Source organism: Onychomys torridus, chromosome 12, assembly GCF_903995425.1.
Source record: "Onychomys torridus chromosome 12, mOncTor1.1, whole genome shotgun sequence".
NCBI lineage: Eukaryota > Metazoa > Chordata > Mammalia > Rodentia > Cricetidae > Onychomys > Onychomys torridus.
The window spans coordinates 29,176,132-29,320,310 of NC_050454.1; the positions used below are offsets into that span (position 1 = coordinate 29,176,132).

General features: G+C 43.0%; 1 protein-coding gene across 5 annotated transcripts; it reads left to right on the top strand.

The window, feature by feature from the left end:
- The first annotated feature begins 22,845 nt into the window (after positions 1-22,845).
- On the top strand, positions 22,846-77,324 carry Cd47 (CD47 molecule). Of its 5 annotated transcripts, XM_036203392.1 has the most exons (12): positions 22,846-23,038; positions 33,940-34,287; positions 35,294-35,377; positions 52,827-52,916; positions 62,581-62,688; positions 63,792-63,884; positions 64,882-64,974; positions 66,474-66,566; positions 72,560-72,591; positions 73,888-73,912; positions 74,574-74,606; positions 76,452-77,324. In XM_036203392.1, exons 1-12 carry the CDS (start codon positions 22,993-22,995, stop codon positions 76,454-76,456), a joined length of 1,050 nt encoding a protein of 349 aa, XP_036059285.1. In that variant the 5' UTR covers positions 22,846-22,992; the 3' UTR covers positions 76,457-77,324. The 5 variants fall into 5 exon arrangements, with proteins under 5 accessions (XP_036059285.1, XP_036059289.1, XP_036059286.1 ...); XM_036203396.1 differs by lacking the exons at positions 73,888-73,912; positions 74,574-74,606 and adding an exon at positions 68,544-68,587; XM_036203393.1 differs by lacking the exon at positions 74,574-74,606.
- Positions 77,325-144,179: the final 66,855 nt, after the last annotated feature.

A 144,179-nucleotide genomic window follows, 5' to 3' on the forward strand; every position in this document is an offset into this window, starting at 1 on the left:
CGAGTTAGGATTCCCCTAACATAGTTCAGTGTTATGCAGAGGAAACATGACCATGGTTGATCCAAAAGTTGAATGACCTTAATCCTTAAATCGTGTTACCCCAACTACACAGTGGCCCTTTCCAAAAGCAGACAGGGAGCTCAGCGGCAGCGTGTAGGCTGGCGAGTGTGCTCTGTGTCCGTGTAGCACCAAACCTATATGAAAATGGGGATAATTGTGGTTAAGTGAAGGAATTGTTTTCTCACTTCTGTGCAGATAGAAATTTGACATACAAATTTATTTAGACATCGGGGATATGAAATTAGGAGCCAAAGACCCAGAGAGGAAGTTGCCCCCAAAGTGATGGGAAGGCACAAATAGAAAGATGACCATGTAGGAAGAAGAGGGGGACCAGCTGGAGAGGGAAAGAGGACAAGGGGTGTGGATGGGATGGTGAATATGTTTAAAGCGCATCATGCACACGTGTGAAAACGTCATACTGAAGCCTGTTTTTACAATGGATATGGGCTAACAAGAAGACCTTATGTATGCTAAAATTAGAAAACAAACCTGTGAGAAAGCAGAAACTGGGAGCACGGAAGGATTGTCGGCTGGTGGGTATAAGAACTGCTGAAGCTGACATAGAGACCCTTATCAAGTTCCAGAGGTCAAAGGCATGGGGCTCTCTGCTGTCGACAGTGTCCTGATACCTCTGTTGTTGGAACCCCTCGGTGCTGGAGTTGACTTAGCTAGGAGAGCAGCATTTTAGTCTCCATGTTGGCTTCTGTGGGGCGGCAGCTGCTGTGTGTGTTTCTATGTGAAGCCTGTACAAGAATGCCTGACTTCCCCACTTAAACAAAGAAACAAGCAGAACCTGTGAGACTGGCACTCTGACAGAGCCCAAGCAGTTTACCTCAAGCTCAACATTTCTTTGCAGTCTATGTTGCTACAGTCTTTAAATTTTCATGGGAAATTTGCATTCTCCTCCCTCGAGTCGCTGTACCAGTTTTTATACAAAAAAAAAAATGATGTTTAATTCATTGACTAAAATAAACAATTTAGGGCATCAGCTACACGGTTTACTCCAGTTGCTTCCCATAATTCTCAGCTTGAGATAAGGGCTACTTCAGTTTGAGGAACACGGTCTCATAATAAATGTGTTCTCCTTGAGTTCTTCCTTGTGAGCCAGACAAACGCAATAGCTTTCCGGAAACGTGTGTGTGTGTGTGTGTGTGTGTGTGTGTGTGTGTGTGTGTGTGTGTGGAGAGAGCATGTGTGAGTGCTGCGTGCACATGAATGTGTTTACTGTGTTACAATACATCATCTGATTACGAAGTCAGAAGGCAGGTGTGTTCTACATATTTTAACCATTAATATGTATGTTTGGGGGGGGATAAAAATTAAATATTTGCTACAGAAAGATGGGATGCAATATCCAAACCCAGATATGCTTATTTATAGACATTTCAAATTTTCTTTTACATTAAAAGTGACAATGTTTTCCTTGAGCTAGTAACAGTTACCTTCTTTAATTGCAGGTCTGAAGGAAGTCCACTTTCTTCCACATGAACCTCACTAAGGAGAGCCAGCAAACAGAAGATACAGGTAGGGCAAAGACAGACAAAGACAAGAATTAAAATGAAGACTTAGCTAAGGGTTTTGAGGAAAGGACTTATTTCCATTAGATTTTATTTAAAATTTAATTATGTGAAGAATTAAATGTTTTTAATATTCTGATGTGTTCTTGGTAATTATTTAACGTTATTATTTATTAAAATTCTAAATAGAAATTAGTTTTTTTAAATTAAGTATTGACTCCCAATAAATCAAATCTAAATAATTAAGTATAATATTAATGGTGAGAGCACATTCAGTGGGAGGAGGGAAGCCAGTGTAGAAGCCCCTTCTGGTAAAAAGTTGTCCGTGTAAGTGTTCTGACTTTCTGAGCTAGCAGTGATTCAAGACTAAGACACGCCCCCACCCTTCAGGAGCTCACAACCCACAGAGTAGTGGGGAATGACAAACACAACCTTGCAAACACCGTGTTGTGTGATGCAGCAAGAGAGAGCTGTGAGCAGGACATGCAGTCAGGGGGTTAGAAAGGGTCTTCGCAGACAGGAGATCCCTGGCAGCGTTTTGAAGGAATGCTAGATAAGAGAGCAAGGTGGACTTTTGAACAGGAGGATTCCAAACTGAAGTAACTCATGCCCTCAGAGGTATAACATAGCAGCAGTGTATGTGTGTGTGTGTGTGTGTGTGTGTGTGTGTGTGTGTGTGTGTGTGTGTGTGTTTTGTCTGAATGTGAAACGAGGAAAAAAATTGAGCCTAGGAGGCAGGAAATTCATTCCATCTGTTTGCTAATCTTTGACACTCAGGCAATCAAGAGTGTGCAACACATCTTCTCTAATAGCTGCGACTTTTTTTTTTTTTGTCCTCATCCTTAGTGCTGGGCTGGCCAGCCGTGGGTTTGGGATTGTACATGTTCCTCTTCTACACAGCTTGGTAAGTCAGAACAAAGTCTGAATAAAAGTTCTCCCATTGGTTCCATGGGTTAGTGTCCTGTTTTGTTTTTTGTTATTTTTATGGAGCAGGTACCTTCATTCTGCATGTCTACAAATCAATGTCCCTGAACTTTGTCCTTGAGCTTGATGGCCTCCATCAGTCCACAACCAGGGCTCAAGCCAGAAACTCACAAGTATTATTTGATCCGTCCTCACCACTCACACTTAGGTAACCCCAGTCTCAGGAAAACCTAACTTCAAAGGAACATGCTCCTCCTCTACTTCTACTGTGAGTTCCTTAGTTGGGGGTTGTAGTGGGTAGCTGTTCCAGCTTTGACTGGAAGTACTATCCCTAGTGAGGCTTCCAGTGTCTGCCATGCCTAACCTATGACCTGCCCCTGAGGCGGGACTGAGACAGGAGCCTTTAAGACCCAAGATCTGGATGTGCTGGCTCTCTTGGTTTCTTGTGATCCTGGATGCTGGATGGTAGACTGAGCAGAGTTCTCCAAAGAACCACACTGGACTGCACTCCACCTCTTGTGAACCTTGTAATCAACCCCTTTACTGGCTGTAAGTTACCCCAAAATAAACCTTTTTAACTATGTGGAGTTGCCTTAATAAATCCCCTACTAGGTGGTCTCATGATTTGACAACACAGCTGTAAAAGCATCTTCCCTGAGCATCATGTATCCAGCAGAACCATGTCCCAAGGTGCAGAGGTCTAACATGGCACAGCTCTGCTTAAAGCCTTGCACATGCATCACTGGTTATGAAATGAAATGAAACACGTTGGGCAAATTCCTGTGTGTTCTGACTCCATCTCCTCAAACCTCACCTCCTACCACATGGCCCTGGATGCTTAGTTCTCCAGTTGTGCTAAGTTACAGACAAGAGCTCTTCAGAGCCCCTACACTTTTGCACCTGATCTTTTTCCCCTGAAGATTTTGGTCTGTCTACACCCCAACACTGTAGCATGACCAGGGGTGGGTCTTAATGAAAAAGCAGATACTTGGACTTCAAGCAAGAACCACCAAACCATTAACCACATTTTCTCTAGACCACCATGTAAATGTGAAATGTTTAGAAGGACTGCCTAGAGTGTTCTTTACTCTTACTGTGCCTGTCTTCCTGACTCCTTATAAACCACTTCACTCTCTTCATGTTAAAATTCATATAACCTGTCTTTACTATCTCAAATATAGAGAACATGGGTATCTATAGTCATACTCTAAACTTTCACTACATTGAGGAAATGGGGAAAAGAATGGAACAAGAAGATAGCTCTGTAGATAGTCTGCTTCCTGCACACACATGAAGACCTAAATTTGATCCCTAGCATCCATGGCAAAGCCAGATGTGGAGGTGTGTTTATCTAACCCCAGTGCTGAAGAGGCAGCCACAGGAGGATGCCCTGGGTCTGCTGGCCAGTCAATGTGGCCAAATTGGTGCGCTGCAGGGTCAGTGAAAGACCCTATTTCAAGAAATAAGGTGAGGAGCTGGAGAGATGGCTCAGTGGTTAAGAGCACTGACTGCTCTTCCAGAGGACCTGGGTTCAAGTCCCAGCACCCACATGGCAGCTCACAACTGTCTATAACTCAAGATCTGACATCCTCACATAGTCATATATGCAGCAAAACACCAATGCAAATAAAATACAAATAAATAAATTATATTTTAAAAAAAAGAAAAAAAGAAGGTAAAATGAGTGAAGAACAACAACCTATGTCTACTTTTGGCCTCTGCACACATGAGCATGCACACATACACACACACACACACACACACACACACACACACACACACACTCATACATACACCACACACACATACAGTACACACACACACACACACACACACACACTCATACATACACCACACACACACATATACCACACACACACACACTCATATATACACCACACACATAATACACACGTACACCACACACACACGCACACATTCACAGACACCACACACATGTACACACACACATACACATACATGCACCACACATATACACACATACACCACACACATGCACACATACACCACACACACATGCACACACACACACACACCAAACACACATACACACATACACCACACACACATTCACACACACCACACACATGTACACACACACACACACATACACAATACATCACACACATACACACATATACCACACACATACACACATATACCACACACACACATACATACACATTCACATACACACATTCACACACACACACACACACATACACAATACATCACACACATACACACATATACCACACACATGCACACATATACCACACACACACATACATACACATTCACATACACACACACACACACACACACACACACACACACACACACACCACACACACACCACACACACACACAAAGGGAGGGAGGGTAGAAAAGGCAAAGGGCAAGCAACATAGTAAACAAAATTTCCTTGGGCACCACTGTACTAAGACCTAGCACAAACTGGTGTGATGGCACAGGCCTGTATCCAAGCACTCTGGAAGTGGAAACAGGAGGATAGCTTGTTCTAGGCTGATCAAGGCTACAGAGTGAGTTCTGAACCAGCTAGGGCTGCCTAGGGAGACCCTGTTTCAGAAAAAATGAAACAGGAGGGGGAAATGCCATTACGCTATAACAAAACAAAGTAAAAATATGTTTCCCTAGAAGTACCAAGGATTGTTGGCTACAAATGGAGATGGATTCAGATGTACTATGTTGGGGACATAGATTCTAAGAACAATGTGACAGTTAAGGGAATGTTCAAGATGATGAACAATTCCTGGAAAGGTTCCAAAAACAGCAGGACAGAATGTTCTTTTTAGTCACAAAGAAATCATTTTCCTAGAAAATGCGGTGTTTTCTAAAAGTGTGTGTTGTATGCTTTGTGTTCATACATGACATGGGTAAGGGTTAGGCTGTGAAAATTATAACCAGATATTCACCTCCATGAATGTCTGGGCTATATTTACATATCATGCTAGATTCAGGACCTATAGATTAAATCAAAGAACATATATTATCTCCGGCATTCGCCCACTGGATGACAGACTTGTCCTCCTGTAAGTGACCACAGTAAGGCCCCCTAGAATGTCCAAACTGTCCAAAGGGTGCAGTTCTGCCTTGACTGATACTCTGCAGCTAACTCAAAGCCTCAAATTACATCGCCATCTGTGTCCTGGCTCCTCTCTGGCTCTTCCCCTCACCCCACTGTTCTCATGCCCCTCTTCACTGCTCTCTGTCCAGCCCATTGGAAAGTACAGGTGCCTGCAGAGGATCAGGAAAGTCCCCTAATCGTCTTATCAACCCAAGCAATCACCCAACCTGATTGCTGAATAAGATTGTTAAACAAATGCTAAAAAGAAACAAGCAAACAAAACACCAGAAATCCGAACAACCCCCGAGAGTACCTTGAACATATTGTCAAAGCCCGCCCCCCTCAAATGGGAGCCTCTCTAAATAGATCTATTCTATATGAAGACGCTATGATAAAACGGACACTTGATGATCTTTCCCCCTATTCATAAACCTTACGTATTTCTCTACAGTCTTTAGTCTTTTATTCAATGAATTCAGTACCAATTGTGTGCCAGGCACTAAGCTATACTTTCTCTGACAGATTCACAATGCATCATGAGCACCAACTAAGTACAAAATGTGGTATATTTAAATGTGACATTATGCCTTCCTGGTGGTACCATTGGGAAGGAGTGATTAATTCTGACTAGGGCATTGGGTGGCAGCAGGGGATGGGAGCTGCCGAGGATGGGATCCATACCTTCCTTTTATATAATGATGTGAAGGTTCCTCGAGAAGCTCTTGAAAGGGGATGGGGAGGAAAATACACAATTTATTCATTTCACTTCTCCATGCCTCTCAACACATAATGGAGGGCGAGCATCACACAAAGGTTTACTGTTCTGGCCTCATCTACTGGCCCCTTTGAGCACTTCTGCAAACCTGAGATCAACTGTTAAAATCGACTTTGCCTAACAGAGCGGCACAATCGGAGTTCTTTTCTCCAACAGGCGTTTTAAAAATGTTATCTTCCCCCCCCCTCTCTTTTTACCATTAATGTATTGAGTTTGGTACTTGAGCCCGGAGGAAGTTCACCACGGAAACATACTTCTTAGTTCAAGTAGTCAATAGAGTAGGCTTTGAATATATGTATGCTTTTAGGGTGAACTGTGAGGAGGACAGTAAAAAAAGAAATCAAAGCTGAGATCCACTGAACATATGTAATGTTTAAGCACCTCCATGAAGAGACCTGCCTAATTCCGTGTCTCAGAGTGCTCTTGGGTAAGACACACAACAAACGGCTGTCAGAGAACGAACGGACACTGCACGCACGCAGTAAAGTGATTTCTATTTCTATTTACGCCGAGCTTCTGAATTTTCCTTAAATTGATGAGATTTTTTTTAAGAAAGTACAGTATATTAAGGACATCAGTCAGGAAGTTTTGCTCTTCCCTTCCCACAGTGAATACTGTCTTTCACCATGGAGGACTCAAGGTCAGGGAATGCTGTGACCTTCCGAACCTAGCACAAAGGTGGCTTTTTTCCACCCTTCTTTCTCCTCACTGGTTTTATGAGCCAGTGCCAGCTGAGTCTAGATGGTGCGAGCTTTACACTCGAATGAAACACTCCCTGCCCTCAGATCCGGGAGCTCCACTCTGCTGCCTCCATCTGCTGCCTCCAATAAATGCTCATATTTTAAATATGTTACAATCAGCATACGCCCAGTGTGGTTTTGCCGGCTCTGTGCTGCAAACGGTCCCACAGAGAAGGGTGGGGACTCTGTACCACAGACAACCCCACGGGCTCAGCTGCTGCTTGGGTACAAAGAATCAAGGCAGAGGGAAGATGGTTCTCAGGGAGGAGAGATGACAGTGGAGGTTTCAGGGAGAACATTTAAATTGTCTGGAAGAGCTTCTGGCGAAAGTCCTGCTGTGTCTTACTGGTGCAAAGAGGCGATCAGAATCTCCACATGGCTCAGAAGAGCTCCCCAAAAGGTGAACACATCTGAAGTGTGCTCATCTTGACCACATGATGGAAGGAAGTGAAATTTACATCGCTTCTCCTTTCTCTAGTCAGCACAACTGCCAACTGCTTTTGGGGAAGACAGAGTAGGACTGTGTGCAAGGGCTTTCTAAAGAGCAGGGCTGTTACTGTCTCACAGTCACGTGATCGGAGGACCTTAGAGCTAGAAGGGGAGTGGGGGAACATCCAGCCCAATTCCTTTAGCTTAGAGGCATCTAACATTCTCACGACTCAAGTTGATTCCTAGTAGCCCTTCTCCCAATTGTCTCCCTTGTGTGTTTTCCACAGCTCAGCAGAGCTGGCTCTACACCTGCTCATGGCCAAACACCACAGAACTGCATCTACCTCCTGAGTTTCTTCTGCCCCACATCCGCTCTGACAGCAAAGGCTATCAGTTCTCCTTTTAACATGCAAGACTCGGTCCCTGGTTATTATCTCTTCTGCTGCAGCTCGAGTCATATATTTTATCTTATTTTTTAAAAGAGTTTCATATCCAAGTGCATATAAACACACACACACACACACACACACACACACACACACGCACACGCACACGCACACGCACACGCACACGCACACACGCGCAGAGGAGATATATCCTACTGAGCTCAGTTAGTGTTTCTTATATATACACAGGTTTAGGGCTGACTTAAGCCTGGGCTCATCCCTGAAGAAAACTGATTCTCCTTCCCTCAGCAGCCATTGACTGCTTGTACTTCTTCCTGTAGCGTATGGACACAGAGGTCTTTGTGCTCCCAGGCACCAACTGGGAACCTGGAATGTCAAGCAATCAGGGTCCCTTCTAGGGAAAGAATGCAAAACTGGTTTTCTGCCCAGAGGTCTGGAGGTGACCTGACTTCTAGCCTCGCGACCTTTGTGCAAACATGTGGCTGGAAACCCTCCTCCTCCTCCTTCTTTTTTAAACCTGTTTTTTTTCTCATTGAAACTATAGAACTTGTCTTTATGGAAGGTGTCACAGGTAGTTTACAAAGAGTCTTGATGTAGCATATCTTATCTTGCATTTAGATTACTTTGTTCCTCAAGCAGATTTGTGTGTGATTTGTTGTGCACACGGGATTAAGCTCATTATCACAAGATTAGTTTTCACCAGATTGTGATGTGTTTAAAAGTGCCTGAAATAAACCACTCGGGGCCAGATTCCTGAAGTTTGAACCAACACTGGCCACTGAGTCATGTTGTGCCAAATGCCTCCTTGCTTCCTGCAGCTCATCCCTCTGCTGCCCATGAAGGTTTCAGAGATAACACCCTCCCACGGGAGTGGAGACGTGTGAGCTTTTGCGGATAGTGTTAGTAGATCAACTGATAGAGTCATATGCAGGTGTTGTATGGTGTTGAGAGTTCAAGGGTGCAACATTCCTCTCACGTCCAGAAGACACTCTCTCACAGCATGTGTGCTGGTCCTCTGGCTTTTGCAATCATCCCACCATTTCTTCCATGATTTTCCCTAAGTCTTAAGTGTTTGGATTACATTATAGATGCATCAGTTAGGGTTAGGCACCCCATGGTAATTTTGACCAGTTGTAGATCTCTGTAATGGTTCCCCTCTGCTGCCGAAAGAAGTTTTTTGATAAGGAGTAGGAGCTGCACTAATGTAAAAATAAAAGGCTAAGTATTTTGAAGGCAATTAGAAATTATATTAGTTTAGCAAAATGGTAGTTGTGGGTTCTTCTCTAGGGTCTACGACCTCTCCAACCATAGGTTCTTGGCTAGGCTCACAGTGCCGGGCCTGAGTTCCATCTTACTGAGTGAGCCTTAAGTCAGCAGTTGGTTTCACAAGATGTAAGTGCCACTGTTGCGCGGTTGGTGATGTGTTCCTGGGCTTGTCATTATTGTGGTTTGTAGATTTACAGCTGCATAGGACTGCTGATAACTTTTCTCCCTTGACAGTTGCCATAGCAGTTTACACCGTCATGAGAGCTAGCCCTAAGGGAGGAGACTTCCAGGTCAGTACTCGTGTAAGTTCTCCAAGTCTGTGACTGTGATGTCTTCAGCAATAGGAAGGATCTCACTCATGTTTGGGGAGGCAGCCAAGGGCAATGGCAATAAACTACATGCTTTGTGGTCCTCTTGGCCCCCGATCAACAATTGGAGGAACAATATCTCTTGCCTGGCACTGGAATTTTTGTTAAATAATCTATTGCTCTTGGGGGCATATTATCTCTTTGTGTAGGTAACTCCACTTAATCTATATACATATATAGATATATATGCTATATATGTATTTTAAGTAGTTGTATAAAATAAGTTTTTCCTTTGGACCACTGAAATGGCACAAAGGTCAGTAACTGCCAAATATAATAGCTTCCTGTTTTGGTGACTGATGTCATTGGCCCATGACCACACATATTAGCTAACTTTGTCCTGGTAACAATAGAAGACTCAGTACACTGAAGAGACCTCCTCACTGAAAATATTTACCATCTCTGTCTTTTTACTGAGTTTTCCAACATGTGTAATAGGCTTTTATTGTTTTTTTTTTTTTTGAACAGTGGCTCATGTAGCCCAGGATAGCCTCAAACTTACGATGTAGCTGAGGCTGCCCCCTGATCCTCCTGTATCTACCTCTTCAGTACTGGGATTACAGGTATGAGCCATCATTCCAGGCCTCTAGCTGTATTGTAAGTTGGGAGATGACCACTGTTGACCTCAAAAACCCTCATCAGGGTAAAAGGTAGTTTCAAGTCTAGGAAGGTCCTGCGTGATCTGGAGTTTCCATCACCCTCGACCTGCTTGTCTCACTTCCCTTCACGCTAATCTAGCTGGTCTGTCCTGCTGACCACCATTCTCCCAACCCAATCTTCCTCAAATAAACCAGGCATGTCCCTGAGGCCGAGCCTTGTAGTTTCTGCCCTTTCTGCCTTATGGACCTCTGGAAGCACTACAAAGGCATATTTTTTATGTAGTTTGTTTTTCTACTACACCCACAGGACCTGGGCATGACAGATGAGCAAGTTCTGGGAGGCAATGATGCCACATTCCAGGTGGTATTCATTTATCCACATCCCAGCAAAGGTTCTGTAAATGGTCTTGCTCCGAATGCTAAGAAGGTCAGGCACAAACCACCTACATTTGTGAAGGCATTTTGACGTCCACTTTCATACTTGCTTCCTTCATCTTATGTCTTCCCTTGTAACCAGTGTCTCATGACATGCCTGAGTCTCCAGCTATATTGCTATAGAACTTACTCTCATATGCTTTCCACCCATCATTATTAAAACATATCTCCTTAGTTTCTATTACCTAAAGACCCTAGCACATTCTCTTCTAAGCTGATAAACTCATTAGAGGCCAAATATTAATGAATAATAATGGCTCTACTGCCTGGAAAATAATTTGCATTTAAACAACTTTTAGTGCCTGAATGCAAAGGGGTAAGTGATGGGGGAATTCTCAGCAGGCCCTAGGCCTGGGCCAGCTAGAGCAGCCACAGAAAGGTTCCTGAAGAAAAATCAAATCACAACCCATACCTAGCTATCCACTCTGTCTCGGCAGGATGAGCCTAGCCATGTATATTCCTCAGAGCATGCATGCCACATCTAGGCAGGGAGCCAATTAGAGGTGCTGGGAACATCTTAACTTGCATAGAAATAAGCCTGTCGTTTGTGATATATGTACTCACTTACGTATAGTACTATCGATTCCTCCCATTAGAGCTTTGATAGCTTTTCATCTAGCTTTCAAGTCTGCTGGTGCAAAAACACTTCTTAGGAGAGAAAAAGGAAACTGCATAGGCATAGGTTCAGTCACGAAAAGAAAGTCTAGCTGGGTACAGGGTCAGATATTGGGACACAAATGGCAAGCATACTCCTCCATCACTGTCAGACAAGAGAGTCATCTGAACAAATAAAAAGAAGAGGGGTTTTATCCACTCCGAAGCACAGATGGTAATCTAGATTATTCCATCTCTAGGGGACCAATACTCACACTTGACCTGTCTAGAATGCTCCCAAACTTTCCAAGACAGAGCAGGTTGGGCCAAGCATCTTGCCTAGTTTCTCAGAACCAGCTCCAGGTGGTCTGGCCCCCAGGATTGTTGAAAATGAACAAGTTTTCTTTCCAATTACAGTAAAGTATAGTTTTCTTCTGTTCTCATCCACACAATGCCACACCGGCTTCTGAGTTTGCCACCGGGTGGAATGGGTATTGATCTGTCATTCCCCCAGGGAACCCTGGGTTTAAATTTTTTCATTCTCTGGACAAGGGTGTTGCCTATAGAAGCTTTCCAAGTTTTATCAAAATGTCAGGAGACAGTTTCAATGGAAACTCAGGAGACATTAGCGCAGATTTCAGACACTCAGTTTCTTGACGGATACATAAAAGGGCACCTTGTAATTACCAAAAACCCTGTCTCCAAAACTGAGTCTAAACTGACTAGAGAGAGTGCAGAGACTCCTCATGCCTCTTGGAAGTACATGTTGGTTTCTGTCAGAACAGACAAGGGATCCCCTCCTTCAGCGTGAGGTGCTGGAGACCCGGCTGTCCATAGAGAGGCCTCACTGTGGCCGACGCACTTTATCCACTGAGTTCTGCAAAAGCCCAGCTGACATCTGCAACCTGCCGAAAGCACCAAATACTCAGCAGACCAGGAGAGCTGAGGGTCTCCCTACTATAGAACTTTCCTGCAGAAACAAAAGGCAGAGAGAAGCCAAGGAGGACATGTGAATACTTCATATCCCTCTGAAGGCATGCCACCTGCCTTCTTAGGCTCTACTCTAGGCCAGAGGCAGTCACATGTTTCTATAGAGATCCCTTGGAAGACTCACCCAAACCAAAACTGCTGGGCCCTCCCAGATGTCCCACTTAGGCATTTGGGTGCAGCATAAGAATGGCATTTCAGGCAAACTCTCAGGGCTGCTGTTGACACAGGTGCCACCCTGGGGAACTATACTCTCAGGTCACACTGTGACTAACTGGCTTCCTGTCCCACTGTGGTCAAGAAAGATGTGGTGGTGGAGAGAGGGGGACGTTTCAGTTTCTGCAGCAGAGGTTGGTGTGTGGGGCCGCCATGCCCATGTTCCCTTCAATACAAATAAGAAAGGTTAAAGAGACCCACCAACCTTTCTCCCAATTCCAGATCTGGAGGAGTCTCATCAGGGAGAGTGGTCCTACTTCATCCACATTGCATTCACAGTGACTGTCTGACAAATCTGTGTGACCTGGCCCACAGCCACTGGCCCAGAGTTAGAGATCAGGAGATATACCCAGAGAACTGATAGATGAATCATCTTGGTGAGGTACTGTTTTTGACAGTTTTTGCACACGTGAACAGAGCAGGGCAGGAAGGATACTCCCAGAAAGCCTTGATATAGACAGGAAAAGGAGTCCTCTACTGACCTTCCTGGCTGCTGGTGATGAGATTTCGGCAGAAACTGGTGACAGGATTATCAATCTAAAATGTAGACAACTATTCTATAGTCAATTACAATGAACATCTGGGTGGTCTGGGTAACTGTGACTCCCATATGCTCATATGTCTGAATACTTGGTCCCAAGTTAGTGGAACTATTTGGGAAAGAATAGGAGATGTGGACTTGTTGGAGAAGGTGGGTCACTGGGGGTGGGCTTTGAGCTTTCAATAGCCCATGCCATCCCCAGTTAGTCCCCTCCCTCCTGCCTCCAACTCTCAGATTGGATTTAAGCAACCAGGTACTGTTCCAGAGCAATGCCTACCTGCCTGCTGTCATGGTCCCCACCATGATGGTCATGGACTAACACCCTGAAACTGTAAGCTCCCAACAAATTCCTTTTATGATAAGTTGCCTTGATCATTGTCTTAGTTAAGGATTCTGTTGCTATGAAGAGATACCATTTCATTGTGGTGGCTCACTTCCAGTTCAGAGGTTTAGTCTATTATCTTCATGATGGGAAGCGAGGCAGCATGCAGGCGGACATGGTGCTGGAGAAACAGCTGAGAGTTCTCACATCCTGACTTACAGGCACAAGGATGTGGTCTGTCTCACTGGACATTGCTTGAGCATATATGAGAGCTCAAAGCCCACCTCCACAGTAACACACTTCCTTCAACAAAACCACACCTACTCCAGCAAGGCCACACCTCCTAATAGTGCCACTCGCTTTGGGGGCCATTTTCTTTCAAGCCGCCACAGTCATGGTGTCTCTTCACAGGAATAGTAAAGTAACCAAGACAACACCCATGCTGCTTGTCCTAGAAAACTTGACCCTCAGCGGTCTTTAAAGTCAGATTTTTTTCTATATCTTAGGCTTAAAAGAGGAGCATTAGTATACTAAATAGTTGCCACAGTTTGGGACCATTTGAGGATGTTTGCATGTAAAAAGAAGGAAGCAGGGAGTTTTATTCAACTGGGGATATCTCTGAAGAGCAGGACTGTGGTTGAACACTGCACGGGACATCTGTCAGGAAAGATGACATGTTTATTTATATTCTTGTGCTGCCTCAGCGGGTCAGCTGGAGCTCCATCTTCTGTTTCATCCTCACTCCAGGACCCAGCCTGAGGGAACAGCAATCCTCAGGGTCCTGCTGATTGCCACGGCAGAGGCACATTGCATGCTTGGGACTGAAGCTTCTGTTCAGAAATAACACACTTCACTGGCTATGACTAGCTGTCGGGCAAATTTGTATCCACCTGGAACCTTAGACTATGGCTGTAATTTGGGAATGGGCCCTTTGCAGTTGGGTATGGTTAAGGGTTTTGAGGTGATATTGGACTTAGAGTGATCCTAAAACCAGTGATTCGAGTCCTGATGTGAGGAAGAGAGGACATAGAGACAAAGGGCATGCTCAGAGAGGGGCAGAGACCAGAGCTCAAGTCAGGCTGCCAAGGACCCCCTGCCAGTGACTAAGAAGAAGCAAGGGAGGGGTCTTCTCTAGTCCTCAGGAGGATCAGGGCCCAGTTAACACCTTGACTCTGGACCTCTGGCCTCCAGAACTGGACATAGTGGTCTCTGGCTTTAAACTTCTCATTTATGGTCTTTTTTTTTTTTTTCCCCATAGGAACCAACATTGCCAAAGTGAGTCTGTGTCATTGCCAGTACCCAAAGAGTTGCTGCAGGGGTTGTCCTGCAGGGCTGATTGCTTCCTTCAAGTCCTTCCTCTACCCCTCTCTCCTGTGCCCTGGGTCAATGGAGAATTTCACCTGCACCAACAGCCCCTTTCCCTCTGGTTTCTGTTTGAGATTTGCCAGTAATAGGAGTTGAGGATGGAGAAAGAAGTCAGAGTCTTTCTTACACCCTTCCTCTGAAAAGCCAGGCTGGCTCTGTTTGTGGTGAAGGTCATGGTTTCTGCCATGCAACCCTGCCTGCAGTGTCTACATTTCCTCAGGTGTCTGCTGACTATTTCTTCCCTGTGTCCCTCCACAGCAAGGGTACGACAGCTGGTGTCTACAGGGTAACTTGCCTGTCTTCTTGGTGTTCCGTAACTCCACCCACAGACTTGTCAACGGGCTTGTTATTAACCTCCCAGTAACTTCATTGAAGCATGCCATCTGTTTTCTGCTGGGACACAGAAAACACATGAACAATGTACGTCAGAGGTGACTGCGCATCTCCAGTGGACAGTGACAACCTTGCTGAGCAGCATCATTGAAACAGAAGAGGTAAAATCGGAGTGGCAGGCATGCAGATCTCCTGGATTTCAGTCCTCCCTCATTCTGACCGAGGCAGGATCTAAGCTTTGGGACAAGGTTCAAAGGCCAGCTGTACCACTTACTAGCTGTGATACAGAATTCCCAGAACCTTGCTTTCTGCTCATGAACAGTGGGTATAACTATGCTCTTTGGGGGGGGGGTGAGGATGTTGTGAGAACTCATATAGGACATATAAAAAAGAACATATCTATAATGAGTAGAATGATGTCCTCCAAAGACTTTTAAGCTCAAATCCCGGGACTATATGGATGTGTTAGTGTTAGCTGGTAAAGAAACAGAGACTGTATGGATGAGCTAGTGCTTACAGACCTTACAAAAGTGAGATTATCCTAGGTTACCAAGTGGACAAGAAAACGGGAAGAAAGTCAGCTTAGAAATTAAAAACATGGGAAGAAGAGGGGAGGCAGAGGCAACAGGAGACCCTAAGGAATCAGTGTGCAGTGTGAGGTCTGAGATGTGTGGAGACGGAAGAACTCCAGGCTGCAGATGACAAGGCGGCAGAGACCCTGATCCCATACATGCTGAAGCCTGTCTGCCACCTAGATGAAGCTAGAAATAGATTCTTTCCTGGAGTCTCCAGAAGGGACAGCAGCCCAGCCGAGGCCTTGATTTCAGCCTTGTGAGACTCAAGCAGGGAGACCAGCTGAGTCCCTTGGATTTCTATTCCTTGGAACTTCCAGATAATGTGTGATTTTAAACCCCCAAGTTCATTGTTCTTTGCTACAGCAATAATGAAAAAATAAATACACATAGCTTGCATACATCAACTACGTGTATGCTGTCTACCCTCAAAACACAGCATTAGATACCAAAGGGCTTCTAGACCCCAAACACTACCAGCTCTCAGAGCTGGTGTGCCCTTTGATTTCCAAGTCTACCTGGAAAGTGACTCTCTCTGGTGCTTTCATACTTCTACGACTATAGGGTCCCCACATAAGTACACCAGCAGCAGGAGGAGCAGAGGCAGGAGCAACAATCGCTACACTGCCATGGCCAAGGCACAATCAAGCATGGGCTAGTGTCTGTCGTACAGAGAGAAGTGCATCTCAATGGCAGGAGAGCCCTCTCTCAGTCCTATGGCCCTGTGTTGAAGCAACTTCCGCTCCGACTGGTTCTTCTTTTGAGACGAGACTGACATGGATGTTGGTAGATAGAGTAGGCATCAGCTGGGGACCAAAATCTAGCAAAAAGGAAGAGAAGAGGTTTCTGTGTCTTTGAAACCAGGATGCGTCACTGCTCCTGCACTTGGATATCAGAACTCCATATCCACTGGCCTTCAGACTTTAGCAGGGGCAGCAGAAGTCCACCATGTTCTCAGCTCTTCAGTTTTGTACTGAGAGTTACACCATTGGCTTCCCTGGTTCTGAGGAGTTCAGACTTGGGATGAGCAATGCTACCAGTTTCGCGATTCCTAGCTGGCAGAAGGCCAATCATGGGACTTCCCAGCGTCAATCACATAATCCAATCCCTCTAGTAAATACCCCCATCTATCTGACCATCTATACATCCATCATTCCAGACAGCTATTTTTCTATCTACTTATCTATTCCCCTACCTACACACATGCATACACAGAGTAGGCTCTGTGTATCCATGGTTCTGCATTCACACTTTCAATCAGCATGTGGCAGGAAACGTTCAGAAAAAGATATTGTGATTTTGCAACTGGGTACAGATATTTTCTTCTCATTACTTTTCTAAAGAATACAGGATAGCATCGTTTTACATGTTATATCCATTGTATCTACCACTGTAATCAATCTAGAGATGATCAAATAAGTTGCATGCAAACAGATTATTTGTGTTGAGAAACCTGTGGCTCAGCAATCTACGAGGCTGGATATCTCAGCAACCCCAACCTGGCGCTGAAAGCCTTGAGGATTCCTGGAGAGCTTCTTTAGTCCATGTTGGAAGGTCAAAGAAGTGGGGTTCTGATGCAGGGTTCAGGATGGCATACACAGCACCAGTAACAGTAGATGCATTCACCAGAAAGGAGCAAAGCAGGTGGGCAAAGGACCACTGTTTTTCCTGTGACCTGTCTATAACTGGGCTGTAGTTATAGGTGCTACCCACTCTACAGGAGGGTCCTCCCTCCATAGCTAATCCTTCTTAGAAATGCCCTCACAGATCTCCCTGGAGATGTTTTTACCTGATTCTAGATCTAGCTCAGATGAATCATCATAAATGGTATATTTTCATATAATTCATACACACACTCTTCATGTTTGGCTCCATGTCCCTATCATGTGAGCCATTCTAATAAATCTTCTTTGGAATTTATTTATCCTGTTGGTTCTGTTCCTTTAGAGAACCTTGACTAATACATCATTCTATATAAAGGACCTGAGAACCTATAGGTTTTGAAATCCTGTAACCAATCTCCCACAAATACCAAGGGATAAGTGTATGACAGAGCCTGTCAGGTCTGTTTCTCTGCATAACCCTGGCTAGTACAGAGATACAAACCTAGGACAAACTCCTCTGAGCTAACGTGGTGGGAGAAGAGACACACATATAGAAATAAATACTTATTGACAAGGTGAACAGAGAGTCAGGGGACAAGTAATTGAATCTGTAAAGAAATGGTGAGTTATGGAAAAGGCAGTAAATAGGGTTAAGAAAGATGTCTTCAAGGTAATGTTTAATCTCAGCCCTTGAAGGATAGTTTGGAATTCACTGGATGAGGAGAGAAGAGAACATAGGAAGAACATACGTACAGAGAACAACCTGAGTGGGGCATAGAAGCTAGAAAGCAGAAGAGTGAGCCAGTGTAAAGTGCCTGATCACAGAGGAGAAGTGAGCTGACACTGGCCAGGGTATTAAAAATGTAAACCTCCTTTGAAAAGGTCAGATGGGTTGTGGAGAAAGCTCAGTTACTAAATCATCTCCAGAATCATCATGTGTTGTCTAATCTTGGGTGTCAATTTGACTACATCTGGAATCACCTAAAACCCAAGCGGCTGGGAAATGCCCTCAGGGATTTTCTTGATTGCACTATTTGAACTCTAAAGACCCACCCCAAATCTAGGCAGCACCTTCTGGTAGCAGCCCACATAAAAGGACATGGAAGAAGGATGGTTTTGCTTCTCTCCTGCTGGACTTCACTCTTGATGGCAAGTTCATGTATCCTGATGCTAAGGAATTCCTTTACAGTGGTGTTAGAACCTACTATTTCAGAATTCCAGCACAGACCGAAGATCAGCAGCTCTTTAGAACATCCCTGGGACTCCAGTACCATATTGTGACTGCTGCCATAGCCAATCTCCTGGACTAAACAACTACTAGAAGTTTGGCCTTTGTATTGGGAGACCACCATTGTTGGAATGGCTTATAATCAGTCACGACCTTTGTAAGTCATAACACATACACACATAACATAGACAACACACACATATGGGAGGAGGGTCTTTACAAACATCACAACTGGCAGAGAAACCACCTGTGTGAAGCTAGAAGAAAGTCCAGTTCAACAGGACTCAGTCATCAGTGTTGGTTCAAATTCTGAGAGTCTGACACCAGGCAGTTGATTTCAGGCATATTTAAGTACAGTACAATCTGGAAAAAAAAGTTTCCTTGTGTAACACAATCCCATATGCACAATGAGGCATAATTACATTGAAACTCTTTTCAAAGAACATGTCACTTCTTCCATGAAAATGGGTTCTATAGATAGGCTACATGTGTTATCTTAAGGACCTGGGGGAGGATCGAGTGTGGTTTCAGTCACACAGATAATGCAGAGGACACCTAGGGTGTTAGCCACCTCCAGTCCTGCTTGTGGGAACTTATGTGAACAAAATATGGCATGGTCCTACAGAAAGCACAGAGGTCACCTAGGCTACTGGCCAACTCCATTCTCGGTCTTCTGGGTGGAAAACAGATTATAGATTCCTTTGGAGAGACAATCCTGCTTGTTTAACATTCCAGGTTTTCCTAGTGATGATCTGTGAATACAAGGACCTTTAAATGATGTCTTGTAATCCTAGAACTGAGGAGGAGGAGGCAGGAGGATCACTGGAGTTCACTGACACCAGCAAGCCTGGCTTATGTAGCAAGTTCCAGGCCAGACATGTTAAAACAAAAACAAAACAAAACAAAAAGAAAAAAAAACATAGCAATCTTCATTTGAAAAATAATCAGAATGTTTGGGAAGATGTTTCATCTATGAACTTTTTAAGAATAGTTTCTGAGAAATGATATCCCAGGTAGTTGTTTGGTCTCTACAGGTAGGCGCAAACATATGCACTTGCACCCATACATGCACAAACAAGCATCACACACACACACACACACATATACGTAAGTAATTAGAAGCATCAAGACTAAGAAGAAAGAGAATACAGTCAAGAGCTGCAAACAGCTGATAAGCAGATCACTAATGAGTCGAATGCAGGAACTCAATAATGCTACTAAAGTCTGGTGCCAGGTAGGCTTCAAGCATAGTGCAAGAATTGGTTCACAGATGTTTATGAACACTTCTTTATTCTTTCAATGGCCATTCCTTGAGCAGTAACTGTGTGTCAGGCAATGAGAATGACCCAAATGAGCTCTTTTTGTCTAGGAATGAGTTTGCACTAGCCAAAAAGCCACATAAACAGATCATTTCAGTGGTTAACACCACAGAAACTAAGAGATGGCCATTTGACTTATGCTGACCTTCTTTTGGGCTTTGGGCTTCTGTGAGATCCTAGTAGGTCCATTAGTGAAGAAAACTGCATCCTGTCCTGTTCAAAGGCCATGTCTTGCTAGGCACTCGAGACTCTGCAGCTGGCTTTCAGGGGGACCTGAGATAGCTCTGTGTCTCTCATGCCACTATGTGCCTCGCCTAAATGGAGGAAGTAATTAGTAACATGAAAGGCAACAATAAGTATATTACTGTATCAACATGAGATTTTAGACCTGGTTAGAGGCAGATGTAGTGCTGGCTGGGAGGTAGAGGAAAGGAGATGTGTGGTTGAGACAGAATGTGAGGGAGAGGGAACTAGTCATGAACTGGGAGAGAAGGCTGTGACTAGTCCATTGGCCTTGGAGTAGCTAGATTTCTGATCATAGCCCCTCCTCTGACCTTGTAACCAAGCTTCACATTCCTCATCTATAAGGACGGAAGTGATTTGTGCACACCAAGGGGGAACCCCATGTCTGAGATTTATAAGAAAATGCAGGGGGAAGGGCACAGGGTAGATCTCCAGAGAGCATCAGCAAGTATCATGTGCTCTTTCCCTGTTTCCTCATCTAAACTGGACATGACAGCACCCTTTCCACAGCCTGTGTGGAGACTCATTTAGTTAATATAGTTTATGTGTGCTGTGTTCAGAATTTCTAATGTGTACCATCCCTCCTCTCCCATGCCGAGCTCAAAGTCTGGGTAAATGCTTGGATCCATTAAAAGTGAACTTTCAAGGAATTGAGGTTCTGAAGTTGTAGTTTAAAGTTATTTCAGAGAGACACTATCAAATCTAAGCAAGTTGCTATGGATTTTTTTTTTCTGGGATAGCTCCCACCCCAACCCTAACATGTCTCATCTTGAATGCCTGAGAGGACAGTTATCACCCAGGAGGCTCTGATTCACCTGAAGCCCCTTCCAATATCTGCAGAAAAAAACTTAAGCACATGGCCCCAGTAGCTCCTAGCATAACAGAGCATCACTATATCTCCACCTGGGCAGGTTGGGCACAGTCCTTTCCAGTCACTCTTCAGCTCTACCCAGTTAGTTGCTTCCAGGGACAGCTGACAGCCTTTTTTAGCCAAGCAGCTGCTCTCTGATACACAGTGTCCCTAATGCTCCAAGTCTGGTGGGTGATGACTGTTTTGTATCCCTTCAGCAGTGGGTAGACTAGAATCAACCAGTTCCTTTGATAGCCTCAGGATGTCTAGGCTCCCGTTCAAATCATTACCATCATAACTCTAACCCTCAAGTCACAACACATTTACTATACATTTATTATATAATAATTTCCATTGCCTAGATCAATGGAAAGCGAAGAACACCTTCTAGTTTTAAGGGATTGATAATGTGGAGAAAATGTTTCTCTCTCTCTCTCTCTCTCTCTCTCTCTCTCTCACACACACACACACACACACACACACACACACACACACACACACACACCCCACAGAAAAGTTATATACTAAAGGATGGTGGTCGAGTGCTATTCTCTGAGCATAACAGCCATGGTCTTCTTCAGAGCAGCTGTGACTACTTGTGACTCTCGAGGTAGGGTCCTCATGGAAGGAGACTGTGAGGAAGGTCATTGAAACCTCCCTTGAGATTCCAGACACCCCTCCCGGGCCTCTCAGCCAACTCTAAGTAGGTGCTAAAGTACACAGACTCTGGGAAGGTAACAGAAGGATGAGGAAAACATGCATGTTGCCGTGAAAATTTCAGGTGTGGTTGCTTTGAGATCTTCCATTCTGCTGGACCAAAAGTAACTCCTTACAGAAAGCTCAATAAACATTTGGTTCGGGACCGAGTTCGGTGGAATCCTCCTTTACTTTGTTGTTGGTACTCTCTCTAAAAGGAGCGGGTGTCTCTCTAGGAAAGTATTGTGAAATAAGGACACACTGTCACAGCATCATAGACAGTGGCATATATATATATATATATATATATTAATATATATATAATCCTGAATTGTATTACTGTCACACTGGATATTTTGAAGATGGCTCGGGTAGATTTGAAGTGGAATAGTGTGATAGCCAATATCACCCAGAGGGTGGGCAGGATGTGCAGCCCCTTACTACTTAGATAAAGGCAAAAGCCTTTTGCTTCAGGATGAAGGGTGTGGCTTCACCCACATTTTAAATTATTTTTACATTTTTGTTCAAGAATTGAACTCAAACAGGGCAGAGGTCTACACAGATGCAGACATAACGCCAGGTTCTCAACACTGTTGGTAGTCTCATGGATCTGTCTACTCACACTAGGACCTGTCTGCCACAATCCTTGTGACCCTGCCCCCCACCCCCAGCCCCCCACCACCGTGGTTTTTGCCTTTCTCGTTTCAAACTACTCATCATGCAAGGAGCTTGTCTGTCTAGCCCTGAATGGAGGGGATGAAAACATTAGCCAACAAAGTAAGAAGAACGGACGAGGACCGCTTCTGGACCAAGTCAGGCGGTGGGGAGGGCACAGGGCCAGGGGAAGCAAGCCAGAGGGAAGGAGCTTCTCGGAGGCTTGGACTTGATCACAGCTCCCGCCCTGGGGCTCCAGGGCCGCAGGAGAGAAGGCGGTGCCTTGGGAGGGGACGCGGTGAAAGCAGAAGCAGCGCCCACTCCCGGAGAGGAGGAGGACTGGGGCTGGGCGGCTCTCGAGGTCAGGGTGAGCTGGCCGCGGGAGACGGGGAGAGCCCGGCTGCGCAGGGGCGCGTGTGCTCCACGCTCCACGCGTTCTGCAGGCCGACCCAGGACACGAAGCCCGAAGGGAACTGGCGGAGAGGGTTGTGTGCCGGGAGTCCAGCTCTCTCAGCTCGCCCAGCTCGGGAGCAAGCTGGGTCTTGGCGCACTCTTGCCGGAGCCTGCCCGGAGCTGGGTGTGAGCTTGGCGTCACGTCAACGAGCAGAGGCGGCTAGGCGGGGCGGAGTGCGCGTGCGCGTGCGCGGGGCGTGGGAGCGGGTTCGGGGCGGCGGCGGGCACGCGCGCGCGCGTCCCCGGGCAGCCTGGGCGGCCGCTGCTGCCGGTAACTGTCTAGCTGCGGCGCTGCTTGCTGTTCGTTTCCCTGGAAGGCAGCGGAGGCGGCGGTTGCTCCAGACACCTGCGGCGGCGACCCCCCTCCTCCCCCGGGCGGCGCGGAGATGTGGCCCTTGGTGGCGGCGCTGTTGCTGGGCTCCTGCTGCTGCGGTGAGTGGCTCGGGGATCCCGGCTCTCGGGCTGGTGGTGCGCAGCACCCGGGCGCCCCCGCAGGAGTGTGGGTTGCACCCCCGCCGGTCAGGCGGCTCCGGGAGAGGAGCAGGGAGGAGAGGAGGAGAGGGTGGCGGGATGCGCGGGCCCTGCGCACCCCAAGCGCCACTGTGGGAGGGCCCCGCGGGGCATCGGCGCCCCTGCCTCCTCCCTCCCCTCCGCTCTCCTTCCGTGGTCCCTTTCCCCCCCCACCCCCTGGGAGAGCGGGCTGAAGCTCCTCACTCTCCAGTGCGCACACGTAGGAAGACTGGGAACAACTGCAAGTGTGCAAACCTGAACTGCGAAGAAAGCGAGGGGGCAGCTGCCAGGGACCCCCCCCCCCCCCTCTCGTACCCTTCTCCCTTCTTCCACGCAGCATTTGGGACTGAAGGACTGGAGTGGGAGGACCGGGCCTCTTGTGATGAAGTGCGCATTTTGGTGAAGTCGACCAGAAAGGCTTTTGCCCTACCGTATAAGCACTGGAGCAGAGGGGACGCGAGGAACCTAAGTTTCATTTCCCAACCAGCATTTTTCAAAGATCTCCCCCCCCCCCCCCCCGCCACGTATTTTGGTGGTGGTTGTTTTGAATTCTAAAAACAAGCTTCCTGGAAATACTTTCTCCTGACACCCCCGCTGCCGCCACCCCCTCCTCCAGCACTTTAATATATTCCTTATTGTAGATTAAAGTTTTTATTTTTATTTTTTTCTCCTTTGAGGAAACGTTTTTTAGAATTTACTCGGATGTTGCCAGTGGTATGAAGACATTAAAAAGGAATCAAAACACATATGCAGCAGACTGGTCCTTAGATGCCGGAGATGCACCCCCCCACCCCCCCCCCCGTCTTTTGTAAAGTATTTTGCTGTTTATAAATGTGTACCTCCTCTGTAAAAAGCTGAGGAAAAGAATAGGAATTTATATGACCATATACTGCCCGTCAAGCTTCATATCTGTAGATTCCTCTGCGAACTTTTTTTTTTTGTAAGATTCAGAACAGGCTTGAAACAAGGACAACAGTAAATGTTAAATTTATCTTAGGATGGTAAATTAATTCAACGTTAAACTGATAGTTAACCTCAGTGTGCCACTCATAAAGGCCCGAATCTGGGAGCTGTTTCCAAGATGCCCTTAATCTCCTGCTCACCACTTTCCCCTCCGCAAGCATCCTGCATGTTGTAGCTGATAATAATAAAGATCGATGGTATCTAAATAGTCGGTTTTAGGTGTTCTCCGATTTCAGTCATCTTTACTGTGCTTCTTGCCTTCGCTCTGATTGTAACATTGTTTTCAAATACCTGTTGTATAATCAGAGAGCTTTCATGTTGAGCCAGGGATACATTTGTAACAAAATGCCACTAATTCAGACCATGGAGGATGAAGCTTGTTTGTCTGAAAAGTAAAAATATAAGCCATATACTATGTTGTTTCTTTCTTTTTTTTTTTTTTTAAGCCTGACTTTCAAGTAGATTAAAAAACAAAACTGTCAGAAAGGTAGTTATGGTGATGGGAATTGTGTTAGGCCTTTGTTACCAATAGTTATGATTAATTAGTGCTCATTTTGTCCAGTGTTAATACATTTGAATCTACAAGGAGTTGCAAAATTCAGAACTTGCACTAGGAAAAAAAAAAATCTCAGAAAACCCAAACCCAAAATACAGGCATTATGCTTTTGACTTGTTAGATATATGTAAATTAGGAAGTGAATGTTTGTCAAAGATAAAATAGACTTTTGTGTGTATCATATATAGGTTCAAAAGAACATGCATGAAAACATGCTAACAGTCTGAGAACACAAGCAGTCATCAAGGGACCAGGGAGACTAGATTTAGAATCTAGAATGAGTCTGAAAGTCGTGGATTTTGAGCGTTCATTCGTGCTGGAGTTGATTCTGTTTTCAGTTTCATTTATGATGAAATGGACAGCCAGGGGCCATGCCATTGTAATCTTCACAGTTTCAGTGACCTCTGTGGTAAAAGGGGGGGGGGGGGGGCTTCTAACACCCCCTTCAGCCAATTAAAACCGAGTGCAGCCCTCTGTACAGGTTTACAGGATATGAAATGAATGTCTATATCCCTCCCCTGTCTGCCCAGTCACACTTCCTTTAAGAGAATAGCAGTTTCCTGGTAGTCACTAAACAGTAAATACAACCTTCAGTAAATAATGTCAGTCGTAACTATGAACCAATAATTTCTTTGATGGTTGAATGATTTTTCTTTGTTCAAAGTGGCTTTTAGAAGTCAGGCATGCACAGGATTGGGTTAAAATGGTTTTATTATCTAAATAATAACAGTAATGTAGCTGCTCAGGTAAAAGTGTTCTTTCCTCTTGAAAAACATGATTTTAAGGCAGAAGTTGCCATTTTAAAGGAATAAATGCCTCTGTGCGTGCCCTTGTCTGTGGAGCTGCAGCAGCCTGGAGCAACCTGCTCATGCACTGCATTAAATATCTACATTGGGACACTCCTTCTGTCGTCTGGGTTTTGACAGATAGCTTAACTTCATCAGGCAAGTGCTCATAAAAGTTTGGAAGGCCATGTTCTGAAGGCAAAAGAGGGGTACCTCCCTCCCTCCATTGATACATGTTCTAAATACAGAGTCACTGAAATTCATGTTTTTATTTCAGCAGTGTGCTACCATTTGTAGAGAACTATTTTACCTGTCTTTGAGGTTTCCGCTGTTGTAGATTTTTAGTTAAAATACAAAATGCTGCATTTTTATAGCCCGTGTCTCAGTCTAATATAATGCATCCTCGATTATAAAGTTACTTTCACTTTGCATATGAATGCAGTTACTCATTGGAAAAAGAACAAGAATAATTGTAGATTCAGTTTTGCTAAACTCACTGTAGTGCAAAAGTAGGGAACAGATCACCCAGCAAAAGGGGTTCTTACTTCCCTATAGAGCAGTGGTTCTCCACCTTCCTCATGCTGCAACCCTTTAATACAGTTCCTCATATTGGGGTGACCCCTCCCCCAACATAAAATTATTTTAGCTGCTACTTCCTAACTGTAATTTTGCTACTGTTAGGAATCGTAATGCAAATATCTGATATGCAGGTTATCTTTTAAGTGACCCCCAAAGGCATCACCACCCACAGGTTGAAAACCGCTGTCCGAGACAAAGACTCCAGATGTGGAGTTTTTCCCTCCTTGTGGTTGGCTACATGGAATTGAAATTGAAATGAGAGGCTCCACCCTTCTCTGAATATTTCATTCCATACTCATGGAGCACCGCATAGGATTTAGAGTCTTCAGCCTCCAGATTTTGAGGGGGAGAGGTCAAGAGAATTCATGTGCAAAAAAAAAAAAAAATTTTTTTTTCTTTTTTTCCATTTTCAGCAAGTGTGAGGCTATGCTGCACTCCACTAAATACTCTACCAGACTCTTAAAGGCACAGAGTCATATTTCAAACTTCAATTTGTGTGCATCTTAGTAACTTACTGTGTGGTTTATAGAAAGGAAAAAAAATGTTTATCTTTCAGTGGCACTTGGTGCACTTTAGGTCATGATAAGGTCAGACTGCAGGATGTTACCAACTCCAACTTGCCCTAACCCTTGTAATTCTAGATTGACTAGTTCTGTTCTTATAAGGACACTTGAAGGCCAGTGAATGGGGCAGGGTTGCTTTGAGTCAGGCTGAATTAAGCTGTGGACTCCCCCACTGGACCCCTGACCTTTATTTTTAGCATCTACCAAGGAGAGCTTGGACTCTCCTTCTCCCTTCCTGAATTCATTTTAGTCTCAGACCCAAGTTTTTCCTGCCAGAGGCCGGTTCTAAGGGCAGAGTTGTAGGGTTCCTTGCTGACAGCCAGCGTCTCTCATCATGGATGCATCAGTGGCCTCAGCAGCCATTGGGGCTTCTCAACCCATTCATGAGCATTCACTCCCAAGCTGACAGTTCACTTCTTACTCCTCCATGAAAAATAGTAGGGTGGCGTTCACCTCACAGCTGCCCTCCGGACACTACTAAACCTAGCTTCATGGCGCCCTCTTTCAGCTCGCCCCAAAGAAGCCCCGTTCACAGTCCAAGGGAATGACAGCCTCTCTACCCCTCCTTCATATCCACCACCTCGGAGACCTGTTCTCAGAGCTTATTCCTCAGTCTTACCGTCTAGATCTTGCCCTGGCCATTGACTCCTTGACTTAGCTGGCAGCCATTACCAAGTTTTACCTCATAATACGGAAGAAAACCGAAGCCTGAGAAGATTCCCAAAAATCCTTGCCCTCGTCCTCACCTCAACACTTGTTGGGACGTTTCTCTCTGCGTTCTGACTGTGAGGTTTATTTAAAGGCTCACAACTTCTGCCTTCTCTCACCTCCCGAGGGCAACTTCCACGCGGTCCCACCCATCCATTAGCGTCATTACATAGAAAGCAGCTGCTTTCCAGTCCTCCGCTGGTCTTTGGAGCGGTTAACATCCGGTGTAGCATCTCCTTTGTCTGTATGACCCCTAACCCTGCCTTGTCGTCTGCCATGTTAGCACGGTGGCTTGTTTTGCTTGCTTCTCCTGCACCTCTCACTTCTCCCTCTCCCTTGTCTTCGTCTCTCGGATTATGATCCCCATGAATATTGCCATTCCCACGCTTATGCACTCTGCTGTTGGCTTTACAAGGACCCTGTGTGGTCAGTCTTCTGTATGCTGACGATTTCAATGACCCAGTGATGCTCCTGATGATTCCCAAGTCTTTATAGCTCTGACCTTTCCTCTGAAACCCAAAGTCATAAATTCTGGGATCTGCTGGACATGGCCACTTCCTTGACCACTGGCGCTTTTAATGCTTAGACTGAACCCTGAAAGGATAACTCCCCTAAATCTTCAGCCTCTTTTCCATATAATTAATCTACAACCAGCTAGTTCCACAGACTATTTTAGTTTCCAATTTTCATTTTTCCTTTTTTATCTCCTCACCTCCCACATCTGACTTCTGTTGATTTTGCTACTTTGATTTTTAATGCCATTTTTTTTAAGGCCTCCTTTCTCCTTGTCACTTACCTGGACAGTTTCAGTTGGTTCTTAATGGGTCTCTCTTCTCCCTTTCCTGCCCCCCTACCCCCCTTTCTTGGCGCTGTCAAATGTTATCTTTCTTAAAGTTAAAATAAACCCGAGTTGAACCTTCTCTTGTCAAGTCTAAACTGTTCAACCTGACACTCAAGGAAGCCTTCACGGATTTTCTCAGCCATCTTCCCAGTCACCTTTCCTAGAGCTCACCTGAATTGTTTTCTGTTTCAGTTATTTTGTCCTTCTCTACATACCGTCTAGGTGGTTTAAGTCACATGTCCTTCCTTTCCCAACACATTCCTGCTCATGCTTAGGTCCCAGCTTTGGGATCTCCTTTCTAAGGCCGTTCTTAAGTACAGGCATGGGGCTTGTTTTGAGGGATTTTTTTCTATCCATATATGCAGTTGACTTGAGATTTTTTTCGATGATAACATGCAGCTTTGCAAGTCCACAAACAGGTTGATAGAAACATTGGGGATTCTCCTGACAGATGAAGAGTAATTCCTTTCCCTTATAACTTGTAAACTCCCCTTCCTTCCTTCCTTCCTTCCTTCCTTCCTTCCTTCCTTCATTTATTTATTTTTTAATATTTGCTTTAAAGTTTACGTTCATAAGGAAGGTATTGAATCATTTCAGGATGCTTGCAAAGACCCTTAGGATACCTGTCAAGTTGCCTTCCTGCCTTCTGAGAGTAATGGGAAGATACATAAAACAGTACAGTGAGAGCATTTGAACAGGGAGCCAACAGCAGCAAAAATAGCACTTGAGTGATGGTTGATAGCAGGCAGGGGACAGGAATTGTCATCTCAATGATGATATGATAAGAAGAGCACAGCTAAGTATGTGAAAGGTAATACAGTCTTCTCATGAAATCTTCACACAATCTACAGCAAATACTACTGTTCATGCTTTGTAAATGAGAACACCGAAGTCCAAGAGTTAAGCAACTTGCTTCAGGTTCTACAGCTATGATGTAGGATCTGGCTGCAAGGTGGATGTGTGCTCTTAACCGTACCACACACTCTATGCCCAGAGAAGGATGTGGCCCTCCCTATGCTGGGGATCAATCAGTATGTCCTAAGGCATGTTTCTAAGAAAACATTTGCCTGTTCATGGTTTTGCAGGAAGGTCATTGTTGATGGGAGACTACTTTGGAAATGACAGTACAAGATGTCAGGCTGGAAAGCATCTCAGAGGACCTTGTTTGTTTTCCATGCTAATGTCCTTAGAATTTGGCTTGAGAACAAGGGTGGTAGGGTGTCACTGGGCAAAGAAGTACACATTTGCATTTAGAACAGTTATTTTGAGGACTGTGGAAAATGCATTGGCATTGGCATGGAACAGTATGGAAGATAGAGGCAGGGTGCCAGCTTGGAGGCCTGGCAGTGGTTCAAGGGATAAGGGTGAGGGTGTAATTCATTCATTTAAAACTTTTGAATAGGTTAGCTTAACAAGATTCCTCTGTGGCTAAAGAAAGAGATAGGAATCTAACTTGATTTATGGGCCCAAGTCTGATTGACTAGTAAAATATTTTAGGGAGGTGAAGATTGGGAAATATAGTGTTATATAATTTGGGGACATTATTACTTTTTAACTGATTGTAGTAACTCACTGGAGTGCACAACAGACCATTGAGTAAAGTCTACAGTTTAGAAGAAAGGTGGGGACTGTTTGAGTACGAAAATGTACTGATTGTTAAAACTAATGGAGTAAGGGGGAATTCTTGGCAAGAGGTTCCTGGTTGTTAGCATGATAGCAATATGCAGGCATGGCACTGGAGCAGTAACTGAGAACTTACATGTTGACATCAGGAGGTAGAGAAAGAATCAACTAGAATGGTTTGGGTTTTTGAAACCTCAAAGCCCATCCCCAGTGACACCTCCAATAAGGCCACACCTTCTAGTCCTTCCCAAACAGTTCTATCAACTAGGGACCAAGCTTTCAAACATAGGAACATATGGAGCCATTCTTTAAACCACCACACATTAGGAACACCAATATTTAGTAAGAGCCAAAGACTAGATTTTGAAAGGTAGAGCAGGGTGGAGGAAATTTTCTAATCAAAAGGATTATTAATGGTGGAGGGACAAAGTAAGAAGAAATAAATGAGGAACTGCTCCCTGGATCGAGTATTACAGAGAAGTCAAGACAAAATGAACCTTGTGAACTGGATTATTCACATGAGGTCATCAGTCATTTGAGCAAGTATTGTAGCGATGGTAGAGTAATAGGGAGCAGAGTGGCGTCCTGTTGACACAGAGTTTGGGAGCACATTGAGATCAAGAAATGCACACAGATCATTATCTCAAGGTGCTGGGAAAGAGAGATGAGTATGTGGGGCTTTTAAAATTTGGTATTTATATATTAAAAGATAACTTAAACACTCCATAAATGGAATTAGGGGGTGTGGAGGCTGGCAGCTTGTGAGTCCTCTAGAGATGGACTAGAGGCAGCCATTGAAACAAGCTCCGAGTGAAGGAATTCATTTCCAGAAGGGAGGAAAAAAAAATAACAACAACTCATGGATAATTGAGGCTGCAGGTAAGTGTACATGGGAAGTGTTCCTAGCTTCTGGCTTCCCGGAAGGACTCAATTGAGGAGGAAGAGATGGCACCTGGAGAGTTCAGGCTGAGAAGCAGAAGGTGAATTGTTTCAGAGTCTTTCAAAGGGGAGAGATTTTACAAGAGATGTCTTAAGGACGTTAGGGGCCCAGATGAGCAGTCAGTATAGGAAACTCTCCTATTCTCTGGTAGCAATGTACATTTTCTTAGAAACCTGCTAGGCAGGTTGATTTCCTGCCCTCCATAGCACTCTGGTCATGCAAAAAGAGCCACACTTGTGACCTTGTGTTGTATAACCTGCTTATAGTCCCCATATGGAAATACTAAGCACCTCAAGATAAGTCCACTTTTTTTTTTCATTATCATATCCCCCCCTTCCTGTCAGCATTTCATCTGGGTCATTCTTAACAACTGATTGCATTTCTAAGTTTCTGAGCCGAGCACATGTACACATGGATCTGACCTCTGCCACTGCACAGTTGTGCTCAAGACCAACTTGGGAGGTTTCCGTTGGTGCTGTGTTCTTGCAAGTTGTGACATCCAGTATTTTTGGCATTTGATGTCAGTTAATCCTTCCAGCTTATTTGGTAGTTTGCCCTGTTACTCTGGCATCATCCTTGGCCAAGTCTCCATGTTCTGTAGAATAGACTGCTACAGCATATCTCATCTATGTGAATTTTCTTATGTTCATTTTTTATGGTCATTTATGCCCCAGGTTAGCTGGTTTTTCCTCACTTTGCCCATCAGGAGGCAATGGGCAATAGATAAAAGCCCCTATCAGATGATGTTTCTTAATGTTTTCAACAACATGTTTTCACATAAAGAAGTTGAAGTTAACATCTGGAGGGATATTTGGGGCTACTCTTATTTACTAGTTCTTAGTGTGAAGGTTGCCTTGGTTAACCAGGTCAAATTTACTTTTCACTTTATTGACAGGCTTTATTTGCTTCGGCTAGAAAATGTTTTTACTGTAAGAAGGAATACAGTTCAATGAATACCCTGCGTATTCCTTGAACTATTTCTATTCCAACAAGTCACAAAATTGTAGAGTGTTTACTGGCCGCATCATTCTTACCTGGGGTCTTCTGGACAAATGTATACATACAAATCTATATATCTCACAGGATGACTGAGCCATTCACTTGTGTCTTCTGGTGAAGAATCATTTTGAAGTGACTCATAGGAATATAATTTTTAAACTTGGAAATGATTCATGCTGCTATAAAATGGACATACATCAGAATTTTAATTTTAATCCATAAAGAACAAATCAGAAAGTAGACAGAATCACTTTTGAAGGCAAATTGGTAGAGCAGACACATTTATAGGCAAGCAAGAAAGCTGAAAGCATTTATTAATGGAAGCAAAAATTGGTCAGTATTTTTGAAGTGATGTTGTTTGGAACCTTCTTCCTTGAAGCATAACTTGGCTACAAAACAAAATATCTATCACTATAGAAAAGTCTTGTCCATAACCCTCAATCCCAACAACTTAGACAGTTGTAGATAGCCACGTTGAAGTCAGTGGACGCATAGCCCATCTTGAGTCTGATGTTTTCAGAAGATCTGCTACAGAGTGACCAGAACCCACTGACAGGGTACACTAGGAACTTCGTCCATTTTAAAATCCCCACAGGTATTTTCTGATACTTGCCTTCCTTTGTAGTTGTGACATTACCCGCCCCCCCCCCCATCTCTCTTTGTTCAATATGGCTTCTTGCCCTGATGGCTCTTTCTCCAGGGAAATAACTCAAAACTCCACGTGTGTAGAAAACATAATTGGACATTCAGGTTTGCCTGGAGCTTCCTGATATTTGGGTGGCTAAAAATCTAGAGAACTGGGAAAGGTGAGCCTTGAATGCCCCAAGGCTACTTCAAGTGGCACACTGCCAGGAACATTGAGAAGGCCGAAGTCATTACAATAAATGGCACAGTGTCCAGTTTTATGCTGCTGCCCTGTGTTTGTGCAGCATGGTGTTGCTTAGGGAGCATTTCTTAGATGTTTTCTCCCATGGGGCTCCCCGGTGTTCTAGGAGGCCACCCACCGTGTGCTCTGATCCTCCTTATTAAACCATGCTCTAGTAAAATGAATGACTACACCCCAGAGTGTGCCAGGCAGGGGACTGGTGCTTGAATTTTCTTAAACACAGTTCAGATTGTATTCCAGTGTATGCCTTATCTTCAACTGGATGGGTATTTATTAATAGTCACACTCTTACAGTAACATCTTATGCCTTTGATTTTATTTCTGGTTTACATAGAAGGAGGAAGTATTAAAGATTAACAGAGTTAATGTTTTATCTTCATTGGTACTTTGGGTTTTGAAGGAAAAGTCAACAAGCCACCTCGATAAGAGCTTTGATAAATGGCCAAGTTCTGCAGTACAGTTGGATTAGCTCTGCATCTTGTTTCAGTTGAATGGTGAGCCTTGCATTTACTCTGGTCATTCAGGCACCCAGGGCCAGGCTGCTCTTGGTGCCTTATGCCATGGAGAAGAACCAATGAGTGTGCTCTACGCATTAGCAGCTTCTGCTCCTGATTTCTTCTTTCTTGACTTTTTGAGTAGTTTATGGTTTATTGGAGGAAGAAATACCTGTAATCTACATTTCAAAATTGTTCTGTAGATTCATTGAAATGTCGGGGTAGGAAAATGCCATTCAGTTGTGTGTAATCCTTTCTGAGACTTGCATACAGAATGTCTATCACTCTCCCTTTTGCAGTGGGAAATAGCCACTGAGAATGTTTTTTTTTTTCCCCCTTGTTAGTATTCTGAGACTTTCCATCCTCTTGGAAAGATAAGATTTGATTCATTCGAGTTGCTTTGTATATTAAAGTATAATAGAACTGGCCACTTTTTTTTTTTTTTTTTGGTTATGCAGCCTGAGTGTAGAGATAAATTTCATATCACTTTAGCAAGTTCCATCTAGAAGTATATAGAAGTTGAGCTTGAATATAATACTTAGTTTTTTTTTTTTGTTCCCACAGTGAGGCCAGTATTTTCCTACGCAGATATGATTACTTGAGAACTTTCAATACTCCTTGCATTTCCCAACACAGTTGGTGGATTTATCCCTCAAAAGCACAGTGATGTATACCTTGTATTATTAAGACTCAATAAAGAAAAGTTCCAGTCTGCCAGCTGGTATGCAAATAACTTGTTGCTGTTTTTCACCTTGTTCCTGTACTGTTTGTTTAAATGAACAATTGAAGTATTTTTCTTTACCTTAAAGTGTTTGTAATACATCTAAGATAATACAATATATATACACACAGATTATAATGAAATGTCTTTGTGTCTGTTTTCCAGGTTCAGCTCAACTACTGCTTAGTAAAATCAAATCTGTAGAATATACTTCGTGCAATGAGACTGTCGTCATCCCCTGCATCATCCTCAATGTGGAGGCACAAAGCATTGAAGAAATGTATGTCAAGTGGAAGTTAAACAAAACATACATTTTCATCTATGTTGGGAGTACAAACAACTCTACTGTAGACACTAACTTTGCCAGTGCAAAAATCTCAGTCTCAGACTTACTGAAAGGCGATGCCTCTTTGAAAATGAATAAGCAACATGCCGTCGTGGGCAACTACACGTGTGAAGTTACAGAGTTATCCAGAGAAGGCAAAACAGTGATAGAGCTGAAGTACCGTATGGGTAAGTGATGCAGTTTGTCTGTTCTGAAACCTGTGTTGAAGTTTGATAGCCACTGCGGGGGTACTATGAGGTGGGACCTTTTGGAAGTCACTATGAGGGATTAAGGCATTTCTCAGGCTAGTGGGTGTGTCATCCAGTGAGAAAGCAAGCCTGACAGTCGCTTGGGTACACACGCTCACTCTTCTTTCTGCCCTTTGTGTGAGGTAGCACAAAGACCCTTGCCAGAGGCTGGGCAGGTGCTAATACCGTGCACTGGAGCTTCTCCATCCCAGAACTAGGAACCAAGTTAAACTGCTTGTAGATCACCTACTCCCAGTACTCCATTACAGCAGGAGAAACAGACTGAATGAACAGTAGGACTTCTCTAAAGGCCTCCTGTGTCCTGATGAAACTCTGAGAAAGAGAACACAATAGTAACCAGAAGGCTTGGTTCACATCTATTAGCCCCATCACCCAGGAGCAAGGCCAGCATCAGCTATATAAGAAGTTGGAGGCCAGCCTGGGTAACAGGAGACCTCTTTTCAAAAACAGCAGACAGTGGAGAGCAGAAGGAAGAAGAGTGAAATAGAAGTTCTTTTGAACTGAAGAGCTGACCATTCATAAATGCTGACTTACTGGTTGGTGGCTTCTAGGCGTTCTGTCTTGCTTACTTCTCTGCTCTTCCCAGAAACCCTGCTTGCTTCTCCTTCTCTTGTGTGTTGTGCGGCTCCCCATCTTGGTTGTAGGACTCTTCTGTTGGGGCAATAGGTTGTCCTGTTTGTTGTCATCAAAGGTACATTACCTGAGTCTGGTGGCCCATCACTGATCTCAGCACTGCAGAGGCTGAGGCAGGAGGATTGCTACAAATTTGAGGCCACCCTGGACTATAGAGTGAGAAAACCCAGAGCTCCAGGTCATGACCCCACATCACCAAACCAAAATAATTTTTTGCAAAAATGTACATTTTTAGTATTCGACTAATTTGTGTAGTTCCTCCTGGTTATTTCATCTTTTTGTGGTCTTATAGACGTCAACTGTTGCCAAGGAGCAGACTGTTCTAACCACACTACCCCGGCAGGGGACGTGAAGGAGAAAGGAGGTTGCAAATTAGGTAATCATGCTGATTCCTGGGGGCTTCTGTGGCCTGCCTTACTACACTTGCAAGCACACTGGGAAAGTGGGGATCCACCCTAAGTGAGTTGAATTCAGTCTTGGTGATAGAGCCATGAAAAGAGTCACCTGAGGGCTTCTGTGGCCTGCCTTACTACACTTGCAAGCACACTGGGAAAGTGGGGATCCACCCTAAGTGAGTTGAATTCAGTCTTGGTGATAGAGCCATATAAAGAGTCTCTTTTCCAAACAGCCAGCTCATGCACTAAGGACAGGTCCAGGTCCCACACAGTTCAAGCTATTCAATTGTCTCACTTATCCAGAGGGCCTGATCCCGCTGGGGGCTCCACAGCTTTTGGTTCATAATTTGTGTGTTTCCATTCATTTGGCTATTTGTCCCTGTGCTTTTCCCCATCTTGGTCTCAACAATTCACACTCTTTCTCCACAACTGGACTCCTGGAGCTCCACCTGGGGCCTGGCCGAGGATCTCCGCATCCACATCCATCAGTTATTGGATGAGAGTTCCAGCACAACAGTTAAGGTGTTTGGTCATCCAGTCACCAGAGTAGGTCAGTTCGGGCTTTCTCTCGACCATTGCCAGTAGTGGGCTTACACAGGGACACTTTGCTCAGCCTGGAAGGAGGGGACTGGACCTGCCTGTACTGAATCCACCAGGTTTAAATGAATCCCCAGGGGAGTCTTGGCCCTGGAGGAGTGGGAATGGAGGGGAGGGGATGGGGGGAATGTGGGGGTGGGGGCAAGAGGGGGAGGACAGGGGAACCCATGGCTGATATGTAAAATTAAAACACAAATATAATAAAAAAAATTTTTTCAACAACAACAACAACAACAAAAAGAGTCTCTTTTCATGGATGGTTTGGTAACGAGTCATGGACAGCATTGCTATTTTCTGAAGTTAACATTCTCCTTTCTTTTCTTTTCTTTTTTTTGATATGCTGGCTGATTAAAAAAATAATAAATACAGAGAGTCCCAACAGTTTTAAAGAGTGCACCTTGAACTCTATTTAAACCACCAGATGTATTACTGATCTCAGGCTTGATGACACTTTGCGAACCAGCTCTGGGTGGGATCAGGGCGGCTAAATTAGGTCAGCTACTTTCCATCTGTTCTTGCTTTTCAAATGACAAACTGTCTGGTAGCAGATTGGGAGGGGAGGTTGGCTTGATTAACTATTCTGACGTAGGATTAGAGATCAGGCAGTCTGAGTTACATACCCTATTCAGGACCCAGTGTTCACCTGTGCCATATGGAAGATATGTCACAGAGACCAAGCTGTGTGTCTCTAAAATGAGGATGGAATCTTGTTTTCTTGGGGTGTTTGTTCTGTGTATTTTCATTGTGCTGTGTTTATTCTGTGTATTTTCATTGTGCTGCTTGGAAGTCTGCTCAGAAGGGAGGGGATGTCTTAGGAGGCAAGAAGAACTTGGAAGATCTTTCTGTCAGAATCTCACACATACTATTACTTTGTGATTGATGTTAATTTGGGTTAAAGAGCTTTCTTTTTAAATGTCTGTCTTTCAGGACAAGTCTAGTCAGTCAGTCAGTCAGTCAGCAGTGTGCATAGGAAGAGGTTATCCAATACCTAGTTGGAGGTTTTGTGAGGGAGTGGATAGGTTCATGGGAGTTAAAGAGACAGACAGACACAGGGACAGTGACTTTCGAGGTAATGTGGGTCACTGAGAAGAAAATTGATAAAACCCATGAGCTTGAGATTGAAACAGCCAGAAATGGAATGAAGGGAAGTGGGAAGGGGATCCCAGCATCTGAGATGGAGACAGTTTATTTTGTGTGTATTTGTCTTATCCTTGATTTCAAAATACCCCCCACAGAACTAAGAGATGGGCTTTGTCTTGTGCCATTAAGACAAGAAAATTTTGTTGTAGGGAATGTAAAAATACTACCAGAAGCGTGATGTTTCTGACTTCTTTTTTTTTTTTTTACCCATTTTGAAAACACATATGTACATTTTTAAAGAATTACATTGGGGAAAATCAGAGACAGAGAAGTGCTTGTTACCCTCAGTTCATCCTCCCACAGTGATTACATCTTAGGTAGCTGTGCCCTGGTATCAGAATCAGGAAGTCCACAGTTGTCCTATGTACATGAGGTTTTCTGTCCTTTCCATTACTCTTGACCAGCAGGCACTAATGTGTCGTCCACATCTATGACTTTGTCAATTTAGTAAAAATTCATCACTGGAATCATTAACAGATGATCTTTGAAGGTGCGCCCAACTTGGCAGGATGCCCGTGAGACAGTGGGTTTCTTGTGTTTGACTGTGTTTTATTTGTTTGCTTGTTTGACAATGTTACACATGTCCATAACACATATGAACCTAGTGGGCTTTTCACTAAGGTGTAGTCTGTGGAATTCTCATAGCCTGGATTATCAATCACCTCTCCGAGACATTGGGATCATCTCAGTGTGGGATTACCCATTGAGTGTGTGCCTAGTTTTTAAGGAAAGCACAAACAGGTTTCCAGAGCTGGTGTCCCTCTTTACACTGGTCAGCAGCATGAGTGGCCTCATGTCTCTGCATCTTTGCTGGGATCTGGTGCCACGTTTTGCAACATTTTCCCTTTTTAAAAGTTGTGGAGTTTCTTAGTTTTCAAATTAGCATACAGGATAATTAAATATCATCATGGCACTTTCAGAGTGTGTTTTAGTAGATTCTCTTCCCCCTCTACCCTTACTACTACTGATCTCTTCTTTGTAACTGCCCCCCCTCCGCCCCATCTCTCCCTTTTCCATGTCCCCTGTGTCCTTTTGCCTCCTCTCCATCCTGTCTAATCAATATTTGCATCATTTCTGGTCTCTTTTTGTAGCATTATAGGCTTTACCTATATTTATAACCATACACCCCACCACATACACACAAACTAGGCTAGGATCTGCATGGGAAAAAAGAATGTGTGGGTTTTTTTTTTTTTTCCTCTCCAGAACCATTGATTTTTCTGCAAGCTTCCCTGTTTTATATTTTACTGCTGAATAAAATCCTATTGTGTATACGTACTGTGTTTCCATTATCTATTCATTATTCATTTAGGCTGGTTACATTTCCTTGCTTTTGGGAGTAGTACAGTAATAACATGAATGTACAAGTGTCTCTGAGGTAGGATATGCAATCATTTGGATATATGTCTAAGAGTTACAGTATAGTTGGGTCATACAATAGTTCTTTATTCAAATACTTTGAGAAACTTCCGCGTTTATTTCCATAACGGCCATACTTGTTTGAACCCCCACCAGCAGTGATGAAGGTTTCTTCCTTCCCTGCATCCTTATGGGTATCTATTGTGAGATAGCTTGATGATAGCCATTCTGACTAGGATGAGATGGAATCTCAGAGTAGCTTTAATTTGCAATTCCCCAATGACTAAGGCTATTAAATACTTTTTAGAATGCTGGCTGGCCATTTGTGTTTCTTTTGAGAACTGTTCATTTAATAGCCTACTTATTGATCAGCAGGGTCTTAACTCTTTAGTTTTCACTCTGTAAATTCTGATATTAGCCCCCTATGTGAAGGATAGCTGCAAATGATCTTCTCCCCTCCTGTAGGCTGTCTGTTTCCTCGGCTGGTAGTTTTCTTTTGCTGTACAGAAACTTTATTTGTCTGTGGTTCCATCTGTTGATTCTCAGAGCTGCTTCTTGCACTATTAGGGATCTGTTCAGAAAGTTCTCACCTAGACTTTTATCTTGAAACATATCCCCTATATTTCCCTCTAACAGTTTCAGTGTTTTAGCTTAGAAATTACGGTCTTTGATCCACTTTCTAGCTGATTTTTGTTCTGGGTAGTGAAATGGATGTGAAGATTCTGCAGGAAGGTAACCCAGTTTGCCGATCACCTCTTTCTTTCTTTCTTTCTTTCTGTCTTTCTGTCTTTCTGTCTTTCTGTCTTTCTTTCCTTCTTTCTTTTCTTCTTCTTCTTCTTCTTCTTCTTCTTCTTCTTCTTCTTCTTCTTCTTCTTCTTCTTCCTCCTCCTCCTCCTCCTCCTCCTCCTCCTCCTCCTCCTCCTCCTTCTTCTTATTTTTCCAGCAGCATGTGTTGGCACCTTTGCTGGTCTCTTTGTTCTGCTCCAATGGTCTCCCTGTCTATTCTGTCCGTTGTGTTGTCTCTGTGTCTCTGTAGTATGGTTTGAAGTCATAACCACAACACCCCAGCTATGCTTTCCTTCCAGGATTGTGTGACCATTTGTAATCTTCTTGTAGTTCCGTGTGGACTCTCAGATTGTTCTTTTCTAGTTCTTTGAAGAACAGCACCAGGTTTTGATGGGAGTCGCACTGAATCTGTAAATTACTTTCGATAATATAGACATGTTCATAATACTAATTTTATCACACCAGGAGCATGGAATGGTCTTTCCATTGTCTAGTATTTTCTTTGATGTCCTTTGTCAATGTTTTAAAGTTTTCATTGTTGATGTTTTTCACTCTCTTGATTAGTTCTATTCCTAACCATATTGAATGACAGTGACATATTTTTCCTAATTTCTTTCTCTCTGAGTTCATTGTGGGAATTTGTTAAGGCTACTAATTTTTGTGTATTTATTTTGTACCTTACAACTTTACTAAAAAGTGTTTATTAAATCTAAGAATGTTATGATAGATTCTATAAGGCCTTTCAAATATAGCTTCATGCCATCTGCAAATGGGGATAGATTGACCACTTCCTTTCCTGTGTTTAGTCCTTTCATGTCTTTCTCCTGTCTCATTGCTAAAGCTTCTAGCACCACATTGAATTAGAACAGTGAAGTGGGTATCACTGTCTCATTCCTGACTTTAGAGAAAAATGCTCTCATTTGTTCCCTGTTTACTATAATGTTGTTTCTAGTTTTGTTTATGTGCCATATATATGTATGTATACACACACACACACACACACACACACACACACACACACACACACACATATGTTCTTACTGTCTCCAGGACTTTTTACTGTGAATGCATGCTGAAGTTAGATATCTTTCTGTGTCTTTTGACATGATGATATAATCACTGTCCTTAAGTTTACTTATATACACTGTCCTTAAGTTTACTTATATACTATACACTTACTGATTTATGTGTGTTGAACCACCCTTGCATCCCTTGGATGAAACCCACTTGGTCATGATGTAGGATCTTCTTAATGTGTTCTTGAATTTCAGAAATTTGAAGCTTTGTATTTAAGTTCCTCAGGGAAATTTCTCTGTAATTTATTTCTTTTTTTAATGTCTTTGATACAAGAATAATAATGACTTCATAGGATGAATTTAGCAGTGTTTCTTCCCTTTCTATTCTGTGGAACAAATTGAGGACTGTTGGAATTAGATCTTCCTTGAAAATTGATAGAATTCAGCAGTGACCCCAAGTTATCCTGGGCTTTTCTTTGTATGGAGACTTTTGATTACAGTTTCAATCTCATTACTTGTAATGAGTCTATTTAAGTTACTTATATCTTCTGTCTTTAATCTTGACAGATAATATGCATTTAGAAATTCACCTATTTCTTTTAGATTTTTCTAGCTTTTTGGAGTATATGTTCTCAAAATATTCTTTAATGATGTTCTGGATTTCAGTAGGATCTGTTTTAATATCTTTCTCCTATCTAATTTGATTGATATGGGTCTGCTCCCTCTTCATTTTTGTCAGTTTAGCTAGAGGTTTATCAATTTCACTAACTTTTTCAAAGAACCACGACTTTGATTGACATTGGATATTGTTCTTTTAATCTCCATATTATTACTTTCTTCCACAATCTTCCTTGTTTTCTGCCATCTTTGTGTTTGAGGTTTTCCTCTTGCTTGTTAGAGCCTTGAGGTGCATTGTTGTGTTTTTTGAGATGTTTCTAGCTTGCTAATGTAAGTGCTTAACACTGTGTACAAGGTAGTCATGGGACTGACTCTCTTGTCTGTGTCTGAAGGTTCTGAGAGGTTGTATTCTCATTTTTATTTGATGGTAGGACTTTCTAAATTTCCTCCCTGGTTTGAAAATTCGTTGTCTCTGACTATTTTTGTAGTTTCTCTTCCTGTTGATTATTGCTTTTATTTCTTGGTTGTCTGATAAGAAACAAGAATTATCACAGGTTTTTTTGTTGTTGTTATTGTTAAGGTTTGATTTGTGACCTGTTATGTAATCAGTTTGGGAGATAATTTCACATGTTGCTGAGAATGTGTATTCCATTTATGTTGGATAGAATAGTCTGTGTATGTCTGTTAAATCTGAGATTTCTATGCTTATTTTTAGTTTGGAAGACCTGTCAAACTATGACAATGTTTGACATTGTCTTACTGTTAGTATATCAGGACTTATGTGGCCTTTTATGCCTTTTAGTGTTTGTCTTATGGAATTGGGGGTTCTGGTTTTTGATACATAAGTGTGTATAATTGTTATAACTCCTTGATTGGTTGCCCCCTTCATTAATGTGTATTTTCTCTGTATCACTTCTGATTAGTTTTTATTTGGAGTCTCCTTTATCATGTGTAAGGATAGCTGTGCTTGCTTGTTTCTGGATCCTACTTGCCTGCTAATTTGTTCTCCATATTCTGATAATCTGTTTCTGACCTTTTTTTGGCTAACTGTGTGCAGGCTTTTTTTCCTACCTTGGGATACAACAGATAGTAGGTTCTTATTTTTTAATCCACTTGGGTAGTCTGCATCTTTTTGTTAGTGAGTTGAGGCCATTAATAGTTAAAGTTATTACTGAAAGGCATTCTCTATTTCCTAAGAATCTGTTAGGTGATGTTCTGTGGTGCTCTATTATTGGCATTACTTTCCCTTCCTCTTGTTAGTTTTGGGAGGTTGGTGTTATTCCATGTAGTTAATTCTCTCCTCACTCTTCCTTGCTCATCTTTTCCTTTCACAGAGCATGTATTTTCATGTGTTCTTCTAAAGGGAGTCTGCCTTTCTTATTTTTCCCTATGTAGTCTTCCTTTAAGAATATTCGGCAATACTGACATTGTTGGCATTAATTGCCTTAATTTGTGTTTTTCTTGAAATCTCTTTACCCATCGATTTTAAAATATAACTTTGCTAGGTATACAATTCTTGGTTCACAGTTACTTTTAGAACTTAACGTTTAGCGTTTTTTCCCTTTTTGGCTCTTAGGGTTTCTGAGGAAAGGTCTGAGATTATTCCAGTATTCCCATCATCGGGTTCTAGTTGGTGTTTTTCTCTTACCACTTTTTGTACTTTTGACATCATGACTGAGATGCATCATGGACAGGCTCTTCACTGGTCATGTCTTCTTGGAATTCTACATGCCGCTTGTGTTTGGATGTCTTCATTCCCTAGGTTTCACAAGTTTTCTTCTATAAAACCTTCTCCATTGACTAGTCTGCCTGTTACTTTTGGCTTTCTCTCTGTCCCTGCAAAGTTCACTGTGAACTTTGGGGGTGTGCTTTCTTGAATGTATCCCAGACTGCTTGGAAATATTAGTCATATTCCTTAATCTTTTCCCTTATGTGTCTTACCATGTTATTGCCTGCACTTTGTTTTAATCTGTGAGAATCATTCTTGTGAGTAATCTTGTCTGTCTGATGCTTTCTGGTGTGGTTTCTGTTAGACCATGTCTTTCTTTTCTGGTGTTTCAGTTTGGTTCTTCATCAGTCTTTTGTTTCCTTGCTGAGTTTGTCCTCTATGTGTTGGACTTTCTCCTCCAATTTACTGTTTTGTTCACAGTAGAGATTATCTTGCAAAGGTCTTGGGTAGATTCCTTAGACTGTGCTGTAGTTTGTTTATATTTCTATATCATAATTCATTCTTTTGAAAAGTAACTAAATTCTTTTCAGACATTTCAACTGTCAGTATGATTTTGTATTCCATTATAGATGATTGGTAGGTTGGAATGCATTGTGGTGGGTAGTTGTATAATGTTATTTTCGTTTCTTTGTCATATTTTGTTCATTGCTAAGATGGATTGGTCTTTAATTCTCTTTCTTCCAGTTCTGTTTGGATGTTTTGTTTTCTGTCAGTCTTCCTAGAAGGAGGTCTGCGTGAAGTTCACCCATGGAAACTGGTCAGATTTGATGTTGATTCTCAGATAGTGTTGCTGAGATGATCTGGGCTTGTCTGGATGATAGCAGGATCACTAATGGGTCCATACACTGATCAAGCCAACCACATCTATTCAACATGCTTGTTTCACTGTGAACTCTGTAAACTGTTGGTTGGGGGCTGGAGTCAGAATCCCAGCTGCACACTACTGGAGCTAAAGGCTTAGAACTATTAGAGACAAAGGCTTGGTCCCCTAATAAACACTGAAGCCACAGATTCAGTCCTGTGGTGGACTCCAGGAATGTTGAATTAAAAACCTCAGCTGTGCAATGAAATTTGGGGCTGTTAGCATTGATATCCAGGTCTCGGCAACTTTTATAGTTCACATACAGAACATTTTTTACTATAGCATTCTCATACTTTTATACTGTTGTTCCATTTTTTTTTAATCTTCACTCTTTGGGGGCCTGCCATCTAGCTCTCCAAATAAGTACTTGGAGTCTTATTCTTACTTATGAATACCTGGCCTTAGCTTGGCTTGTTTCTAGCCAGCTTTTCTTAACTTAAATTATCCTGTCTACTTTTTGCCTCTGGGCTTTTACCTTTTTCTATTTTTGTATGTCTTTTCTTCTTATTCCACGTCTGACTGTGTGGCTCGGTGGCTGGCCCCTCGCATCCTCCTCTCCTTTTCTTTGGTCCTCCCTCTTCTCTTTTTCTCCTGTTTATTCTTTCTGCCCACCAGCCTCACCTGTCCCTCTCCTGCCTAGCTATTGGCCGTTCAGCATTTTATTAGACCAGTCAGGTGTTTTAGGCAGGCAGTGTAACACAGCTTCACAGAGTTAAACAAATGCAACATAAAGGAATGCAACACATCTTTGCATCATTCAACAAATATTCCACAGTATAAACGAAATGAATGAACACATCTTAAATTAATATTCCATAACATTATACTTTGTTCTTATTTGCACCTTTATTCTTCTCCCCTGACTTCAACCTCCTCCCTGCAGCTGGTCTCCATTTCTGCTTTCATGGGACATGTAGTCCACCATCCTCTCCTTTTCCTGCCTCACACTTCTTTTAAACCAATTTCTCCCTTCTCATAGTCTTCTGTTTTCATGTTTTACATATACATATTTATTTATGTACAAATATATGTGAATCTATATAAAACAAAAGAGTTTGGCTTGTTTTCACTTAACATAATGATCCCCAGTTCTAATTTCCCACAGATGTCATAATTTTATTCTTCCTTACAGCCTAATAAAACTCCATTTTGTGTATATATATACACACACACACACACACAGACACACACACACACACACGTTTCTATCTGCTGATGCACATGCAGGCTACTTCCTCAGCTTGGTTATTGTGAGTAGTGCAACAATACACGAATCCTTCTGGTTACTTAGGACTGGTATAGACAGATCTTACAGTAGTTCCACTTCTAGTTTTTGAAGGGACATATTTTATTGATTTCCATTGTGCCTGTGATAGGATTGTATGTCGCCAGCCATGTATAAAGGCTCCATTTTGCCTACATCCTTACCAGTATTTATTGTCTGTTTTCCTAATGGTAGCCATTGTGGCTAGAATGAGATGGAATCTCAAAGCTGAGGATACTTAACAATTCTTCAAGTGTTCTTTGCTTTTTTTTTTTTTTTTTTTTTTTTTTTGTCATTCTTCCTCTGAAAACTGTTCGGGGCTGAAGCTCATTTGCTAAGTGGTTGCTTTGGGATGATTTGTTGATTGGATGATTTCTCTTTCTGAGAACTCTGTTCAGCTCAGTAACCCATTTGTTGACTAGATGAATTGGGAACAATTTTTAGTGTTTAATTTTTGGAATTATTTATAGGTTCTAGGTGATAGTCCTCTGTCCAGTTTGTATCTGCGAAAGATATTCTCCCATCCTGTAGGTCGACTCTGTGTTCTTGGAGCCATTTTTTGAGTGGGAGAAAAAGTCAATAAAATAAATCCTGGCATACAAAATTATTTGGGAGAGAATATATATTTGTTATTACAGTGATGCTTGTTTTTGTGGATGTGGAGATTTAGGTCTTAGAAATCATTTTTACTGTGTTGTGCTTTTTTTTTGCAAATGTAAGCATAAATGAGAAAGAGAAATTGTCCAGGATGTAATTGAATTCTATTCAGTAGAGCACAGGTAATGGTGACTATTTGTTGCTTTGGAGCACAGGGGCTGACTGTCTGTAAACACTGGATGACATTCATGTGTTTCTAGGCCAGTGCCTCAGGACTTGAGTTTAGAGAGAGCTTTTTGTTTTCGTCATTTCCCAACATACAAAAGCTTAAGATACTAAGCTTACCTGATCTTTGGGGTCTTCAGGGTCTTCTTGAATATTTTTTATGTATATATCTTAAATATAGTAGTGGGTTTCATTATGTTGTTTTCATACATGTATATTCACCCCCTTTACCCTCTCTGTCCTCCCATCCCCAGTGATCTCCATTCTTCTTCCCAAGTAGTCCCCCATCTGCGTTCATGGATGTGTATGTGCTCCAATGGCTTTTATTAAGGTTGCTTATAGAAACATAGTAACACGTTATTTACAAGAGCAGAAACAACCTACCAGTGTCTGCACTGTGAGGAGTGGTGCACACCTGCGTAATGAAGTCTTGAGTGAATGTGAGCTGTTGACATGGTCATGGCCGTATCAAGGTCCATAGCCTTAGACCCATAGGAAAATGGCAAAGCCTTCCACCACCCTTGGGGGGTGTAGCTCAGAGTGATGGCAAAGCCTTCTTCAGAGGCAGATAATGTGTGCAGAAAATGACCACCATAGCTTTCTCCTCTCCTCCTGATATAGTATAGCCTGAAGACTGCTCCCCTTATAGAGAATGCTCCTACCCAGATTAGCTAAACCTACCTCCTTGTTTATGTGTATGTAATAGCCCTGCCTTCTTGTTTAGTTTTATAAAGTAAACATTCTGAGTTCCCGGAGTCCTGAGGTTTCCCCATAGAGAGCCAGCCCATTCCACCCAACTCCAACTTCTTTGTCTGTCTGTCTGTCTCTGAGTGTTTGTCTTTTCTTCGTTGCCTTGACACCCCAGTCAGGTCAAGTCCCTGAGGTCATGCAAAGACGTGACACAAGCCACTGAAGAGAGTGTCCCTCCCCCAGCAGCCATTACCTGCCTGTAGAGTCTCCAAGACCTTGTGAGTCCCTCTCCCTTCCACAACAGGACGTTGACAGCTCCCATCTCGTACAGATCTTGCGCATGAAATCATAGCCGCTGTGAGTCCCGTAGAACAATGGCCCTGTCGTGCTTAGAAGTCAGCGTGCTGCAATGCTAGGCCCTGTCCTCAGGCTCTTATTTTACTCCTCTTCTGAGATGGCATCTGAGCTTTGGAGATGATGTTACAGTGTCCCATCTATGGCTGAGGACTCAATAGTCGCACACTCTCGAAATCTTTGGTTCTTCATTTTTTTTTTTTTTAATCAGCAAAAACCAGGGTGCTATCTCTATCACAGGAATGTCTGAGTTAGAAATGAGGTTTCTCCTTAACACTGTTTTGTTGGGTACTGGCTGTGGGTCGGGTGCTGAGGTGGGCAGTAAGGATTCAATGATGACAGAGATGCTACTTCACAGTTGTAGGTAGTGACTGACACGAGAGGAGTGACCTTCCGTTTATCTGAGTGCATCCCAGATGCATTATGTGTGACATGTGCTGTGCTTTGCCCAGAACTCCAGGACACGGATGTAGGTGTTCCCTCTTCTTGGCACAGAAAGCAAATGAGATTCCAGTAGTGTGTCCAAAGCTTGATCACACATCCAGGATTTTAACCTAGATTTCCCTGACTTGAAAAATACCATAATCTGTGATTACTGTAAAAAATATTTTATAAATATGCAAACAATAATAATTAAAATTAACTATTGATACTTCTATTATCAGTGGGACAGAAAGCTCAGAATAACTATTTGCTCTAGGGACCTAAGCGATTCGGATTTTGTGTTAAAAGGTCAGCTTCACACTGTTGTCAATTCTGACCTCATCAACACGCTACAAACTCGGTTCACAGTGGTGACAGGAAGGTACCTCAGGGTTCTTTGGTTAGGTGCGTGGTGCTGGATAACAAATGACCACAGGTCCTAAAGCCTCAAGCAACACACATTTATTAGTTAACAGCTCTGTAGTTCTGATCCTAATGTGACCATGCCCTATGCTCAGTTCTGTGACTAAAATCGAGATATTGCCCACAGTATGTTTTCACTGGCATTTGTGATCCTGTCCTAAGCTTACATAATTGCTGCAGAAGTCAGCTCCTTGACATAGCAAGACTGAGGTCCTGACTCGGCTGGGTGTCTGCCCGGGGTGGGGGGGGGTCTTCCCTCCGTACGTGCAGGTCCACCTATTCTTTGCTGTGTGGCCTTGCTCATGTGCAGAGTCAGGGAAAGGGACTCTATCTCATTGAATCCCTCTTATATATAGAACTTACTTTTCCAGGAAGAGCCCAGGGCCCTTTAAGAATCTTCTGATTGGACCAGTTTCTGGCCTTCAAGGATAACCTCCCATCATTAATGTCAGCTGACTGGCATTCTAATTGTCTCAGCAAACTTCCTTTTCTAGTTGTCATTGTCCTAGGAAATCTAAGGTGTTCAGTCTTACATGCAGAAAGAGAGAATTGCATAGGCTAATGCTGTCAGGGCTTTGGGAGATCACCTTAGAATTTTGAGTTTGCTCAAATGACTGGTGAGTTGCAGACACACCAGAAAAGCCATTCTAAGCCTGAAGCGTCAAGTCAAGACTTAGCTTGAATCTTAATGTTATAAAGTTTCTTATGATCTTTTGCCAAAGCTCATTTTTCTATGTTTTGGAGGTTTGCATATGTATATTTTATTTATATAATAATATTAATATTAAGTACATTAATATAAATATTAAATAATTTATATTAAATATTGTAATATTTTTATTTCTTGAAATTATCTTATTTCCCCTTCCCTTTACTTCTTCCAGCTCCTACCATGTGTGCACCCCCTCCACTCTCTCAAATTCAAGGCCTCTTTTTATGTAATTATTATTGCACACAAACACACACACACACACACACACACACACACACACACACACACACCTAATACACAAACGCAAACTGCTCGATCCATATAATGTTACTTATATGTGTGAGATCTCAGGGTTGACCACTGGTGTTGGATAACCAGTTGAGGGACTCTCCCCTGGGGAAGACTGTTTCTCCCATTCTCAGCATTCTCCAGTTGCCAGTGGTTCTCTGTCTGCAGTTCAGGTTCCATGAGCTTTTCTATGAACTTTAACTTTGGGGTCAGCGTGTCCAGTGGTGGTGTCATTGTTGAGGCGGCCGTGTTGATGAGACTTCATGGGTGTAGTCTCTGTGACACAATCTCACAGAAAACTTCTTTTCTCTGGCTTTAAAAAAAAAAATCTTTCGACACCCCACTACAGCAATAATAATGAGGCTTGTGTTGGAATTGTGATGTATCTGTCGGGACTGGGCATCACAGGATCTCTTGTGTTCTGCATCTTGATCAGCTGTGATTTTCATAATGGTCTCTGTTGCAAAGAAAAGTTTCTTTAATGAGGGGTGAGGCCACTTATTTGTGTGCATAAGGATAAATATTTAGATAGTTTTCAGAGCTTGTACTGGTTTAGGAAAGTGGCTGCTGTAGATTCATTCCCAAGATCCATGGCTCTACTAACCCTGTGTAGTTGGCTAGGTTTATAGGACCAGGAAGTGTTCCCCTCTTGCTGAGCTGGCCTTAGATACAATTAAAGAGCTTTTGGTTACCACTGAGGTATACAGTTTTCTGTTGTACCCTGGGATTATTTGCCATACCGACTGTTGTAGTGCTTCATAGGTATCAAGGATTGGTTGCTTCCCTCCTTTGGAAGCTGGCATGACACCTTCTAGTACCATGATAGTTATCCTCAGGGAGGAGGCTTTCAGGCCAGATCCAGATCAGGTCCCCTAAGTCCTGTGTCCGAAGTTCATGATGTCTTCAGCAGTAGGGTCTTAACTTCCACCTCTGGGAGGTAACCACGTGCGACAGCAATGGTCCATAATGTTTTGGGAATCTCTTGGACAGCCTTTGCCAACAACACAAAGGGGGATTCTCAGGCTTGGTGTTGGTGTTTTTGATACACAGTCTGTGGCTTTTGTAGAGAGCATTGTCAGGCCAGAAGGGAAAATTTAATTTAAACTATATGTGTATGTATGTTGTATTTGATGTATTTGAAGTAGAGGAATGGTCCTTTCACCCTTTTAGCCAAGACCATTTTGCAGAAGTGGCCTCCTGGGTGTCACTAACAGTCAGATTGGAGGCAAGGGTTAAACCCTCACCCACAGACCACACCCTCCTTAGTATCATCTGTCTTTTTAGTAATCAGTTCCTTTTCCTGGGTGTCATCTTCCTGAGGAGGAAGGGGAGCTTGGGAGCATGAGGGAAGAGTTGTTGGCCATAGCTTGGGTGTAACCAAAGTGAATGTCCTTGGAGTATCTTTCCCAATACTGAGATACTCTTCTTAGATCGTTTTATGCTTAATTAATTTCCTTAATGCCATAGAAAGTCAGAGCTGAAATGGATCTTAGAGAAGTGCCTAGTCTTTTAGTCCCCTTGGGGAAGAGGAGTTAATGGCACCTGACACTTCTGTAAATCAGCAGCTTAATGGACATCTAAATGGGTTTATATAAAACACTGGAGTTTCCCCCCCAGCCTTTCCCCCCATCTCCCCTTTGGATAGGGTCTAGCTAAATAGTTCAGGCTGGCCTGGAACTCATGATCCTCCTGCCTCAGCCTCTTGAGTGTTGAGATTATAGAAGTGTACCTCCACGCCTAGCTCACTTGATCCCAGTCAGCTCAGTTGAGTTTTTTTTTTAAATGTCCAGTTCAGTGACTCAGCATTTCTCCAACAATAATAGACTGGAGAAAGACAACACGTTCGTGTCAGTGACTGGAGCTAGACTCCAGCAGAAATCCACAGCAGTCATTTTAAACAGAGAGTGGCAGACATCCCCCCGCCACACACACAAACACACGCACACGTACGCACACTTAGCACCAGGAACATGCTAACATCCTGGTGTAGTAATGAGAGCAAAGTGTATGAAGTTTTCATCAACCCCTGGGAGATCCTTATGTGTTCCGACTGAGAACCTCGGACCGTAATATTTTTGGCTCTGTCTTGCTTTCTGTCATTGAGCTGTCCTCTTCCATTTCTCACTATCCCTTCATAGAATCTTCTAGGCCTTGAGTAGTCATCAACTGTTGTGACAACTCCTTCCCGATTTCTCTCACGCCAGGCAGCTTGCTAGTGACCATTCCAGCTTGCTACCTAACTGTGCGCAGAGACCCCTGCCTCCCCGCCCCCCATCTGCCCGAGGTCACAGTTCAGCTGGGACCTGCTGTGCTGTGGTTTCCTCCTTGCTGGGAGGGCTTCAGCTGTTCTCCGGACCAAGTAAAACTGAACCCAGGGTGGTGTTTGTCGGTCCCATGGTTCTCTCTCGTGCATCACTGAGGCCGTGACATTCTGATCACAGCTTCACTGTGGTCCTCTACTCCATCCTGCAGGACTGACGGGTATTTTAATTTAGTGTGGGGAATCGAGATGGCTCAGCAGGTAAAGACACTCAGTGTCACATCTAACTCAATCCCCAGGACACATGTGGTAGAAGGAGAGAACCAACTTCTGTAAGATGTTATTTGACCTATACTCACTCACACGCATGCAGGTGCGTGTGTACACACACACACACACACACACACACACACACTCACACATGGAATTAATTCATTACATTTTTAAGAAAATAGGGTTATTTTCATTCACTAATTTGGAGTACTTGTTATCTTCGACAGCAGATATGTTGACTCTACTGTGGATAGGGCAGAACATTAGATTCTAAAGTACTGATATTTCAAGATAGAATTTACAATTTTCTTATGTTATAGGGATTAATGTAAGCATTTTGCCAGTAATTTGTTTGTAAGCGTAATATAAGAAACACATGGTCGTCATTTTGAATGAAAGCCCATGAACCTCCACACTGACACCAAGGGCAGAAGGGCTACATGGGGTTGATCTCAAAGGAGTGCCGGCGCTTGCTTGGGACAGCAGCCAGGAACAAAGGGGTCCTTTAGCTAGCATACATCCCGGTACAGGCAAACTTTGAAATTCTTGCAATGCATGTACTCAGCTTTGCTGTTAGAGAAAAACAAATGTCATACATAAAATTTCAGTCTATAGGATTATCAATTGCAGTCAAACGTAACATCTTAAAAGTTCTGAACAGACTTGGAGTCTTAGTATGCACCTAAACATCTTCCTTAATAACCTCAAGTCCCTCATGTTTACATAAAACTATCCTTTTGAAGTCTATGGCTTACGAGTTAAGTCTTTTTTTGGAGAGTCGGTTTGAGAAAAGGCCAGGGACACCTGTGTTCTTCTTAGTCACAGTCGGCAGAAGGACCTAGTTACTGGTCCCGAGAGCTCCTTCATGTGATTCACCGAGTCAGGCTTTAAAGGAACCTTTACTGTTCCTTGATGATGATTTTGGCATTATGCACACACAGGTACTCAGCAAACAAACACATGATAACTGCACTTCACAGTTACCGAGGACATGCCTTAAGCCCTTTACATATATAACTTTTGTTAGTAGAAATCCTCCAACAAATAGAGTGTGTATCATTCAAGGGTGCTGACAAACTGAGGTGTTCAGACGTTGTCTGCAGTCACACAGATTTTGAGTCTGAGTTGACTTTCACACCCAGCAGTGTGGCCAGAGCCTGTTATCCACTACCACCCGCCCTTCTGCAGAACACAGGACAGGAGAGTGTGCTGAGCCTCATCCAGATCCAGAGCTGCGGACTTCCTACTGCTTCCTGCTTTGTTCTGTGGGAGTGGGGGACTAGATCAGTGAGTTAGATGATTGCCCTACAAGTTTGAGGGTCTGAGTTTAGATCCCCAGCATCCACACAAAAGACCAGGCCATAGCACTGAAGAGACAGAGACAGCTAACCCCTGGAGCTCAATGGCCTCAGCCTGGTCTGGTCAGTGCCCTCCAGGTTTGGGAGAGACACTGATTCAAAGAACAAGGTGGAAGGCTATCGAGGAAGACACCAGATCAACATCATACAACCTCAACTCCATACAGCTGCACACATTTTACATATAGTCAAGAAAATTGTTGCTAAGGAAGTTAGACATGAAATGTATTTTTTGCTTCTCTCTCTCTCTCTCTCTCTCTCTCTCTCTCTCTCTCTCTCTCTGTCTGTGTGTGTGTGTGTGTGTGTGTGTGTGTGTGTGTGTGTGTGTGTATCTAAACCATGGCCCACAGTTTGAATTGTTTCTGTCTTCTACTAGAATAATAAGGATATATTTGAGACCATTAGCAGTGAGTATGATAAACACTAATTATGATTTTTGTTTTTCTTTCTCCACAGCATCATGGTTTTCTCCAAATGAAAAGATCCTCATCGTTATTTTCCCAATTTTGGCTATACTCCTGTTCTGGGGAAAGTTTGGTATTTTAAGTAAGTATTCAAATGCCTTTTTTTTTCATTTATGCTTTTGTGACACGATGGTTATTTCTAGGGCATCACTAGAGGAATAGTCCATCTAACTAGCCTGTATTGGGAAAAGTACGGTTTCTTTAAAGCACATACTGTTTCCCATATTTTGCTGCAGCTCGCTATGTAAGTTTAAGATGTTTGGTTTTGAGTGGTGTTTTGAGATCTCTGTGGGAGAGATGAGCAGAAATGTTAGGAACAACACCTTAAATCCTGTGACATGGTTCCTTACAAATGTTGTTTTATGTGGTAAACAGATGGCCATGGGCTACTTAGGTGTGAAGACAGAACCCTATGCTTGGGGGCCCTGGGATGCTCTGCCTCATTTCCCCCAGTTTAAGTTTGTCTGTAGACAAAGGTCTGTTTGTACCTGTTGAACAGCTCTGTGACCCCTGATGGAAAGGAGCTGTTGTGCTCTGTGACCTTGCTTCGACAGCCACGTAACCAAATCTCTGAAGGCCAAACCTGATGCTGTGTCTGATGTGCCTCAGTCGTATAAATTTGGTCTTCACAGGGTAATCTGTTATGTGCGTCCTAGTTCAGGCTTACACTCAATAGCATCCACATACCAGCCCGTACCCGTTCCACCAGGAACTTGCCGGTCTCTCCTTGGTATTTCCATACCAGCGTAGTAAGAGAAATTGACTACATTTGTGAAGCTCTGAGTTGACAGACTAAACTTTCAAACTTGTAAAATGTGAGATCTGATCACCCTCTGAGCCCCCTTGACACAGCCACTGAAGGCCAGGAAACACCTCTACAGGTAACGAGGAAACCGCGCTCATTAAATTTGCTCCCTGGCCTTTAGAGAGGTGAGCGCTGGTGAATCACGGCCGAGGAGGCCTGCTCGCTAGTGGGTGAAGTTCTTTCCTAGGAAGGGTGGGGCTGTGTGTGTGACACAAAAACAGTGAGACATAAAAACAGACAGGACGTGACTGGCGGTTTGTTTGAAGAGCTTTGCCCAGTGCACGGGGATCTGGAAATGCTTAGTGACCTCAGAAACGTTCCCAGGTTGTATCTGAATGGGAAAAGACAGCAATAAGGGCCTGACAGTGGCAACTGCTGAGACACCATAGCCCTCACCCCCCAGATGGTGAGAGCTGTTAGAAGTTACCTTAGAATTCCAGAAAGCCTCTAATTTTAAGGAAAGAGCTAATAATGCCTCAGGCCCTGCCCCATGATCACTGGTGTTAGGGAAAGCTTTCAGCCACTTTGGCAGACCCAGGATTTTTCAGGACAGTCATGTGACTCGGGCAGGAAACAGCCTTTTGAGGATCTCAGACAGTGATTTCTCAGCAGTGCTGTTGAATGTGAGTTGACAGAAGTTTCCTGGTTATGACATGATCATTAGCAACACCATCTTCCATGGAATGTATCAGAAATGAATCTGTTTCTGATCAGCCATATTTATACCGAATAGGACTAAGGATGTTTTTTCCGACTGTGGACTACATTGTGTCAGAAGCTGTCAAGAAAATAAGTCACCTTGTTGGCCCTATATCTAGAAATCATGGTTGTTGGGGTTTTTATTTGTTTGTTTGTTTTTTGATTCTGGTAACCTCTGGCTTCCCTTCCTGTCCTTGTCTGTTTGGGGCTGGTTCTCTTCTATACAAGGAGACTGTACATGTGATCACACAGCTCCTGTACTTGTACATCCCTGGGTCCCAGCGTCTTGAGAGTGCTGCCCAGCTGCGTGTGCTCTCCTGTTAGGGCTGCGTCCTGTATCATTGTACCTTCATTTTAATGGGTATTAAGAGAGACCGTGAAACTCTGATCAAAGTGTGTACGCTTCTGGCCGTCAGTGGCATTTTAAGCCTACAGATAAACCGAACCAACCTGTGCTCCAGAGCCACCCTCTCAATTACTGCTCCTGCTTCGTCTCAGGGTCCTGACACTGTTAGAGTTCCAAGATCCTTCGCTAAGTCGATGTGTGGAAGAAACGAGGTATTGTCAGTGTTGTGTTAGTGAGTTTAGACATTCCTTTTAGTGCTCTTATTATACCAGTTGCATTTTAAAGAGTCTGTGTATGAACCTAAAGAAATATTTAAGGGGAATGTTTGGATTTGGGCCATCTTAAACAAGGGGGGAACCTGAAGGAGAGTAAAAGTAAGCGTGTGGAAGAGAACCTCTGTGTTTGCCTCACCCTGACAAGTCCTCACACTTGAGTTGGGATATTTGCGGAGCTCTGGCTCTGAGGAGCAACCACTCGCTGGGCCAGTGCTCTCGCCCGTGTATTTCCCTCAGGGACTCTGCCAGTGCCCTGACCATTGTTGTTCCTGTTTTGAAGACAGATGGGCAGTTTGTCCACAGTCAGCCAGCGGTTGGTTTCCTGGTAATCCCGGATTTGGACAGTGCCGTTAACCACTACATTGCCCGCCTTCCTTGAATTTATCTGCAGGAAGGATGGGTGTGTGTCTAGTGTACCACTCTGAGCCCATGAAACTGTTCGTAGTAGAGCAGATGTTGGTCTCACGTGTTGATTTTTTTTTTTTTCCCACTAGTACCCACTGCAGGATGTCTGGTTGACCTCTGTGTACTGAGCTAACGGTTTGAGGAGTGGAAGCGAGTATCCAAGCCTGTTGGCTTTGAGGCCACCACATGTCAGTCTGTGCAGTCAGCTGCCTCACTTGTACTTGGCCTGAATCAATCAATCAGTCAATCAGTCAGTCAATCAACCAACTAGTCAATCAGTTCCACCCTGTGAAAGGGTCCTTGGTTCTGACCCACTGTCCCACCTGTGAGGTCATGCATTAATGGTAACACAGACCCAAGACTTTTCTTTTCTGGCTATCTAGTTCTTTTTAACTTTCTATCTTGTTCTGTACTTGACCACAGGCTGCTTCTCTCAGTGGTCTCTCTGGCTCTGCATGTGGAGGATCTATTAAGCTGCAAGAAGAAACCCAAACTTTTGCAGACAGTTTGTTTACAGAAAGCGGTGTCTTGAATCACAGCTCAGGACAATATAGCCCTTCCTCGGTGATGGAGTGTGGCCCTAGAGTTCTAAGCTGAAATAAACCCTTTCCTTCTCTGGTTGCTTTTGGTCACAGCAGTAGAAACCTTAACACAGATCCCTTATCTTGCATCAGCTCAGTCAGTCATGTCGTTGACAGGCTCCTGGATGATTTTCAGGGTTCTTCATCTGCACGGAGGTAACGTAAGTTCTTTCCTACATTTAGATGGATGTTAGGTGCTTTCAAGTGCTGTGTGTGGTCATGTAGTTCTTTGAGGCTGAAGGCCCTGCTAGATATAAAGAGCTGGCTATTGTCCAAGGCTCTTTGTCACAGGCATATCTGTTCTTTGTCTTCCTTTCCTTTAACCCTTGTCCTAGACAGGTGATCCTTTGCTTTGTACTCCGCTGTATGGCCATGAACCTGACTGTGGAAGCTGAGCTCTACAAAACCGTCTTGATAATAGACAGGGAAATTACTATCATACAGTGGCCTTCAAAATACGTTGGGAAAACAAGCTGGGTTGGTGGAGCAGTCCTGTGATCCTGGTAGGGCAGAGCAAGTACCAGGCAAAACAGAGCTACACAGCAAGAACCTTTCTCATGCAAAAATCTTTGAAAATATAAAAACTTTCCTAGTCTAACTGCATTGGAAGGTGAAAATAATAGTCAAGTTAGTAGTTACTGCACAGCGAGTCAGACTGTTAAAAAGTCGGTATTTAAAGCATTATATTCAGGTTTGAATGACCCTTTTGTTTTTGCTCTGTAACTTTGGAAATGTAGTAAACATCCTCTGGTAAATGGTCAGGCTCCCTTCTTAGTTCATATCAGCCTGCAACATTTCACCTTCGTACTTGCGGTGAAACCTCTCAGAGTTCTGTGGTATTTTGTTTGTTTGTTTGTTTTGTTTTTGTTTTGTTTTGTTTTATTGGCTGTTTCTGTTGTCATTTGCTTGCTTCTTGGTTTCTTTACCAGAGTCACATCCTCAGGGACATTCTCATTGTCGCATGGTCCTTACTTTTTCACTCATGTCCATGAGTTCACCTTCCTTCAGCTGCTGGGCTGTCTCTTGAGCTGCCTCCATGGGGGTGGGGTCACCATCCCCACAGTGGCTTTTCTGGAACCCTGCTATGGTCTGTTTGAATTTCACGGCTGGCTTTCACACTTATCACTTCCTGCTTTTGTACCTCTCCTGCCCACTTTCCTGTTTTGATAATGCATCCTAGAGTGTCCTGTGCGTTTATCACTGGGAGATGAGGAGATAGAACTACTCACTTGGTTGTCAGCGCATGAACTGAAGAATAAGCATGCAGTGGCTGTCACCAACAGTCCTTCAATAGTTGTGACATGATAACCCTTCTGTTATTTATACTATATTGCGGTTTTTGGATTAAAGATGGAGCGTGAAGCATCCTTCATGTACTACTCACTTGTTGCATTTTGGTAATGAAACTCCCAAATGTATTTGGAGGACCTGAGTTATACAACTAAGCCATGGAATGCATGCATGTCAGGACTGTGAAAGTGAGAGCTTCTGGAATTTATTTCTGGATATTCTAGACATTCTTCATTTCCTCTTCTGTCTTATCCCACCTTAAGACTGCCCCATGGATATTTTGTTTATCACTTGGTGGTATTTGGGCAAATGTTGCTGTGAAGATCATTGTTGGGAAATTCAAAGAAAACAGTTGTCCATCACAAGAGCCTTGAGGTCTCACTAAGCCCTCGGAGCCTAGCTTAATGAAAGTGGCAAGACCTTGGGAGCACATGTTAAAGAAGTGATGGTACAGGGATTTTTCTCAGTGAATATGAAAAATAATTCTCAAGAAATGAGAAGAAACACTAAATTGAAGTGGAGAGTTCTAGTCAAGCAAGAAAATAAAAATATCATTCTGGTAAATATTACTACCAAAAGTCAGCCTGTGGCCTGGTTGGTGGGCCCTGATTGTAAATGATGCTTAATTTTATTCAAGTGTTATACTTGATCCTGTCCCTACCTCATCTGATCCCTAACCTGTGTAGTTACTCACTGACTTTACTGTAAGAAGAACTGGCCCAAGCTGTATGTAGCATAGCATTTTACTCTTATTGAAATGTAGTCACCAGTTGCTTTATGCTTCCAAAATCCAGACGCCACTGCTCATGAATATACTCTGAAATTCTGGAACCTTCCATCGAAACAGGGTCATCTGTCATCAGTAGATGTCTGCTGGACATTCTCCCCTGTTGTGTTCAAATATTTGCCATTTAAAAAAAAAAAAAAAAAAAAAAAAAAAGCTTTTTCCCTAGGTCCTGTGGACAGGGAGTGTGATCTTCAGTAGTATTCATCTTGATAAACTTATTTCATCAGAGAAGTTGGCTAGGATGTGGAATCTGTTACAGTTATCTTATGCACTTACAGCAAGTAAACATTTTATACATGGCAGTTCATTTTTCTCCAGCACCATTTCCACAAGGCCTTCATCTATGTGTGTGTTTAAAAAATGAAATTTGACTTTGATTTTTTAAAGTACTCCTATGTACTTTATCAAATTATATTGGAAATAATATTAGTTTACAGCCCAACAGACACCAAAGGATTCTAAATTACTTTGTCAGAGTTATCAGGAAAAAAAAACAACAACAACCCACTATGATAATTAAATCGATGGCTTCGACTCCCTTTATCATTTACTCTTAATTCAATCTCCATAGCCTACCTCCTGTCTCTTCACCTTAGCCATGCGGCTAGGGACTGTGTGAATGTCATATCTTTTGAGTAAGCGTTGGGTTTTTCTAGGTAGCGTACAGTCTGAGTGGGCCTTTGTGGGTGTTCTGTATCTCATTTTTAGAGGATCATAAAAGTTTAACATGATAGATTTTATTTTGAAGCCCAAATTGGCTTGGTTATTTTGCTAGGTTTCATCAGCCACAACTCAGGTACCATCTTAATATGTGCTCTGTGTCAGTGGCAGAGACCAGAAAAATTGTGTCTGTTCATAACATTAGCCCCTCATTCGGGGGCTGGCAGAGCATGTAGGTTCTTCTTTCACTGGAAGATTTAGTACACAAGATTAGACTAGACCTCTGCCTTCCATGGGTTGGTTGGGTCAGAATCACTCAGTCCTTGTTGAGTAAAACAACCCACTATTTGTTCCTTGATATGAATTAATAAAAGGGCAGGAGGGATGTTGATTCAAGGTCTTCATGGGCTGCATAGTGAGACTGTATCACAAAACAAATGAAGTCACCTCATATGGTTTCCCCTGATACTTGGTTTTCCTATATCTGGTAACAGTAAAGCTAGAAACTCTTTGTTAAAACTTTAAATTCTGGCCAGGGCATTGTGGCACATTCTAATCCCAGCCTGATCTGCAGAGTGAATTCCAGGCCATCCAGGGCTATATGATGAGACTCTGTCTCCACAAACAAAACAAAACAAAATGTAAGTGCTATTATACCTTAAGTACGTGAAATATTGGTTTCAGTAGTTTCAGCTGAGGGGAACATTTAAGAGCATACACATTATTAAAAATGCATGGATTATTTCGTGAAGTTACAGAATTATGCTAGGAAGTTTGATAAAATCCTGCTGTGAAGAATATATTAAATTAACCCAGGTGTAGGGGTGCATGCCTTTAATCTTAGCACTCGGGAGGCAGAGACAGGTGATCCTAGTGAATGTGAGGCCAACTTGGTCTACATAGAGAGTTTCATCCAGGACGGCCAGGGCTACATAGAGAGACCTTGTCTTTAAAAAAAAATACCCTAAAATAATTTTTAGCCCATGTGTTTTGGAATTACTTGCATCCATGTTGTCTTCTTGTGTTTAATGGCTTGATAAATTGGGTAAATAAGGATAAATCCACTTGTTAAAGAACAAGAAGAAATCACCAGCAAAAACCCTTGATATTGTTGAGTTCTATGGACTCTCATTGTCACTGAGAACACTGATAACTGGGCTAACCAGATACCTTCTTTGCCTGCTGTGAGGCCTGGCTGAATGCAGCCATTGTGAGCAAGGAATATGACTCCAGAAGAGATGCCCTCTGAATGTTTGCTCAAGAAAACACAGATGTTCTTCCACTGCTTGGGATTACTTAAGACCCAGTAATATATTTGCTACAATAGCTGTTTAAGAAAAAATAAGTAGCCTGGAAAATAGTAGTTGAACCAATCACCAAGAACTAAGGCTAACTCCAACACATAGATTCCTTGAAAGACCTATTGATGTAGTATTTTTTTGGTGTTTTCTTTTTGTTGCTATTGTTGGTGATATATCCTTTTCGGCAGCTCTGCCTGCTCAGCCTGAAAGGGATGGAGTTTATGTGTTGTTCAAACTCTTATTTTCACTTTTAATGGTTCTTTTTTTTTTTTTTTATTAAACCTGGATTGATTGTGTGATACATTTGAAGCAGCTTTTATGTCGCATCTTTTGCTGAGTTTTCATGCTCTATGTAGCTAGCAGTATATATGGGATTAAGGAAAATGAACCATGTGCCTAGAGAAACATTGTGTTTCTGCTTTTCTGAAATAGGTCTTTGTCTTTTGTGACCCAAACACTCAGTTTCTTTCTAGCTGGTATCTGAGATTTGAAAGTTGGGAAGCTGTGAAAATTCCTCCTCCTGAGGAGGCAGAGGTGAGACCGAACAGATGTCATGTGATCTCCAAGACTGGAGAGAAGTGACCAACCAAACTAAAGCCCAGGGATCTTGCCACACGATGCACTCTGGTTTGGTTCCTGAGAGTGTCAGTTACTCAGCTTTGTGGACTCTCATTGCTTAGACCACTGGCTCCTCCTGAAGTGACTAGAACTGAGATTATAATCAAAATAATGGGTAGGAGGCTGTCCTAGTTAGCTTTCACTGTCAGCTTGACACACAATCTAGCGCGTCATCTGAGAAGGGACAATTGAAGGATTGCTCAGATCAGATTGGCTTGTGGTGAATTGTCTTGATTGACAGTCCATGTTGGAGGGCCCGGCCCACTGTGGGCAGCACTATTCCCTGTACAGATAGGTGCTCCTGGGCTGTATAAGAACTCTAGCTAAGCATGAGCCAGCAAGCAGTGTTCCTCCATGGTTTCTGCTTCAAGTTCCTGCTTGAGTTCCTGCCCTGATATCCCTCAATGATAGACTGTAACTAGTAGGCTGAAATAAGCCCTTCCCTCTCCCAAGTCCTTTGCTGAAAGAGTGTTTTTCACAACAGGAAAGAGGCTAGAACCTTAGAGCAATAAAAGTCTTCAGGTGTCTTCATGATAGATTTTTATTATGGTCATTAAGTACTTTCCCAATTTTGTTATGTTTAATCTGTTCATCATTTCAGTAGAAGAAAATTAAAAGCAAATACAACATTTAAAATAATTCCCCACTGTATTAGTTACTTTTTCGTTCCTGGGATAAAATATCATGACCAAAAGCAATTTAAAGAAGAGATATTTATCTTGGCTTATGGTTCTAAAGGGAAAGTCCATAATGGCAGAAATACATGGCAGCGTGGAGCAGAGAGATTATATCTTCAGCTTTAAACACAAAGCAGAGAGAGAGAGAGAAAACTGGAAATAGGGAGAGTCTATAAACTCCTAAAGCCTGCTTTTAATGACCTATTTCCTCCAACAAGACTGAAAAGGTCCATTACTGACCCCCACCCACCAAACATCACCACCAAGTATCCAAATGTATGAGCCTAGGGGGCATTTCTCATTCAAACCAGCAAGCAGGACGTCAGTGCGTAGGTGGAACCAGCAGCACGCCAGTCTCACATCTTGCAGCTCTCTTCTCTTCAGTCTGATCTCGGGTGGCCTTTAATGGTTCTCTCTTTCTCTCTCTCTCTCTCTCTCTCTCTCTCTCTCTCTCTCTCTCTTTCTCTCTCTCTCTCTCTTGGTGAAATAAAATAATTTCAGCATTAACCAAACAAAAAAGCCAAAAGAGATAAAAAGAAAATGTTGTGATGCTTATCACTCACTACCTGTGGACTCAGGGAGGGTAGCAGTACCTGAGGGTCGACCTGCATCAGGACCAGTGATGTCTGCCAGGAAGCCTCTTGAATGCTGGCAGTGCTTTTATTTCAATGTCTTAGTTGAAAATTCTAGGCATTTTTTTTCCATAGAGATTTTACAAGGATGTGATTTGTTTAATGTTTATTCTGTCTCCATTTTCAAATTAAATTGCCCCGACATCTAGATGTCCTACTAAGTTTTAAAAATGGATATTTGTTTTCTCAGTGTTGTTCTTTAAGTAGTTATGTCTTATCAGTATTGTGTGGCCTCTGATGTGTTATTTGGGTGATTTTGCTCCCTTGGGGACATTGACAATGTCTGAAAACACGTTGATTGATAAGTATGGAAGTGGGGGAACTCTTAATGGCATCTAGTATGTGGGGTTCAGGAATTCTGCCATATTGTATGCACAGACCCACTGCTGGGAGAAAAATGTGAAAAGGGCTTAATGATGCTTCAATTTAGGAAGCCTATTATATGTAGTTTTATTGTATCAGGGACTAAAATGTCATCTACACCTTCAACGTCCACATTTACATGGCCATGCCTTATAAAAAGGCAGGGGGTAGGAGGAGACTTGATGGTGAGGAATTATGCTTCTGAGGTTAGTCACATATGGGGAGTTGTCACTTTCTCTTGCAGTATGTGTTATAAAAATGGCATCACTTGTGACTGAGTTATGTAATTCTTTGTTTTCTTTTTAAGCACTGAAATATAAATCCACTCACACGAGTAAGAGAATCATTCTGCTGCTCATCACCGGGACTGTGCTCACCATCATCGTCATCGTCGGAGCCATTCTTCTCATCCCGGGTAAGATGCACGGGGTCCTGGGATCGGGGCTGCTGCGGGGCTGATGGGAGAGGCACCCCAAGGGGCCGGGTATTGGTTTATAGGGCTGTTGTGGCAGCTTGTGGCGAATGATGTGGTCTCAAGCAATAGAAATTCTCTGGAGGACCTGGAGTCTCTCTCAAGGGCTGTAGACCCTTCTGGGGAAAAACCCTTGCCATGCCTCTTCTAGCGTCTGCTGTTTGCAGGCAGTGCTTAGAATCCCTCAGCTGGGAGAGCAGCTCCATCACTGCCTCTTCCTGCCCTGTGTCTGCCGAGTCTGTGTGAGGTCTCTGTCTCCCTTCTCCGGTCTCCACTGACACTCAGGAAGTAGGTATTCAGGCGCTCACACAATTTACATCCTCGATTGAGTAGCATATCTTTTCCTATTCAGTATTTTCTCTGCCACATGAGGTGGTACTCATAGTTTCTAGGAATAGGAAGGTGGGAATATAGCTAGGGCCCCCATTAAATCCACTATGGAGGCAGGCTTCACTAAGATGTGGCTAAGATGTGGAAGTGAGCATGCACATGGGAGCCATGTCTTTCTGAAGTGGTCATTGTAGCTGAGAGAATATGAACAGAAAATAGTGACAGGGGGCAGATGGGAAGAAAAGCAAAGGCCTGAACTCACCATGGTAGAGCACAGAACCCCACTGCCATCCCACACAGGCGGAGCTTTAGAACACAGAATTGATCGTTCTGTTTGTATCCCGGGCTGGTGAGGGCCTGGGAAGGTGATGAAGTCAGGAGGCAATATGAAAGAGCACTTGATTTGGCCTGCGGACAGGCTGAATACTGAATGAATGGATGGTGGACAGTGAGGGCAAGTTTATCATCTGGAACTATGTAAAGCAGTGAAAGATTTAAAACCAAAAAACGGATTCAATATGTTGAGGTACAAATCCTTTAGCTTGGCCTTAAATTTTAAAATAAGAATTACTTATTTTGTGTGAACTCAGGGAGAACATTTTAAGCCTTTTACAGTGTATAAGATAGCATTTAGATCAAAACATTTAATAAACTAAGTATGTAACTTCATAAAGAAGTATATAAGAAAATATTTTAAATATATTTATTTATAACAGGAGAAAACCCTGTAAAGAGTGCTTCTGGACTTGGCCTCATTGTCATCTCTATAGGAATATTAATTCCACTTCAGTACAATGTGTTTATGACGGGTGAGTACTTATTCTTACAGCCTGATGTAGCAGGAATCTTAAAGGTTCTTATTAATAAAATCAAACCCGAGGCCAAATCATATCCAATGAGTACAATATACACAGTTAAGATTACATTTTGACTTTTTCCCTTAAAAAAAATTGTACTTTGGTGAAAACATTCTTGTATGGTTTTAACAGTTCAGTACAAGTTGGTTTCTTAGATTATCCATTGTATTCTTAGTGACACTTCCCGTACAGATTGATTTTCAGGTTGCTAGGTCTTCTCAACAATTATTTTATGAAAAGCCATTTTCTTGCATATTTGATGAAATTGGTGTAATTTTAAAGTGTGCTGTATAATTTTTAATGGCTATTTGCATATTCTAATTTTAGTTTTTTGTAGCTATAAGTCAGTATTCGAAGCATTCTTTTTACTAACCCTTTGCAGTAAAAAGACTAGTCCTATAAGATGGGGCTATAACTCACAAATTTTAGAAACCCACTTCCTTATTATTGGCGACACTGAAAAAAGAGTCCAGCTAGTCCAGCTATAATCAATATCATTTCTGCGATTTAGGTCTTATTTTGTTATTGTTAAAGAGTCTTTTATGGCACTGAGTCTTCGGTCCTCTAGATGTGTCCTCTAGATCTTGTCCACACACACAGCACAGAGGTTGTATTTGTGTGGTAGTATGTTCCCCCCCCCCCCAGAACAGTGGTATGCATGTGGATAAGCCACGCATAACAAGCCATCCATACATACCATACAGTTTAAAACTGTAACAACGACATTGCTTTTGAGAATTCGGTAAAAGCTGCCCGTCCCCCTCAGACGGCCGACAATCGAAGCTTGCAGAATGTGTGAGTCTGGAACCGACTGGAGGAAAGGTTAGCTGGAGAACATGTCATCGATGAGGAACTGCAGACCCATCTTAGAGCGTGTCAAATGCCAGGCAGTGTCATTGCTTCCTCGGTGTTCTCGGCACGTCCTTACTGTGTCCTCTTCCCCCCTCAGCTTTTGGAATGACCTCCTTCACCATCCCCATACTGATCACTCAAGTGCTGGGCTATGTCCTTGCTTTGGTTGGACTGTGTCTCTGCATCATGGGTGAGTCACACTCTTTTTCTGTTTCTGGTTTTCATCGCAGTTACGTTAGAGCTCTTATTTCTTCCCTTTTGTCATCTTCTTTTTGGTTTTAAACTGTATGGCCTTTTCTTTTAGAACAGTTGTGGATTCATAGAAAAACCTAGTGGAAAGTACAGAGACGTACCATGTACCCCACCCATTTTCTAGTCCCCATCCACCCACAGCTTCCCACAGTGTTCCACAACATGGAGGCATCCTTACCAACCCGAATTAGTAGCCTACATCATGCTTGGTTGCTGGTGTTGTATAGTACATTCTGGGGGCTGTGACGGATGTGCAGTGGCATGTATGCCCATTATGGTATCACGTGGAATAACCCCCCATGTTCTGCTTGTTCATCTGTCCCTCTCCCTAACCCCTGACATCACTGACCTTTTAACTTTCCACGTAGTTTTGCGTTTTCAAAAAGGCTATAGAGCTAGATCTATACTGAGAAAAGCACAGATCTTGTCTATACATAGTACAGAGGTTATGACTGTGCCTTTTCCTGACGGCTTCCTTCTTTTTTAAGTTTCATCTATGTCTTTTTTTTTTTTTTTTTTTTTGTAGCTTGATAGCTCATTAGTGCTGAAAAAAATATTGTTGCCATAATGTGTTTAGTATTTTGCGTGCACCTACTGAGGGGCCATCCTGGTTGCTTCTCTCTTTTTGTGACAGATGAATAAAGCTACTGTAAACATCACTGAGCATGTGTTTGTGTGGATATAAATTTTCAGCTCTAGTTGGCTTAATACCAAGGGCTGTAATTTTTGCATTGTGTGGTAAGGTACAGCTAATTTTTGTAGCAAACTGGCAAACTCTGTTTGGTAACACCATCAGGGAGTGATGATTTTGCTTCTCCGTGTATTTTTCAGCATTTGGAATTGTGAGCCTTTCTTTTTCAACACCACACACACACACACACACACACACACACACACACACACACACACAAATACACTCACACATGCACCAGTGCAAATAGTATTTTTCCCTTTGCTACAGAAATGTTGCCTATATATGGTTTGTGGGATGACTGTTTAATAGCCCAACAAGGTGCCCATATTTGTGGGAGAACTTGTCAAATAACCAGACTGTCCTTGATGGACACCTTGGACTTTACACACTATTTTTCACTAATCTTGATATGATAACAGTACACTATGTTTAATTTTTTTTTAGTAATTAGGCTATTTTACTGAGTTGGTAATAAAGATATTCTTATACTGCATACATGCAGGTAATGCTTTTGCTGATCATTAGAATAAGAAGTATTATCTTTAAAGATGGCAGGTGCTGAGGTGTACTTGGTGTTAGCATGATTTGCCTAGTATATAAATCTACAAAGGTGGGAATCTGGCACCACCAAACACACCAAAAGGAAAAAAAAAACCTTTATATTATTAGTTATGGATGATCTCTTTAAATTAAAGTTTGTTTACTTTATCTGCATTTCTAACAAAATTCCATTTGTTCTACAGCTTGTGAACCAGTGCACGCCCCCCTTTTGATTTCAGGTTTGGGTATCATAGCTCTACCAGAATTACTTGGACTAATTTATATGAAATTTATTGGTAAGTTAATCTCACTTTTTAAGCCTCTGTGATGAATATCAGATCTGTAACTTAGAAAATGAGTTTAGTCAGTTTCTCCAGCTGAGGATAGAAATATACTGACGTCTCCAAAAATGAGGAAATGTAATTGGAGAGATAGCAGTTGAAGAGGGGGAGGCGTGTGAATTCACACAGTTCAAGTTACCAATGAAGAGAGGAGGTGGCTGTGTGTACTAGAAAGTTTGGAATTTATTTTGATAAGCCAGAGAAGACACCTTTGAAGGCTCCAGTTTAAATTCATATGAAAGGTTCATATTCCTTGAGCCAGGGTCCTCTTGTGGAGCTCTTTGTGTACACTGCTTACACACCCAGACACCCCTGCAGAGACAGGAACTGAAAATTAAAACCTGTCACGTCTGTAATTTAGTGTGCCATGGATTCCAGTGCACTACTTTAAAACGCGTCTAGTCACAACCCAGTATATTAAAAGAGATATTTAAATTCAAGATTTGACTGTCTCTCCTATCAGCTCCTGGTCAGTTTTTGGTACTTGCCCTCACCGTTTGGTGTTTATTAGCCTGCCAGTCTCAGCTGGCATTTCTGCAGATGGAGACATGGACCTGTAAACACAGAGGCAGGTGCTTTCTGCGGTGCCTGAGCGAGAGTGTGCCTTGCCTAAGCCACACCTGCCCCCAGCCACCCACTTTATGACAGTCCCCCTTAAAAGAGGTCCTTTGTCATCTGTATGAAATACAGTGGACTCATCATTGTGTAACAAGAAAATCAAACCTTAAAAGTCAATGAAATGGCTGGTCGGTGGTGGCACACTCCTGTAATCCCAGCACTCGGGAGGCAGAGCCAGGCAGATCTCTGTGAGTTCGAGGCCAGCCTGGGCTACCAAGTGAGTTCCAGGAAAGGTGCAAAGCTACACAGAGAAACCCTGTCTCAAAAAACCAAAAAAAAAAAAAAAAAAAAAAAGTCCATGAAACGAGTTGGGGATTTAGCTCAGTGGTAGAGCGCTTGCCTAGCAAGCGCAAGGCCCTGGGTTCGATCCTCAGCTCAAAAAAAAAAAAAAAAGTCAATGAAACAAATCAGCATTTCCAGTGTGTTCTCAGATGAACGTTTTCTAAAAATGAATATGAAAAGTTGAATTATTACGGTCAGTAAAATTTTCATGTTATTTACATAAGACTTTGCAAGAAATTTTGCCTTTATTTCTGAACTTCGTTTCTTAATCTCTGATCACGAAGTCTGGTCTATTACATAGATATAATATATATTCTTTTCTCTTAGTTAATGCTTTCACATAAACAGTTAAAAATACTCCAAAGTCTACCTGCCTTTAGTTTTTGTGTTCATAAGTAGTAGTTGCTGCTTATTGAGTTGTCCTGGCACTGTGCCGCATAACCCCATACAACACAACTAAGACATCTGTAGCAGGCTAGCGCTCAGGAGCTGCCTCTGGTGCCTTGAATTCTGATGCACATTCTATTTTTGTTAGTCTCCCAATCAGCCTGTGTCTGGACTTGAAGCTGACACTGCTGATTTTGTTGCTCCCATGAATGCTGAGAACAGTATGTGACCTGCAGTATTCATGTCCATTGCAGCGAGACTAGGTGTCTCTGACTGATGGTCAACTCTCCGCTCTTATTTTTTCCTCTCTATCTGGGATGCATCCCTTGGTTCCTTGGCTTCCATATCTGATCATGAGTGATGTTCAGCATAGCTGCCATGAGAATTGCCGTCATCCAGTGGCTGGCTTCTGCCTCTGTGCTGGCATTTCCTCCATGGCTTTTGTCCCCGTGAAGCCTGTAAAGCCTGCAAAGCCACTGGAATTGCACATTACTGTGATACGAGTGAAATCAAAGTACCCAAAGATATCTTTTCTTTATGATGATTTACTAGATAAATATATTGTTTGTAAGTTAAGAATTTAGTCCAGTTTTATTGACACTTTGAGGCTAAATTAACTTTTCAAATCAACTTGTCTGACCCCAGAGTGGAGAGAGACACCTTCGGTCAGTTGAAAGGCAAGAAAAAAGGTACAGGATGGCTGCTTTTTAGATGCTGTAGTAGACTAGGACAATGAATGTTTTGCTTATGTGTTCTGACTGCATAAATCTGAACGTGTATAGCATTAAGGTTGCAAATTTGAGCATTTTTATTAGGAAGTGAAAGTTGTGTTTCCAAAATAATTCCTGCTCGTTGCAGACACCATTGTAGAAATGGGTGACATTTGATTGAAATGTAATAAAATTCTCACATACTTTAAAAAAAAAGTTCTCTTTTGAAAGTGAGTTAATGTCCCTGTGAGAATCATAGCTTTTATATTTTTCATTATTTCTGAGTTTAAATTTGTAGCCTTAATTGCAATTTTAAGGGATGTGATTTTAACTTTTGCTTTCTATGGCAAAATATAATTTTTAAATTATATTGTATTTTTTTCTTATGAGAAGGATTTTAATTTTATGAAGTTGGAAAATTATAATAACTTAATATGAGCACATAGGAAATATGAAAGGGAACTAACCCCACTTCCTATTGTTTTTGTGTAGGGCCCCTGAAATCATTATTTTATGTGGCACAGGAGTTGTTTTTAAAGCCATTACCACTCAGTGCAGTAGAAGAGCAGGTACAGCTGTGTTGGTTCAAATCAACTTGGTGGTGGTCAGAATCATGCCTGCTGCAACATCTCAGGTGTTCCGAAATGCTGCCGAAACACACATAGGTTGTGTGTGTATTTATTCAGATCCGTTTTCTTGTCCATTGTTTACAAGCTATATATAAATCACTAGGAAAAAAAAAAAACGGTTCCTAGGGAACTGAAAGCCTGAAAATATATTTATGGCATGTAGTCAGGTATTTCAGGGTGAGAGCAACATACCAAGAATCATTGTAGGACTGCAAGTAAACATGCGTGGAATGTTTAAAGCCTTTGATTTATTAAAAAAAAAAAAAAATTCATGACACGTGATAGCAACAGACCAATCATCCCCATTCTTTATCACAAGGCTTACATCCCCACTAGAGAGCATTAACTCAGGTAACATTAACTCCCATACAGCTACTTGTATAATATCTGAGGATCCTGACTGACTAGAAGTGGTCATCATAGCATATGATGTTCTTATAGTTCTGTTTCAGAGTGAGCTAGGCAAATCAGACTTGAAAGTGAGAACCTAGCAGCCACCATGTGCTAGTGGAGAGGTGGGGAGAAGCACAGCAGAGCACATCTTAGTATTACTTCAATGAACATGTTTATGAGCTTGAATATAATTTTAAAATATTATGCTGTATTCCCGGGGAGATGAGAAGTTGCCTCTTCCCAGATAGAAAAACAGTGGTAGAGCAAAGCATGGTGAACCCCCAAATCCAATTGGGTGAACCGATGAGGTTCATTGGGGTTGCTTTCAGGAGCAGGAATGTCTCAAAACCAAAAGCCCACATGTGCATGGGCAATATTTTTGCCATTAAAATGATGATGATAATGATAGTCTCCTGAGTCCAGTTAGTGTGGCCACATTAGCAGAGAAAACAGATTTCCCCTCCCTCCATGACCATCAGCTGCCAATGACTCTTCACCTCGGGGTGCAGGTCCCATGAGCCCCTCCCAACCATGCTGGAAGTTTGGTTGGCCTGAACTGGTGCAGTTCTTATGTAGCAGCTGCCTCTGCAGTGAGTTGGTGTGCCCGTCCATGACGTCACGTCCAGACAAACGTTTCACAGCTCTGCTCTCCACCCTCCAGCTCTCAGACTCCTCCTAGTCACTCTTCCAGTCTGTTCGCTGAGCCTTGGGCGGAGAGAGGTTGCTGCAGAGGGCCCATCTGTGGCTGAGCAGTCATAGTCACTGATTCTCAGCACCGACTTGTTTTGAGTCTGTACTAACCACTCACGAACAACTGCAGAGAAGGTTGAGAGTGGCACCAGTACGGCTTCTGCATGTTTTCTCACCTAAACGTCCTGTTTTTCTTCTGGTTTTGAATATATGCATACACTGTGGTGCTACCTCAATCTTTCATATTTTATTATTCAATGTATCCTTTGATGTTTTTGTACACACACACACACACACACACACACACACACACACACACACAATGCATTCTGATTACTATCACCTGCTCTCTTCAGCTCATTCTCCTCCCTGCAAGTCTCTTGGCCATATTCATGAGTTACTGTTTTGTTTGAAGATCCAGTGAGTTTAACCAGGGCCATCTGTGTGACTGTTATTTTGAAACTCTGTTGGAGCCTGACGGGTTCATGAGTATTTACTCAACTGAGGGAGTACTTCTCCAGTTCTCAGAACCTGTCATTGGCCTTCTGTTGGGTGGTGGGGACTCAGGCCCTCCTTGAGTCCCTCCTCCATCAATGTCGGGCCTCTGACAGGCCCATTCTTGTTTAGGTGCGTTGTAGGCAAGTGTAGTTGCGTTGAGTTCCTGATCAGAGTGTGCGTATCCTGTCCAGAAGAGAACATTCTGTAGCTCTCTGCCTCATGTCTCCCAGCTCTTAGATTCTTTCTGTCCTCTCTTGCCCAGTGTCCCCTGAGCCTTGGTGGGGAAGGTGTGAAGGCCTTTTACAGCTGAGCATTTACTGTCTCTGTGACTGAGTTCAGTTTACATAATTGAAGAGCATTGTGTTTTGCTCTCATCCCTTGCTTCATTGTGATGGTTCCTTGCTGCTCTCTTCCTATAAGCACTTTCCTACCTGTAGCTCTACATCCCAAGCTCTTCCTTGCTTCTTTTCTGTTTAGGTGTTTTTTTGTTGTTTGTTTGTTGTTTGTTTGTTTGTTTGTTTTACCTGCCCTTCCCATCACCAAGTCTCTAGTTGTTTTTTTGATCCTCTTCTAATCTAGTGGTAGCTGCAGTTTTCCTGTTTGAGAAAGTCTGATCCTTGTCAGCATTAGAAACTTGCTGAGTCTGCATGGGCAGGGTCGGGGATGTTGGCTGTCCTGGGCCTGCCTTTGTCTGCTAGCCAGCGGGGGTTTTGCCAGAACCCTGCAGACCTGTTCCTCAGCATCGCACATGACCCGGAAATGATTCTGCTTCACGCTCATCTTAAAACTACATTGTGCATTCAGGGTTGCTCTCTGAATGTTTGTACTGTAAAAGTTATTTTGAGAAATTTGGATTTCTTGAACTGAGATAGATGGGTGTGGTCGGAAATTATGGCTAGTCAAAGAGTATTGAGTCATTGAGAGAGTGTTGCTGGTCATGTTTTCCTGTCTTTGGGAAAAGACTGGCTTTGGTTACTCTAGGGTTTCTTTGCCCAGTTTCATAAGGAAGTTTTCTTTCTTAACAATCCAAAGTTGTTCTTTTCCCTCTTGTCATTTAGTGCATGCTACCTATTCTTGCATCTTCAATAGCTAATCTGTTCAGAAGCAATGAAGGGAGCAACTCAGAATGCCAAGGAGGAATCCACAGAGCAGGCCCTGGTTGGTCTGAAGCCAGCTGTCTGGGATAGCTCTAAGCTCAATGGGATCATCATGGGTTTTTTTTTATTTTTTCTTTTGGTTTGTTAGCTGTCTAGAGCTTTGAAGACTGGAAAGAAATGAGAAAGGAAGGGAAGGCCCTAGACTAGGAATGAGAAGAGTGTGCTAAGGAAGATGCTCTTGAGGAGAAGTTCCTCCTTGCCACATTCTGTCCAACCCATCTGATCAATAGGCAGAGATGGGACCCTGGTGGGAGAGAGTAGTTGACAGTGTCTTTCAACATGATGCAGAGTAGGTAACCGACATGCCAGAGACACATGCACATGAGCAACATGCCAGAGACACATGCACATGAGCAAGTCTGTGTTTATTAGCTGCTATAGGCATCTTATTTGCTTCCTTTTCTCCAATCAGTATATATAGTCAAGAGTCTTCTGTAGTTCTCGAATAGACCATCAAAACCAGAACTCCTTCATTGGAGTATCTAGCACCTTCTGGTTTTAGCCCTGAACATGTTATCTTTAAATTAAGTACTGTATTGCTTCATTTATTTTAATTATTGAATTTATATTTTTATTTATACCAGCTTCCAACCAGAGGACTATACAACCTCCTAGGGTAAGTTCAAGTTTGTTAAATGAATTAAGAATGATTGTTTGATGGATTAAAATGAGGGGTTGATAACTGGAATATTGGACGGTTTTGCTCTCCACTTAATATGGCATCCAATTAAGACAATGCTGAAGTCATTTCAGGGCCTGGGCATGAATGGGTCTGAGTCTCTTGTAAGACTTACCTTGGAACATTTAGATACCTAGGAGATAGGAGAAGTGATCCTGTAAGGTTGTACTCAATGTATATATCCAGAATTAGGAAGTCTCTGAGAAGGAATGTGGTTATTATCTCTTTCATCAGAAGGAAGCTGATTCCAATATGTCTCCCCACCTGTTGGATTTGTTTGATGTGAGTTCACAGAATGACAGTTTCAAGCATGACATTAAGGAAGAGAAGTTTGTGCTAAACTGACTTCATTTAAAAATATAGTCTATATGGTATCTCTTGTTGAAAAAAAAAATCTGTTCCAAATAATGACTCCCACCATTTTATCAGCACTTTTCTTTCCTGAAAGTATACTACAGGTCCCCTTGTGTTTGCCTACCTTCTTCATACGCTCTTTGGGACAATTTGAAGAAAAAGAGCAGATTCAGAAAGAGATGTATGAGTAGGAGGGAAAAAAAAAAAAAACTACCATATTGACTCACCATGGTGACAGGCAGGAGAATTCTCACATGGAATTAAGATCTGAAGGGGACTGTATTGTACTCAGCTTCCTATAAATGATGACTGACAGATAAATGTGGCAGCCTCAAAGAACACACCCAAAGGGCAGGCAAGGGCCGAGTGTGTTAATTTACCTCAGCCTTTTACTCTGAAGAGGCTGGTGTCATAGCTGCGTTAGTCACAAGCAGCCAGAAAGAAGTTTTCCTAGCGCCTCTTATAGATAACCTAACCAATGGACCATTAAATCCCAACAATGTCTTGCTGTTACTGAGTTCAATTTGCATGATGTGAAGATGATTCCGCTCCGCTACCATCTCTTATTTAACTGTATTTTCTATCTCTTACTGCAATTTGCATGTTTGTACATTAATACTTTCATGAGATTTCTTGAACTGAGAATGGTGGGTGGAGTGGGAAATTTTGCACAGGAAAAAATACTAAGAGAATAATTTGGTTATTATTAAACCATTAACTAACCTTGGGAAGCCTTGTTTCATTAGCTTTTGCTGTCTTATTTTGCTTTTAAACCATAGGAGTCTCCACATAATATAGGTTCAATGGTAGTGTAAGTTTTAGCATAAAAGATATAAAATAACATGTATTTTATATAAATATATTTTAAATATTTTCCAGAAAGCTGTAGAGGAACCCCTTAACGGTATGTGATTATTATGAACTTAGTAGTTTTGATCCATTAGCAGATCATAATTTGAACTGATCCACAAAGACATTAGTATACCCAGCTGTGCCTTGGGGAGAATCTAGTTTGGGAATGTTGTTTGTTTGCTTGCTATTTTGTTCATGTGTCCTCTTGCCTTGATCTCTTGATTCTTTCTTGATCATTCATCAGAAATTGGTAGTGTTGCTTTTGCGATGTTCTCCCTGTCCTGTGCTATAGCAGTGGCTTACTTTAGCAAAGGGACATTTGGGCAAGGGGACCATTGACGTTTTTTATACCAGACAAGGTGAAGTGTCCCACCCTCAGTGGAGAAAAATCTCTGTGGCTTCCAATTTCTAATTTGTTAGTTTTAGGAAAACACAGGTTGCCACCATGGAGTGACACCCATGTGTTTCACTTCCTTTCTGTATAAACCTAGATCTGTGTTCCCCAGTGAGTCCATTTGCTTTTGTGGATGCTGTGGGAGTGAAGCATTAGAAAGGCGTCCCACTGAATGATAGCCTCAAATGGGTCTAGCTGTCTGGTTGAGGACTAGCTGGCATCGTGTTGTTGCATATTTGTTTATTTTGAGACTATTTCTAGCTGTGAAGTCTTACTAACTTGCCTTCTTACTAATTGCCTGCTTGTTACTAATCCTCAGCATTTAAAGAATCAAAAGGAATGATGAATGATGGTAAGTATGAAACTCACCTGTCATTGTACCCGGATTGATGCATGGGCATTAAAGAGAAAGCAGAGCTGCCTGCAATTACAACTTTTCAAAAACTAAAAGGGACACTGTCAATCATGAATGTCCACATTTCTTGATGTTTAAAGCCCAGCTCGAGTTTGATAGTCTTTTCTTTCTTTTACCTACATGGTGTCATTTTTCTGTAGGTGGATAAGAACAAAAACGGGTTGGGTCTCACACACCGGAACCTCCTGGTTCCTCAGTCAAGCAGCTGCTGCCTTTGATAAACGTGTTTCCAAGTCATGTGCCTGTTTATCGAACCTTTAAAACGTTTTTATGAAGTGTGCTGATACCCTGGCATAAGTTTGTCTCCCCTCGACAGGGCTTCTTTTACACTCCTGGAGATGATTGTGCTGCATGTGACACTGGGGGTGATATATCCATAACTTCAGCCCTGTGGGAAAGGACTAAAGAGGAAGAGAGAGACCAGCCTTTCTGTCTTTTCTGAACACCAGATCAGTAACAACACACGTTTCCATGATCAACACATGTACTTGTTTAATTCTAACCTCAGAAGTCTGATTCTTCGCTCTAATGTATACATTTTTTTTTTAACCTTAATATGCTGTGATTCTCTAGCTCCATGGGCATTTAGGAACTACATTTGTATTTTTATCCCATTTTCAAAACAATCCGTCCTCATACCATTAGTACTTGAAATCCTTCTTCCTTGCTCCATAGTTTGCTGTTGTAAAGCCTGTGACTTGCTGGCTCTCCTCCCTAACAAAGAACTGCAGGTAACACAGGAGGCCATCTTCCCCAGAGCACAATTAACTTCTGCATGAGATTAAAAACACTTCCATCATATGTTGGGTGAGCTAAATTTAAAACAGGCTCAGGCGAGCATTTCACGGGAAATCCAGAATGGCCCCCTAGTTACAGGCTTTGTCATAGCTTTCAAATGTGTGTTGTGATACACACGCCACTGCTACCTAAAAATAGTGTTTTTAGTGGGAATCAATGTAAAGAATGCCAGAATTCCTGGCATGGTTTTGTCACACTTACCCTCTGTGTCTTGTTTTTCAAATATTCTGTTTCTTCCTTTTACCTGCTGTGGTGTCATTTTTCGTAAGTGGATAAAAAACCATAAACTTTTCTCCAATTGCAGAAAACCATCTTAAAAACCTTCAGTACCTCTTTGTTAATTTTCTTTAAAATGTGACTTTTTTAAAGTCACCTTATCAGGAGATAGCATCAAGAACTTATTGTTCGTTTTTTGTTTTTGTTTTTTACTTGTTTGTGTAGCCCATGAGGTCTGTAATGACCTTGGAAACGCCCTGAGTTTTGGCCACATTTAGCTGATCACAATTTGTTTAAATATCTGTTGACGGGCTCAGTCTTCTGACATCCACTCTGGGCTCATGGTGTGCCTGTCACGCTGAATGAGGCTCAAGGTGCCAACCGCTCTACCTATGCCAGATCACAAGTCTGTTTCACGTGCATTAACTGAATGGGGTCAATCTAAAGTGAATGTGATAGACTATTATTCTTGGATCAATAACTTCTGCTTTGGAAAATCAACATCTCTCGCCTTTGGTCCAGCTAACCCAGCAAACCAAGATGATCAGTCTGTGTTGATTTTATTTTCGTTTGGCATTGGCATTTTACTTAGCACACCGAAAAGGCTCATGATTTGCCTGATTTCTCTCTGTGACCTTTACGGATATGTTCTCATTATTTTTGATACATTGGAAACAGTTTTCACGTTTAGAACCAGATCAGATCATGTCTTAATGCATAGGAAGTAGACATGAGTAGTGATGACATGTGGATGTTTCTATTTTCCAGAATAAGTGAGGGGAAGTGATGGACTGTAACTGGAGCGTCCAAAGTAGAGGAATACATGTGTGTTTAAGCATCATGACCTTGATGACTCATGGCTGGCAAGAAGAATACAAGCAACAGTAACTGGTTTTCATCTCTGAAAGAACATGTCATTAACCCATACATGATTATTCCAGTTCAGTTTATATTCAAAGCAGCTGTAATTTACTTAATAAAAGAATTATGATTGTGTCGTGTAACCAATTGAAATCCATTTTTCTATTGTTTCTACTCAACTAGGGGCAAACGTATCAGGGGCAACTTCCAAGAATGATGTTTGAGTCTTTGGACACAGGGTTTAAATCAGTTCTGGATGAGACTTGCCTAGCATTAACCTGATGGCTACTCAGAGATACCTGTGAAAAACAGTGGTATCCAGGAAGCCTTAGTAAACTCAGGTTCCCAGCAGCTTTGTCATTTATGCTGCTAGCTGAATAATATGACTGCCACTTCTGGGTCATAGGGATAGAGACAGAAGTAGAAACATTAATTTGGCCAGGCAAATCCTGTATGCCCCCTTTGTGTGCTATATTGATGGCACTAGTGTTTTCATTCTCGGGGGTTGCCTCCAATTCACACTCCCCCCCCCCTTTGACATAAAGTGCACCCAGATTTTTGGATACTTTTTTTTCTTATAGATGTGGTTTTCTTTTTTTTTCTGCACACAACCCTTTGCACCCTGTCCTGTCCTGCTGCTTGCATTTATGGTACAAGATGGAGTACCTTTTCCCCTCTTCAGACATGGGCCTTCAAGTAGTGTCAGTTGCAGAAAGGAGCCAGACTTATTCTCAAAGCACTGTGCTCACTCATACTCTTCAGCAAAAAAAAAAAAAAAAAGAAAAGAAAAAAAGATAGTTATGGTTGTAACATATGTATTCCAGACCTCTGGTTTGAAGGCAAAAATCTACAGTGTTTCTTCCCATGTTTTCTGATGGGAGGCATGACGAAGCAAGACTGAAGTCTGAACTGTGCGTCTCCTGCATGGCAACATGTGTCTCCATCAGGCCCTAGCAGGGCCGGGGAGGAGGTTTCACACCTGTTGTCTCTTTGTTGCATGATGAACACTCACCACCTTCCTCCTGTCTCCTGCCTCCTGCCTCCTTCTTCTCCTCTTTCCTCAAACTCTTCCTGACTTTGAAAAGGCAAACAAAACGACCACCATCCCCTGCCCGGTTAGAAGAAAACCAACGTCCTGACAGTTGTGATCGCATGGAGTACTTTAGATCCTTAGCGCTTGTTTTTACCTCGTTTGTGGGCGTGTTTGTATGTGCACATGTATAAGGTAGGCACATGAATCTTCTGTCCAGGCAAAAGCGAGGCGTCTACAGAAGTGCACGTGCTAACTTTGTGCTGTTAGTCAATACATTTAAACACAAAGGTCCTTACTGAGTGGAATTCTATTTGATGCAAATATTTGATCACTTTAAAACTAGGTAACGTGCCAAGCTTTTTTAACTGCTCACCAGTGCCCTCTTTAAAAAAAAAAAAATTCCTGTTTGTGTAGTAAGGCATTTGTATTTGTGTTTGCATTACCAATGGTTATTTCTGCTTAGTCCACTGAATGTTTCCATGTGCCTCTTGTATGCCAAATTTATTGTCATCTTTCATGTGGGGACCAAGTGGTTTGCCCATGGCAGATCTAAACTTCTGACCTGCTGAGACCTCTCAGAAAACTGACCACACTATCAAGATAGTGCTTCTAAAGAAAAGTAGGTTTGCTCCCTGATTTTGTAGCTGTTCAAAATATCCGTGTATAGAGAGGGAGCTGAATGCCTTTATACAAATCAGATGGCTCCTGATGCTTTTCCTTCTTCCGAAAATATTTCTACTTTGCTCATATCATTGGTTACTTTGAAATCAGTTTTGATGAAGAGAGCAAAAAGCAGATGGACTTGGAAGATATCCAAATTTTCCTGTTCTCCATTAAGAGTCAGATGTGAAAATCTTTATAGTCAATCTTTTTGTTTGTTTTTATGAACTAAAGTTGTACCTTTAATATGTAGTCACTGCCCCTCTGCTTGGGGTTCCGTCCTTGGTCTTAACCAGCTGTCATGTTCTCTTCGCTGCCTGCCATTTGAGGCATTGAGTACCCTAGACAGTGCCACCGGTGGTAGCCTGGGAAACACAAGATGAACTCAACTGTTGTTCATAGTTATCAACTTCTCAGTATAAGGGACCACAGCAGCAAGAGTCCTTCTGCCTGGGCATTATTGGGCCAGTTCACCCTCTTTAAATCAATCCCACAATGGCTCCTGGCTCGCATCCGAGCAGATTTAAATTGCTAAGAGTATTGTGGGCAGCATGCATCTGTTTTGCCCCTACAATGTGCTTTTTTCTCCCTGATCCCAGTTTCTGCTGTCATATCCTCTATTCGATTTTTATTTATTGTCTGCTCTCCATTTATACAATAGTACGGAATGGTGCCATTTGTCACGTTTTCCAGCCTTTATGGCTGAAGCCCATTTTTCTTCTCTTTGAAATCGTTGCGCTTCAGCCCTCATCCGTCAGTGGCTGTTCTTTGCGCTCTGTCCCCTTCTGTCTGGGGGTCCCTTTCGTCTCTCACTTACCCTTCCCGGTGCTTCATGTATCTCCACTTAGCTCTGCTGGGTTTTTTGTCATCTTCTTCTCACGACTTTAAAAAATTCCTTCGGCAGCAAAAGTGTGGCCTTTCTCCTTTTCTTCCTGCAGTGTTCTGCATACATTAGCAGGCGCTCAGTACTGAAGTTTGATGGTAAGAGTTACCTGTACTTAGATGTCTCGTTTTAATAGGGTGAGCTAGAGAGTTCCCTTCTTCTTTTCTTTTGGACAAATTTCACATGCTTTGAAAGTTGTAAGAGGTGATGCTTCACCTGAAAATTCCAAGTCTGGTCTGTTGAAATTGTTGAGAATATCAAACTAAAAATCATGGGGCTGCATCATACATAATAGGCTTTCTTTGAGGATGTTGTAGTCAATATAGTGGCCAAATTGTATTTGCATTAATAAAGCTCAAAAAGTGCTGCGTACACTCTGCCAGTTTCTCACTAATAAGAGTTCAGCTGTATATCATCGTCTAGGTTTATCTTGTCTTACAATGGGTATTCAAAAATGGCCACCAGAGGATGTGTGTAAATACAAGCACGTGTATTTGCCTGGTGTTGAGAACTAGAGAAAAAAACATGTCTGGCAACCCTTTGTTTCTTTTAACTGTACTTAACTGAGGGTTTATTTCGAGATGAGCATTTTCAAAAATCTCTCAATCGCCACACCCACTAGGGGGTCTTGTTAAGTCATCTTCTGTGGCTAAAAGAGATGAGCCAAGTTAATTTTAAAGAGATGAGCAGTACCCAGGAAATTGTCCTGCCTATAACTTTGATCGCCCTTAATTATGACTGTTTAATACTGAGTTTTCCATAAATCTAGTATTTGGAGGAAAAGAAAGGGCATTTTAAATAGCGTTTCTGTAAGATGGCATCAGGGGTGTCTTTAGAGTGTTGTTACCATAATGGATGAAAGAGGAAAATACTTTTGATTTTTATTAAACAGAGCATTATTTACAGAAAGCCATTGTTGAGAATTAGTTCCCACATCATATAAATATCCATTAACTATTCTAAATTGTAAGAGGACTCCAGTGTTGTTATGTGCAAAGTTCTCTCCTGGGGGCCTTTTTGCATAGCAATTAAAGGTGTGCTATTTGTCAGTAGCCATTTTTTGCAGTAATTTAAAGACCAAAGTTGTTTTACAGCTGTGTTACCCTTGAAGTTTTTTTTATATGTATTAAATCAATTTATCACTGTTTGAAGCTTTGAATACCTGCAATCTTTGCCAAGATACTTTTTTATTTAAAAAAATAACTGTGTAAATATTACCCTGTAATATTATATATACTTAATAAAACATTTTAAGCTATTTTGTTGAACTATTTATGTTCCTGCGACCACAGACCACAGCACCTTTCCGAGAAATTTTGTTTTTAATACATTTTTCTAGTTTTCAAAATTCTATGTAATGGAAAGGATGATTTTTAAAAAGAATTTTTACTTAATAGTTTTAAGTATAATCAATATAGGAAACTTCAGAGTTTTAATTAGAAGTTTGAAACAAATGCAGTGTGTGTTACAGGTAATGTTCCATAATTTTTTTCCCCTCAATGGAGTGTGAACATCATGAGAATATGGGGGTCCTGGGTTCCAGTCCTGGCAGTACCACTTCCTAGCAAAAGATCCTAAAACAAAGCACTTAGCCTATCCCTCTGAAGGGTGAGACTAGCCCCTGCCCAAACTGAAATGTATGGTTTCCACTTATTTTTCCTTGGTTAAGCTACTTGGACTGCAATTAAAGAAAACTCAAAATCTTAAGTGGCCAACACCACCTGAAAATTCAGCTGTTACAGCTAGAGTCTGGGCCTCTGCGCTAGTCAAGGAGTTGGGACCCTTCTGTCTTTCAGTTTTCTCTTTATAGACTGACTCTTCCTTCCCAGTTCCCAGTGCCACTAAAGGGCCTACCAGCCCGTTGAAAAGAATGTACCTATCCACTGCCTGTCTCATGGCTGTGATGCAGTTACCTTGACAAACTCAGTTTAAGGAAGAGAGGGTTGATTTTGATTCACGGTTCGAGGTCCATCAAGGTGCGGAAGTAATGGCGTCGAGGTCTTGCAGAAGCTGGCATGTTACATCCATAGTCAGGAAGCAAAAGTTGTAGGTGAATGCTATTGCTCAGCTTCCTTTCTCCTTATTCTTCACTTAGCAGTTAGGATGGGTTAGCCTAATCTAGATAATTCCTCCAGCACAGACATGCCCAGAATCCTATCTACCTATCTACTGGGTGGTATTAGATCCTGTCAAACTGGTGTCGTTAGCTATCACACTGTACTTGTCTCTGAGTCACTAAGACCAAACATCTCTTGCTCTGACGGCCAGACCCACATCCACATCCGGCCTGGAACAGAGATTGTGGGCTGTATCCACAGTGCATTAACCCAGCTGGGAGCTGGAGAACAGAGGGTAACTTCTCTTGAAGCAGAACTGGGTAGTTAGCAGACAATTGAAGTCATTAGATGTGAGGCACAGGTTCCCAGTCAGTACCACATCCCTTCAGGTCCTTCATACAGGTCTACATTCTGTGTGTGATTGTCGGCTATTTAGACGGGAAATCATATTTGGCAGCAAAGCACCATCTTGTTCCCTGCATCATAGGCAATTTAATTTTTATGCACTTAGGAGGACTTTTTCATTCTCAGCAGGAGTAACTAATGGAATTCAGAAAGCATTTAATGGCCTACCTCCTGCACTGAAAGCTGCTCCATGTAGCACAGAACTGTACTCAACCTGATTAGAACTCCCACTGAGGTGTAGGCTTCAAGTATGACTGGGTTTCACTTTTGTGTGGCACCTTTCCACCCAAGGCCTCAGGTTTGACAACTTTACAAAACAATGGATTAGGGTAATATCTGAGGTTGCCCACTTGGCGGTGTTTTCCTTGTGGGAACTCCCACAGCAGGCTGTTTGAAAGCCAGAGGTTCGGGCACTCACCTCCCACATCAGAGGGGAATGAAGTGTTGAACCAGAAGATAATGGGGCTGCTTATTTAATGTTAAAGACAGCACTGTAGACCATGTAGAACATACTTAGTCAGTTGAAGGCGACAGCCAGCCCCCCAACTCTGTAGTAGCCAGGTGTAGGGCACCAGATAGCTTTACCCGATTTGGGGGATAGTAAACATTTCTCAGAATAATATTTGCAAATCTGAGACTGAAGTGTGGTGTCAGTCTTGGTGACAGCATGCTAATTTTGAAGTTTTTGTAAGAAGTGCACTTGCTCTCTGTGGTAATAGGCTTTCTGAGAGCCTACTTAAAACAAGCCTATTGCATCATAGACCTATCTTCCAAACACCACACACACACACACACACACACACACACACACACACACACACACACACACGCACGCACACGCACTCAGGCATGCACGCACACACGCACGCACGCACATACACAATTTGTTCTTTGATACAGACTCTCTCCATCAAGCCTGCAGGGTAGACCAAGCTGACTTCGACCCTCATGATCTCCCTGCTTCAGCCTCCCGTGTGCTAGAATTGTGTACCCACACCCAGCTAATCACTATAGATTGCTTTCAAGTTGTCACAGGCACCTGAGCAATCCCTCCAGGTTAAAGTGGCAACCTAGATGCTATTAGGCTTTCTCAATAAAGGTTAGGATAACTCAGCCTTGTGAAGAGCAACTGGTCATTCCCCAAACCTTGGACCTCCAACACTTCTTTGCAGGAACAGCTGCTGTTCACCTAGGTGAGAATCCTGTGTGGGATAGCCTCGAACCCCACTTCCTAGACAATCCTTTCTAGGAAGGCTTCTCATGCTCTCCCGGGAGTTCTACCCCCAGCTCAACTGGGAGTGTTAGAAGGTGAGGTTCATAAGCCTTCCATTTGCAAGTTAGCAGAGGCATGTATTTGGTCACCTGAAGAAACCTTTCCTCTGGTGTTACTGTGTTCCTCTCACAGTTGGATGGGCTGGAGAATATATATGTATATATGAATATTCTTTAGTTTGATAATCATGTATTCAGTAGTACCAATGTCCTTCATCATATGCCTGTTCATGGAAGTGGTTCTGGTAGCAGCTATTGCTAAATGTCACGGAACAGATTATCCTGGATCAGGCTGCAGATGCCAATCCAGTATACTTCTCGCCTACAATGTGCAAAGTTCTAGGATCAATTGAAAAGCCTCCTGGATCCTAAGTAAGAAAATATTTGAAGCACCTGAAAATAATAGCTTTGCATATCTTCACATTTCTGCTCAAAGAAAGTTGTCCAACAAACTGTAGAAGGTTTATACCTTAGATCCATTGACAATGGGGCCTTTATATGCCTAAAAGAATTGTGCTTTAGAAGTATACAATTTTCTCCCCTTACATGGGTTTTAAAGTCACATTTAGTAAAACTGACTAGTCTTCTATTTGTGTGCCTTGGAAAAAATGTTAGATACGTTTTTACATTCCCTAAGAGAAACATCCAAGCAAAGGACTTGACCGGAATAGTTGACTACATTCCATCCCTGGACTTCTGGATGCAGTTGTTTTTCTTTGTTGTATGGATAGACTAGTGTCCTAGTTAGGGTCACTATTGCTGTGATGCAAACACAATGGCAAAGCAGCTTGGGGAGGAAAGGGTTTATTCAGCTTAGCTTGGGCAGCACAGTTCATCATCACAGCAAGTCAGGACAGGAACCTGGAGGCAGGAGCTGATGCAGAGGCTGTGGAGGGGTGCCGCTTACCGCCTTGCTCCCCATGGCTTGCTCAGTCTGCTTTCTTATAGAATCCAGGACCACCAGCCCAGGGATGGCCCTACCCCCATCAATCACTAATTAAGAAAATGCCTTCCAGCCAGACCTTTTTTTTTTCTTTTCAAGACAGGGTTTCTCTGTGTAGCTTTGCGCCTTTCCTGGATCTCTCTGTTGACCAGGCCGGCCTCGAATTCACAAAGTTCCGCCTGGCTCTGCCTCCCGAGTGCTGGGATTAAAGGCGTGCGCCACCACCGCCCGACTTCCAGCTGGAATCTTATGGAAGCATTTTCTCAATTGAGGTTCCCTCCTTTCCAGTGACTCTAGCTTGTGTCAAGTTGACATAAAACTAGCCAGCACAACTGGGCTTGGTAGCGAGACCAGAAAGAGCAGCTGGGTTCTCATAAGCACTCGGTCCTCCTAAGAAGGACTGAGAATGGTCTTCCTTGGCTGGTGCGTCTCCAGGGAGTCCACTCACTTGCCTTTGCGTGTCTTAATGAGGTCCATGTTGCCATGTGTGGTTTCCTTGTGAGACTCCCTCTTGTTCCTCAAAGGACGGGAAAGTGACTTCCCATGATCATTGCTGCACTGGAAACAGTTAGGCGGGTATAGAGAGAACAGAACGGTGCCCGGCTAACACCCTTGTGCCCAAACCTGCTCCGGCTCTGATCTGTGCAACTGAGATGCAGAGGCTGAGAGATTAATTTGTAGCGAACAGTTGTTTTTCATGTTTCCCCCGAGAGAAAGCCACCACCATTTCACTAGGTATAGAAAACAAATTTGTTTTGTAATGAAATGAGGACAAGATTCCTGAATTCACACTTTCTAGGACCATAGATGCTGTCTAGATCAATCTGTCCTGTTCCTCCTGGGCATTTTAATTCTTCCAGCTGGAGATTAAAAAGGGATGGTCTCTCTAGGCAAAAAGGGAGAGAGCAGCATGTGTTTTTCAAAAGACTCAGTAAGATAACAGATTTTTTTTAAAACTATTGCTGAGTATAACTTACTGATAATTTCAAAGGACCTTTTTTTAAATGAAATCTTTGTAAGCAATAGTAAGGAGATGTAGAACTCCCTGTGGTGATGTTTAGAGTTCTGTCAGGGATTTAAATCTAATTATTAGCCTGGAAGTAAAGAAGAAAAAGACCTGGCCAAGTGTCATTTGGAAAGCAGTAATAACCATGGTGGTGCTCAGAAGCCCAGTTATTAGTGCCATAAAGGATGGTTCATCGCATACGTTGTTGCCCTTGGAAGAAGGCCGCAGCGGCTACCCTGCCGTGTCTCCTGATAATTGTTGCTTTATCTGTAGAAGAGATCTCCGCATCTTCTGAGAGCATCTCCTGGGAGTCCTTGCTGTGTGGGTGTGACATGCACACAGTGAGAGTCCCAGGGCCCTGTGTCCCCCTGGCTGTGCCACTTTGCACAGTTATGTTCTCTGGGCCTCTCCATTTTACAAATGAAGATTAAATATGAGGTCCAGTGAGCAGTGGTGTAGTCAACCTCACCAGACTCTGTGGTAGTAACACCCCGTAAGTGGAAGCAATTTCCCTTTTTCCTCTGCTTGCTCATGGGCCATGGCCGAATCTAGCAACGAGCATGCATGCACTGAAGTCTGTATTATCCTTCACTGTTATTGCCAACGATCCAAATAGAACCTGAAGTGACTGACAGGATAAACAACCATCGTGGCTTACCTTAAACACCAGTCCCAGCTGCAATATTCTGATGAGTGAAACCAAAGACAGGATGTGATGTTAGGCAGCAGATAATTCTTCTTATACTTGGATGCAAAGAATTGAGGAGAGGAGGGACCCATCCTTGTAGCACAGGGAGGGTACTTGGGGCTCCACTCCCACCAGGAGTACTCAACCTAATTTATTCCTTCACGCCAGTGACTGATTCTCAAGACTTCTGGAAAATATGTTAAGAGCGAGCGGATCCTCCAATCATGCTAGACAGAATGTGATTAAGAACACGGAGCTTGTCTTAGCCTAATAACCAGCAGAGACCAAATCAAAGTATATGGGAGTGGAGCTACATATTGAAGAAATTGAAGCCTCATTATACTACTTCACAAATGGAAGCATTTATGGCTGGAAGTTTTGCTGAGGCTTAGGTTACATAGAAATCAGCCTGCTCCCTTCTCCAAAAATGACTGATGTCTTTGCTCCATCTGCTCTCTCAGGTGCTGTGGGGAGCAAGGAAAGGCAGCTGGTTTCTATTTACTTTTCCTCTGCCCACTTCTGTGGCCAGGGATGGTGCCCAGTTCAAGTAGGACTAAAGCATCATGTAGGCCAAGTGGCCGAGTCCTTCAAGTGCAGCATAGACACTTGGAAGAATGACTGACTCATAGGCCCACATGTGCAGCATGGTTTTCTGCTAAGCCCTCAAGGCTTAAAATACTATGTACTGCCTGTTGAGATGAGGCTGAATTGTCCTATGTCAGTGTTTGGACCCTGGCTCCCAGTTTGGACAGGCTCTTATGAAGAGTCTGTAGCTTGTGGTACACTAAAAGATGCTTTGTGTGGTTTGCTGGTGTTGTTGTTGTTTTGTGTTTCATTTGATGTTAGCAAATGCAGCCACTCGTCTAGGGTCCTTCCTCACTGTCGCTGAAGAAAAGAAAGTGTTGCAGAGAAACAATCACTGCACCATAATCACATCAAAGGGTGACCACCTGTGCCCTCCATCCGGAACGTTGCAGTTCCAGTGTACCAAATGAAGGGAGTGTTACACTCATTTCCCTCCTGTGTCTCCCTCCAAACCTATCATTCATTCCTTTCCTCCCAGAATAGAAGTGGACTGTGGATTCAGTGAGAGAGATGTGTTCATCAGGAAGACTATAAAAGCATTTGTTCTACAGTGGGTTTGACGACAGAACCGTCTAGATAAACACAGAACAACCAACTGCATTCCAGCAACATTGACAAGAATGTTCTGCAGGAAGATAGAAGTCAACAGCGCTAATGAAAATTAGGCACTATCTCACTGGAATTAGTAAATAAATGTCTATCTATATGCATAATTAAAAGTGAGTCTGAATTATGTTATACTCCTTACAGAGCTGTTTAAATCAAGAGAGTCTCATGTTAAGTAAGAAAAAAATCAACTCAGGACATCTTATCTTCTGCATTTAAACAAGAATTCTGCATCTTGAGCTCCCAAGATGGGTGTAGTGCGGCTGGAGTCTCCTAAAAACTTCCTCTGCCTTTCTGTGTTTAGGTTTGTAGATCTCCATTCCGGAGAAAGCATCCAGAACTGTGACTATGAAGCTATTTCTGGAGTGAAGAGGTGGTTCAGTGAGTAAAGTGTTTGCTGTGCACATGGGGACCTGATTTTTTACCCCAAGCACCCACATCAAAGCTGGGTGTGACAGGAGGAATCTGTAACCCTAGCACTCAGGGTGGAGGGGGCACAGACACAGGCAGGCTGATCCTTGGTGCTCAATGACAGGTCAGTCTTGTCAACTGGTGACTTCTGGGTCCCAGAGAGAGACTCTCAAAACCAATGAAGTAGAGTGCTACAGAGGAAGATGCAATTTGGCTTCGAGCCTCTACCTGTTCCAATATCACACACACAGATACAGGCACATATGCGTACAAACACACCAAAAGAACAACAAAGTAAGCTATTTCCTCTGTACCTTTCAGTCTGTGGCTCTGATGAAACAAACACCATTTTGAGCCAAGAGTGCAGCTAAAATGATTAATATGGTATTTTCCTGCCGGTAGGTACATTCGGGAATGCCCAGCAAAGAATTCGCTTGATGCCTTTGCTTTTGGTTAGAGTTTTGTGATAATCTCAGTGTGGCAGTGCACCATTGGCATCAGGCATCCGGATTCCCCCGCAACTGCTTGGTCTAAATGCTTCACTTACCCCGATTTATTTTCTAGGTTGTTTCCTTTCCATTTCCCTCATGAACTCACGCACCCAGGGTGATACCCGACTTGATCAGTGCTAAATGGCAGAAAGGTGAGTGGATGGCAGGAGCAGGTGGGGAGACAGAGACCCTCCCCCTCCCCCACAGTCCTGGAAGGCTCAGAGTATGAGGCGAACAAGACCAGGAGCTGGAGGTGATTCTCCTTAGCCCTTAGAGTCTCATGTGCAGCCCTCACCGAATCATTCCACGTGGGTTTCCTCTCACTTTTCAGGAATATTTCCCTGACGGGTGAATAGACAGTGAGACATCGCGTCGAATACCGTAACGTCCCAGAAAGAAAGACAGGACGAGACATAAATCAATGTCATTTCGTATGTCGCTGCTAATTGCACCGGCTTTATTCCTGTCTTCTTCAGCCCACACATTCCCCTCCTCCACTTTCGTCCTCACCATTTAGTGGCTCATTCTCCCTGGAAATGACATTATCAGCATCATGCTCTGTGCTGGATATAACAAAAGAGAATGGACATACAGACAGAATCTGGGTTCTTCCAAGGCAGAATGTAAACATTTGGCAGGTTTTTATACCTTCTGTGGATGCTCAGCCCCTCATTTTCTAACATTTAAAAAAAAAACAAAAAAACCAGAAATAAAGGAATTATATTCTTTTTTGTTTGTAGCCATGCTTTGAATTTTGTAAGACATTGTTAGGGCAAAAACAAAATGTAAACAAGGCCTAGAGAATTCTTGAGCAAACACAATTAGGCCTCAAACATAACTTTATTCTTGGTTAAACCGCAGAGAAAAGCAACACTTCATCTGGGTAACTGTTAGTCATCGCTTAGAAATGTCAGACAGGGACAAAGCTCAGCCGCACCCAGTCACGGCAGCCGATGTCAGATGATGTGGCTAGGGAATTTCTGACGGGCAAAGTGGGAAAGGGGATTTCGGATACAGCCCATCAAATGCTTTCTTTGTTCTGCTTCTGATCTTCCTCATAAACTCTTGCCTCTGATAACCTGTCAGCACACCAAACCTCTCAAGCTGGTATCCCCCAGCTCACAAACTGCTTTCTGTTCAATGAACTCCCCAGTTTTATTTCACTTCAGGTAACCCGTTTACATATAAAAGTATCTAATGAGATATAATGAGGAACTTGACAGATTTTCCTCATGTCCCCTACCACTGACAAATAGGAAGAGAATAAAAAACCTGCATCCATACACTCTCCCATTTCTTCATTTTATATATATATAAAGTTTATATATATTTGCTTTTATTTTATGTGTATGAGTGTTTTCACCTGCATGGATGTTTGTGTACTATGTGCATGCCTGGTGCCCTCAGGGGTCAAAAAAAGGGCATCAGCTCTCCTGAAAATAAAGTTCTGGATGCTTGCTTATGAGCCCACCTTGTGGGTCTTGAAAACCAAACTCACATCCTTGGCAAGAGCCACAAAAGCTCTTAAATGCTGGGCCATCTCTGTAGCCCCTCCCATTTCTTAATTATTTTAAGGCTCATGTTGGACAGAAGTTGAACTTTTGAATATTAGAAAAAAGAAAGGTGAGCTATTTAGCTGTACACAGTGAAGAAATCACCTTCACCAGCAGTGAAGGATGGGCAATGGGCCCATCCAAATCCCAGGCTCCAGGAAGGAGGAAGAGGCCTTGGGAAGTGGAACCCACCACCCAGATTCCTGGCAATGGCTTTCCTTGCCATCAATGATAGCTACTCTACAAATAGGAAGACATGCACAGTCATGCCCAGGCCAGGCCCTCAGGTCCCATAGGCACCATGGGCACATGTTGCTCACAACAAACAAAATAAAGAGCAGAGTATTTTTTTTTTTTTGACAGCTGGAGAAGGAAACAATTCTCTCAAAATCTGTCTAAATCCTCACCACCACACCCCATTCACCTCAGATCTTTCCCTGATCTTAAGGCAGTTCCCCGGACTTCAGTTCTGACATTCAGTGATTTATTTACTTGGCTTGAATCATGATTGAATTCCAGGGAAAGTTAGCAAACCCTGGACGCCCATGGTGTCAGCAGGGGCCATGCAATGGAGTGGTAAGTGTCTTATTCCATCACATTGCGGTTGACGAGCTGCCAGCCTGTAACAGGCACACGGCATCCTGCATCCCAGCTAGCTTCTGTGTAACATGAGGGGCTGGCCCACTTGCCTACTGCCTCATCCAACCCTGCTCATCTGTCACCTCTGCTGTGTGCTCAGCACTCCAGGACTTCTCTTGACCCCAAGTAGAGGACAGGAGTGACTTACAGAAGAAACCAGGCTCCCAGCTCCTACCTCAGTTGATTGGAAGACAAGAGAAAGGAAAGCAAAGGCAGATATCCCCTCTATTCAGGCTGCTTTAGCCAGAGACATCCCCTGTGTGGTGATATTTTATTTGTGCTCTAATAAATAAAGCTTACTTGGAGATCAGAGGAAAAAGCCAGCCACTATATTAAACGTAGAAGTCAGGCAGTGGTAGCTCATGCCTATATGCCTTTCTGTCCCTGCCTTCTCACTTCCTCTTTCCACCCAGCTACATCACTTCCTGTCTGTCTGTACAGACCTCCAGACCACTATGGTTAGTACTGGGACTACAGGTGTGTGCCACCACTGCCTGGCTCTGTTCCCAGTGTGGCTTTGAACTCACAGAGGATGAATCTCTGCCTCCTGAATGCTAAGATTAAAAGCATGTGCTACTAGTACATGACTTCTATGTTTAATATAGTGGCTGGCTTTTTCCTCTGATCTCCAAGTAAGCTTTATTTATTAGAGCACAAATAAAATATCACCACACCCTGAGGTAACCAGGCTTTAACAAGCTCAAAGACATGCCTTTCTGATCATGTAGGACCAGTTTGAGAAGGCCAGAATACCTTCAGAAAAATTCAGCAAAGACTGTTCAGCATTCAGAGGGCTGTGTACAAGACGGCATGCAAATGGGCCACAGGCAGGCAGGGTTTGTTTGAATTAAAATATATATATTTGAATATTAAAAAAAGTGAAGTAGAAAAACAAACAGCAAAAAGAAAAGATCCTGCATCTTAAAAATTCCTAATTTCTAGATTCTTTGCAAAAAGCAACAACAACAACAGACGGCCTGCATGACCCCTTGCCCAGTGCTCAGCTGGAATTGCATTGCCTGGTCCCTTAGGTAGAAGTGATGATCTCCTTCCACAGTTGCTATTTGAGCACGTATTTCAGAGTTGTGCTTAGCCTAAGCACAGAAGTATTTCTCTGTGCCTCTGAATCTACAAAATTTGAGAAAACAAAACATATGCCTCCCCCCTGGGGGGGGGGGGGTTCCCAGCAAGTGGAAAAAGTATCTTTTTGGAAGCAAGGAACAATGCTAATGCTTACCACACAAACCCCTAGCACCCTAGGCTTATTTGCATTACCTCCTCTGGCTCTTACTGGTTTTGTTCTCTCTCTCTGGGAAAGCTGGAGAGTAGAAATCAGCAGACAGTCTGCAACTGTTCTTCCAAGCCCTTCCTCCTCCGTGGGTCATAGTGGGATTACCTGGGCCCCAGTGTGGCGGGGAGTTCTGTACTCCTCAGGCCTGGCTTGTTTCATTGCCTGCAGCAAATTTAGCAAATCTCATGCATCAGGCTTCTAAGGGGTAGGATTTGGGAAGCCAACCTTTAGCTTGTTTGCTTGGGATGTTAAGAGCATGCATTGCTATTTCTGTCTCTTCCATCATTCAGAGACATAAGGAAATACAGGCTCAGACAGGCAAACAATTTGCCCAAAGGGTGGAAATGGAACAGCAGCTGGTCTAGATGTGAACTTGCCCTTGCTTCTTTTCTTGGGAAGGACAAGGAGATCCCCTGGTGGTCCCCTTCCCTCTTCTCCCAGTATGCTAGCAGGATGGTCACATGGCATCCCACCAGCTGGCTCTTCCCACCTTCCATGTCACCCCATCTAGCCGGTGGGTGGAGCAAGGCACAGAGAGAAGCCAGGTGGCTGCAGCCTCATGAGATGGCCACTGCTAACACAGCCTCATCATGAAAGCCAGGTCTGAAAGCGCTGCAAACAACACCAGCTGCTTGGGAACAAGGACAACTAGAAGCCACCTCCCTTTTCTGCTCCTGGCTTCTCTGAGCTGCCTGCATCCCAGCAGGAAGGGCTAGAGAATGCATACACATTCTGGAGCTGCAGTGTGACTTACACCAATTTACTATAGTAGTAACTTCCTAACACATGGAAGATGTACATGCAGCCCCTCTCCACTCTCATCAACGGCCTCAGTTTCCGTGGTTTCAATTACCCTTGGGCAACTCGAGTCTGAGAATGCCAAATGGGAAACTTCAGAAATAACAAAAATTCAAAGGCTTGACATAGCACACTTCTCTGAGTAGCATAATGACATCTTGCAAGATCCTGCTCATGATCGAATGACCTCTTTGTCCAGTGTTTCCAAGCTATATACATTACCTTCCTGTTGCGTAGTAGCCACCTGGGTTGTCGGATTAACTGCTATGGTACTGCAGTGTTTGTTCAATTAATCTTTATGTGGGTAGCCTCAGTCATATATTATATTATCCTCTTCTCTTCCTCTCATGGAAGCACTGTGTCTGATCATCACAAAAGGTTTGACAACGTGTAGCATATAATATTCAAGGAGAGAGAATAATTACATGACTTTTATTGTAGTAATTGTTATAATTTGTCTATTATTATTTATTAGTCTCTTACTATGCCTGCTTTATAAACTTTATCATGGGTGTGTTTCAATGAAAAGGAAACCCGTATATGATTTAGTACTACCTGTGATCTAGAGCACCCCCTGGGGATACGAAGCTAATAGTGTGTACACATCCTCGTTATTTAGCGATAAGGTATAGGCCAAGCTGTGGACTCTAGGATTCTTCTCTTTAGTCACAATCACCAAGTCTGTTTGATGAGTGCCTGCCTACTCGTGTTAGGTTCTTAAACAAATACAGCATCCCTATTATCCCTGTCTATGACTACCCAGGCCACAGAGACACTTCTTCGCTGTATGTGCATCCTTTCAGGAAAAGTTCTAAGGCAGTCCCAAGGCTTCTGTGCCTGCAGGCCTAAGTCAGGGTGGAAACAGCCTACTATCAACTGAATGTTTGTGTTCCTCCTTCAAAGACAGATTGAAACCATAACCCCCAGTGTGATGATGCTGGGCGTGAGGTCTTAGAGATGTACAGTTAGACTGAGTCATAAGGGTGAGGACTTTCTAACAGCAGTCTACAGATCAGGAAGGGGGAATAACCAGACACAAGAGCTGCTGCACCTGTGTCTTCCCAATGTCCAGAATGTGAGAAAGAAATGTGCTTCTTCGAAGTACATAGTACACAGGACACTGATGCAGCAGCCTGAGTTAAGATATGACTCATAGGCATTCTTTGTTATGAATCCACCAAATGATAGCTCTATAGAATGACCAGTAATGGAAAGTGCCCTTTAGAAATCTGGGACAAAACTTCTACCCAGAACATAGCCTGATGGAAACTCACTTATGGCTCCAGGAAGTAGTTTGTAATAGCCCTTCAAGCTGCTACTGAATCCCAACACTCTGTTAAGTATTTTGTATTTGTTATCATTCCTTAAGTCTCATAGCATTCTGTGGTAGATTCTTTCAGACATATTTTATCCATGAACCTCACAGGATCTCGAGGGGGAAAAATATTTTCCAAGGTCATCCTGTTGCGATCAGACACTGGCAGGTTCCAACCTGTTCCTCACAATGCCCAGGAAGGCTGCTGGGGTTTCAAACCACTGAATCTCCCTTGGCTTCTGGGAAGTGGTTTTACGCCAGCTGCAAACATGGTTTCTCTAGCTGTCTTCTTGGATAGTGTACCAGAGTGACTTCCTGCAGCCATGTCTTCCGGATGACTAGCAAGCCTGGTAGCATTAAGAGCAGATTGACCTATTTCAACTTGTTGGCTACATTCAGACACATTGAAAAACGAACACATAAATAGTATGACTTACTATACAGCCAAAGTGGGACAAAAAGAATCACCATTCTCTCTTGATTCTAAGACACATAGTATTGATAATCTAAACCCAGGCTGTATCTTAAGAATCAGCATATAATTTTAATTGATGTTTTATTTCCTTTTCCGTTCTCCCTATCTGTTTTCATCTAAGAAGAGTAATTGACCTTCAGGTCAGGAGGGGGGAAAAGCTGCAATTAAAATAATTCTGTATCTCAAAGATCAGTGGTATCTTAGGAAGAGAAACTGGAGCAATGTCTGACCAGAGCACCAATACCTGGTGCACAATAGGATTTCAAAATAAGCTTGTTAGACGAACAAATACCTCAATAAAATAGACACTGAAGTTTTTCATTAGGAAAACTGTCAAACAGGTTCTGAAGAACTGAATGTATGCTTTATGCAGCTCCCATACTTTCAATGCATGGGCTGTCTCCTCTCCTCTGTCCCCTACCCACTCCCTCTCGGCTGCAGATAAATTTTGAAGCAAATCCCAGCTGTCAGACTCTCTTATCAGTAAACATTTGAGGCTATATCTGTAAAAAGACAAGTAATATTTTTTTTAAAAAAAAACCTATTACATTAACATACCATGCTAAAATCATCACAGTTCCCTAAAACCAATATTAATAACTCCCTCAACAGCATTGCAGTATTTCCATTTCCCTTATTCTCCTATTCATAACCTCCATAATTTTTCCTTTTTGAAGTTATTGTTTTCTTAAGATCCAGATAAGGCCCATACCTATTTCCCTGTTTGTTGTTGTTGTTAAAGAAACTAGGTCTCATGGTGAGGTGAGAGTCCTACCATGTGGCTTCGCTTCATGGGATCTGTGCAACATTGTTTAGTACATGTTCTTTTCCCCATGCTTCTTGAAAGTGTATATCGGCTATTGTAAGGATATGCCGGCTAACTTTGGGTTTGTTTTTTTTGTTTTTTTTTTTTTTTTTGTACATCTGTCAGGAAGTATGTATGCCTGGTTGTCTAGTTGTTATTAGCTATTGATGATTGCTTAGCTTTTTTCATAATCAGCACTTTTGATATGACTGCCCCACATTCTAAAACTACCCCCAATATCCTTAAAAATGATGGGTCTGAAATGCTAGCTACGTCTCCTCATCAGCATTTGATGCTTTCAATTACAAGGAAGAACAATGCTTTCTGTTCACACCTCAGTGTGTTCTGCAGTGACTTAGGCATAGTGGGCCCACAGAACCACATCTAAACTAAACAGCACTACACAAGCCTTTGTTTCAGGTAACCACAGACAAAGAGGTGATAGAGATTGCAAGAATTTCTATAACGAAACCCTTGCTTACAGTTCTGAGTGTATGAGACGAACACCTAGACACATAAAACAAAGATACAGCGTGCAGCTGCAAGTAGCTCCCATTCAGCAGTCATGCATGAGGCTGTCGATGATGTAGCACATCTCGTAGGGTTCCATTATTTTTAGCACAACAGAGGAGTTATAGCGATGAAGCACCAGGCTCTTCCCTCTCCCCACACAATCTACTTCTGTGTTCATTTTAAGAGACTCCATACATACCCCCTAGTTTACCAGTTACATCCCATTTGGCACATGAAAACTCACTCACACATGCCAAGTACATGTACGGCAAAAAAAAAGGGTGAAAGGCTTGTCCTTGTCCTACACATTCAGGGAGGGAATCATGTCAGTGAGCAGATATAGAAACCTCAGCAGAGTCAGAGGCAGCTGTAGAGGCCAGAGCAGTCTCTATGCATGTGTCTTTGAATGTCCGCATCTTTCTGGACCCATGACTGTCCCTTGTTAAAGACTGATGCCATGACGTTTGGTCTGCATAGTCCTGCAGGAGATACAGTAGGGCTTTCCGATGTTTGCCTCATCACAAGTTAGTTTTCATTATGTAAATGCAACCTGTAAGTGTGTAAGTGAATGCATATAAGGTGGCATGGGTAGATAAGAACACACACTTTCTTTGAAACTAAGGTTTTGAACACCACCATCACGGTTAGGTGTGACCCATTCTGGCTCTTTCTTTTCTATTCTACTTCTTTGTACAAAATAAAATGATATAAAAATGCTGGTTGTGACCCACTAAATGTATTTTAAAATGCCCAGGTGGGTCATAACTTTCATCTTGAAAGGCACATCCTACAGTGATGGTAGAGATTGAGGACATCAAAGCCAAGGTCCTGGGTACCAGACGGATTCCAGCTGCATGGAATTAAGCCCGGAGGGAAATAAGCATCGAGCACTGTGGGTAGGGCCAGAAACTAGAACGCCACTGTGTTTGCCACAGGACAAGACAAACGCCTGTATGACCCAGGTGATGAGAGAAGCCCTTTGTATAGAATTTGTGATCAGGTGAATCTGAGAAGTAAATCAAGACCCTGCAGACATCCGTCAGGGAGAGAGGAGCCCACTGGTCCATTGCAAGCCTTCTGAACCCTGCCTTTCCCATTCCAGCCTTGATGGATCTGCACCTCCACACAATAACCGTCCATCACATCAACCCGGTTCTGTTTCTTCAGCTCGGCAGAGCACACTGTGCTCTCTAAAGCCACAGAGGGGAGGAAATAAACACCCCCAACACTCCTGCAAGATGAATTTTGCCACCTCTACATAAAACCCTCTGCACAGGGCATGGCTTTTGGCTTTTTGAGTCCCTACTATGAGAAGAGAACTTGGTTGAACACCAATAATGCCACCACTGCAGCCGACTCTGGCTGCCAAGCATGCTTTACCTCTTTCTTTATAAAGAGCTCCCAGCTCTAGGGAAAGGAAAAAACCCACAAAGATAAGAGAAAGGAAAATCCACACAATATCAGTAAGTTTACCCTTGGGATGAAGTTGCTTTCTCAGATGATGTTTTCACAGCATAAATTTTTTATGCATTTTGCTCAGATTTTAAGTTGTTTGTGCAGAAATAAAAACTTCCTTCTAGATTTTATTCAGCACCCACAGCATAGTTTCCTCCCAATGCACATACACACAAACAGACATGCACAAACACACATACACACATACATGCACGCACAAAGGGACATTAATATAACTAAAATGAGATTCTCTTATAGAGTTAGTTTCCCATACCAAGAACAGACAGCTGTTTTTGAAATATATGACCAACCTTAAGGTGTTTGTATATGAGTTTGTGAATATTTTGGGTAACTAAAAGAGGAAGTAATAACCCATGAGTCATAAAAAAAAATTGAAAAGATTATTCTGATGTTTGTTTATCTTGAATTAAATTTGCAGAGAAATAAAATCACTCTGGCAGCTAAAATTGCACACACTCACATTCTTTTGTATGAATTAATTATACTTAACTACTTTCTAATGTCCTGATTAATTATTTCCTGTTCCAGTCAGTTGATTGTGCATTTTGATGTGAAACCTGCATCATGATGAGAATCTTAGACCTATTTCTCATCTTGCTTCAGGCCCCCTATAGAGCTGATCCTAAGAAGGAGCTTCAAAGGATGCCCACATCTTCATCAGCACTCCAGGGGGCCTGTATCAGACACAGGTGACCACTTTGTATTTGTGGTCCAGGCCATGGAAGTCACCCCTTACACACAGGCAACAGTGAGCTGGAGGTTTAACGCTACTGCACCATTCGTAAGAAATAAAACTCTGTCCTCTACACACTGAGGGCTTATCTCCCACTGAAAGGACCTCCAGTGTGTACAGTGATCAGAGTCTTAGAAGGTAGAGTGGTCACTGCCATGTGGGTCTGGAAGACCAGAGAAGCTAACAGTACTCATTTCCTCCAGTCAGTTGTTACAACCCCAAACATGGCATAAAACAATAAAAATGTATTATCGGACAGTTCTGTGTTAGGTCTTCTAAAATCAAGATGTCAACAGAGTTGTGTTTCTTCCATAGGCTCCAGGACAAAATCCATTTTCTTGCCTTCTCTGGCTTCTAAAGGCTGTCACACTCCCTGGAGCATGATAGTTTTATGCATCTTGGAAGCCAGCAGAATAGCATCTTTAAATCTTTGACCTGTGCTTTTACACCCTCAGCTCCTGCTATTATTGTCTCCTTTCCTGATATGGACCACTGTGATTATATTGAGTCCAGATTACCCACAGCCCTCTCCCCTACTCAGCATTTCTTAACTTAATCACATCTGTATGACCCCTTTATCAGGTAAGATTGCATTTGCAGGTTGAAGGGATTAGGGTGTGTATGTTTTGGGGTCATGTGATGGCTTGAATGTCTCTTCCCAAACTCATCATTTTGAATAATAATCATAATGACCAATGTGATGGTGAGGCCTTTGAGGTGATTAATTGATGATTTGAAGGTAGGCATTAGTAACTTCTCTTGTTGCTACAATAAGAAACCTGGTGTTAGCAATGTAAGGAAAGAAGGGTTGGTTTGGGCTCAAAGTTTAGAGTCCACCATGGCAGAGAAGCCTTGGCAAGGGGAGCATGGGGCAGCTAACTACAATGTATCCACAGTCAGGAAGCAGGAAGTAGAGGACCCTTGGTGTCCAGATCACTGCACATACTGTATTCAGCTGGGGCAACCCATGGAATAGTTGTGGTCATACTCAGGATGGGTCCTCCTACCTCAATTAACCTGATCTAGAAACCCTCACAGACATGCCGAAGGTTGTCAGGTCCTAGGTCCTGTCAAGTTGGGACCGTGTGCCCTTCTCCACGTGTATTCTGTCACCATGAGATGCCTTTGCCACATTAGGACGCAGCACCAAATGTGGCCTCTGGCTCTTGGACTTCCCTGCCTCTAGAGCAGACAGACTTGAAGTGTTTATAACTTATCTAGTCTGTGGTTATTGTTATAGCAACACAGAATGGAGTAAAACAAAGTTCTTCATCCTATCTACACACTAAGTATGTGGCTGAGCAGGACTGACTATACAGAAGGCCAGAGCCTGGGGGTATGTAGCCAGGCCTGCCCTGGTCCTAGCAGAGAGGAGCAGGAAGTCTGAAGGTGTGAGTTCTTTTCTTGACAAGATGACTTAACTGATATCCCAGGGTGACTCTTACCTTTTCCCTGGTTACATGTGGCTTTTACATTCAGCTTCTCACACAATCCCTACAATTGCTGACAATCCAGCATCTTAACCTGTTTTGCAGTGTTCTCGCAGAATGTCTGAGGTTGGGTAATTGATGAAGAAGAGACAGTTACACTTCTTACAGCTCTAAAGACTAGCAGCCCAGAGTAGAGGGCTACGCCTATCGAGGATCCTCTTGCTGCTACATACCTCTACAAAACACAGAAGGGTGAGATGTCTTGTGTGCATGAGGGGGAGAGGCGCACAGACTCATTTTTATCAAGAATCCACTCTGGCAACAGCCACCCAGCTCTGGCTAGAATAGCATTCTTCCTTCCCTGAGGGCCAAACTCTCATGACCTAGCCACCTCCATTTAGGTCTCGTCTCTCAACACTATTACGTGTTGGAGACTAAAAGCATGTGAGCTTTGAGGAAGCAAAGAAGCAAATCGGCTTGTAGGTATGGGGAGGCCTAAGGACAGCAGGAGAGCCACATGATAACGTGAACAGTAGGACTAAACCATTAAATCAACACACTGGTGATTTTATAAAATTATGTAGTAAACACATTAAGCCCAGGAAGAGGCGTGTAAGAATCAGGCGGGTTAATGAGCTCGGTGACACAGACGTGGAGGTCACCCTATGCTCCCACATTGCTCCTTTTCTTGACAAGCCCACTGAGCCTGTCCCCACGAAAGACGGGTGCATCTGACATAGAGGCTGAGTCCATAAATCTCCGGGTCATGTAAACTATTTGTTTTTGACGCTGATTCCAGGCTCACCACGAAACACTAGGATAATTAAGCCTCCCAGGGAGCCATCTATACAGGAAGAGGGCAGGCTGTCAATCTCAGGTCTGCTTGACAGGCAGACTCTGGTTCTCACAGAAAATTAGCAAATCGGCATGCTGGCTTGCATATATTTATGCCTTGGGAATTTACTTAGCATGAGTCAGCACCTCTAGGCTGTCAATCTTTGGTCTTCATGACAGATACTCTAATTTCACATGAAAATTAACAAACAGATAAGTGGGTTCATAATTATTAATGTCTCATACGCTAAGTTAGAATAAGGTTGAATCAATTCTGACCAACTCACAGATTCCTGCAAGACCTGATTACAGTGCATACCTTTGGGTTCTCCAAGATTTCCATTGTAGGGCTAAGCATCCTGCCCTTCCACTTCATGCATGTCACCCATATATGTCATTTATCCACCCCACCATATAGTGATCATGTTTATGGTTTCCATTCTTGCACATCTAGCCCTCACACAGTTCTGACTCAAAAAATGGTTGATAAACATCTATTGAACAAATAAATGTGTGTTGTCCTGACCTTCTTCCTCCTACAAGAGAGTAGAAAATGGATACCACCATAATGAGAGATTCCAGAGTAGATATTGTAAATGAAGGGAAAGGTCATATTCAAGAAAAGACAGAGGAAGCTTTTGTGGCGTTAACAGGAAGCTGTTTCCCCAGGAGACAGCCTGTGAGACCAGCCTATGACAGGACAAGCCTGCAGCAGTGATGGGGCAGCCACGAGGCATCTCTGACAAACAGCTGGGCATTTCTATTTGAATTTCATGACATTAAGGCAGGTCAGCATGTCCCAAAGCAAGCTCATTTTGAAAAAAGTCTGTACTTTCCAATGTCTCCCAGGCTCTTCAGTTTGGCGTGATTTGAGATTTGTCTCCCTTTAAAGTTCACACCAGTTAATAAATTAATAAATCAACAACCCACAGGGGTTTCTAACAGCGCTGGCACCTCTAAGTCCTGGCCTACCAAATGCCTGGGCACTACAAGGGCATCTCAAGCTGGTTTCCCATTCTCTCTCTCTCTCTCTCTCTCTCTCTCTCTCTCTCTCTCTCTCTCTCGTTGTTGTCTTGTACTTTTTTGGAAACAGGGTTTCTCTGTGTAGCCCTGGCTATCCTAGAACTCACTCTGTACACCATACTAGCCTCAAACTCTGAGATTTACCTGCTTCTGCATTCTGAGTGCTGGGATAAAGACGGGAGCCACTACTGCTGGGCAGCTTCCTCTTTCACTTTTTCATAGTGTTTTGAACAAGTTCCCTAAAAGCAAAACAGTTTTTTTATAATGGTTGGGGTCAAACCCAGGACCTTGAGTAGGTCACTCCTCCCAATCCTAAATAATAATAATAATAATAATAATAATAATAATAATAATAAATAATAAAATGATAATGTGGAAGCTCAACTCCTACCTCCTCTCCTACCCCTCTTTTGGAGCTCCAGTGGGCTATCCCTGCTCTTCCATCCTCAAAGACAGTTCCTCTTAGTCTATGCAGGGAAGCCCACTCCCTCTTCAGCTAGATGCCAGGCTCCTTTGCCCCCTGGTCCTTCTGGCTAGTGGACTTCCTCCCCTGCCACCCTCTGCTGAAGGTAGCCTTCTGTATAGCCCAGTGAGGCCCACAGCAGGCAGGAAACTTTTCTTTGTGACTTCAGCCTACACATAGAAGCTTGAAGCAAAGCTGGCATTGAAAACTTTCAGACATCAAAGTACAATCTGACTTCACAGTCCTGGAAACTGAACCCCAAAGCACCTGACCCCACTCCCTCCCTGAAGCCCATACTTTACTGTTCATCATGAGTAATCAAGGCTTTTCTATCCTGAGGGTTGGCCCAGAAGGAGCAGGAAACGTATTAGCTGCCTCCTCCGGCAGCCTCAGCATCTCAGATGAGCAACTTCAAGGATTTCAGAAACTTTACAAGGAGAGGAACTCAGACAAAGTGAGTCATACAGGCCTGAAGAGGTGAGAATAAACGGGAGTGCATTGGCCATGGGTATTCCCAGCCATTTCCCAGACAGAAGGTGACTAAGCCTCAGTGACTCATCCTAATAACTATCAGGTGATCCAGACTACCATGAATTTCTGTAGACCTGATAATGGGAGTATCCCTACCATTGGAAAGTGCACTGGGATCAGGAGTACTCTATGCCAAAAACATAGAAATCTTTGTGTCTTCACATCCTGTCAGAATTTATTGAATAACAATAAATTCACAAGTTATGCTGGTTCCACTGGTTACAATTTACCAGGTGATCACATTTCCCTTGACACTGTGATTATCCGCAATCACACTTACTTCTTTTTCAATCTTAATTCCTAATATCAACTCTTCACACACACACTATAAAATGGCTACGAAGACATTAAAGAATCCATAGTTTTTATTTTTTATTTATTTTGGGTTTTTGAGACAGGGTTTCTCTGTGTAATTTTGGTGCCTGGATCTTGCTCTGTAGATCAGGCTGGCCTTGAACTCACAGAGATCCACCTGGCTCTGCCTCCTGAGTGCTAGGATCAAAGGCGTGTGCCACTGCCACCCAGTGTGAATCCATAGTTAAGACTACTTAAAGCTGGAGTTTGTTGAGGTAAATGCAGAAGAAGTCACCACAAGAGATGAGATATTATTGAAACCAGTCAGAGTTCTGCTAGAAGTGTGGAGAATTAAACTAAAGCTACAGAGACCAAATGCTGAGGTCTGCAACGGTGGCAAAGGACCATTTGGGGAGGCACATGTCTGGGTATGAAAGGAATGATAGATGGATAGATATTAGAGTGAACTATGTCAGGCAGTGGGAACTGTAAACTGAATCTTCAGAGACAGGAGTTGTCTACCTGTCAGTCCTTTGACCACACACACACACACACACACACACACACACACACACACCACATAGGGTGGACTCATGACAGGTCCTTGTGCCCATCACTATTACAGCTGTATTAATTTATTTTCTATTGCTGTGATAAACAGCATGACCAAAAGCCGCTTGGGGAGGAAAGGGTTGATTTCAGCTTATAGTTTATTATAGCCAATCATTGACAGAGCATGCCAAGAGCTCAAGGCAGGAGCCTGGAAGAAGGGGCCATGGAGGAACACTATTATATAAGTTACTTTTCTATTGTTGTGATGAAACACCATGACTGAGGCAATTTCTTAAAGAAAGTGTCCAGTTGGGCTTGTAGTTCCAGAGGGTTAGAATTCATGATGGCGGAGTGAACACATGGCGGCGGAATCAGTTGAGAGCTCAGATCTCAAATGGCGTGCAGAAGGCAGAGAGCACACTGGGAATGCCACAAGCCTTCTGAAATCTCAAAGCCCTTCCCCATGACACACCCCCAACAAAGCTACATCTCCTAATCCTTCTCCAACAGTTCCACCAAATGGGGACCAAGCATTCCAACATACAAGCCTATGGAGGCCATTCTGATTCAACCATCACAACTGCTTACTGGTTTGATCCCCATGGCTTACTTAGCCTGCTTTCTTATCCAACCCAGGACCACCTGCCAAGGGTGGCACTGCCCATGGTGCCTTCCTACATCAATTATTACCCAAGGCAATATTCTACAGACTTTCCTACACTCCAAACTTCTGGGGGTGTTTTCTCATTTAAGATCCTGTTCCCAGATACATGTAGGTTTGTAATAAGATGACAAAATCAGCCAGCACAGCTACGTTTTCTGTCTTTCCTTTTATGGACTTCTACTTCAGGATGTTATACTCTCCATTGGTCTAGTGTGTTTGGTAAATTCAGAAGCCTGGTTTGTCCAATGTGGTTTTAATATGCCCATGTACCCATGTGTTTCTGATCTACTTTGTTAAGTTTATAGGCAATATCCTTTTATTTGTAGGAAAAAGTTATCAGTTATTAGTTCCTCATGGTTGCTGCTGGACAGATGGTAAATATATGCATAAATGAGATACAGAGTCATTCTGCCTCAACATGGAGCCAAATGATGCTTTGGAAAATGGAGTCACTCAGGGCAAGGCACAGTATGAATGCCACTGTCTCACACAACTCAGAGAAAGACAGTAACTCACAGCAGGGCACAGCCTGGTCTGCACAGTTGGGTTGGGGGCCCTCTCAAAATACACCTTATCCTAATCCTAATCTTTGGGACCTTGTGATAGTTTTCTTTTTCCTTTTTTTTTTAAAAGGAATAATTGAAGATGTAACTAATTTAAGCTTCTTAGAGGCGAGCAAGCATAGAGATTGGCATAGCGCTCTTCTAACAATACCTAGAGCAATCTGATGGCAAACTGGGACTCTCACCTGCACCAGGCTGCATCTACCTGCTTTTAAAAATGGAATTAAACTATTTCCCTTAGTGATCCCTGGGTAATGCCAATTTCTACTCAAACACATCTGGGAATACATATGGGACTTATGAGTAATGGGTCAATCCAGGCTGCACCAGTTTTGGATGCCTATAAGGCCAACTGTGTCCTCTGAGTGAACCTTTAGAAAGAACCCCTACTTATAATTAAGTATGCATATGATTAAAACCAGATGCATCATGGTTGGCCAATGAGAGAGATAGAGATAGCTCTCTCTAAGAATGTAGCTCCTGGTAAGTTGACCACTCTCCAGTTGAAAGCTACACATCCAAGAATAGATTGGTCTTGAAGGATTAAAAATATATGACACAAATTTGGGTGGATGAGGAAGGGGGCCCATCTGGAAAGAGTTGGGAACTAGAAAGTGAATATGATCAAAACACAATGCTGAAACTCCCAGAGAGCTAATAAAAAAGTATGTAACACAACACACAAAAATCTGTTCCCAAAGGAAAAAAACAATCAGATGCATCATGGGAAGGCCCATGCATAGTAAGCCAAGGTTTAAATAATCCAAACATATCAATAAAAATGAAGAACCACATGCACCCATAAAAACCAACCTCTCCAACCCTGTGGTGGTTGGAATAAGAATGACTGTCATAGACTTATATATTTGTATACTTGGTCACCAAGTTGGTGAAGCTGTTTGGGAAGAATTAGGAGATGTGATCTTGTTGGACGAGATGTGTTGCTGGGGGCGGGCTTTGATGTTTTAAAAGCCATGTACCATGCCCATTGCACTCTCTGCCTCCCGTCTGTGGTTTGAGATGTGAGCCCTCAGCTGCTGTTTTAGCCACTGACCACCTGCCGCATCGACTCCACCATCGTTCATGGACTTTTACCCTGTGGAATTGTAAGTTCAGCATAAACTTTTCATTTTTTTCAGTTGCCTTGGTCCTAGTGTTTCATCACAACAAGAGCAAAGTAACTAATATACACTCAAGTAAAGGAATCCCCAAACAGTAATCGAGTCCTGGAATAGTTTCACCCATGTGGTTTTCTATCACTCCTTAACAGCATGTTTCTTTCTGAGCTGTACTATCTGTACACTTGTCTTTGAGTAAAGTTTCCTTGCTACTTTGCAATCTTTATGAACTTTTATTTCAACTCTTTGGATATAAAGCCAGGAACATCCAACTCAAACTCTAACCACAGGTAATATCTTGAGATAAGATTATTCTAAATCGACCAGAGATCCCTAAGTCCAATGACAAGGGTACTTGTGAGGACAGAATAGACATCAAAGAAATGGAGCAGAGATGAGGATCATGCAGCCACTAGCCAGGAACCCCTGGAGTCACCAAAGGCTGAAAGAAACAAAGGAGGATCCTCCCTTCGAGCTGTCAGCTGGGGAACAGCCCTGTTGAAACCCCGATTTTGAACTTCAGATCTCCATAACGGTTACGAAATTCACTTCAGTTGTTACACTTTGTTATGCCAGCTATAGAAAACTAATATAGACACCAAAGTCCCCCACTGAAATAAAATCTGGAAGATACATCTGTCCCCAAAATACTGGTGAAGTTATCAGGCAAATCCAGGTCACAGCAACCTGACAAGGCTCGGCTCTGTGAGTGTTGCTGTGTTGTTGAGTGTGCTGGGAGAAACACCTTACTAATCATTACTGGAGTCACGAAGGGTGCAGGATGACAGAAGAAGGAGGAAATGAAGGAAGGAAGGCTTATGGAAGAGGCTCCTGAACTGATCCTTGAAGGATGAGGAGTCATTTACATAAGGAAGAAGGAGGTAATATTGGGGAACAGAATAGCACAGCAGTTCATTGTTAACAGTAATCAAATGGGAGCTAGTGCAGAGGGTTGGAAGTCCAGGGACCAGGTTTTAGAGGGTGTTGGAGTCCAATAAAAGGTCATATTATTCTCTGAGAGGAAATCTCAGGATAGTGATAGAAGTAAGGGGTAGATAGACCCTCTAAATAAGACAGATGAAAAGGGCCCCTGGCTAGTCATGGTAACTTGTCTTCTCTGTGCTGTGGACAAATGATCAGAAAGATTCAGCTCTCTAGACCTAAACATGGAAACTTCAACTTTGGGTCCTTTATAAGAACTGTGGGATATAAGGTGTTTTACTTTACAGTCCAGGTCTTAAGACAACCAAAGGCTCACTTCTTCCTTCAAGCTCTCCCACAAACACTGTAACATCAAGAGATGGGGAGGAATGAAGCCCCCTGTCAATGCCATGCTGAACACTTCCTGGTTTGGCAAGCTTTCTCCCAATTGGTCCTTACTTTCACCCAATTTGCATAAATACAAACCAATCAGACCTATTGCTTCACTTAGGCACTAGACCAGCAGTCCTCAACCTGTAGGTCACCACCCATTTGGGGGTCAAATGACTCTTTCACAGGGGTCACATATCAGATATCTTGCCTATCTGATATTTACATTACTATTCCTAACAGTAGCAAAATTACAGTTATGAAGTATCAATGAAAATAATCTTATGGTTGGGGAATCACCACAGCATGAAGAGCTGTATAAAAGGGTCCCAGCACTAGGAAGATTGAGAACCACAGAGCTAGACACACATAGCTTCTTCGCTGCAACCTATCTTGCTGAAAATGTTCTCTTTCTCCTGATAAAATCCTCCTTGCTCCTCATTCACGTGTCTCATACCCTTGCAATTGAGAAGCAAGACCCCGATGCAGAGAAAAAGTAGAACCAAGGTATGTTTGGAAATGTGTCTATATGCATTGATCATCACAATGATCAGGAGGGAGCGTGGCTTAATGGTTTACAGTGTGATAGACATTCAGAAACATGTCCCTCCTGATGTTTCAAGGGAGCCTCTTGAGCAAAAGTGCTGAGTGTGACTGGAATGCACTGAAGGGTTTGATGGGCAGATAGTAACCACAAAAAGAGCTGACCTGAGGAAATCGGATTCAGAAAACAAAAACAAACAAACAAACAAAAAACAGGCACTGGGGCTTCTGGGAATTGAGGAAGGCCAAGTGCCTTCCACTGTAATAAAGGCATAATTCTGTAGGCTGAGGTGTGTGAGGAAGGGGTCAAAAAGAGGAGTGGAACAGGGGTCAGAGTCATTCTAACAGTATTGATGTAAAAACATCCGCTTCTACCTTTGAATACAGAGTGAGGAGCGTGTCTCAAATTTCTAACTCAGAAGGGTCATTCAGAATACTAGGAATAAGAGAAAAGATCACAATTCCATTTAGAATCTGTTGATACTGAGCTCTCTGAAGAGAGTTAAGCAGAACCGACCACTAGACGAGCAAAACCTGTAGCTGGAGATGCCATAGACCATCCTAACCCCTGGAGAGAATATTTCCAAACAAACTCATCAGAAGGTGGAAATTTCCTTAAGTGCACAAGCTGGAGCCTAGAGAACTCTTAAGGTCACCCTTAGTGGGTGGGATGCTTACAAAATCCCTGCCACTTCACAAGAATCTGGTTGTTTTAGCAAGTGTCAAAGGAAATCTGGAACTTCAGAGGAGAACTTTGTTTACATTCCTGTCAGTTAACAAAGGAAGATAAAGGCTCAGATGCTCTGGACCACCCATCTTCCCCACAAAGCACCAGGCTGCTCCTTGCATAACAAGCTGAGGAAAGGGAATGGTACTAAGGTTAAAGAGGTAAAACAAAGCAAACGTTGAGTCCCGCCCTTCAGAAGAGGACCCTCACTTATAGACTCCCCAAGTGTTAGACAGGGCCATGCCATTTTATAAACCTCCATTTTGGTTGAAATGTGACAGTTTCTAGATTCTTGCCCAACCCGCCCCCATAGCTGATTAGAGACAGGCTGACTGCAAGCATATACTATGGACTGCTTAACAATCATGTTGTGTAGAACCCCTTTGCCCTGATACTTGTAAGGAAGGACCCCCACACTGCCCACAGAGTCGTCACCATGCCACTGTCTGCTTGTCTGTCTATGGCACGGATAACTCTTTGAATTAATCTCTTATCTAAAAGGACAGTCAACCTCAGTATCTCTCTTGAGCCCTAAACCCAAAACCTTTCAAAAAGAATGTGGTATTTTCTTTTCTTTTTATTAGAAACATGAGCTATTTCTTTCAGATTTTGTTTGACCATAGAAATTCCACCACTGTGTCACTTCAGTTTAGAGGGGGGAATCCCCAGATCTCTTTTCATGTTTTAAGAGGTACTTGCAGCTCATAAGAGATCCCATAAATCCAAGGAGCTCATTCCCAATTTTCAGTTGTGTAGCTTTATATAGAATTCATGAAGACAGGGAACAAATCGCTTGGGTGACCATTGAGTCATTAGTAGTCAGCACACTATGTACAGTAGGCACTCAGGAAACATTTGATCTTTAAACAGTAGCACTGACAGAGGGAGATGGGCATTAGATACCTAACTGCAGCCAGCACTCCCCAGCGCTCTTTGGAGAAGTCTGCCAATGAGAAGAACAGGTAGCCCGAGAGATGCTAGCTGTCGAGATTAGTCTGTTCTAGGGAGAAAAGAAAAGTTGAAAGATTCCTTTGATCTGAGAACTGAATGCTGAATGGCTCTTAGAACAGGAAGCAGAAAGAGCAGAGGCAACAGTGATTAAGTGCCATGATGGGAGATAAGAAAGTAGGAGGTTTGGAAAGACTCAGCCAACACCAAATTCCAGGATGGGGGAGGGTTTGCACTCCAGGGGTCTGAAGGCTTTAGGGCTCAACACTGTCTGCCTAATCTGTCTAGAAGTTAAAACAAAGATAGTTTCTTGAAGGTCACAGTGGGTTAAGAGAAAGGAAGACACCTGAGTGGTGGAAATACCATGAGCAAAATTTCAAGAGCTAAGAAGAAGCATGGCCCTTTTGGATGGAGAGATATCAGAATGCCTATTCAGAAGAGACTTGGGAACTCAGGGATAAAGAAGCGGGGCAGTTTATGGTGGAAAGCATTAAGTCAAATAATTTACTGAGCCAGGAATCGATGATCTCTCTTTCCATCCCACAAAACTCTGTGACATTGGGACCTCATAACTATTGTACCAATTTTATAGCTGAAAGAAGTTGTGACCCAAAGAAATGAAGAAGCATGTCTAAGACAGCACAGCAGGTGGTGGTCCAGGTGACAGTGTGGGCAAGGTGACTTCCTAGCCTGGACCAGGAGGGGAAGAGATGGGCATGAGAGTACTGGGAGGCATGTCATATTGCCAGTAGCTGGGTGGGTCTTTGCCTCATGTAAGATAGCAAGTAGACACAGTGAGTTCTGAAATCAAAGCAAATTTAGTACAGGTAAAGGAGCCCTGCAGCCAACTCCCTAGGAAGAGCACCCCCGCATATAGGTATCCATATCACCTTATGGTAAAGGATTAAATTTGATACCTGTTCCTGGAAGGGAGGTAACTTCTGGTTGCATTAAGGCTCAAAATGTGCCTCTGCTAGGTTGTTGCCCTCCCCTGGGCAAAGATCTTCCCACACTAATTAATTAAGTCTGATGAGGAGGGTCAGTTCTAGGGCAGATGCACCACCATCTTGATGGTCCCTGCTCTTGATGATCACTGAAACCCCCCTCTTTTTCTTTGCCTTCTTTGCAAGTCACTGCTGCAACTGACCTGTGGGTTCCCTATCCCATTACAATAGTCCCAATAGGTGCCTTCTAGCTTGATGTAGGTTTTTAATACCCTACCTCTCTGCTGGCATTTGAAGGTAACCTCTAAAGCTTATACTGAAATGTAAACACCATAGTGATGGTTATTAGTGGGGTGACCCTTTAAGAAATGATTAGGTGATAAGGCCTCCACCACCTTGTAGAGACTGAAACTGTCATTGCAAAAGTGGCTCTATTACTGTGGACTCCAAGAAAGAAGCTTGGCACATCTTTTATCATGGAGTGATGGGGATGTTGGGAGGGGGCGGAAGGTTGACCAGATGCCCTCATCATACTTTTGGATTTCTGAGGCACTGAACCATGTAAACTCATTTTTTTTTTTTAATAAATCGCTCAGTCTTGGGTATTGTGTTACAGCCACAGAAAGCAGCTAATCCCCAGTAACTTCCCAGTCTTTGAGTGTAGGAAGAAAAGCTCTATTAAGTTTCTTTTTTCTTTGAAAGATTCATTTATTTTCTTTTTATGTGTATAAATCTTTTGCCTGAATGTATGTATGCTATTCACACCAGATGGTGCCCAGAGAGTACAAAAGAGAGTATTGATATTCCCTGGAACTGGAGTCATGGATAGCTGTGAAACCATCATGTAGGTTCTAGGAATCAAACTCCAATGTGATTAAATTGCTACCAGTCCACATAAATAGCTTAATGATGATAGGAATTTGTTGGGGGGGGGGTGTTAACACATGATACAGGAAGCTCACAATACAGGGAATAAGGGTTTTTTTTTTGGCACAATCCTGGAAGGGTGAGGAATAGTCCAGTGCTGTTCTCCTGAGAGTTCTGCCCTGATCCACACCAGGATCCAAGACCATGAGGTAGCAAAGAAAGAAGAGAGCACGCATGCATGCATCCCAGGTCTTAAGGGACCCCATGTGGGCCATGCCCAAGGGGTAGGTACCTAGCAACTACCTGCTTCCTCACTAGGGGCGGTGCTTCAGGGCATGGCACAGACAACCACCTACTACATCTCCCCCTTTTGTCTAAGGAAGAAAGTTCTAACCAAACACAAAACCATATACAATAGGAATAATTATCAAGGGGAAAAAGGGTAATGACATAAACAAATGGAACGTAAACAAATAAAACTACAACCAACAAAAGTAGCATCAAACAAGAGACACATATTAATATCCAGAGAAATCTAGATCATAGGCAAATGGCATGTTACAGAGATCATTCCAAAAGGTGTCCTACCCTGAAGAATCTGAATCTAATACGTAACTAGCTAAGGTATGAGAAGATTATAACTGTAACTGTTAGTCTTCAATCCCATCAAAGATCTGAGAAGGAATATAATAATACCTGAGAAAAGAGGAGATGGATGCAAGCAACTTTTGGGAATCTTGAGAGAGTAGACAGAGACAGCTGGCAGCTGGACAGTCACCTAAAGTTTCTCAGCATCGTTGCTGCATCCAAATTGGCTTCAGGCCTAGAATATCTGACGGACCATTTTCAGAAGCAGGAATTTTGAAAGACCATCTTATCCTGTCTTGGCAGAGTTCAGTAGTCACTTTTCTTTGTGTCCCGATCATCCAGAAAGGACAGCATTCATACTGTCAGCAGTCCAAGTAAGGGAAGTTCTTTGCCCAGCAGGCCATTTTGTGCCAAGAAGAAGACAAACTTCCAAATGGAAATGTCTTAGAAGCCCAACATTCTCTCGGGATCAAATTGGTGCTGCCAGGAGCAATTGTGTCTCACATCAACAGAATTCTAAGTTATTTAAATGCCATATTCTGTAGGTCTGTGAAGTGTTTGAAAATTACCTGTCTATCTGACCTATGTATCTATAAATCTGGACAACCTAACTAACATAACTATATATAGAGATGACAAGCATAGATGACTATAAATCTGAACCTCTTATCCTCTTAAATAACCTAAGGACTAAGGCTTCATGTAAACAAGGTAAATAGTTTGTAAGCAAATGTATAGTAAAAGGATAATGACCTCAAAATTGTGACAATACACAAAATATCTTAAACACAGGTAGATATGTATAGTGCAATATGCAATATGACAACAATCCTAAATATGTATCAATATATAATCCTAAAATATCCTAAAAGCAGTAGAACATACATACAATTTTACATTTGTATCAATATACAAAATATTTCAAATAAGAGTAGAAATATATGTTCATTTCAACAAATATAGTTCTGTATTTGTATCAATACACAAATTACCTTAAATAGGAATGTAGAAATAGTTAACATTTGTATCAATATACAAAATCCATAACAGTGCAAATTATCTAAGGCTGATATTTTACTAAATTAATTTACTAGTATATATAGTAATCTACCTTAACATCCTATAGCTATCCATTTTCCTTTTTCCTTTCTTAAGAAGAATACTAAGTCTAATATTTTCTTCCACCCTCAATCCTATAACCATCATTCATAACCTGAGAAATATGAAACCTTTGGGAAAAGGGGTGTCATTTTCTTAGAATTGCTTCCTGCTGTTTAGAGGGCAACAGTATCTCTGTGGGGTCCTATAAGAAAGCTCAGATAGTTAAGTCTCAATTGGACTAACTGTAGATTCTGTACCCAGTCTCAGAGTAATGCATGAGGTTGTCTGAGATTCTTGCTAGAAGTGTAGTATGATGGACCATCTCATCTTGGAACTATCCTGGAGAGTTTTCAGTCCAAGGTTGATCACTGAGTAATGTTCATGAATACCATGGATCATTCTGGACTGGGTAGAGTCATTGTTATAAGGCCCCATCTTCCCTCAGGAGAATTCAGAGATTGCTAGTGGAAAGACTTATTTTTTACTGTGGAAGACTTGAACATTTTCAATATCAAGATGGAAAGTTTTGGATTTATACTGGATAGAGAAAGAATTCTTCAAAAGCAAGGAAAAGCATAGTGATTAAATCGCTACCAATCCATGGAAATAGCTTAATGATTATAAGAATTTATTGAGAGGTTAACTCATGATACATGAAACTCACAGTACAGGAAATAGGGATTGTAGCAGAATCTCAGAAAGGTGCGACATGGTCCAGTGCTCTTCTCCTGAGAGCTCTGCCCTGATCTGCACTAGGATTCAAGACCACAAGGTAGCAAAGAGAGAAGAAAGCACACATGCATGCATCTCAGGTCTTAAGAGTCCCCGTCTGGGCCACGCCCAAGGGGCAGGTACCTAGCTAGCAGCTACCTGTAGCCTCACTAGGGGCGGTGCTTCAGGGGTAAAGCACAGACAACCATCTACTACAAACTTACTTCCTCCAAAAGAGCAGCAAGCACTCACTTTAAACATCTGAGCCCCCTCTCTAGCCCCCTCTATTGTCTTTCTTATTATTCTTTGTAGGTCTAGAGCCTGGACAAGGGCTCATCTCTGTTTTGTTTTAATAAGAGTGTAGTTTATTACACTAGTGTGTCTGCCTTTCATGCACATCTAGCCCTGCTCTGCCATATGCTCCTACCAGCCAGGCCAGTAGCGGATGGATGATTCAAGTTCAGCCTATGACTTTGAGATTAATTACTGCTCATATTCATCTAAGCAATCCCTATGGGATGAGTTTTTCATGCTCTCTCTCATGAGGGGTTCTGAGCATGAATTATTGAGACGCATTCCCCAGTAAGACAGTGACATCCAGGAAAGCAGTGAGCAGATGATAAGGCACAAAAGGGCGCAGTGAAGTCAGCAAGTGTAGAACGGAGATGTTGAAACAGGAAACAGCTGGATTACTACAGTAAATTTTGGAACAGGAAAGATATGACAGGCTTCATGGACTCTGGGCTCAAACCAGCTCTGTACCTGGCTGATATTTATCTTGGAGTTCTTAAGAGAGTCTGGATTTTCATTTTGTCCTGGGCCTTCTGAGTTAGAAAGGCCAACATGACCACTGTGACAATGATTTCTATTAAAAAGAGAAATACTGAAGCCACGCCTCTGTGGGGATTGAGAGTTTCTCATATTGACAACCCGGAGAGTGGCAGACCCTCCCTGCCGTCACAGCCAGCACAGGACCCTGTTCACAGCAGCCTCTGTAGAACATAAACTACATCACTTCAGTTTAACACTTCCAGTAGCTCCCATTGTCCTCTGCCAAGGCTCTGTGTGGTCATGAACTCACCTTTTCAAGGTACCACTCCTCTCAGAGCTGAACGGCATGCTTGGATCGATTCCAGTAGAGAATCTTCTAGAGTGGTTCTCAACCTTCCTAATGCTGCAATCCTTTTATACAGTTCCTCATGTTGTGGTGACCCCCAACCATAAAATTATTTTCTTACTACTTCATAACTGTAATTTTGCTTCTGTTATGAATCATAATATAAAGATCTGATGTGCAGGATATCTAATATGTGACCGACCACTGGGGGGTCGCGACCCACAGATTGAGAAATGCTCTTGTAGAAGAAATATCTAAAAGTAGTTTGGTACTGAATGGTTACAAAGAAGCCACTCTTCTCTGAGATCACCACATGCATTTGAAAGCTTAAGGCACTTGAGAGTGGGTAAAGGGTAAACCCCTCCATGTGGTGATATTTTTTCTGTGTCCCCCTGTAAAGCTTATCTGAGGATCAGAGGAAAAAGGCAGCCACTATAGCAAACATTAGAAGTCAGGCACTGGTAGCACACACCTTTAACCCTAGTATTTGGGAGGCAGAGATTCATCCAGATCTCTGTGAGTTCAAGGCCACACTGGGAACAAAGCCAGGCAGTGGTGGTGCACACCTTTACTCCCAGCATAACCATAGAGGTCTGGAGGTCTGTACAGACAGACGGGAAGTGATGTAGCTGGATGGAGAGAGGAAGTGAGAAGGCAGGGACAGAAAGGCATATAGGCATGGGTATACAGGAAGTAGGTCTCTCTCTGGAGGTTGAGGGTTGGTAAGACGAGATTGGTTGTGGTGTGTCCTAATCCTCTGATTTCTCAGTTTTAACCCCAATATCTGGCTCCAGGTTTTTTTTATTAATAAGACTGTTTAGCAATTTGTCTTGCACCTTGGGAACATGGTGACAGAAAGAATTAGATGTGAGGAACGTGGTGGAGGGAGAAGAGGAGAAGCTGGTCTTTGGTAAAAGCCATAGAGCCTTGGCCTTGATGGGTTAACACGATGATTGGGATCAGATCTCAGCCTGAACCATGCGACAGATGCATATGGCCTCCTTCTGCCCTTTTACCTGGCCTATCTCAGCCTCCTGTTTAAACAAATGCTGGGTCAATATTTAAAGATAATATTCTAAAGGTTGCTGGGCCGTTGGGCTGCAGGGCTAGACAGCATTTGAGTCTAGACTTAGCTCTGCTCCTTCCTTTACCCTTTCTCCATATCACGGTCTTCTAAGGTCTGAGACATTATTGCAACAAGCCCCTGAAAAGCGATTTCCTTTGCCTAGAAAATGTTTTTTCTTTCCTCAGTATTTGTGGTCTGGTAGCCACTGGCTCAGAAGGACAAGAGAGGATTATAGGAAGAGCCGGTACAAAGCACACAATAGACTTCTCTCTAGTTCCCAAAGGGAGCTACTGTGAGTGGAGGGAGGTGAGAAACATCGAAGTGTCAGTTCCCCCTGCCGCGTGCTGTGATGGCTCAAGCTTCTCCAAGATAAGCACTGTCTTTGCACGCCACTGTCCCTCGTTCCTGCACACTGGGCTTGACCTGTGTTGCCCAAGGCTGGGGAAGCAGTTGTCCTGCTTAATTCTTGAATTTACCATTTAAGGACTATGAGACCTTTTTGTGTGTTTGTTTGTCCACATTTAAATCGATTGCTGTGTCTGGTAAAGCTAGAGCAGGAGTGGTGTGCTACCAAGGGCAGAGGAGATAGGACTGAGTGAGACAATTTAAAATGCCTGACACCACACCTGCATAACACGTTGTAATTATTCACATGGTAGGTATCTGATGCTTGGCATTATTTTGAGCCGCTCAGCCCACTAAATGCTTCATAGATGTTCCTTACACTGAGCTCTAAAACCCTTGCTGAGCATCCTCACCTCTCTGTAACCTCACCTCCTCCTTTCTAGGACTTCCAGTATGCAGCCAAGATAAAAATGAAGAGAGACTTTCAAATTCACCATCCCAGGCCCCATCAAATATTTTGCATTGCAAACAGAAGCAGAATGCCTTATGATAGAATATTCTATTATATTTTCCTGAAAGGCTATTTTAAAATATTCATCTACCCTACTTAGTAAAAGGCGACCAGTTTGAAAAGCAGGTGAGTGATCCCATGAAGCTCTCTCTCCAGCCATAGAAGAGTGCCAGCCTGTGGAAATTTATTGGGTGACGTTCATGAGGCCCCAGGATCGTGGTGATGGCAGTTAAACATCAGTGAGCCCTGTGCAGAAAGCAAAGCTGATGCCTGTAGGAATGGGTGAGCCCCTGTGCTGTCTTTCTGTTCTTTTCAGAAAGATCATAGCATATTAATGGGGGGGGGGTACCTCTGATTCTTCCTTGATGGCTGCCAACTTAGTTTGAACATGCCATTCTTTACTCCCCCACACTGGTCTGTTTGGTTGCAGTGCAGGGAACTTTAGCAGGCTTTTTCCTCCATACCTCCCTCTCCTCCTATTTCTCCCCTTTTATTTCTTAACTCACTCAAGAATATTTGTATTCACCCTCTACAGACCAGGCTAGTACTTACCCATGTGAATGTTCTAAGGAGTAAGGACACTGAACGATAGTAAATTAGAAGTTGCCATAGGAGTGAGAAGAGATCAGCCCCACCTGCTCTGTGTGGGGTGAAGTCTCCTAAAAGAAGCACTTTTCCCCAAAGAGCCAGTGATGACTACTCCAGCCTATAAGAACTGGACAAGGAGAGTGGTGTGGGGTTGTCAAGGGCTGAGGCAGAGGCATGTGAAACTCTTCTGAGCTAGAGACAGGCAGAGGACCCTATAACATATATTGCTGTGGGATAATGCTCTTATACACTGGTTTAATAAAACGTTGCTTGGCCAGTAGCTAGGCAGGAAGTATAAGCAGGGCAAGCAGATGAGGAGAATACTGGGAAGAGGAAGGGCAGAGTGAGAAGTCACCAGCCAGACACAAAGGAAGCAAGATGACAAAGCAGAACTGAGAAAAGGTACCAAGCCACGAGGCTTAACATAAATAAGAATTATGGGTTAGTTTTAGTGTAAGAGCAAGTCAGTAATAAGCCTGAGCTAATGGCTAAACAGTTATAAATAATATTAAGCCTCTGAGTGATTATTTTATAAACAGCATGGGTCCATGGGGGGCCAGGTGGAACCCAAGAAACATTCCAATTACACTATATTACAGCTGCCCAAGCCCTTCTGGCAAGTCATGTCGACTGCATCCATGCTGAGGATGACCTTGCTCGTGGGTAACATCACGCCTGCCATCTCCTGTCATGATCAGAGGGGACTTTGTGCTATATTCTGGCCTTGGTCATAACCAATCACTTCCAGTTTGCACAGAGAGATATCCTAGCTCTGAGAAGCAGAGCAGCTTGACACAGAGTCAGTGCTCTGAGAGATGGGGTTAGAATCAAAACCGAGATTTCCATTTCTAAAGCACATGCTCCTCCTATAATACTAAGGTACCACCTTGAGGATGGCCCTCGGTAACTCTTCCGGCCAGAAAATGTGACCATCACTCAGATGTCAGAAATTCCTCCAGGGGGTAAAGACTGTACCTTAGAAAATAGTGTGATTGTTTTCTTTTGTCTCCACTATGAAAACAGACATTGAGCATGGTCTGGAATAATGAAAATACTCAAGACAAAAAAGGAGTGGGGCGGGGGTACCAGCAGCTTTGTCAAGTTGTTTTTACTGTTTACATTATGAATACTCTCCTATCTTGAATTCTATTTCTTAAACAAATACACAGTAAGGAAACATTTTTTTTTTTTTTTTTAAGTAAAGCAAATACTCCTTGGAAGGGGCAACCTTACTTTGTCAATAACAAAGGCGTTTACTGGGATATTTTATTAAAATGTTTACTTTTCCTTTTAATTATTTGTATGTGTATGTGTCTGTGTGGGAGTGTGTGCATGCAATGCAGATGCCCATGGAGGCCAAAAATACTGGATACAATAGAGCTGGAGTTACAGGTTACAGGGGGTCGTGAGCTGCCAGATGTGGGTGCTGGCAATCCAGCTCCAGTCTTCCAGAATGGCGGTTTGTTCTCTACCCACTGTCTCTCCAGCCATAATGGGAGACTTTTGTTCCAACCAGAGAAACAAAGGAGATGGACAGAGTTTGAATGTCCACACAAGTTAGAGATGGAGAGGCAGAGATGAGGGTTGGAAATCGATGGCATTACTTCAGGCTTTCACAACATAGAGTTTGCTAAGCCACAAGTTTGTCGTTCTCTGAGCCGATCTTTATTTCTGCAGGCCATTTGTTCAAAGAGTTGTGGGGTTTCCCCCACTGTGTGAAATAGCTTCATACCCACCTCCTTCAAAAGACCTTTGCAATCCCTTCATCAGAAATCATCCCTGTCTCTCCTCTCACGCTGTGGGTGACGAGATCTCTGTTAGTAATCGCTCACATCCATCTTGTTCTTCCGTTAATGAGGCTTTCATCTCTTTCCCCTTCAAAACACACACACACACACACACACACACACACACACACACACACACACACACACACACACATTTCCGAGAATGCTCAATATAATGTCTCTCCTGAGGGACCCAGGCTAGTGCTGTGTATATAGGAGGAAATTAATAAATGTTTAAAAGACTAGAAATGAACATGTGTTCTTCCCTGACTGAAGGAAATCTTTAGTGGGAATTTCTCCATAAATAACCTCCATGAGGAGTTTTGCAGTCTGAGCCTTTGAAGGACTGCTGTGGGCCTGATGAGTGCTCTTTGGTAGGCAAAGAAATGCGACCCAAATACTCTCCCGTGCTAAGAGGCGTCATTTCAAGAGACTGGGTTGCTCACAGGCAAACATTTGAAATTCTGTACTATGTGCTAAGCCAATTAGAAGCAATTGGATTTATGAATTTTTTATTTTTCTGATTGATTTTCTATTTAGTTTTCCTGAATAAGTACTTAAACATCTCCCTATAACATTCACCCCTTTTCTTGATTTCTCGTCCTGGAGAACCAACCTTTTGGCAATTATATGAGCCCTTCACACATTTTTTTTTCCCTTCCATTTCCTTTAAAGTAGTTTATTGAAATCCTCTTCAGATAAAAACCTTGAAATCATTAAGCAGATCACTGTTCAAAATCACATTAATTCTTCTATTTTTCTCCTTAAAAGAGACGGCTGGTGGACAGCTTAGAATAGCAATGAGGTATGGTATTTATCTATAATACCTTTTTCACCATGAATAGCTAATTATTTAAAGTCCCATTACTGGAACATTTCAATCATGGTAGGGTGAGGTATGATCTGGTCCTCCTTCCCTGGGGACATTCAGAACCATGGTGTCCAGCTGCTGATGTTTCCTGAGTGTGAGCCTCACAAAGCTAGAAATATGAGCAATCACTTCTTCATTCCTAGACTAAAATAGCCCACAGAAGCTCAGGCCTTGGCCATCATCATTTTTTTCCAGGGATTTCAGCACCTGCCTCAACTTCCTCTTCCTGTCTTAAATATGGCCACAGCTATTCTGGGTGACTTCACCTGGTGTTGGTTTATGGCTTTGCTATTCCAAGTGTGGACCATAGAAAAGTTACATCATCCTTGCCAGGAGTTTGATAGAGATACAGACTCAGACTGTGCTTCAGAACTACTAGATTGAGTTTTCATTTTAGGAATCCTATGTATAGTTTGGCTGTGGTTTGAGTATGCCTGTACCCTTTGGGTTCTTGTGTTCTGAATTTAGCCCAGATGCCATACCATTGGAAGGTAGTGGAGCCTAATGGGAAGAAAACAGGTGACCAAGATTGATGGGTATAAAAGAAGTGGAAAGAAGTAACACTGCTCTATGAACACTGAGTTTGCTCTTGGAAGAGGTTGATGTAACAAAGCAATCCTGGCTCCTCCGTGCTCTCTAGCTTGCCAGGCCAATCTCTCCCTCTCACATGAGAGATCCCTGCTGATACTATCACAGATAATATAATGTAGCCAGGAGGGCCCTCACCAGACCTAGTGCAATTTTGTTTGAACTACAGCCTCCCACACTGTGATCAACATCTCTTCTTTACTTAATTTAAATTGCTGAGTCTCAGGTATTTTGTTCTCAGAACAGGACCAAGTCCAGCAGATTCTCATACACATTACAGTTGTGGGACACTGCTCCACATTGTAGAGATGGGGAAACTGTTTCGGATACCTCGGAGTTCACAGGTAGATGAGGCAAAGGGAAAAAAAAAAATCAGTCTGGGGAAACCTGGATAGAGATCAAAAGAAAAGTGATTAAGAGTGATGTTGAGAATGTTAGAAAGGAAGAAAAACTTCATACATTGCATTTTTGCCAAAAAATGGCTCTGGGCACCAGCCTTTCTACTTGAAGCCAAGAGAAACATCATCCAACTGTGTAATTTGAAATAGGAACTGCTGTGTTTTTTCCAACTCTATTGGGGGTGGGGGTGAGATCAGGAAGGCTGGCCCAGCAGGGCAGGACCTTGACTTCCCCATTCCAGACAGATTGCAGTCCCACAAACTCTGCTTTCTATTTAAGAGCAGGCTTGAGGAAGAATAAGCCATTTTCACTGCTGTTTTCCCTTGAATAAAATCAGTGTGGGCTCCAATGGCAGCAGTCAAGACATGGGGTGGAGTGGGGGTGCTGGCTAACTTTAACAGGGTACTGGATTAGGTTTGTGTTTCTTTGTTCGTTTGTTGAGGTTGTTGGAGTTTTCTGTTTAATCCTCCTTCCCTAAGGCTGGAGTCATCTGGATGTCTGCAGAAGGGGAGTTGGTAAGTATTCGTTTTAGCAAAAGACTATTTCATTTTTCAGAAGATGTGTCCCTGTCAACAACCACAGCATCTGAAAATGAGACCTGTCTCTTTTCTGGCTTGACTCGGCTCTTCACATTGTTTGGCATGGGGTGCTGCTGATGGGTAGCTCATCACAAAAGCTCCAGACTGCAGCATTGCGGTAGCAGCGAGGGAACACACACAGGTGTGGCTCTGCTGTGCCTCCTCTGACCCACACTTTGTCCCGAGATGCAATCTGTCAAGTGCAGACATGCCGTTGCACATACATCCTGTGCTCCTACTCTGCTCTGGGTAAATGCCAGTGCCCAGAGAATATATCTCGGTGATCCAGGAAATCCAGGGCCCACAGCCAGGCACTGTGCCAAGATGGAGGGGCTTTCGCTTGGCCAACAGCCGCAAATGACAATATAGAATTAGAAGGGGAGTTGGGGCACCGCAGATCACTCGCCACTCCCACAACTCCAGAGACAGGCTGCTATAAATCACTCTGACCGCATCTAGGAAGCTTCTCCCATTTGGTCACAGCTCATAGTCACAGCGGCATAGCCAGGGTCTCCTGATAAATCAGATACAACAGTTCTACAATAAGGATGTTTCAGGGGAATGGGGGATGAACATGCATCATCTTAGCATCATCTTAGCTATAAGTCCCTGCTGTTAAAAATGGAGGAAAGAAATGTCTGCTGATTGCCAACCAAGTTGATGAATTTTAATTCTGCACATGTAGTTGTTTTTTTTTTTTAAATCCTCTTATTCCTCATCTCTCTTCATGTTTTCATCTAAACACATACCATAGTCCTACTTGGAAATGAGTAATATTCCTCTACTCAGACCAAGAAACTGAAACCCAGAGATGTTAGGAAACGTGCCTAAGACCATACAGGTACTAGTGAAGCCAGTGTATGTAGGTCCAGGAGTTTTAGCAGAAAGAATTGAGGAAGATAGATGGTAGAGAACTGAATTAAGGTGGAAGCGGGGAAGAAAATAGGAAACAAAAGGGGTGTAATGACTAGCTTTTGTCAACTTGACATATGCTAGAGTCACCTGGGAAAAGGGAACAATTGAAGAATTAATTGTCCAGTTGAAGGAGAGTCAGAAGCCCTATGGGTATGTCGATGGTTATTTTCTTAATTGTTCATTCATGTGAGAGGGCCCAGCCCACTATCAGGGACGCCATCCTTAGGAAGACGGACCTGTCCTGTATATTGAAAGTAGCTGTGCAAGCCAGGAAGCAGCGTTCCTCCAGGGTTTCTGCACCAGTTCCAGCCTCTAAGTTCCTACCTTGGAATCCCTCCATGGTGGACTGTAACCTGGAAGCTGAAATAACCCTTTCCTTCCCCCGGGTTGATTTTGGTCAGGGTTTATCACCAGTGAAAGCAGGACTAACAAAAAGCGAGACAGCAAGGAATAGTCCAAGTGTGGGAAGCAAATCAGCTTCACGGCCAAGACTCCCAGGTTGCAGCTTTGCTACCTCCAGGCTGGTGACGCTGTCCCAATCCTCTAACCGCAGATCCTCGATTTGCAAACTGAAGGCAGTGATCTCCAGCCAACTGCTTCATGCTTTTCATGGTTAAATGAAGATTGATCTGAACCACCTCCAAAGCTGGAGATGTACAAATGGGAGCTATTTCTTGGAGTTTAGAGCAGCTGTGCCCAGAGTGGCCCGTGTGGGGGTAAAGTCACAAAGCCAGACCCTCCAGGACATTGTATTTAAGTGTTGGAGGGGGACCTGATGAGTCCCTAAGTGGGATAAAAGGCTGAACAGTGAGAGCCTGTGAATCTTGTGGAACTGACCGCTGAAAGAGAGCTAACCAGGCATTTCTCGAGGTGGGGACCGGAAGGTATCTTTGCACTGAGATTCCAAAGCGCAGAAATCCCTTCTCCTACATCCTGCATGGAAGAATAACCATTGTTCTTCTCTCTTTCATGGGAGGCTATCATCGACTTCCCTGATTTACCTTAACTTCCTACTATGACAGTCTGGGAAGGAGTGAGAAATGAAAATGTCGTGAATGGCTCTGGGCCGAGAGCAGGAGGAAACAGGAAGTTTGGCTCTGAGTATTCACCATAGAGATTAACAGTGAAGTAATTCAGAAACAAGTGAGGCAATCTGGAGAAACACTGTTGTGAAATAAAGTCCAGAAAGCCAAGTGGAATGTGGTGTTTTTGTGCCCAAAGCAAAGAAAGTCATCTGTGTGGTTTCTGTGAGGGGCAGGGACAGTGCAGGAATGCCTCACGCTGCAAATCTAGAAGTTTCTTGATGACCAAGTAGCTGGAAATGAGGTTGGCTTGAGCTTAATTTTGTATAACTGAGCAGAAAAACAGAGCTGCATTTGTACACATCAGACTTTCTGATGTGTGCCTAAAGGGAGCTGATTCTCTTCCCCTAGTGGTATTGTCCAAAATAACTGGGCAACATAAAGAAAAAATAAATATATAAGCCCACATCCAAAGACCACTCCAGGAAGGAGGAAGTAGTCAGCCTTTCTCCCTAGGTTCCCTAGGATGGAAGAGAGGGCTGCATGGCATCCCAGAAGCTGTAGCTACGTAGGAATCTCAGGAACTTGGGAAAGAGAAGATCTTGAGAAGAGATTATCCTGGATCATCCAGGTAAGGCCAGAAACCAGCAGAAGTAGCCTTACCAGAGATACAGAGATTAGACACGTAGACTAGTGATGTGCAGGGGCAGGGAGAGCCCCCCAGTGATGCCTGGTAACCACCAGGAAGGCAGCAGATTGTCCTCCAGGGAGGCTGCTGAGATCTACATTTCAGCCTCTAGAATTGGAAGAGCAGATATTTCTGTTTGGGAAGTTACCAAGTTTAGGGCTATTCCTTACAGCAGACATTGTAAGCAGATTTGGGTGATAGTGATAGCATTGCTTGGTAGCAGAAATCATAAGAAGGTTCCTGGTTTCTCTCTTATGTTCAGGGCTGGGTACATTCTTAAGAATCAAGGAGGCAGTAGTGTTGATTGTATCTACTCTGTGGAGGAGGGTAGCATTTGAGAACCAAATGAGGCCACAGAAGACTTGTTCTTGACAAATGAACTCATTGAAATTAAGAACCAGTACTGATGGTTTCAGAGAGGGGGCAGCCATAGTCTTCAGTTTTGTACCCACTGATGAGCCCACCAAATTCCAGTGGATACTTCTAAACAGTTCCATGGTCATACAGATGGCCTTGGTTAAGTTCAGTGGGTCACTATACAAAGCAAAAAGGTATGGATATGGATGTGGGACAGAGACATGTCAGGACAGGTGGGGACTGGAAGGAATAGGAGAAGAGAAATATGAGGGTGATAATAATCAGATTAGATAGATAAATAGATAGATAGATAGATAGATAGATAGATAGATTAAATTGTCAAAGAAAAAATTTAATAAAAGTTACAAAATAAAAGGAAGGAAGGAAGGAAGGAAGGAAGGAAGGAAGGAAGGAAGGAAGGAAGGAAGGAAACAGGAGCCAATGTAGAAGAGTGAATGCCATATTCCTGGGCATGAAGAGCCAAACTTAAGACTGTAGATAGGCATCCAGGATCATGGTGAAAACCTAATAGCCCTGGAAGCTAAAAACCTGAAGCTCAAAAGAATAAGACATGACTGGCATCAACCAGGCTTGGATTTGAACACCAGCCCCATCAATCAGTTGCTCCGTCACTTGTCCAATCTAATCTTTAAAATGCAAATATTCACCTTCCCTCCCTGGCTGGCTGGCATAAGCTTTAAAGGACATCACAGAGCACATGTGTCTTCCTGGAAGAGCTGGGGAAATAACTTCGGCTGCTGTTGCCCAAGGACCCAGGGATCACAAGCCATGCCTGTGTGACATGAGAGCCATGATCCTTCTAGAGCAAAGCCTGCCTCATCTATACAAAGCACTCACTCTACCTGGGGCATGGGACTGGGTTCCTGCAGGAAATTGCCCACTGTGTGCAGCAGCTGCCTTTCTGTGCTCTCTGGATGACAAGGACTAGAGACATAGCAACTCCATTTCTCAGACTCTTCTCCCAGGGGATTCTGGCATACACAATGCCCAAGGGATGCCCACATGCGAGAAGAGTGGGTAGCAAGGACTCTTTTTTCAGTCTTCAGTTGGGATGCAAACATCAAATCCTGACTCCGCAGAGGTGGTAATGGTAGAACATCTGCCCAGGGCCATGGTCAATGACTGCTGGCTTGGGTAGGCAGCAGGAGTAAAGAGTCCCATAGGCTTAAAGGCAAGCAGGTTTCTATGGCAACTGGAGGGGAAGACTTCAATACCCAGTGTCTGTGTGATGGTGTGATGCCCCCCCCAACTTCACCTATAAATTAAATTTTTCATTTTTCTTTACTTGAAATACCTACTATGACTTCTTTTTCATAAGATCAGTTCTGTGGGAGGGCGTGGGGATATTAGGAGCATAGATTTAATGGCTCAAGAATATCTTCTTCATTGGGAAATGCAGCCTTACATTTAAAATAACAAATAAACTTTAATGCCAACACAGGGAGGCTGGGCATCTAGGCACCTGTAGCCACTGAGGATCATTGATTGCATCTGAGCTTGTCCTTAGAGGAAGTGCTGCAAGTAGGAAAGAGGTAAGGAAAGAATCAGTGGACAAAATACACATTTGCTCAGTGTTCTGGCTAGTTTTATGTCAACTTGACACAAGCTGTCATCTGAGAGGCGGAAACCTCCATGGAGAAAATGCCTCTGTAAGACTGGGCTGTAAGCAGGCCTGTAGAACATTTTCTTAATAATTAGTGATTGGCGTGAGAAGGTACAGCTCATTGTGGATGGTACCACCCCGGGCTGGTGGTCCTGGGTTCTATAAAAAACAAGCCACAAGGAGGAAGCTAAGCAGCGCTTCTGCGTGGCCTCCACATCAGCTTCTGCTTCTAGGGTCACTTCTGGTTTGAGCTCTTGCCTTGGCTTCTCTCTGTTGACTGGGACTTAGGATGTGTAAGCCAAATTAACCCTTTCCTCCCCAAGTTGTTTGTGGCCATTGTGTCTCATCGCAGCAATAGTGACCGCAACTAGGCAAATCCTGACTGTTTCGGTTTACTTAGTTTTTAAAATAGTAGTAAAATACACTTACAATGACATATATGCTGTCAACGTTGGGTGTAATTCTTCCAGTACTATTCAGTTTGTTTACTGAGACACTCTCTCACTGATCTGAAACTCATAGATTAGGCTAGCCTGTCTAGTCATCAAGTCCTGTCTGTCTCCCAAACACTGGGATTATAGGTGCCCACAACCACTCGGCTCTTTTTTTTTTTTTTTCACTGAAGGTCAAACTCAGGTCCTCATGCATGCATGACAAATATCTTACTATCTCCTACTCCATCTCATTTTAATCATTTTTTAAGTGGATGGTTCAATGGCATTAGGCATATTTACATTGTTGCATATAGCCATCATGATCCACTTTCAAACAGTTTTTTTTTTTTTTCCTTAAATTCTCACTATGTAGCCCAGACTGGCCTCAAGTACATAATTCTCCTGTCTTAACTTTCCAGGAGCTGAGATCACCACGTCCAACCTCAGAACTTTTAACAATTCCCCAAACTGAAACTCTTTTCCAATTTTATAATAAATTACTCATGTCTGCCTATTCCCGGCCCCTGACAGGCTCCGTCTTACTTCCCGTCTCTATGAATCTGTCCAACCTAAGAACCTAGTATATGGAGCTGTGGCGTGCTCTTCCTTTGGGGTGAAGAATAGTTTCATGTGGAATAATGTTTATCCCTGTTGCAGTATACGTCAGAATTCATTTAGTTGAGATTGTGAAATGGATGTCCCATCTTTTATTGATCCACTCATCTCTTAATGCACTTTCGGGCTGCTTCCACTTTGCACTACTGTGGACAATGATGCTGTGACACTGGTGTAAAAATATCCACCTGCATTTCCTCTGCTTTCAAGTCCTGTAGGGGGAAATGTTCTACTTGGAATCGCTGAGTCCCAGGGTGACTCTAGGTTTAGTTTGGGGAACTACCACACTGTTTTCTACAGTAACGGGATTCATATATTTTCCAAACTGCAATGGGCAAGAGCTCTGATTTCCCCACATCCTGCCTAGACTTGCTGTTGCCTGCTGCTTATCCAAGAGCTATCCTAGTGGGTGGGAACTGACACCTCATTGTGAGTTTGATTTGCGTCTCCCTAATAACCAATGATGTTGAACATCCTTTCAAGTACCTACAGGTCATTTATGTATCTTCTTTGGAGAATGTAACTTGGCTTTGAACATGAGTGAAAAGGAGAATAAAGACCCTCATTAACTAAGGAGGAAAAAGAAAGTGACCTTTTCCCCAACAGAATTTCAGAAAAGGAAACTTTCTCGTAAAGAAGGTATGAGACGATGCTCCCTATACACGTGGAGTGCAAACGAATGCAGAATGGCGGTCCTCTGTCAAGTCAACTAAACTTCATCCAGACACAGACTCCAAAACAAATGCAAACAAGTCACCAAATAAAATGCATAGGGCGCTCAACTTTTATTACAGTATGTATAAATCCTATAAGAATCACATTTCCCTTATCCTTCAAGTAGTGCCGTGGCTTCAGGGGATGATGGGTGCATTTCTAGTTCCCAGGGCAGGGAAGAGAGACATACGAAAGGGAGAGCAAATCAATGAGCTGAATAGAGAGCTGCTTACTGCTTCTCTGTCCCGCATCACACAGGGAGTCTTGGAAGTGTGCAGGGAAGAGAACTCTTACAGGAAGAAGGAAGGCATCTGTCTGAAATGGGAGCTCTGGAAGGAGTCTATCTTGAAACCCAGACACAAGAGAGATCTTTCAGCTTTCATAATTCCTTTCCCCACTACCTTCTCATGTTTTTAGCCTCAAGTGTGTGCAAATTATTCGAGCATCTGGGACCAGACTCATCATCACTCTCTACAGCTTTTATTGCGCTTTGTGCCATTCACAAAAGAATTGCAATGAAGTTCATTAATGGCCAAGTTATCTAGAATCTATATTGAATATCATTGCTCACTCGTTGTGTTTAGCAAAACCAAAAGGGAAAAGATAAAAAAAAAAAAAAATTGTGCTAATGGTAAGCACAAGCAGAGTGTCTGACACATAGCAGAGGCCCAATGTGTATGAATGGATGGATGGGCGAACAACTGAAAATCTGAGTGTCCACTATAGCTCCTCTGAGTCATTACAACTGCTCCATAGCTGATGCTCTACGGCCCTTCCACTTGCTGGCCTTCCAGCCATATACATAAGAGTCAGCTTCAGCTGCTCCTGGTTCACTGTCCCTTTCCATCCATCATTAGGGACTATCATATTTCCTTCCAATGAAGTCCACACTGTTTCTGCTCAAATTTCTATTCCATGGCTTAGTCTGGACCTTGTCATCTGCCTGCTCTCTTTCCTGTACTCTTTCTACACTCTTGTAGATCCACTAACATTCCAACACAGCGACCTTTCTTCCTTGTCAAATTGAATAACACCAGAAATATTATTTCTAGAAGCCTGTGTAACAAAAGCAACAAACATATACATGAAGAATGTAAACACAAGCCTGGTCATTGTACTACCATTTAAAAGAAAAAATGCCTATACAAGAATGATAAATATATCGTCTGTCTAGAAAACAGAGCATGATAAAGCCATGGTAGAGAATTAGGTAGACCTACATGAACTGACATGAAAACTAGTCTGTGATTGGCTGTTATCTTTTAAATGTTGCAGACAGAGCACAATGCCATGGTAGAAAATAAATTGGTGAAATGTACAGGAAAGAATCAATACAGAAGGCTCTGTTGCTCTACCCTGGGAGGTCTACCTCCCAGGTCCATGTTACTGACATCATGATTTATACATTAAGATAGCATCAGAGAACTTGAAATTGAGGAGCACTCTCATCATTCCCAACCGACAGAATGGCACATGCCTGCTTCTATGAATAAAATGTGAGTTTTTATGGTGACCATCTGCTTTCCTCCTGGGAGTCTAAAATTTTGATATGTGCCAGTCAGAGTGAGACTGTCCAAGATATCAACCCCATTCAAACACTGAACACTGAGTCTCTAACGTGTTTCCCTGGTAGATGACATTTCCCATGTCATCTTGGAGAATTAAGCTGGGACGGCACCATTGGAACTTGGTACTTAGCTTCTTTCAGGCTTTGCCTCATGAGCCTTCTGCGTTAGTTGGCCTTGCCCTGTCTTTCATTATAACAAATCTTAGCTGTGAATAAAACTATATACTGAAGTCCTTCTAGAAAATTGTGGAACCCTGGGGGTGCATACATAAGACACATTTGTACAAGCACAAGAAAAGCCTAGAACCGCTGAGGACTCTTAGTTCTTAGAAACAGGTTAAAATGACCACTTCCTTTCATACAGTGTTATGGGAATATGACTGAGTCTTTATTGTATGTCCCTTTGGTGATTTGTCACAGAAAACAATCACTTACACGAATGATCTCATATCACAAAGAATCCCTCTGAAGAGATAGTCTGCTTATTTTCCTAAACATCTCCAGTGATTAGCACTGGGCCCAGCACAGCATCGGTGACAGAAATGATGATATCCATTGAATCTGAAAGCAAGCAAGTAGATATACATAGAAGTAACTCCGAAATAACCCCAAAGATGTTATTTACATGTAGACTCTCCATTCCTTTCAAGTTTCAAACTATCAGTGCCTTTGATTTCCCTGCTTATTTTCATCTTTTTCAATTTGCAACCCCCATTTGGAAGAGAGAGAGAGACAGAGAGAGAAGGCAAAAGAATAAAGGATAAAAAGAGGAGGTGAGAGGCAGATGCCAAGAGATGAATGACTACAGTTTAAATTTCGTCTCTCGGCTCAGCCAGAGGCAAGCAGCTGGCCCTTTCATTTGACATGGTTTATCCTAAAGAGTATAGTATGTCTTCTTTCTCAAAGAAATCTCTGCTGGCAGCCTGGCTGCTGTATCAAAGAACATCCTAAGTGTGTGCTAGGGAGGGCATGAAGCAAATGTGGAAACTTTTAAAATTCTCTTCCTTCTGAATATGCAGCTCGGAAAGAGAGATGAAGTATGTGGCTAACTGTAGGACGCGCGTATGTAGAGATAAGCACAGGCTAGTGTTTATACATCGCCCCTGGCTTTGATAATATAGAGCTGCAAGTTTTTAAAAAGTCATCTGGTACATAAAAGTAAACCTGGTACATTGAAATTCTGCCAGCAAATTCTGAGGGCTGATAGAATGGAGAGTTTGAGGAAATCTAAGTAATTAAGGAAATGCGTGAGGATACTCAACTAATGGGTTGAGAGGAGGAGGAGGAGGAGTTTGAGATGCTCTGAATAGTAAACCTCTAGTCTGTCATTCAAGCTGGCACCAAGCCAGCCTTCCTAAAGGTCTTCTTGCTTAATCCTAGATAAACATATACTACATAAACAGACAGCAGCTGAGATGGCACCAAAAATGCATGCCTCACATATGCATAGGAATTGTGTATCTCCATGTCGCAACCAATCTGTGAAATATTCCCACTAGAAAACGAGGACATTCAATTGGTCAGGCTGGCCCTGCTCGGGCTCTAAGAATAATTTAGAGACATCTAGAGCCGTAATTTAAATAGCAGCATAGCTCCTTTCTGGGCTACTGCTATGTGGGCTTCCAGCCATAGTCTTAAGTAGGTTTTAGTCCTGGGGAAAGAGCAGAGTCTGTTCCTTTTGAGTGCTGAGGCCTGGCAGAAAGGTGAATCTATCGACTCCCGTTACAGAGTGTCAGTGTCTGCTTGACATTTTCATTACTAATAGTCACTTTTCAAAGTAAATTCACACTTCAGTTGCTCCTTAGTGGTCATAAATGGTTGTCAGACCTTGCCCAGGGTTCATCTAGATACTCCTTGGAGATATTCTTATTAACAGGTGGACAGATTGCTCCCATTCACTATAATCTATAACCTGCCTGAGCCAAATACAAAAGGGGAACTGCCCGTGATGATTTCTTCTGGAGCTGTCCCCAGTGATCTTGTACATGGTCTTAGCTGATTAATGAGAAAACAAAGACTTCAAGTTATAAATCTGAATTTGGAACTCAATGCAAAACAATTGGGAACTTACTGGAATGAACAGTTTGGGAACACTGCTGGCAGAGAAGAGTCTTGATGCCCTATGGCCGAAGTAGAGTTAGCTGGAGACAGCAGGAGAGGTGTTCAAAGGGTTACCCCGACAGCCAGATTGGTTTTTACTTCCGGTGACTTGGAAGGCCAGTGGTAGGAAGGTACTGAGCAATGGGGTGATGTGATCTGATTTAACTTTGATCAGAAGAAGGTAAAATGGAAGTGTTGGAGCCGATGGAAGAGAAGGTGGCATTTTGGACCAGGATGGAAGAGTTGAGATGATGAGATCTGGTCTTACCCCCAATGGATTCTAAAGGCTGAACCCCTCAGGATTAGGGGCTTTGTGGGGAGTGAGGGGAGAATGAAGGGGAGATGGCAGAGTCATGCCAAAGTTGTGATCATGAGAACCTGCAAGTAAGCAGCTGGCATAGTCAGTCTCCTTTAGCTGAACACTCCCAGCATGCTTTTCTGCCATCAGTGCTTCTGGAGGTTTGGGGACCCTGCAGACTGACAGCCTTTTTAGCGCAGGTCAATTGGAAGTCATACTTCCACTGAAGTCATCTGCCACGTGGCTATCCAATGAACCGAATCATTTCCACAGCAAAGGAAGGGTCAGAGGATGGATGGTATTAGTCATCAGTGAACTTACAGTGTAAATGTGTGTAAGATCTGGTTTGTCCTTAGCTCAGGCCTCTGCTGACCTCTGATTCCCGGAGAGAAAGAAAAGAATACTGGAAAGGGAATGGGTTCTATTAAAATCACTCAGAGAACGTTGTGGCAAAGGAGAAAGCAAAAGCTGCAAGGTGTGGTTGAGAGCTGTGAAACACTACTGTCTGGCCACGAGACAGCCAGTGAAATCTTCAAATCACAGAGGCTGAAGTTACCTGCGCTGGACCTTACAAGACTGGTCCTGCCAAGTAATCATTGCCAGGCAGGGACAAAGCTCATTCATGCCACTGTATTCCAGCTCCATACACTGTAGCTGAACTACTGGCTACAGAAAGATTACGGAAGACGGGGAGTCATTGAGCTGTGTACTCATTGCTTGAGCCCACTGAACTGGTAGGACCAGATCTTGGGGGCCCCCCAAAGACGGAGCTTCTTCTACACTGGATGCTCCCTGAGCTCCCGGAAATGCATGGGGATAGGAATTGCGCGTCTACACTGAGGGAACAGCCAAGGAAGCAATACAGTGGGAGCGCTTCAGGAAAACGTGGTTTTTCAAGGAGAGACGGGCTGCATGTTCCAAGAAAAAATGACAGAGAACCCAACTTGCACACTGTGGGGGTGGGGTGGGGGTCCAAACACAGTAGGGATCACCCCCAGGTAGGGCTGGAGTAACAAGTAGCAGGGACAAACCTGGGATAAGAGGGATAGTGGAGATGCACACTAAGCAGAGGAATCTTGAAAAGGTTAAAATACTGAGCTAGGAGAGCTTTTCATGTAAAAAAAAATTTAACTGCAATTTTTGCCTCTGAGTAAGGATTAAGTTGCAAAATGAGAGCAGCTCTGCTAATCAGGATGAGATGCGCAGGAGGCCAGCGTTTTGCTCTGGGTCCCAGCATACACAGTCTCTGCTGCAGTCCTACCAGCCCCAAGATACCCGCAGGATTTATGACCTTGGTGTCAGACTCAAACGCAGCTATGGCAATGAAGCAGCAGGGGCCCCGGTTCCTGCTAACCTCCAAACTGCTTCCGCCAGCCTCCAGGGACCTAAGATGCTTCTGGTGGTGTGTAGTGGCTTCCCTTCTACAAATAGGAAAGGAGGGTTTAAAATGCTACCAAACACACCAATATGAGTCTCTAAATAATGAACGGCTTCCCACTGGTGTTAGACGGATAGCAAAAGGGTTAGGCATAGCAGGAGCTTACAGCCCCCAAAGCTCCTCGGCCTCGGCAGATCCGACTTCACTCCCTGATTCCGGTAGATCGCAGGCACATTATTCAAACCCACTCACTGCTGTAGGGTTCTGCCTGTACTGTTCTTCCTTCCATTCGTCTGGAGAAACTTAGGAAGATGCCAACACCCGAGCTTCAGCCAAGACCAGTCAAATCAAGTTCAATGAGGGTGGGATGAGGGGTCAGCCTTACACTGTTCCATGCCAGCTCCCCTTAAGAACCACGGGTTGTTAGGTTCTGCTGCTGGGCAGCTAAAAACTGGTTGATTATAATATGCAGCAACAGCTGACACGCACAGACTCTCATTAGTAGGGAGATGACCATGGTGCTGTCAGAATTAAATGAAATAATATATGAAGTACCGAACTTCCTATATTAGTAAATGTTTAATAAATGGAGGGTCTTTTTAAAAATCACCATCATTGTTGCTATTGTACGATGCCATGAGGAGAGACGAGTTTGCAGGGAGCAAGCTTGGGACTTATAGAGTAAGAAGCATGGCAGGGTGGTCACAATCAAGTCCACTAGCTTTTGGTTCTTCTGAATGTGGCCCCTGGAAGACTTGAGAACCCTGGGTACACCCTGCAATCTGCTGAGCAAACATTTTTGGCAAAAACTCTTTCCACTTAGCTCAGAAAAGGAAGTCACAGAAGGGAGTGGCCTTTCTGGGTGTGGTTCTCCGAAGCAAAAAGGGAAATTTGAAAGAAACAGCCAACTAGACAACTCCATCCCCAGCATTGCAAGCGTATTGCTGCTCTGGCTGCTGTTGGCACTGCACAGGAATTGAATTGGAGGAGACAGTTCCTTTAGAAAAGGCTAGGGTGCCGGTGATGGGCAGGCTCCGCACAGTCCTAGAAAGTGGCTGCTAAGTGGGATATAGAAAAGCACAAGAGAACAGGGGTCATCAGGGAGATCCTGGGTCTGTGGGGACCCCCCCCCCATCCTTCAAGGCAGAGTCAGCAGCTGTAGACTTGACCTTCCTGTCTCTCTCACTGACATGCTGTTTTCCTAAATCAGTCTCCTCTGTGAAACAGGACAGAGCTACCACCTACCAGCTATTATCTGCCTGGACAACATCACACAGCACCTCTCTGACCCTCAGGGAGCTCTTTTGCAGACCTGGACTAATATTAAGCCCTTTGAAGTCTGCTTCTTGAGCAAGGGGCACATTCAATGATTGGATTAAAGTCAAGGAAATGAGGCCAATGTCCTGTGACAAGTCCCACGTTGGTCCCCCTGCCATGGTACAAACTCCAAAAACACCAACCTCCAACCGGGGCCAGATGTTGAGTCTCTGTTTCAGTGTCCGAGGGATCTGTCAGTGTGGACTACAGTACAGGCGGCCTGGTTAGACAAAGCTGTTGAGGACGTGTTTGCTTCATATTGATGGGGCTACCTGTACATGAAAGCCTTTCATTCTTTCTCTGTGTCTGTTCATGTGTGCAGGAGTGTATCTACATGTACACACATCTGTGCAGAGGCCAGAGGCCAATCTTGGTTGTTGTTCCTTTAGTGCCAACCACCTTGGATTGTTTATCTATCTATCTATCTATCTATCTATCTATCTATCTATCTATCTATCTAGTGTATGTGTGTGTGTGTGTGTGTGTGTGTGTGTGTGTGTGTACACCTGTGCATTTGCCCCTGTGGAGGCCAGAGATTGATTTCAGAATTTCTTCCTTATTTCCTCATTCTGCACTTTAGGTTTTGGAACAGGGTCCCTTCTCTGACTTTAGAATTCCCTGAATGACTAGGCCAGCTAGAGGGACCTTCCTAGCTCCACAACCCTACCTTGGGGTTACAATTACTTGTAGTCTCAGAGTCATGTGGTTTTGGAGATCTGACCTCAGCTCCTCATGCCTGCATGACAAGTGTCTTATCGACGGAACCACCACCCCAGATTCACCTCCTCCACTTGCTTTTCGAAATACTGTGTCTCATGGACTTGGACCACTCTGAATAGGACAGGCTAGCTGCCTAGTCAGGTCCAGGAATCCTATCTTCAACTTCCCAGGGCTGGGATTCCAAGTATATGGCACTATAGCCAGCTGCTCTCTACATAGGTTCTAGAGGATGGAACTCAGGTTCTCATGACTGCAAGGCAAAGACTTTATTGACCAGCCTAGGACTCCTCAGTTCTCTAAGGACATGGGTTCAAATCACACAAGGGAAGCTGTCTTAGCTACTTTTCTTCTGCTGTGATAAAACACCATAACCAAGGCAACTTACACACACATACACACACACACACACACACACACACACACACACACACACACACACAAGCTTTGTTTGGAGGCTCACAGTTTCCAAGGGTGAATCCATTACCATCATGACAGCAGCAGACAGACACAGCACTGGAGCAGTAGTGGAGAGCTCCCATCCTGAAAGAACAACCACCACAAGGGGGAGGGAGGGAGGGAGAGGGAGGGAGGCAGGGAGGGAGGGAGGGAGAGAGAGAGAGGGAGAGAAAGAGAGAGAAAGAGAGAGAGAGAGAGAGAGAGAGAGAGAGAGAGAGAGAGAGAGCGCACCAGCTGGGAATGGCATGGGCTTTTGAAGCCTCAAAGACCGCCTTCAGGGACACACTTCCTCCAAAAAGGCCACTCCTCCTAATCCTTTACAAACAGTTCCACTAACTGGGGACCAAACATTCCAACTCATGAGCCTGTGGAGGCCATTCTTGTTCAAACCACCACAGATGCCAAAGCTGCTGTTATCTGAGAGGCCCATCATATAACCCAGCCCTAAGCACACAGGAAGCACTTCCTGTAATGACTGCTCACTGGGTGATTACTAGGAATTAATTCAGTCGAGAAGATCGTCAATAGATGGCCCACTGAGAGTGGTCCATTAAAGGAGAACTACTCTTCACTTCAGGTGTGATAAACAGTGTGTTTAAAGTATTCAATACTATAATAAAGGTTGTCATTAAGTGAGGCAACTTGGCATCTTAATAACTACATGCTTGAAAAGATTTAAACTTCAGACTGAGACACTGGGTAACATTCATAATCCCTCGAATGGGTTTCCTTTCTAGAGGAAAGAAAATAATGTTGGCAGACTCTTCTCCTGAGGAGCTGACAGAGCAGATCTGTCCCCAGATCTTTCTGAAGTTCGAAGTAGGAGGTGACTTTGAGCACTGCCACTGTCTTTTGTGCTCTGTGTTTCCTGCTAGCTTAATTAGTACCATATTCCTAGTGGACGAAGGCAGAAGCAGGAACTGGAAGAAAGGCCTGGGGAATGCTGGGCAGGGACCTGCTTGCCCCTGCAGTATGCAAATCACTTAGCAATGCACAGAGGGCTTTGAGAGAATACAGTGGGGCTTCCCAGATCAAATATTTTCCATTCTGCTACTCATTATTAGAAAAAGAAGGGGTTTTGTCTATCATTTGTACTTCTCCTCTCCCCATCTTTGTGGAATTCACACACACACACACACACACACACACACACACACACACACACACTTAAAATCTAATGTCTTTGTTCCCTGTGGATTTTGAGTAAATGCTTTTTTTTTTAACTAAGTGACCTTCAAATACCTGTTATGATTACAAACCTTCAGCTCAGCAATTTATAAAACAGACATATACTGTTCATTTTTATTCCTTCCTGGTGATGTAGATAAATTGCCAGGCATTTGAAAATGGATGTTGACATGGTCAAGCATGCCCCTAAGACTTGGCATTGTGAGTGTAATATTGAGCAAAGGTAAGAAACCGCATTCATTAGCATACTTCTTCGTGTGTGAGCACACTGGCTTTGATCATAATTTGTGGACAGTGTTTATAGAAAAAATATATTAGCCAGATAGTTTTGTCCTAGGAAGCATGTAGGCCCCAGAGGCATAAAATGAGTCTGTCAGAACCAGCTGAAGTCTCTCTGCCACAGGCAATCACACTGCTAGACTGACCTCCAACTGTGGCTGTTCCTAGTTTGGTATGTTCTCGGAGCTCTCTGGTGGAGATCACAGGCTTCAGGATGAAACAAAACACAGTGGAAATTGTAAGGGATGTTTCTAAGCTTAAAACTGTCGAGAAAGTTTAGCTTCAAGTAGGTGAAAAACCTTGGTTCATATGCTGTTGAGAGGACTCATGTGTTCATTAGTCTGGCTCTCTCCTCTCCAAGATTCAGTGTGAGCAATGGTGCCCAAAGCACTGGGTCTTCTTTGGAACTTCTTCCAGCTTCTTACCACCCCTGAGCTGATCCATGAAAACAGTATGGGTGGCCTGGTCTGCCACTCCAGGCAGAGACAAACAGAGCAAGGATGTAGCAGAAATCTTAAATGGTCTTATTAATAAAACAAACCTGAGGCCAGTTATTGGAGTGAATGCTGGAAGATCAGAGAGGCAGAACAAACCACATCTTCCTCACCTTGCCAGTTCCTAAGCTGATCCTGTTTCCTCAGACTGGAAGCCTCTGTGTCCTCAAATCCGAATGGATGTCAGCTGAACTACTGCTCAAAAGCCTGAAAGCTTATCCAGCCAAATGATTAACCAGCCAAGTGCTTCTAGTTTCTGGTCTTCATGCCTTATATATCTTTCTTCTTTCTGCCATCACTCCCTGGGATTAAAGGCGTGAGTCACCATGCCTGGCCTTTCCAATATGGGCTTGAACTCACAGAGATCCAGCGGGATTTCTGTCTCTGGAATGCTAGGATTAAAGGCGTGTGCTACCACTGCCTAACCTCTATGTTTAATATTGTGGCCGTCCTGTTCTCTGACCCCAGATAAGTTTAATAGCATGCACAATATTTTGGGGAACACAATACCACCACACAAGTCCTTCACTTTATATACATGCTCAGATCCTCCATTTTATATAAATGTATTGACTATCCAGTATATATGGGCCATTAGCTCTTTAACACTAAAGAAGAGAAGAGGATGCCCAGAAAAACAGCTCAGTGGGTGAAGGTGTCTGATGCAAGCCTGAGGGAGCAAGTTTGATTCCTGGAATCGACATGGTGAAAGGAGAGAACAGATTTCCATGTGTACACACACACACACACACACACACACACACACACACACACACACACACACACAAAATGCTAAAATTATAAATATTGAAAGAAGAGAGGAGTAGAAAATTCAGAGCAGAAAAGGAGAGGAAAAACCAGAACTAAAAAGAAGAAAAAAAAGAGTCATGTAGGATGACACACACCTCTAACTCCAACACTGGGGGAGCAAGAAGATCCTAAGTTGGAAACCAGTCTGGACTATTAAGTGAGTTCCAGACATGCATAGTGAGTCCTTGTCTCGAAAAGAAAAATGATGGTGTCTCATAGCAGACAAGGGTAAATTAAAGGAAAGCAAAGAAAGCCTACTTCTAACAGGGCAGCCTTGAGCCAGTCTTACAAGTTACTCTCCTGGACACAGCTTGGTCTGACCAAATCCCTCAGTCTCCTTTCCTCTAGCTAAACTCCATACCAGGGAGCTGGAGAGATGGTTCCATGGGTAAGAGCTCTTGCTGCTCTTGCAGGAGACCTGGGTTTGGTTCTCAGCATCCTCGTGGAGGCCCACAACCAGTTGTAACTTCAGTGTCAGAGTATCTGAGACTTGATAGGTACCAGACACACATACCTATAGGCAGGCACCCATACAAACAGGAGAAATCAAAATAAAGTACATCTTTAAAAAGAGCAAAAAAACCAAACACTTCACACCAGGAAGGGTTCACCCCTGGAAAGGAGAGTATGATGGGGTTCCGGGCACCACCAGCACTCATCCGGATGTCTTTGCAGTGCCTTGGACTTGCTGAAGTTGCATCAGGAAAGGTGCAAGGCCATTACGCTCAGAATGCACCTTAATCGCCTGTGATCTCAAAAGCTAGGCAGGGTCAGGCCTGTTTAGCTCTTGGATGGGAGACCTGTAAAGGACCCAGAGCTGGAGGTTGAGGGGGGTGGGTTGGAGCACTGGGAGTCAATTAGTTAATCTGATACCTGCCCACTCCGCTGTGGGGTGAGGGGAGAAGCATCCAAACCATGGTCAGAGATCCAGAGGCACAGACATGACTGGGCCACCCCAAGTTTCTGTGGCTAGAGCCCAGGGTGAGAAAGACATCAGCCCTGTCTGCATGGGGGTTAATGTCTAGCAAGGGAGATCGCCCTTAATTAAATATTAATATAAGTAATATTTGCCTTTACTTGAATGACTGGACTAAGTGCAGGGCAATCATCCTCCAAGAGCTTGGGCAGGCACGGTGTTCTTGGCAACATCTCCTTTCTGAATTCACACTTAGTTGGAAGATGAAAGTGTATGCACAGCGTCAGAGGGACTTGAAAGACCATCTGGTCCCCCTTCCCTTAGCTCACAAATGAGTGCACTGACACAAAGCCAGGGGGCAGCTTGCCATGATCACAAGGCTTCTGAGCCCACGAATACAACTTGAGGGTGTCTACCAGACCACATGCAAGATGCAAATGTGTACCCTAACACACGGTAATTATACAACACGCATAAGTTCATTAGGGGAAATGAGGAAGTGGAGAGATGCAAAGTCTCAAGTCTCAGTGGCAGCATTTGTTATTTTGGAAGGCTTTTCTGCATCGCATAAGAACTTGAGCAATCCTGGGAATCCCCTTTAAACCAAATGATGAAGCTGCATAATAATGACCTGACTCACAAGCAGCCAGGAATTTGTACAATATTTCTGCAGAGGCCCTTGTGCAATTCTTCTGTGAGGCCTGTGCCTTCCTGGGAAAACAGGTTTCTAGGTCTCCAAATGACAGACCTTTGCTTTAGATCAGCTCTTTCCCGGATACACAGAACTCTCATTCAGACAAAGGATGCAGGGGAGGGTGTTTTATTGCATTCAAACTAGAGTCTAAATGATTTAGAGGAAGCTGGTACTAGTGACTATCCAGAGAATAACCAAAAACTCCCTGACATATTTTGTGAGGACCCCACCCCCCTCTAAGAGGGCTGGTGTTCCCAGTAGACCAGGATGTTCTTGAAGGCTTGGTAGCTGGCTGCTTCTGATCAGAAAGGTCATCCTGCTTTAGCTTGAGACTTCCCAGATGCTGTCCAGTGCCCTGGGCGATCTGTACACACACTGCCTGCTGAGCGTTCATGGCCTTTATTTGAATATTCTATCGAAACTGTGGCTGAAGTTGGATGATGAATTACACCCAGTGAAACTGATACCAGCAGGGACTATTTGATTAGTCAGAGTGCCAAAACTGTAAAAGTGTGTGAAATAAAACTGAGTTTGGAGCACACACAAGGTCTTGGTTTCAATCCAACACCATCAAAACCAAAACCAACACCCAAATGTTGTGACCGCAGTTGCCTTGTGTTTCAATTCCCTCTGGTTCTGCCTGGTGCAGCCTCCTGAATTCACTGCTGGGGTAAGGTGGTTGGAAGAAGAATGTGCACATGATTGGGTGGCCCTTGGATTTCTGCCTCCAGTGTTCTCTGGATCCCTTTGCTGTCACTAAGGGAACTGACCCAGGAAGGCAGCCTCTTCCTACTTCTTTTCCCCACCTTCTCCTGAACCAACGGATTGATGATGAACTACAGGTTATCACAATACATTTGGCATAAAGTGGCTTCTTCATTGGGTAGTTGTACACACACACACACACACACACACACACACACACACACACACACAAGCCAAAAATAAAATCTAGAATTTGCATGTTTTAAAAACCATCTTGACTGCAGGGAGCCTGACCCCAACGACTTGTGATGTCTTATGCAAACATTTTAAGGCTAATTCTTAATTACCCATCATAGTACCCAATGCCAAATGACCAACCTCCAAACAAAACATAGAAAAGGAAACAAACAAACAAAGAAACAAAGAACCAAGTAGGTGCAAAATTTAAACGGTATAGTGGGATACAAGCTTATCCATCCAAATAGGAACCCCCACATGAATATACCAGAGCAAAGAAGAGTTCTCTTAACTGTTATAAAAGAACTACTATTCCCAGAGAGGAGTGGACAAATCTACCCACCCCCTCTGCCTGCCTGCCTATCTCTCTGCCTCTGTGTGTGTGTGTGTGTGTGTGTGTGTGTGTGTGTGTGTGTGTGTGTGTGGTGTGTGTGTGTGTGTGTGTGTGTGTGTGTGTGCAAGCTCACGCCTGTCTGTCTGCCTGTCTGTCTGTGTCTGTCTTTACTGACAGTGTATTCTCTTTAATAAACGTTCTTAATAAAACTTCTCGGTGTCTTTTCTGGGATGGTAAATACATTGACCCTCACGCCTCTAGCTTGTCACCATCATTCCTGGAATGACAACATTGTTTATTCTGTTGCAAAAGCCAACATTGCTCAACGGCACCTAGCTCCATTGAAGAGGGTCATGTAGCTAAGCGGGGATACACAAACCTCAAATATGAAGGATTTTTCAATGAGAAAAAGCACAGCTTACTGAGGGTCCTGTCTAGGAGTTATCTCTCTATTTTATTGTCTTTGAGCTCTTTTTTCAAATCTATCACTTCTAGAAACTGATCGGAATGCAAGGTTCTCTTGTGCATAAAAAGGAAATCAAATTATGCAACGAAACTGAATATTGCCCTGTGGGTATTCATCTATTCATCCCAACACTCATGATTGCTTATATATGTGCTTGCTTTGAATTCTCATTTGAACCCAGTAGAGCATCTCACTGACTTTCTCATTAATTAATGCGTTAAATAAAATCTTTGACATTTGTTCATTTGATATTTGTCTGAGTGTCATGATTTAAACTATATAAAAAATACTAGGCTTTAAACTAACAGTAAGCCATGTCTCAGACAATACAGCTATAGAAGTATTTTTAAATATGAGTCACAATGATGAGAAACGTGGGATGTTCTAACAAGCTGACTTCCATAAACTGCTGAAGTTGATAGCAGAAAGGACCATTAGCTAAAGGAACATCACTAAAAGGAGCCTGTGAGATGCTGGATTGTAACACACAAAGGGGGCCCATGAAGCAACTGTGTCAGTGGACTGGGATGCCCACCTGGTTGGTCTTGTTGTCACATATCATGTCTTGACAACACTCACTCAGATCAGCATTTACAAGTCGAAACAAAACACTCTCCAACGTAAGGCACCTTCTGGATCATTTCCCATCCCAGAGTTACAGGACAGTTGCTTCCTGCCTGCCCACCAGCTCATATGGAATACCACTTCCTTATGGAAAAAAAAAATGGTAAAGTCTCAGTTCTGATTTGAATGTTCAAATTAATGCTGACATTCATTACACAAATGCAAACGGATTGTCCAACAGTAATATCCTTTTCTATTTTTAAGGGAAGAGCTTATGAAATTGTCTTAGCTGGTCTAAAAGTCCAGGGTTCAAGCAATCCTTTTTCCCCTCAGCCTCCCAGGGAGTTGGCGCTACTCATGTGCAGCACTATGCCTGACTTATTTATGATCCTATTTAATTATGCTTGATTTGATTTCATTTGATACATGGCAAAAATTAGATGTTTAGTGAGTAGCAGGTTATTTTTAATAAACTTTATTATTTGCAAACTATTTACCTCTTATCCCATAGTAAAATTCAATAACATTGATAACATGAGAGGAAAAAATTCCTCTAGAACAGACTACTTGAATTTAGTCTAAAAGTCTTTTGGAGTGGGTTCTTTACCCGTGTGGGCTACCTCAATGATGGACTTCCTTTTCTTTCTTTCTTTCTTTCTTTCTTTCTTTTTTTCTTTTTTTTTTTTGTTTGTTTCATTAAAAAAAAAAAAAAAAGGCAAGGAGATATCTCAACACCTAATTTCTGTTCAGTTGTAACTCTGAACCAAAAGTTTCTGAGAACGGGGCATGGGGTCCATATCCATGAGAATTAGCCTAGTGAAACAGCAAAATTCTCAGGATCTGAGTCCTAGGGGAACGATGGACACTATGACTCAGACTTTAAAATCCATGCGCACCTTCTAACCATGAGGTAATTCTTTTCAGACAGTATTGAGCCTTAAAGCCGCTCTGTTCTGGCTACTGAAAACAGAGATATCAAAACTTTCACATATTACCAGATGCCAAGCATTGGCACGCAGAGATAGAGAGTGGAGGTTCTTTTTCAATTAATGCAAAAATTACTAAGATTACGGCAATGATCATTTTGACACAGACTGATATCTGAATTAAACATAAGGATTAGCAAAAGATAGAGAATCAGGCTGATTCTCCCATGGAAAGATAAGGAAAAAGACATTTTTGGAGGAAAGGCCTGGATTTGAACAATACTTTTATGATAATGGCTGTAACAGAGGATCCAGTAAGAGCTGATGCCCTATACAAACTGACACTTTTGAAACGTCAGGAGGACAAACATAAAGAAGCCAATCACACAGGGACCAAGGACAAAGGGCAAAGGAAATGGACTGGATTCTGAGGATGGACACTGAGCTCTGGATCTCTATGACCACAGAGGTTAAAAAAAAAAAAAAAAGAAAAAAAACTTCAATCTCCATTCCCCTCAGATTCTGGAAATTTACACAATAGAGCAATGCCCCCTCCAATTAAAAGCAGAAAAAGCTGAGGCGAGAGGTAATTTGCTTAAACGTAGAACTTCAATGGGAGATGCCAGGTTGGCCTTGTTGGAATCGGTTCCCTAAGTGAAGAGAGGAAGGGCACAAGTAATAGTCACAACAGGAATAAGGGACACAAAAGCATCCACAGGCACAAAATGTCACTGCTCTGAAACTGGCAGCCAACTTGAAAGGGGTTGTCTTTCGTGTAAAAGACAGGCTTTCGATATGGAGAGGAGAAACTGATCATATGTTAGAATATAATGAGCATTTCCAGCAAGATGGGTAAAAAAACGCGTCCACACAAGCTTCCTGGAAACACCAGGGACTTCATCCTCTGGCCTGTGGGATGAGGGACGAGAGCCATCTTTGGCAGTAGCATAGTGTATCACTTCTCCACAAGCGCTGTTATAGTAGGTTTGCCCTGAACTCTCTGTGGGCGGTAGAGATGGCTGAGGATTTGGGAGCTATTTGGGACCAAGCCAAGTAGTCAAGTAGTTTCTCCTTCTGGACTTCTCTTAGCAAAGCTGAATTGTGGTGCGGCCTGGACAAGCATCCTTTCAACCACTACCAGGACAACTTGTTTGACTTACGATGCTCTTATATTGTGAGAAACCCATTACATGATAAAAAAATAAAGACTGTAAGTCAACAATTCATGTAATCTACTTAAGCTGTCAAGCATGTTTTAGGCACACACTGTACCGCAAAGTGCCCATTGGTTATTTTCCTTCATTGTCAAGAAGCTGGTCAGGGACTGTAGCAACCCACTACATCTATATCTAAGAGATTTCCTTACTATGTATCAGTGGACTAGAAAAAGATCAAAACTCCAAGTATGGTTTCTCCAGAATGAAAATCACTTCTGGACAATCCATAAAAGAAAAACATATTACATCCAGCCACCATAAGTCATAAACTGTCTGCATGCTATTGTCCCCTTAATATATTGTTAGACACCTTTCCAAAGGTCTCCCTATGGAGATATAGTGTTAACCTAAAACTCACTATGTAGACAAGACTGGCTCCAAACTTCAAACAATCCTCCTGCCTTTGGTTCCTGAGGGCTGGGATTACACGTGGGACCCACATCACCTGGCTCTACTATCCACTTCTATACAAAAATTTTTGAAAGAGGAAAGCACTATCATTTCTAGGAAGTAAAATCTGCCAATATGAAACTCATGAATGTTAAGTACATTTTTACTTCTAGTCCAGTAATTTCATCTTTAGAAACCCACCCTCAAAGAAATAATATTGAAAAAAAAGAAATAATATTGAATGCAGCATCTAGACATAAAGATGCTTCTTAGCATATTACTTATAAAGGTAAAAAGTGTCTATCAGTCTAAATGCACTATATCAGGAGTTTGAAACAGAGAAAATCTACAGTATGTTTGCAGTGGAACTATTAAAGTTATGAACATAAAGGAATTTTTGTGTTATTGGGATGCATCTGTCTATAATTTTTTAAGAAGAAAAAAGCAAGCTAGTAAATTTTACTGTTCAACAGAAATTCTCATCTCTATAAAGGGATGTAGATTATGCAT

What these genes read in the sequence shown, in the direction of transcription:
- Cd47 (XM_036203392.1), top strand. Translation starts at nt 22,993, where the DNA reads ATGTGGCCCTTGGTGGCGGCGCTGTTGCTGGGCTCCTGCTGCTGCG. An exon ending in AGCCATTCTTCTCATCCCGG is followed by an intron (nt 62,689 to 63,791) that starts GTAAGATGCACG and finishes TATTTATAACAG; the next exon opens with GAGAAAACCCTGTAAAGAGT. An exon ending in GGACTATACAACCTCCTAGG is followed by an intron (nt 72,592 to 73,887) that starts GTAAGTTCAAGT and finishes AATATTTTCCAG; the next exon opens with AAAGCTGTAGAGGAACCCCT.